Source organism: Mytilus galloprovincialis, chromosome 4 (assembly GCF_965363235.1).
Source record: "Mytilus galloprovincialis chromosome 4, xbMytGall1.hap1.1, whole genome shotgun sequence".
NCBI lineage: Eukaryota > Metazoa > Mollusca > Bivalvia > Mytilida > Mytilidae > Mytilus > Mytilus galloprovincialis.
The window spans coordinates 23,669,984-23,814,162 of record NC_134841.1 but is presented as its reverse complement, the minus strand read 5'-3'; the positions used below and the strand labels follow the sequence as shown (position 1 = coordinate 23,814,162).

At 31.7% G+C, this 144,179-nt stretch overlaps 3 protein-coding genes across 3 annotated transcripts; all 3 read left to right on the top strand.

The window, feature by feature from the left end:
* The first annotated feature begins 4,425 nt into the window (after positions 1–4,425).
* On the top strand, positions 4,426–7,163 carry LOC143071666 (uncharacterized). The gene is made up of 4 exons (XM_076246139.1): positions 4,426–5,186; positions 5,500–5,657; positions 5,961–6,107; positions 6,390–7,163. The coding sequence occupies exons 1-4, from the start codon at positions 4,621–4,623 to the stop codon at positions 7,082–7,084; spliced, it is 1,566 nt and encodes a 521-aa protein (XP_076102254.1). The 5' UTR covers positions 4,426–4,620; the 3' UTR covers positions 7,085–7,163.
* A 21,599-nt stretch (positions 7,164–28,762) lies between these two features.
* LOC143071668 (semaphorin-4D-like) lies at positions 28,763–58,847 on the top strand. The gene is made up of 13 exons (XM_076246141.1): positions 28,763–28,894; positions 29,498–29,619; positions 30,365–30,464; positions 30,931–30,979; positions 33,248–33,389; positions 34,559–34,739; positions 38,328–38,434; positions 42,487–42,698; positions 44,764–44,825; positions 45,305–45,634; positions 48,255–48,368; positions 49,118–49,186; positions 55,822–58,847. The coding sequence occupies exons 1-12, from the start codon at positions 28,861–28,863 to the stop codon at positions 49,147–49,149; spliced, it is 1,485 nt and encodes a 494-aa protein (XP_076102256.1). The 5' UTR covers positions 28,763–28,860; the 3' UTR covers positions 49,150–49,186; positions 55,822–58,847.
* Positions 58,848–64,683: 5,836 nt separating this feature from the next.
* On the top strand, positions 64,684–138,165 carry LOC143071667 (semaphorin-2A-like). Its single transcript, XM_076246140.1, has 22 exons — positions 64,684–64,923; positions 69,036–69,323; positions 69,750–69,831; positions 70,745–70,799; positions 72,101–72,163; positions 73,384–73,585; positions 76,896–77,027; positions 77,626–77,747; positions 79,667–79,775; positions 81,081–81,132; positions 81,334–81,475; positions 82,116–82,296; positions 83,512–83,621; positions 84,542–84,735; positions 107,795–107,856; positions 110,025–110,333; positions 114,365–114,481; positions 115,105–115,149; positions 115,670–115,716; positions 125,038–125,155; positions 135,887–135,964; positions 137,257–138,165. The coding sequence occupies exons 1-22, from the start codon at positions 64,887–64,889 to the stop codon at positions 137,304–137,306; spliced, it is 2,595 nt and encodes an 864-aa protein (XP_076102255.1). The 5' UTR covers positions 64,684–64,886; the 3' UTR covers positions 137,307–138,165.
* The last annotated feature ends 6,014 nt before the right edge of the window (positions 138,166–144,179 follow it).

Sequence of the window (144,179 nt, the reverse complement as noted above, 5' to 3'; positions counted from 1 at the left end):
CATTTACAGATTAAAAAATGAAAATTGTTCCTTCTTCAAGTATAACTTTCGAAAAGCTTTCGATAGGATTAAGAAGTCAATTTCATTTTAAATTTCTTATTGAAGATAATTGTTCGGCCAATCTCTTCCTTTATTACATGAACACATTTTATTGTTTTTTCCTGGAACTCGTTTACTAATTTTTTTCCCGATTATTCATAATTTTCTTTTTACCACTGTTTCACGAAATTGTCACATGCACAAAAGTAATAACAAAAATACCGAACTCCTAAGCAGGCACTGTTGTAATTTTGTTACAGAGAAATGGAATTAGCACTTTGAGCAAATATGATCAAATATATTAAGTCATCACTTTTGTCGTAAAATTTAATTCTCAACCGACTTTCAATGTACATTTAATATCTTAGGTATACAATTTATAATATACTTCCTGCTTACATATATGAAACTGATGTGTTGCACTTTCAGTTGTAGGTTGTCTTTGTGATCGGCAGTTTAAGATTGGTTAATACATCTTTCATTGAGTTATGCCATTTATTTACAAAAAAACATTGCTTATGAAATGTGGATTATCTCTGAAATGAAAAATGATGTAGTCATGATGGTTTCGGTGAGTAAATAATATATCTTTTACGACATTTAAATGCTTCTGTATACATGTGCTGTCTATTTTTATGTTTGATGAACACAACGAATAGCAACTAAACTATCATTATATACTAATATGCAGTGAAGGCTTTGCATTATAAATACATAATATTATGTGTAATTTTTGTCCTTCCAAATTTTGCTAATGAAAACTTTGTCTACTACATTTTTTTAAGCAGATTAACACAATATTGCTTGCACTTATGTGAAAACTAAAGCTGTGGATATAAGTTTTCTGTCTGTATTGCTTTTGAGTACTTCTCATTTTATATTGATATTGAAAAAGGGTTGATTTTTCATATATTTACCACAGCGAATATTGAAATCTAATGTTGAAAAAAATGAATAAATAGACTAAGTATAAACAATAGAGATTACATACTACGCAGTTAAATATCTTTTTAAAGGCAATTTTGAAATATAATAGTTTAACATTTTAACCATAGAGATATTACATGTCCCCCAGTTCATCGTTCTTCCTGGTTTAAAACATGAAACAAAAAATGCTAGATTTGTATAGATTATTCTCCAACGTCATTGTACTTGACTTTGTATTGTTTTTGTTTAGACTTATAGTTATAATAGTTATAGCAGCTAATTGCATTGTCACGTTGTTTGTATAGTTGCCAGTAGTTGTATGATACAGTCAAACTTATTGAAAACTATTATGTCAATCATTTTGATTAAGGTGAAAACATGTGTGAAAACATAGAACATAGTAAACTCACTATAAAAATACTCGTAGTGGCTGATGTTTTTTTTTCCCAGTGAATAGATCTACATTTTCAAGTGTATTTATGTTTAATCGAATTAATTTACATGCGATCAGATCGATTTACTGCTCTCTCGCGATTTTAATAGTTTTATTTGTGACAGTTTATCTTATATTCTGAATGCTATATTATACGTTCAAATACAAACGATGCAGAATATCCTTGTAGTTTATACTAACAATATCGTGTTTCATATTGTCCGTGTTTTTTTCCCGGGAGCAACATTTAAAACGTCCGGTTTTTTCAACAGTTCAACAAATGGTCAGGTTAGTGTTTTAAGAAAATGTGAATAAAAATGTACACCACTGAGGAGCCAAACATGTCTAGAGTTAAACTCTAAATTGATTTTGTTCTTAATCTGATTATTGGGTTTTTATTACTGTAATTAATAATTGGAGAAGAAAAAAGATATGTTGGTGCACTTCTTGTTTTGCTACGGCCCATTGAATGTATCCAATTTTGAATTTTCTTCAATTTTTATCTATTTTTGTGCAATTTTCGTGGAAAAAGTCAGAGTTCAACAACTATAGAGCTTCATTTCAATAAAGACGACGTTGACCAATCTGAATATTTCACTTACAAGAACAATAGGTAGGTGTTAATAACAGAAAGTTTTATCATATTTTGATGTTTTTTTGTGTCAAATTTACCATGCTGTCGGTTTTGTAAATCTATGATTTTTCTCTGTTTTAAGAACATAATGTATATATTCAACTTTTTTGTTATAATGAATGATTGAAAAAAGAAACATGAAAAGAAAAAAATGATATGGAATGTACACGTTTCTACATTGTATTAAAATCGTTTCTTGTACCCCTCACCGATTCTCTCCAAATATTGTCTAGAAAGACTGACTTGATTGGTATAACAATTTAAAAACTTAATTACTCAAAAACCACTCATGTAAATACACAATTTTTATCAGATAATTAAGTTTGATTATAACATTTTTTATTTATATTTTCCACATGTTTTGGAAATAATTCCAGAACGAGATTTTCCAACGAGAGTGAAACGTCAGAAGAATGCATCCTTGAAATTGAACTTTTTGTAGTTGTAAATTATTTAGCGAATAACATTATACCAGTAGCCATTTTAACCTATTATATAAAAAGAAGATGTGATTAACTATGATTGCCAATAAGACAAATCTCCACAAGAGCCCAAATGTCACAGAAATTAACAAATATAGTTCACCGTACGGCCTTTAACAATGAGCAAAGTCAATGTCTGTTTTGTTCATGCATCGTGTTAATATAATGAAATATGATGCGACTGGCATACAAGTTAGAGGTTTAGCGCTATAAAACCAGGTTCAATCCACCATTTTATACATTTGAAAGTGCCTGTACCAAATCAGGGACTTTCCGTTTTGAATTTTCCTCGGAGTTCAGTATTTTTGTGATTTACATTTAATAAATCCCCAAAAAGATTTATATGTTGATAAAATTTAACTTTTTCAATTGATGATCAATTTCTGTACTAAAACATCTTACCAGATGCAGTGCATTGTAACGACCTTTAAACAATCAATGAGTCTTAAGAACCGAATACAAGGACTCATTATCTTTTTACAGTCAATAATAATTAATGATTTATACATATAACAGTGACGTACAAACATAGGAGCAAGACAACAAGGGAAAATGGTTTAACATCTAGATACATTCAAAACGAACTTAAATATTCCACTAAAAAATAAATGAAAATAAATTGCAATTTTGTAATCCGTTCAAAGCAGAAATCTATCTAACCAAAACCAAGACTTGACGAGGCAGGGTACTTTTAAACTTTAACAAAACAGACACCAAATACAGATCTGACTAATATGATAGTTTTATTTGGCAGTTCACACCAAGAACAATTTCAGATGCATATAATGATGTCTCAAGGGCGTCTTCCCGATTCTCCCACTTTCGAAATTACAGGTAAAAAGTAATGAAGTTTTATCGGACAATCGGGAATATACATATTTAATTTTGCACATAGAAGGCACAGTTGAAGCATCAGCTGATGAGATAAGCCTTTTTCAACTGATTTTTATAGTTTATTCTTATGTGTACTGTTACAACACTGTCCCAGGTTAGATGGAGGGACGGTGCCCTGTCACATACTGTATCGTAGTGTATGTGATTGTCTCGGGTAATATCAGGAGCCTGTAATTCAGTGCTTGTCATGTGTTGCTGTGTAACATATTTGTGTTTTTCTTCCATTAGTTTATACCTACATTGTAAATTAGGTCGTTAGTTTTTGTCGTTTGATATGATACATTTGTCGTATCGGAGGTCATTAATGCTGACCATACGGTATGGGCAATATTCATTCTTGGAGGACGTGGAATGAACGTTGCGTTATGTAGGCGTTGATTGCGTTGTGTGCACTTTCTTCTTCTCTTTTGTTGTTCGTACCCCCATTCCTCTTTTAGTGCTGTGTGTCGTCCTTGATCCTGCCGTTGCATGGTTTATCGTTCCATACCTGCCTGCTGCTATCAACCCAGTATGTTGCAACATAGTCCGTAAACAGGTTGTTATTTGCCGTTGAGTAAGAACATTCCTGGTTTTAAGTCCATGAAACTAAACGCCTTATAACTCTGCATGTGGTTTCCAGTACTGTAGATGAACTGCTTCCCTGCGTATAAATTGATAGAAGTCAGGTTCGTGTTTATAGTTTTTGATGAGTCCTGTTAACTGCTCTTTACTGTAAAGACACTGGGAATATTTGAAAAACAATCTTTAATAGTGATTCTTGGAAAGTCTTATCTAGCAGAGTTAAAGACAAGTTACCAATAACAAATGCTGAGTTCAGATGAATCTGACGTTTGGTGTTAGCAGTCACCAAATTAATAGTGCAGATAATGTTGTAATAATTTCCTCTGACTTCCCAAGTAAGATTGCAACGACTAGTAATAAAACTCTGCTAGTGCAGAGTGTAGAATGTAAATGAGTTCATATAATAATTAATTACATGCATTATTTCTTAATTCATTTAAAAACTATTATTAATTAACTGGAGCTTATTTGACTAAATACGAGTAAAACTGCCAAATCGATAATTTTGTCCTATAAGGCCAATACGGATTTTTCCGTATTGGCCCGGGTTTAGCAAGCCCAATATTAGCATATTCGATTAGCTCTAGACTAATCGGTTGAAATCCCGATAACTCTAGAGAACTACGGCTAGTGTCGTCTGACAGGAGAAAATGACAACAAAACGATGGAGCAATAGCTCTATAAAAAATATAGATGATGCGATGGATGCGTTAGTTGAAGACTATTTTCACTACGACGATTTATCTAATAGGGAGGCAGAGTACATCAAGAGAAATCTCGCGGATGTCAATGGGGAAGGAAATTTGATTCTGGAAGAAGTTGATTCAGCGAATTTCAACTTCCCAAATGAAATTCTGCAGGACATTGAAAATGCACAGAATCATGAGATTGACGAATCAGACAAAGAAAATAGCTCGAGTAGCAAGAGGTTTCGCTCTGTCACTGATGAAGACACTGACTCTTTTCTAGCTTTAAGTGTTAACAAGAACACAAAAACTAAAACAAAGAGTGACTTGAAAGTGATGCTGGATTTTTTCATATCTGTTGGAGAAATGCGTGATTCAGTGGAAATACCTGCCAAAGACTTGGACAGTCTGTTATCAAGATTTTTTCTTGGAGTCCTGAAGAAAAATGGTGACGAATATGAGCCTGACTCTTTATCCTCTATGTTCAACAGCTTGGATAGACATTTGAAGGACTCAAAAAGTAGTATAAGGTACGATTATTTTCATGTAGATTATTTGATATCTGTGAGACATGTAACTCCCTTGTCTTGATATAGCATGATAGCCTTTGCATTATTCTGTCAAGCATTATGACTCTAATATTCAGTGCCAATATTTTAATTTTAGCCTTGTGTCATTTTTTTTGGTAAAAACTATATATATCATCTGGGTCAATGTGGTTTTGATGATCTTAAGCTTGTGTACAATGAATATTCCTTGGTTTCTCTTTGCTATAAGTATAAAACATGTACATACAAAAATTACATGTCAGATATTATGCATATCTTTTCTTTAATGTTTCAGTATTAAAAAGGATCCTGAGTTCAACCACACAAGACGGGTATTAGAAGCGAAGCGAAAGGCATTAAAGTCATTGGGCAAGGGCAGTAAGCCAAACAGAGCTGAACCTTTGACGACTGAGGAAATCCAAATCTTGAGGGAGAAAGGCGTTATTGGAACACGTAAGTTTAAAAAAAATGTTGTATTCCAGCGTGTCAGTCAGTAACTTTTAATTAAACATTTTTCTAACCTTGTGGCAAACAAATTATTTTATTTCCTTGTCGCCCTCTATCCATCCCTGATTATTAAATGGTTGTTCTAATAAAAAATGTTTAAAATACACATAAGGTCTTGAACAATGAGAGTGTCTCCAGAGGTCTTTTGCATTTTGATACAGTATTTGTCCTTTAAATACTATTTTAAGTTAGATATTTACATTAAGATACATGTATTTTAGTTAAGTTCTTTTTTTTTTCTTTTTCCAGAAAACCCTGATGCATTACTGAATGCTGTGTTTTTAAATAATGCAACATACTTTGGTCTACGAGGTCGACAAGACCATGTTAACATGACATGGGGAGATGTCAAGTTAAAAGCTACATCTGATGGAAAGGAGTATTTGGAATTTAATGGTGAGATTATGTTATGATTTCCATCATTTAAATAGTTGATATTTTAAATCTTTTAGAAATCACAGAATATATACTTCTGTGGATAATGGATGTACATGTACAACAGTCCTGACAAAAGTTGGTAATTTGTGCTTTTAAGGATATTAACCATTGTTTTATATTTATCAAAACAAATCTTATTTACTATGCAATACATGTTTTTTGTTATATAAAAGTGAAAGTTTTGTACAGACAGGAAGGATAATTCTTCTTTAAATATTGACATAAGCATACTTTTTTCAGAAAGAAGCACCAAAACCCGTAGTGGAGCAAAAAGCAGGGATTTCCGGGATATTACGCCAAAGATTTTCGGGGAAGGAGGAAGTAATTGCCCTATTCATGTTTACAAGGAATACAAACGGCATAGACCTCAAGACACATTAACTGATGAACATAGATTTTATTTGAGGCCTTTAGATAATAAACATGAGGAAATATGGTACACTCGCCAAACCATAGGCAAAGATAAATTAGGTAAAATGGTAAAAAATATGGCAGAAAAAGGAGATCTTCAAGGAAGAAAGGTTAATCATTCGGGACGTAAAACTTTTGCTACCACACTACTTCAAAATGGTAGACCTGCCAATGAAGTTGCTCAATTAGGAGGCTGGAAAGGCATTAGTACCTTAACTCATTATTCAGTACCGTCTATTGAACAACAGCAACAAGCTTCTCACACAATATCTAAGGTCATGTTGCCGAACTCAGATTTACAGACGACATCAGATTCAGAGGAACCTTGTGAACTTTCAAACTCAAATACATTAGTTCATAATAATTTAAATGCAAATGTATCAAATACAAATAATCAAACTGCTAACAAACATGACAACCCAATGGCCATGTTTGCAGGTGCAACTATAACAGGTGGTGTTTTCAATATTAACATATACTCAGGGGAAAGAAAGAATACTATAAACTGCAGCCAAGAGCTTTAATCTGAAAACTAGATAAAAACATGTTTTTTACTTGTTGTGTTTATTTACTGTTGATTATTTAATAAAATTGTTACTATTTTATTGTTTTGATTAAAATCCTCAATTTTCATTGATACATATTCAAATCACTACTATTGAAGTCCTGAATGTCAGATTTTCACACTATTTTCAATCTTCATATTGGCCCGGCTAGAGTTCATATTGGACTGGTTAATTAATAAAGGTATCATTGCGTAACAATTTTCATATTGGCTTAGTTATAGGTCCTCGGGCAGCCATATTGGCCTTCGGCTTCGCCTCAGGCCAATATGGTACCCTCGGACCTATAACTAAGCCAATATGAAAATTGTTACGCAATAATACCATATTATTGTGAAATTGTTATTAAATTAACGGTATTTTCGTTTGTCTAATAATTAACGTACTAACATTATGAATATATTTCATAAATCAGAAATATTATATTTCTTTCCATCAAAAGTGCATTAATCTAAATTGATTTAAAAACTTTTTTTTATACTTTTAAACAAATTAATATTTAATGTGTAATAATAAATTTTTGTTTATTTAGTGAATCAAATAGCTGTTGATCACTGTTACTGTGTTTACCTAACAACATTTTACTACACAAAATAATGTGGGACAATCAGAACTCTAAAAGTTTAAAAAGTTGGACAATCGGGAATAAACCTTTTGGTGGTTCTCTCTTTTTGGAGTTAATATTTTTTGTTATTTTCAATTGTTTGTTATTAGACATTCACAATATGAGACAGCGCGTAATCTACTTGTTTTGTATCACTTTAGAATTGAAGTAGACATATATGAAACTATCAGAGTTCAAATTTCAGCCCATAAATGTAATTACGCCACTTGTAGCACTTCATTATTAACAATGAAAATACAACATGAAATATATCAGTAATGGGACATGCTGATTGTCGAATGATGTCCTAAACGCACGAAAGTCAACAAACAGCAATACTAAGGCATACGTTGTAATTTATACGTGTGTTACTTAGTATACTTAGGTGTATATACCTACAATTATCAATAAAACTGCCATCCAGTTTTACAACATTTGGTGGTTAAGGTTGACCATTTTTATTAGGTTTCAGTGGTATATGGATTTATCTCATGTATTACACGAAAAAGGAAATACCTAGAAGTAAGGTCTAAATTTAAACGTATTTATAAGCTTTCAGGCATTATTGTTTTCTATGTAGATAAAGAAATTTTCAATCCGAATACAAAATAAATGTAAAACACCTTTTCGAGTTTTTTTTTCAATATAAAGACCAAATTTGTTAATGGTGTGTGAAAAACACCTACGACATGTAAACGGACCAGCTGTTTACCACCAAATAGTTTAGGAAGAGATAAGTATTGTGACATTGACATTGGACACGTTCAGGTAAAAAAAAATATTTCATGTATTCTGAATCTCTCTTTTTCAATTAAGATATAAATGACATTCCAACCAAAAGACCATTTATTTTGTTGATATTCGTCTTAAAATAACATTTGAAAAATCGGGAATGTCTCCCTATCAAACATTTTCAGAAGGATATTTCATTCTCAATGAGAAAAGGTAGCTCGGCAATATACTGCGGAAAAGTAATAGAAAAATAATGTCAATATCAGGCTAATAAAAACAACAATCTAAAAACGAGGAAACAAAACAAGTTAAAAACAATACATGAAAAAAACTTCAGATCAGTACTGTTCATTCAGAAATTTTTGCAAGGTATTTATTTATTCAAATAATGAGAGTGAAAAAGTATCACAATAATTAGATCGCGCGTTCCGATATTATGCATATATCTATCTATATGTGCAGATATTACTGGAATGGCATCATTCAATGTTTTGCTTTTGTCTAATATACAAGAATAGCAATACTAAATGTACGCAATCACTTCTGAATTTCTACTATCAACTCCACCCCTTTCATGTCCTTAATTGTCTTTTAAAATGCACCTGTCGACAACAGTTATATTTTTAAATCGGTCAATTGATCGATATATTGTTTATAGTGCATATTTGGTTCTGGTAACGTATATGTATCCTGTGCATCTATAAAACTCAGGTTGCATCAATATTTCTCAATTTTGTGATTGACTAGCAGATTTATAGATGGACACAGCACCATCAATACATCTCTGATAATTCGATAATCATATTTCATTACTGTTATGAATTATTTTGTTTTTGTTGATTATACTCGGATATTCAATTCTTGAAAGGTATGTATAAAAACTTTAATATAAACGTATTGCCTTTTTCATTGTGTGTTAAACATCGATACATGTATTTTCATGTGTCTTTTTCATTTGATTTGTATTGTTTCGTCTGAAAAAAAACGTACATGATGTTAGGCAAGTCTAATATAAATTTCTGTGCAAGTATATTGAACAAACTTTCTTTTAAATGTTTTTTTGTTGACAAATTGAAATTATAAGGTTCAAAAATGTGTAAATTACCAAACAAGATATAAAATCTCTAAAAAAAATTTGGACATTGATGCCATGTAATGTTTAAATAAAGTTTTGTTTATAATAAAGCTTGATTTGTATGAAATCGAACACGTATTGTTCATTTTTATCATAGAAAATTAGATCTTCACAATGACATATTTATTTGAAATACTAGATTGAGTATTGAACAAATATTCATGTATTATTAATTTAATTGACTTCGATCACGCATGACTACATTATACAAATAGGTTGAAACGTAGCATTTTAACAGTACTCATTAATTTATGGATTCTTCTTCTGTTGCATGTGAACACAACAAAAGCTAGTTAATCACTAGATAAAATGTCGATTATATTATTTTCTTGGACAAGCTCCATAAAGATCAGGCAATCATATTCAAATGTCAAATTTAACTGCGTGTACCTGCACATTATATTACTATATATACTAAATATCAAATTGCATCATAGCTCATTCATACAAATCTTTTTGTATAAACTTGTAGTACTAATCGGGAAGTTACAAAAAGTTTAAATACGCTAATTCAAATTTATAACATTTTTAAATCTTTCAAGTATTAAATTTATGTACATTCTTATTTCTATTTGAACATGTTGCACAACTCATAGTAAACATTTGGCTCTTGTACTTCCTGATGAAACGAATTCATGGCACGTCCCAACTGGTTTGATATAACCATAACGATGTTACTTTATATAACAACAATTATAGATGATTCAAATCAGCATCAATTTGAATCCATCAGAAAGGGTCAAGTCCCGACAAAATGTCACAAATGAACTATTCCATGTCTCTTAATGTTTGGACATGCACCAGAAACATAAGTTGTAAGACACGACTCTTACTCATAATTGTATATAATAAATGAAATGAAATGCTTGTTTAAAAAGATTAAACCACAAAAAGGGCTATGAAGAGAATATAGTTGCTTTTGCATGTTATTCAGCAGTGTTTACTAAAATTATATTAAAGTGAAAGAGATACTTGTTAACATCAAAATCAAATACAAATATTCACAAAACAAACGATTATGGTATACTACATGTTAGTGCAAATACTATTGAATCTTTAAGATGAATTAACATAAATTTCACTGAAAAAATCCACCAACAGATTCATATTTAGCATCAACTTATTTGCATATATACACTACAAACCAGTAAAAGTCTGAAATGGCCTATATCTGTACTCGACTGTACTGATTTTTACTCGATCAGTCTGAATTTGGCTGATATTTACTTGATAATATTCGACTGTAGTATGGACCAAACTTAATAGTCTGAACTTATACATTTGTAATTAACCATGTTAAATGAGTCTGAACCATGCTTGACCTAGTCTGAACCATACTCCACCTACTCTGAACTATTCTTGACCTAGTCTGAACCATACTCGACCAAGTCCAAACCAACTTCACCTATTTTTTGTATCTATACATTGTATTTTATCAATTTAGGAACTGGAAATTTAAACAATAATTTCAAATTATAAATGTATTCATTATAGCATTTAAACCAACATTTTTCAATAAACATATGCATAATATTACCTTTAAACTATATTTATCAAACGTTACACATTTATACAAATTACCTCAAAACTGAATTGTGACTGACATTTTCACGGTTATTCAAACATTTTGAATCTTTTAGATATATTTTATGGTTACTTGACATTTCTAATTGTTTAAACTTAAGCCTAGTATAGATTTAGGGTGTCAGTTGAGTAAAGTAAATAATGCAGCAGTGATTTTTTTAAATAAAATACATATACATGTAAACTAGTATATGAAGCAACTTAATCAATTTAAAAATTGACACCTTTGTTTTGTAAAACCATGAATTTATAAAATCATTATAATTAAACTTCCATTGCAATCCTTGATCACCTTTTAAAAAAGGAAATATCTCCAAAGTTGCGATTTAAAATTTAAATTAAAAGATTTGTTTTTGTCAAAATTAAAGACATGGTATATGAGAAGCACTTAATAAGATTTAATTACATCAGTACATGTACTTGTGTGTTTTACAGGTAAAAAGAAAACCCTTCTTTTCCTGAACTCGTGTATTTCTTATCTAGTGAATTCAAAGGGCCTTGTGATTTAAGTTGTACAGGATGTTGCAATCTTGTATGAATGTTATTTAGAATTTAATACTCTCTGACCAGCTGTGATCTGTTTCATGAGTTTACCCAAGCAGGAGGTATTAATTTATACACTAATGAGAAGAACAATTTCATTAACTTTATTTGTTTTATTAATTTGTTTATTTTCCCCCTTTTTTTCCATTTGATATATATCACATATGATATAGCCCTAGTTATAATAAATAAACTCATCATAGATACCAGGACTAAATTTTGTATATACACCAGACGCAAAGATACATTTCTAATATAAGGTTGAACACTTTAAGTGATTTTGTTGGTTGTTGCTATATGTACCGCATTAAAAAAATAGTTATATTACAATAGTATGTAAAACCATGAAACCTATGTAGTTTTTATAACGATATTTTGGAAAATAAGATTAAAAAAAAACATGCCAAACAAAAATTACTTGTTTTATTACCCTCATTATAAGTGTAGTTTTAGGTTAAAGAAAAACTTTATTTAACTAAACTCTCAAACTTTGAAATTAATAAAATAAAATTATTATATAAGATAATCTGATTTAACCTTCCCTATTTGATAAATCGGAGAATCATGTAAGGATGTAAAAAAATCTGATTTAATATTTATATCTTTATTTTATTGTGGCTGTTGTCATTTCAGTTAAAAAGAAATTTATTTGAACAGTTAAAATTAAAAAAGTAGAGGTCATTTGGTCAAGTATGGTTCAGACAGGTCGAGTATTTTTCAGACCTTTGGTCGAGTGTTTTTCAGACCTTTGGTCGAGTATGGTTAAGACTGAAAACAATTAGGTCGAGTACAGGTCGAGAACGGATTAAGACTGTTTCAGACTGGTCGAGTAATACTTCAGACTATTTTCAATGTCAAAGATAAGGATACAGTCGAGTACGTTTAAGACTGGGGTCGATTAATGTCAGGTAAAGTTCGGACCAATTCAGACTGGTCGGGTAAAAATCAGTACAGTCGAGTACAGATATAGGCCATTTCAGACTGCTACTGGTTTGTAGTGATATCCACACGTGCAAATTCAGTATGTGGTAAAATAGAATATTTATCATATATATAAAAAAAATCCTCCCAAACAAAACGACAACTACGCTATTTGTCTTGTCTTGTCTTGAAGTAATTCTGTCCTATATAGGACCACCTCCAGAAACCGGATTAACATCATTAAACGAATGACTAAGTGTGGCATCAATAAAATTTTAGATATCATTTAAACGCAATTTTAGTCATTCATTAAAGACGAACTAAACAACAGATGCAAAAAAATGTTTTATCGTTCGTAAAATCTAATCAAACACAATATATTTAGAAAGTGCAGTTACTTAACGTTGCTCTGAACATGTATAGTTTAAGAAAAATCTGTGAACTGTGAAAGTGTAAACCGCAAAGAGAGTATATCATTTATAATACTAATATTACATTTACTGCGGGCATTACAATCATAGTTAAGTTGAAATAATTCTTCCTTTTTTGGGCATTTTATAGGTGTGTAAATGATGTGTAAATTTCAGCTTAACTACTTCAGTGCATGTTAATGTATTATTTTATTAATGGTTACTCACTGTTAACGCTGTAACAGTCAAAACCATTTTTGTTTTTAAGGTTTTCATTAATTCATTTGTTGTGCAAAGTTTGCAATCTTACCACATCTTGTGATCTGTAGGTAAACACAAGCTTTTGTTATTAATTAATGAATCGTATCCTGATTAACAGCGTTTCAAATATAAAATGATTACTTGTATGTCCTATTGTTAGAAGAATTTGATTACCTTTTCTGGCTTATCATAAAATATCAATTAAGTGCAGAGGGGAAAATAACTGAGTATTTGTATTTTGTTTATTACAATTCAATGCATAACTAATAATGATGAACTTATATGGTATTTTATTTTGTCTCTCATTTTTTCCGTGAATGTTTTGAAGAAATATCACAACGATACGAGTTTATTACTAATCAACGTTCTTTAATTCCAGTTTATATTATGTTGAAGCACTTTAACTTTGAAATTTCAGTAGAGACTAAACGTATGATCCGATGGTATAATTAATGCAACTGTTATTTTAAATGATTGTACTTTGTTAGGAATATGACAGTTGTTAACCATCCGTTTGATTAGTTTGAACGTTTGATTTTGCCATTTGCTTAGATACTTTCTGTTTAGACTTTTTCCTCAGAGGTCGGAATTTATGTTGTTTTTTTTTTAAACTTTATACCACATTTTCATATTACATTTAAGAATGACTGTAACATTTTTTTTCTGTCTATGAAGGAATAACATAAAAAATGTGGTGCACACTGAATAACGCGCGTAAAAGTGTGCACCACATTATAAAAATTATTTCGAATAGACAGAAAATATATTTCATTCATTTCTTATAACTTAATTCCAAATTCCATTTTAAACCGGAGTAAATATTGAAAAAACGTTGATGACGTCACGGTCACATAACAAAATAATGTCTATGAGTTGATAAACAAAACACTGTCAGACAATCAGAAGATGCGTTACATAAAACATTGAATTATTAATCAATAATTAAAAAGAAGATACAAGATTAAAGTTACACAGTTGAAAATAGGATACAGTACATAAAATTACAGATCGGACGACTTCATATTACACAATTTAATAAACACTTGTGTGCATATAACTATCATGTTCAAAGCACCCATGATGTTATATGTGGTCCTGGACTGACACGATGTCATACGCCTGAATACATCAGCAAACTGATCGTTCTGATAATGACATTCTTATTTTTTTAATGTTTTCTCAAAATGAATTGTTAAAACTTTACAAAGTTTTATATCTTTGCACCATGTTTAAAGATGCAAAGTTCATTTTGGCCACTAAATGTCAAATACAAAATGTTCAAATCCTTAAAATTTCTTTCCATACGGGACTGTCAATTCCGTAGCCATTTAAATAATTGAGATTAAAAGCACTCAATAGGGACATACACATAAACCATAACATCACTTGACCTAGTCGCTACTTTGATCATCACCGTCTTTAAATTATATCCTAAGGTATCCGAAAATTTGGTGTCCGTTATTTAGATGCATTTGTCGTATTTCGCATGTTCAGATATATTAATTGCCTGAAATTCATAACGTGTATTTATTACAACACTGAGTCGATACCTCTGCTGGTTAACTAAAGATCCCCGAGGGTATCATCAGCTCAGTAGTCAGTACTTCGATACATTTATAACCAACTATATACAATGGCCCGTTTAAAGATTTTGAAATTATACCGAAACCAAGGTTTCAACTCACTCAGTTAAAGTTGGCCGTCGATGGATTAAGCATTTTTTATCATGTTATATTTGATAAATTACGGGACTTATACATCCTTGGCTTTTAAATATTCGAAAAGATTGAATGTTCTCGATGAAGAAAAATCCAGAGAGCGGCTTCGGACGGATGAAATTTTTAACGTGCTGTTTTATTTTTTGTTTGTAAATGACTACAGTAAACACCAATATGCCGCTTGGCACCGAATGCAACTTATGAGGGCTGCCATGTCCTGAGTTTTCCTGTTTACAAAACTTTGAATTTTTCCAAAAACTAAGGATTTTTTTATCCCAGGCATAGATTATTTTAGCCGTATTTGGTACAACTTTTTGGAACTTTGGATCTCCAATGTTCTTCAACTTTGCACTTGTTTGGCTTTATAAATTTTTTGATATGAGCGTCACTGATGAGTAGACGAAACGCGCGTCTAGCGTACTAAATTATAATCCTGGTACTTTTGATAACTATTTGTAAAGACAGTACTATCAAAATAATGATTTGAATTAAAAACTTTTGAACTTGTCGGACTGTTTTGTTTCATACTGTATAGACAACAGTGTAGGACAGAAAATTGGGTTTAAATCTACTTCCGTCATAAAAAAAACCATTCATGACAAAAGTTTAGGCCGCAGCATTTCTTCATTCTTAAGATTAAATATTTTTTCATAGGTTTCACTTTTTTTTCACATGTGAATGTATATAATGATATCCATGTAATTAATACAAACAGTACCTTCGACTCAGCTAGGTTGAAATAAACACGTATCGTCTATCTATTTATTTTAAACAAAACTAAGAATATAAATTAATGTTTATTGACTTTATTTCAGGTTGTGTAATGGTTTGAAAATTCAGGTTTAATTTGCCTTTCATTCTGCAAAACTGACTTTAAAAATGAGGATTATCGTTGCATCAACATTGATTTTTGTTTTTAGTGAGTAAAATACATGCATTAACAATTGTAAAATGACTTTATGTATTTATTTGACATTGGAATGCTTTGAATTTGAACAGGATAAAGTTTGAACTTCTTTTTATGATGAACAAAATTTGAATTGATGCATAAAAAGTCTGAAAAATATTTGTTGTTTCTATCTAAATTTCTCCGCCTTATAACATACATTTATTCCGTTGCATATTTAAGCAGGAAGAAACCAGTCTTTTCAGCTAATTCTAGTGTTCTAGTGCGATGGTTTTCAGTAGGCAGGTTTAATCCTAATACGTAATGCAAATGAAATTAAAATTTTGTCGTTGACATATAAGGATAAATAACCATGCCATTGTCAATTGCTGAATACTGTATTATAATCTTAACATGTAGTTCAGCTACTTTTCCCCCTTTGTTAACTGCTGCTTTATTCGTCTTTACCCACTCTGTTCAAATTATTTGAAAATTACACGTTCATATTCATCAAATTGATGGCAAAGGTGCCATACTCAGTTTTTTTTTTCTCTAAATTATCTGAAAAGATTTCTGCTTCATTCGTCTGAAATGACAGAAACGACAGGTTCTAATGGTCAGTGTTTAGTTGCCTTTCATCATGACTTATTGAGGAATTATTTGTCATGTTCAAACTTTCATATCTTTTCAGAAAAAAAATGTGTTCAACCAAGTTTTTTTATTACTCAGTCATGGTATTTTTTACAATAATGACTTATCCCTTTCTTGTTTTCTGAGTGATATCGTTGGCGATCTATTGGTTATTTTTTCGTATTGTCTTGTTGATTTATGCCTAGCTTGGTTTATATTTTGGTTAAATGCTTTCACTTATTAATGAATAACATACCATGTATTCCTCTTCTAATAAATTTTAACCATTAATTGGTAGGGTATTATTTTATAGGTTGTTGCGAATCGTCGATTATGAACAGATATGAAGTTCAAGGTACCAATGTTTTACTAAAATGCCCTCACAAAGCAACTGAAACCTACAAAGTAGTCTGGAAAGGACCATACAAAGAAAACACAACCTATTGTCAGTCATGTAATATTAATCCGAATTTGCCAGACGATTTATCTAGTCGTATTTTCGTAACTGGTAACCATAGTGCTGGGGAGTATGACTTGAGGATCGTGAAGGTTGAAATTAGTGATGCTGGTCTATATGAATGTTCCGTGAACGATTTGAAAACCACAATAAACCTTCATTTTCCAGGTAATAGTATAAAACATTACAGATACTGATTACTAATCGACACGTAGCATGGTTTATTCCAAGTTAAAAATCATTTTTAACGCATTTTGTGAACATTATATAAGACCTTTTTTCGTTAGCATAGTCTTAATTTATCTTTTTGTAGTTCTGATTCTTGATTTAAGTTTCAATTGGGTCAAAAACAGAGGTTACAAATGCCAATCCAAATATGCATACACTTTATCAAACACAAAGGATTTTGATCAACTGGATCACTTTTTGATTTGCTTTGTTAAAGGGTTTCATTGTGATTATATAATTTAAATTTACCATTCATTGTGTCAATGTGATAATATTTTGTGGATGTTATCGTTTAATTACCACGACTAACATAAGATAGTATCACAAGATAATATTATTCGTCACAACCATATTTCATTACCAAGAATTGCGAAACGATACTTATATCATGTTTAACAGGAAAACTAAATAGCACCATAGTTTAATGATCAAACACCAACTGACAAAAAACTATTTTACAAAGATATACAAGAAATGACAGATTGAACATTAGGAATAGTTATCAAAAGTACCAGGATTATAATTTTATACGCCAGACGCGCGTTTCGTCTACATAAGACTCATCAGTGACGCTCAGATCAAAATAGTTAAAAAGCCAAATAAATACAAAGTTGAAGAGCATTGAGGATCCAAAATTCCAAAAAAGTTGTGCCAAATATGGCTAAGGTAATCTACTCCTGGGGTAAGAAAATCTGGGGTAGGAACACATTTTATCGATATTGAGTTCAGTTGATCCTGATAGTTTAGCAGTCTCTACTTCACAATTTAAATTATGCGATATCAAACTTAAAATTCTCCCTCGCCTTTCTCCACGGGTGTCATTCGGTTTAACGAGAGAAATGATCCTGAAAGAATATCTAACGGTGGTCAAGTATTGCGAGACGATTGTGAAAGCTCTCGTACCGGACGTGAAAGAATTTTAATGTAAATTCTAGGTCAGAATCTGTGAAAAAATCGCTTAATTGTCAAAACGCGGAACAAATCCGAACAAAATCTGTCAAACTGGTTCAACTTCTTCAACATTACTGTGCAATAAGATAAAACAAAATATGCAGTACTTTACGAAAAAACGCAAAAGGCGCAATGCATGTCTATGGAAAGAATAAAAAAAAACCACACTAGTTGTACCTGTAATGGTCATATTTCAATATATCATGATATATTTGAATCTTAATATTTGGTTTATCTGATAGTACAGTCAAATAAAAGTATGGTTTCCCTTAAAAGCGTTAATTTGTTTACGAAAACCTTGCATTTTGTTGAATTTTCATCAAACTTGATGGTGAAATATCAGGCAACGCACTGTTTTGATCGTGAAAGATAATGCGTGACCAGACTTAATACTAGTAATCAGAAATCAATATATTCTTTTACCATTTTACATACCCCCAACTGGTTGGAACCTTTAACTATTTTGATAAGAATGAACATAAGAGCTATTATTTTTTTGATTCAACACTTTACATCGAAAGTTAAAAAAATAAATAATAAAAACGTGTCTAATCAGTGTGACAAATTCAGCTCTGAGAATCGGTCTAGTACAATTCATGCAGACCGCAGCATTTTAACCAATAATATGGGTATGCAACGTTTAAACCAAAATATTAACCATCATGCAAAAACTTACAGCAAAAAACAGCATCTTTCATGAACAATTTGAGATTTAACGATAACGTTTTGTGCAACAGTACTTTTTAAAGTTCTATTTATCTTTATATACAACGTAGCAGATGTGAATTGATTTCCAATGAGATAACTATATACTACAGACTAAAGAATACCAAAGCGCAAATGCTGAAATGTGTCGTCTGCTTTAGTTATGATAGTATATTTGTTCAACGTCTGTAATATTAAGGGTTTTACTAGAAGTGTCAGATGAACCATGCCATACAGATCTCTACAAACATCCCGTACACCAAATATGTGTGTTTCGATCCTCACAGTACCTTAGAAACTGACAAATGTAACAGTTAACGTTTGGTCAATTAATTTGGATCATAAGGTCGAAAGTATACGAACCCTAACCGACAGCCAGATATAGACATCTTACTATCATTCAATATATCAAATACAATTGATGTGATATATGAAACATGCAGACAGACATGTACACCATACACCAAATACCTTGGCGCTATAGCATACAGGTATAAAAGACCAAACAACATAAAACAAACATTGCCAAATGATGCATGATAATGTGGTCAATGTCATTTGAAACCTTGCAGAATTCAAAAATGTACACCTTGCAATCATAACAACAGCGTTATTCTAAAGCTTAACGAATCCGCGATACAGACTTCATCACAAAACTAAATCTTGATCCATGGAATGAGTCAAAGTCGAGGTCAGGTGAATCCTGTCTGACGGACATGTAGATTATAGGATCTAATGTACAAAATGTGGTTATCCTATAACTCGTGATAAGTGAGTACTTCACATGACAAAAAAAACCTTCATCCTACAATCAGCCAACTATTATACAAATAACATGTTCACAATAATAATAATTTGTGTGTATTATTTGTAAAAATATAATCTCCTGTTACCCTGCTTATATCTTGAGCAAGCGATAAGATGGGTTGTCTTTGAAAGTATCCGTTCATTTTTGGCTCCTCTTCGAGATCTTTGTTTGAACAAAAGTTTCAAGTGCAACGTGTAACTTACAGGATAATAGCAATATACATAAAATGCTTCAATTTATTGAGGATTTTGGCTTATCTAGTTTTTCTTAATACCTGTTACAAATATTAATTATCATATAATTGAAGAATAATTTGTACGTCTTTGTAGCATCAGATCTTTCACAATCTTTTTCATTCACGATCTTCGAAAAAGCGGTACGTGATCTTTCACGATCAGAAAAATCAATTTTGTGTAGATATTTCTTTCTTTGCCAAGTTTCAGATCATGTTTATACAGAATAACTATGCGAACCATTTGATTCATTCAAATAAAATGTTCTTATTCGGATAAAAGTAATTTATTTTATTCGAATTTGTGAAAAAATCATGTTTGTTTACAATTTTTATGTCATTGAAATGTCGAGAAGCAATCTGCCTTTTATTGTTTTGTAAAAACTATATACTTTTAAAACTGGATTTTCTCACATACTGATCATAATGTTGAACCGTTTTGACAGACAGTTTTATTTTATTTGTCTGTGTAATTAATTAAATTAGATTTTTAAAGACCTTTCGTATATCTTCTCGATGAAATATCTTTCACGATCCGGTACCAGAGCTTTCACGATCGTATCGCAATGCTTGACCACCGTTAGATATTCTTTCACGATGCTTTTTCTCGTTAAACCGAATGACACCCGTGTTCTCATTTTTCTTTTTTTAATTCTTTAGTAAACTTTTTATGTGGCCTGTTATTGCTTACCATTTCCTTGGTGACAATTACCTATATCAAGATGACAATGCCCCGATCCATAGAGCCAAATCTGTGTAAAACATTACATGAAACAAAATCGCTTCAGGTTATAGAATGGCCAGCACAAAGTCAATATTCCTTACATATTCTTGAAATATGTGGCTTAAAATTAAAATTGAAACTAACAAGACACATAATATCACCACAAAGGCTCAGATTGAGGCTGCTATTCGGAAAATATTGACAAATAGACCCTTATAATTCATACTAAGGCTCTGTGATTCGATTCGGTTCGAGACGTTTAAAGCAAGTGATAAGTTCAAACGGAAACATCACAAAGTATAAGGTGAATATAATTTTATTAATACATGTATCATTACAAAAGATTAAACGTAGCTATATAATATCAGGGGTCACTAGATAATCACCACTTGCTGACATGTTCAATTTATCAAATGCAATTTTAAAACTGAATAATAAAAGGTAAAGAAAGTTGACACTAGTGAATAAAAGCACTTAGTGGTGTTTAATATACTACACTCTGTCTGTGTGATAGAAGTAACCATACTACACAGGAACTGCCAATTTCATTTTAGAAGTACGGAAGACGGCACAATAACTTTTGAAAAAAAGTATTGAGACGTAGCTAAATAAAAAATATATCAGGAATAGGCATGTTATTAAGTTTTGCAAAAGTCATTTGACTCGAGGGTTGTGCTTTATTGTTTACCTAATGTATTGAATACAAAGCTAACTAGTGCCGAGTCAAGTCAAGATCATGTTGTTGATAGCCCTTGCTTAATCTTTCTTACAAATTACATGGGATTTACGTCATTTATATGTAGAAATAACGTTACTATGGTAAACTATCATTGCTATAATCTGTGACAACTAGGGTAAACGAATGTCGTATTAACCTTGTGACATGATTAGATAGGTAGTTTATTGTTATAATTAATAATTACATTAACATTACCGGTACCTATTTGACAGGTTCAGATGCGCATTTTGACCAGTTATTTCTCTTCAGAAGTGTTAGTCCCAAATTATTTGAACATTCAGAGACCTAGTATAAAAAATAATGAATTCATGGATTAGGTTATTTTATGTATTCGTTTTTATTCTGTAGTTAGTCAACACTGCGGTGTTATCATGTATATCTATTGTATGTTCATTTGTATAAATTTACTGTTAGCAAAAGCATGAATTATTCTGAATAATACGGATGTTCCTATCTTAGGCAGAACTTTTTGGAACTATTGATCCTCAATGCTCTTTTGGCTTTCGAACTTTTTTTATCTGAGCGTCACTGCTGGTTAGTCCTGAGTAGATATAACGCGCGTCTGACGTATTAAATTTTGAACGTGGTACCTTTTGATAGCTATATTATTCGTGTGTTTTTCTGTCCTATATGTTATCCCATTTATTTGCATTGTAGTCCTGTCATGTAAGTTGTCAATTTTAAGTTATATTTAACTTTGCCATAAAAGCGGGCAGTTTGGCTAGCCACAAAACCAGGTTCAACCCATCATTTGTTTTTTAAAACGTCCTGTACCAAGTCAGGAAAATGGCCATTGTTATATTATTATAGTTCATTTCTGTGTGTGTTACATTTCAGTGTTGTGTTTCTGTTGTGTCTCGTAGTTCTCCTATAATGTATGATGTGTTTACCTCAGTTTAAGTTTGTAACCAGGATTTATTTTTCTCAATCGATTTATGAATTTCGAACAGCGGTATACTACCGTTGCCTTTATTTATGAACATACATTGCCTACAATATCGCTGATGTACATTAACTGACAAGCAAACCCAAGTTTTTAGCTACAGTTTCTGCAAACACATTTTTGTTTTGCCAATAAAGCATTTACTCCCCTCAATAATCATATAACTGCATTTATTAATTATATACTTGCAGTTGAAAATCATTTTACTTTTAGCATTGTTAGAATCTACTGAAGCAACTTATAACCGATTCTTGTTGGTGGATTCTGAATTACATAAACTGTTTGTCGGACAGATGTAAGTAAACATGTGAAATGTTTAAATAGGTTGATATTTTACCATGATGACCAGATATGATTACATTCGGTTAAGAATGAAATATTTTATGATTAATTAATTACAAATGTTAAAAATCCCCTTAAATATTTCCTTGTATTCTCCCGTTAAAGCTATAAGTGTCTTATGAAGATTATAATTGCCAATGTTTGATCATTCGTATACAACTTATCTAGACTAAGCTCTTCTTATTTTTATATAAATCAAACTTCCTTTAGACACTTGTTAAAAACACGAATATTTAAGAAATTATGCATCAAGCCAATAAGTTGATGTGTTGTGGTAATGTTTTGCATTCTTGTCTTTAATTTTTTGCTTATATGTTGATCTATAGTGTCATATTTTTCTTTGTTGACACAATTGTTTTTTGTTACGGGGTTGAAGATTATAACACGATTTTTACAGTTTATCCTATATGTTTGTTTGTTTTGTTCACACTTTGTTGTCAATATAATGGAATTTTATGTGACTGTCATACAATGAGAGGTTTAGCTATCTGTTGAATCTCAGGTTTAATCAACCATTTTCTGTATAAGAAATATGATAGTTGTTTTTCATTCCTTTGTTGGGTTTCAGCTTTTTATTTTTTATTTTGTAATGGACCTTCCGGTTTGAATTTCTAGTTATAATTTTACTTTTGTCTGGACCTGTAAACACATTTCTATGAACATTATGTATATTCTTTTGTATTTTCTCAAAGGAGACAGAATAGCTTTTGTTTTATCATCTTATGGTCTTTCCCGTTCACTAGAAGGAAAGATCTTACTGTATTTCTCCAGATTATATAGGTCTTTCCTTTTCCTAAAGTTGTCGATGTCACAATACCTTTCCGGGACTTACCCTAGGCCTATGAGTCGTAAAATTTTGTCGTTAGGAGTTACATGTATATGCCCGAAACCTTTTGACCATTAAGTACTAGCCTGTAACCGTAATAGGTACAAAAGAAAACAAACTGAAGGATGTAATTTGTTCAGGGCCAGACCTTGGTTCTTTTTTACATTTGTTACATTTGGATTTAAAGGAGGTAGGAGAATGTCATTTTGAAAATTATCTGATGTCTGTTGGCCACCTTAACTCAGAAACCGTAAGTCGTAGCCAGCTACGATCTTCACCAATGATCATCAATTCATTTAACTTTGAAATTGCCTCAAGGTCAAATATTTATGTTGAACTTTACCTTTTACCTACACCTTGTAATTTGATAATATCATAAACAATTATACTTACAGATATTTTGAATAGTGAGAAATCTTTGGTCATTTACTTTCAACATTGTTTCATTTTGACCGAAGCATTTCGACCTGTCTGTAACGGACATAACCCCGCGGTGTAACGGTTTCTACAAAGACAACGTTAACTGATAAAATTTTAAAAAAAGGGTCCTAGACCAATAGGGTATTTGCCAAGGACATTGGGCCCACGATCTTCACAAAGGTCAAAAGGTCAAGATTTTCCGAAATAGAAATTTTGTACTTTTACCTTATCTAAAGGACTTTAAGGTTTGTTTAAAGCTTTTTAAGGTTGACCTTGACCTTAAACCTAAGAACTGTTTGAGGAATATTTCAAAAACCAGTATACTTTCAGAAATGCTGATAAGTGAAATTTGTTAGGGTCATTGAGGTTGACCTTTGTTTTCTTTTTAACAAAGTTATTTAACCAATCCTTAAGGTGCATTACCATCGGCAACGGTTTCGGAGAAGACACAATAAGCATTTATTCTTGAACCAAATGTTCTATGTCAATATGGTCTTTTGCAATGGTACCGGGGACCAATGACATTAACACAGGTAAAATTTCATGGTTATAATCTATTTCATGATTTTTTTACCATATTTTAAGATTAAGAGTTTATTGTGTGTTTAATGGTTTTCAATGCATTTTGCATCTATTTAAACATATAATTTACATTTCGAAAGGGAAACACCTCTCAAATGTTTTTGCAGTAGGTCATCTAACATTAAGCAACTATCATGCATTTTCACGGGTCATCCTTCCAAACCGTGATTGTACGTATCAAAGAAAAGTTGAAACACATGGAATAAAAATGTCCAAATAAATCAATAGCCGTATCAAGTTATAATATATATTGACGAATTAGTTCAAAAATATATTCCACAGTATTTAAGGTGGTACATAACACTACAGGGAGATAACTCTCGTTTTCATCGGGTTCTATTGTTAAAGAAATATAAATCTTCTCAAAGATCAAAATAATTGTTTGTCAAACAGCAATATATATCCAATGAAATTTTCCGATAATTTTTTCGTTTCAAGGTTTTTTGATTTTTTTATATTTTGTCATAGGGACAAAGTTAATATGCTGTCCAACTTAAATGAAAATTTAACGAGTCAACTTAATTTTAGTCAAAGTGTTTGGTATCTTAACTATAAATGCATGCTACCGACGGTAATTTTGACGAGATGTAGATACCGTCTTTGTGGCCTCCTTGTATTGGCTTCCATAATTTATTCGACAAACAACCATCTTAAACCGAATTGTGTTTGTCTTTCAATGACACAACAGCTATTGTGAGTTAAATGTGATAAAATGAATATTGTGTATAATGTTATTTTGGTCCAGATGTATAGTAGTGTACTTATAATTAATATTAAGAATTGCAGGAATAAACATGTTTAAATCAAACATCTTGATATCTTTAGGAACAATGTCAGTATAATAGATTTATCAAACGGAGGGAATACAGTTCAAACAGTAAGTATGCAAACAAGTCAATGTGTTTCAACAACTTGAGAAAACTCTGCTTTGAATAGATTCTGTTTCAACAACTTGAGAACAATCTGCTTTGAATAGATTGTGTTTCTACATCTGAGTTTCATGAACTATGAATATTAGTCTAACATGTTTAATTTCCGTTTACCCCGTTCACACTATTGTTTTTATTCTTAAACAGCTTAGTTTCAAATCATTATCAACATTTATAGAACTTCGGGAAAAAGGAGTATTTTCATATTTTGAACTTGCTCAATCAAACTCTCTCATTTTTAAATTTCGCCAAGCGGTTACATGTTTAAAGAAATAGCAATAAAACGATATAAACAAAAACAAATTGTTGACCCTAATTTTCAAACAAAACTATAAGAAAGTTATATTTTTCATAATAATATTACTTTGTTTTAGTCTATGACGTTATTTAACTAGAATTACCTTCTCAATGCCAACAATTCATTTTGTTATTGTTTTTGTTTTCTAGGATAACATTGAACTTTTACCAGAAACGGATAAACTAAATTACTGTACATTATCAAAACCAAGGGTAAGTAAGCTTTATTACATACTAAAATACATCATGTTAAACACCTTTAAACCGACAATTTTGAAGATGCTAGCTTCAAGATCAATGACCATCACTCACATACAAACACAGAGATATATGATGGTTGTGTTGTGCAAGATGTTTGTGTATGTGTTTTTGTTGTAGTTTAGATTACAACAAGTGTGTTCCTCTTCTGGTATTATAAATAGTGTCAACTTTTGTTTATGTGTATGACTACTACGGGATACGAATAATCACCGGACTATACGACGAAAATTTTGTCAACTAAAGATCAGAAACACCTGAATTCCTTTTATGTTTTTGACAAAGTTTGAATTGCACACATTTTTATTTTCAGTGTCATGTTTTTTGTTAAAATATAATGTGTAACACCTATCACAAATTTATTTAACAGAGGTTACCTCTTATTTGTTTTTTAAGCTTGATCATACATTTGAGCCTCCCATGTGCGTTTGCCAACTCGACCAACCTTTGAACAATTGTTTCATTTCTTTTGATTTAGCAACAGTTTTAATCTTATCGATTTTAGTTTAAAATTTATTGGATCTAAGATGTACTTACTTTTTCGTAGTAGAATGATTTAAATCCATAACCAATGTTGATTTTGTATCAAGATGATAGTACTTTGAGTACAAAATATTCATCAAATAAACTTGGCGTATAATTAGTATGACACAAAGGATAATTTGTGACGCTCGATCAAAAGAAATAAAATACCATATAGAGTACGAAGTTGAAGGATATAACATTCAGAAAGGATTTAGAATTGGAAAGAACATCTTCGGTATTTCATACAATTCATTGTAACTTCGAGCAATCTTCGATACGGTATCATATAATTATCCACGTTTTTGTGTATTTGCTTGAGTAACATATTCAACAGTTGTATCTAGCACGATATGGTTCAGGGTTTCTTCTGTATTGGTTTTCATAATGCTCTGTGAAGTATCTTCCGTTGGTCCGCAGGTTAGAATTTACAGGAGAGTATTGATAAGATCCTAATCCCTTTTTTAGCTATGCCATATGGCTGTCCGGCTTCATGGACTTTAGAGAGTTAATATGTTTTCATATACAATTTGTTGGAATCAGAAAATCCTCTGTTTTTCAAAAAAAAATCAAAGTTTTGTAACAGAAAATTTATAAAAATGACCATTTAATTGATATTCATGTCAACAACGAAGTGCTGACTACTGGTCTGGTTATACCCTCGGGGACGAAACGTCCACCAGCAGTGGCATCGACCTAGTAGTGTTAGTAGTTACAAAAAGTACCAGGATTATAATTTAATACGCCAGACGTGCTTTTCGTCTACATAAAACTCATCAGTGGCGCTCAGATCAAAATAGTTATAAAGCCAAACAAGTACAAAGTTCAAGAACACGAAGTATAAACCTGAATATAAGACACCAAAAATAACTTACATTGATAAATATGGTTCAAATCACTCTCTACTTACCTTCGACTTACTTGATGTCAAAGTTAACCTCTACATTGTGGTCTTTAATCTTAAGGTTAATATAAACGTTCAAAACTACAGCCCTTTGCTTATACTTAATTGGTATCCCTTGACATTTTACGACTGCTATCACTAAATAAAAATTCTGTACGTTGTATTACACAGCTTTTTCCCTGACTTGTTGTGCCTTTGTTATTCGTCTTCCATATTTATACTGTAGGTTCCTGACTGTCAGAATCACATCAGATTTATTACAAAAAAGACAAAGGATATATTGATGTTGTTCGGATCGAATGCAGATTCTCCAAAAGGGTTTGAACTCAATATGACAGACTTGACTCATAGCAGTTCAGATGTTTGATGCTCTAATGATCCGTTTCACAACTATACAGTACTGTTTGTACGTAAGTTCTTGATTTTATTTTTATCTGAAATACTTAAAACATCGCCATAGGATAATTTATTCTCATTTTCTTTAGGTCCTAGAATACTAGAATAACAATGTGATATATGCAATACATGGAATTCTGGGCTCTAAAAATACTGAAACAAAAAGAAACAAAATATCATTTTAAGATTGAAATTTTAAGGATCATTCACAAAGTAGTAATTGATGAAACTATTTCCATGACTCACATGTTTGTATGACGTCAAAACATACGAAATTGTATCAGCATACAGCTTACTGGTACTACATGTATATGTGACCTAGATTTTAAATTTAGATACGATCCGGACTAATTTAAAACTGAAATTAGATCTTATATTGTTGTAGATGGTACAAATATTGATTTTAAAATTTAAAAATTAAAACTTAATATTACTGCTAAAAACACAGTCGAGATCTGACAGTTGTCAGTTTTTTTGTTAATATCCATTTGACATGGCTCGGAATTTATACGTCCCGTCATTGAGTCATTGTTCTATGGTGAATGTTGGTATTCTTGTCTTTGGTTTTTGCTAATATGCGTTGTCTATATACATTTTTTGTTTTTCTTTGTTGACATATTTGTTCGCTTTTATTGTGATTAAGATTATAACACAATGTTGATTGCTGTGCCTATATAAACCTTGTGAGTTCTACACTTAGCTAACGACTACGATATATCCGGGTATATCTCCGAGCATTTGTCAAGAATAATTTGCAAAGAAATGTAAATGCAGAAAAACAAATTGTAGTCGTCCATAAAGACATAAATATACAGATTGATAAACAAATATTAGGCGCTATAATGAATACACAACGGTGTAATCAAATTGTATAATTTTGATACTGTAAGCCAAACTTAAAACTTACACTATTCAAATGAATTTGATATTGCCTTTAAAAACTACTTTTTAGAATCACAGAATCCAAATGACGAGGAATTATTGTATTATGCTTCTACGTTACACGGTGAATCTACGATTCAAAGGCCTATACCTGGAACCACAGATTATATGCAAGGTGTAATTAGTAATAAATGGATGAAAGGTAAGGAATTATTTCAATGGTTGATAAAGTGTAATAATTATAAAAAGTAATACTGGATATTTTTTTAAAGACGAATACACGCTTTTCTCTAATTCTTAGTCAATTTATCTCTTTCTGCACTCATTGTATAAAAAAATTTAATCAATGTGTGATTCGTTTGATCTCAGTTCTTCATTGGTTAAAATCCGATTATGACGTCGAATTTTCTTGTTTTCCTCTGAATTTCCTATTGTGACGGCATGAAAAAAGGTGACCATGCCTGATGATGTCACATAGAAAGAACACATCTTTTTGCAGATCAGTCGCAAAGATGGAATAAGTTTGCCTGCGTATTGTTTGAAAATTATTAGAAAAATAGATTTTACCACCAAATCTCGTGTAAAACGATATGTATCCACTCTCGACAGTTAAATTCTAAATATTTAAAACGCTTGGCGAGCCTCGCGTTTTAAATTTGAAAATTTAACTGTCTCGAGTGGATAAATATCGTATCACACTCAACGCAGTGGTAGAATCTATATCTATATTGAGATATCGTAAATATTAAAATTTTGTTGTTAGAAAGGACTATCAATTCAATAATATAGTGTTCATACATTATAGATCCACAGTTCGTTGCTTCATTTGACATTGAAGATAAGGTTTATTTTTTCTTCCGTGAGACTGCAGTGGAAGTTGATCCTGCGGAAACAAAAATATTTTCTAGGGTAGCAAAGGTTTGCAAGGTAAACAAATATCCTCATTTTCATTCGAATTTATCTAATTTAATTTAAAATTGTTATATACTATTATCTGTTGGATCTCTTCTTTCCATGACGTTTTAAACAAAGGGGCCTTTGCCACAATTTGTCTGCTACTATTCAATATGAAAGTAAAAACATACAACATTATATTCATAAACAATGTTTTGTTTCCCACTTTGAAACAGACAATTCAGACAAGACGTTACTCAACGGCTATATAACATGATAATTTAAAAGGAGCCAACGTGCTTTCAACAATTAAATCACACATTTGATGTATTAATGCTGTTCTAGTTGTCGAAATAAAAACATATGGATCGCCAAACTACTTAAACAAATACAAAAGGTAATCTATTATTTAACTGTTAAAACATTTGTGTTCACCTCTGTACTAGTCTACAGTTGATATCGATTCTAAAATAAAATGTATTATGACCTGTCTAACATGGTTCAAAACATTTCTATAACTTTTCGTTGATGCTTTCATAAAGGTATAGGAACTCGTTTTTTCCACTTTAATTTAGAACAATTGCATGATCAATTCGACATGCATAGCCATTGACGTTAATAAAGATCATCGATATCTGCCTTATTGTTGGAAAAATCGGTTTCAAGGACGGGTGACACTTTTCATTTACACGGAGATTTCTTGGAAATATCTTTTATATTTCCATTTTCACTCTACACTGAGTGATTAATGTCATGGATATTTCTGTTTAAATTATAGAAAGATACTGGGGGGAATTATCTGCTGAGAAATAAGTGGACCAGTTTTCAAAAGGCAAGACTCACCTGTAATGATAATGATGTCCATTATGATTCAATTCGTAAGTACATTGCCGTAAACGATAATTTCTAATTAACTATATTACATTAAAATGTCCACACATGGCAATAATAAGTTTAATAGCTTTTCTACGATAATACTTTTTGTTAAACACTAAGATAGTTTCAAAATCACGCACATATATATACCTTTTTAGAAAAGGAATTCCTTAGTGAAATATACAGAACGTCGACCAGCTCAAATATATCAGAAAATACAATGTGTCTTGCGGAGTGATATTTACGAAGCAACACCAACCAGCGACGACCTGTATGGTTTTTGTTTACTTTCTGTCTGCTTTGTATATATGGTATTCTTAGATGGTGTTGTTGATATTTACAGGAATACAATACAAAAACAAACGACATCGATTTTACTGCGCAAAATATCCAAAAGAGTATTGTTTATAAATTGGTTGTAGTCTCGTTGCTTATTCATTTTAGTCTATTTTTCTCTCTTTTTTGTAGAGGATGTTGTTATGAAAGATTCAACATTTTATGGTGTTTTCATTACGAAGTAAGTATTTTCTAAATATCAGATTCGAATGAAACAAATAATGGTCCGTCAAGGATTCAAATAAAACACGAACCCTCAAACGAAAGTTCATTTTCATTTTTAATTATGTCTGTTTTAGGAAGTAATATGACAATCTATGTTTTTTTTTTTATCTTTTTTTGTTGTTGATTGTCTGTCTGTTTATTTGTTTTTTGCTGTTATATATTTTTTTGTTTTGTCTTAGCCATATTAAACAACATTTTATTTTCTTTGTTATCTCGAATTAATACCTTTATTTCTTACGTATTATATGTGAGAAACATACAGAAATTCAAATGATGATTAGCAATAAAACAATAGCATTTGATAGTTGTGACAAATTTCTTACAGCTATTTAAGATATAACAGAACTGCAGCTGGGGAGTTGGAGCCTTCGAATGACTTTTCAAATACATGAAAATAGAATTAGTATATTAGACGAAGGTCGGTTGAAAACAAAACTTTACGACAAATGAGATGATTTCAGCTTTCCAATTGTTAACTTTCCATTTCAAAGTAGCAACATCCCTTCGGACGCCATCACGAGTTGGTTGACCGTTATGGAATAACCGTTTCACAAATGATATCGGATATGTTCTTTACGTCGTAACTACAATCCCCTTCCCTTTCATGAATGTGACCTACGGATTTGTTATCACATACTGTAAATTCAGAAATTATTGCGTGCATTTATTATTGCGATTTTCTCATTTTTGACTAAAATGCGATTTTAATTTTTACGATTTTGAGAAAAATCCTGTTTACTTCATATAAAATATTTCAAAATGCGAGTTAAAATTATTGCGTTTCCAACTCTGTCGCATTTTTCGCAATAATAAAAACCTCGCAATAATTTCTGAATTTACAGTAAACAACACGACGGGTTCCACATGTAGAGCAGGATCTGCTTACCCTTCCGGAGCTCCTGAGATCACCCCTAGTGTTTGATTGGGTTTATGTTGGTTTTTTTTTTAGTTTTCTATGTTGTGTAATGTGTACTATTGTTTGTCTGTTTGTCCTTTTCATTTTTAGCCATGGCGTTGTCAGTTTATTTTCGATTTATGAGTTTGACTCTCCCTTTGGTATCTTTCGTCCCTCTTTTTGAGCTTGCAAAAATCAAATATACAATAAATCCAATAAAATGAACAAAACATGACTTCGTAAAAACGCCCAAACAGAAGTTTTGTCGTTACTTGTACGATTATGATATTCCCAAAAGGTTAACCTCTGAAGGTTCTGTACTTGCAATTGAAACTCTGGAAATAACCAGACAAACTCCAAATGTATCTATATTCCTTACTTTGAAATGATACGTTTAATTTGATTGCAATTTAAATACGCATACATTTAATCATCAAATCACTTGTCTATAATGTTCAGCAAATAATTAAGTCGATAATGCAAGTCTAAAGCATAACTATATGTGAATATACTTTTTCAAGGAAACGAAATTTCAATAGGACTGTTCGAGAGCAGACATAATTGCAGAACTGACCAAGAAGCAAACTGATTGAAATGTCTAGTCTGGTCTGACTAGTTTATGTCCAAGTCTGTACTAATTTCGTGCTTCGGACAGATCATCACAACAGACCTATCCTGAGACTGTTTTAACGAGTACTAAACAAAATATCACATAAATGTCGAATACATAGGTTAATCTTAAAAAATGGAGAACAAAACGTTTAATAATTTCATGCGTCCGACGCGCTCTTCTGGATCTACCTTCATCAGGAACGATTAAGCCAAACATTTGAAATCCGAAGATGTATTAGTACCGAACCCGTTGAAAAGCTAGCTATATGATAAAAAATACCTAACATAAATAGCCAATTTCATCTAAAGTTAACTTTGCCTGAGGGAGTTGAAACCTTAGTTTCTTAATCATTTCAAAATTTATTAACGGATAATTTTTGAAAAGCTTGTTAAATCATGTCAGTACCGAATTACTGATTACTAAGCTGAAGATACCCTCGGGGACTGATAGTCCACCAGCAGAGGTATGGACCCAGTGATGTGCAAAATGGAAAACAACACGTTTAATAATTTCATGCTTCCGAAGCGTTTTTCCGGACTTTCCTTGACTTAACATACGTCTAAGAATTCCAGGAACTTACTTAATGTACAGGTAATAACGTATACTGAAATGATCTAAAATATTTTATATCTGCAGTTAAATTGTCCTTTTGATTAAAGCCATAGCTATATATATACCTAGGATTTATATTATTATAAATTCAAAACATATTGTAGACAAGGAACACCAGCTTCAGCAATATGTGCCTTTAATTTAACCAGTATAGAAGCTGCTCTAAATGGGCCTTTCAAAAACCAGGAAACTGATAATTCATACTGGACAGAGGCTACAAATGTGCCAACTCCAAGACCGGGTCAAGTACGTCAATATATTTACGCTTATTTGCATTTTCGTATTATTCATTTTATCGCTATTTTTCAAAGTTTTAGTTTGATCTTGATGACTGATAATTTAATTTTCTTTTCTCAGCACAGTAGAGTGATATAAATAGTTGACAAAGTCGTCATATAAAATAGCGACACACATATTATCTTTGGTCATCTCAACTCGATTTCTTTTTCACTTTCGGCATACTGACTCAAGCGAGAAATTCAATCTCGTTGAGATGACCAACGATAATCTATAGTTATTCAAATAGCTATTAATATGACTTCCATATATGTGCATGTATAAACACACGGCATATTGTAAAGGAAAACAGAGGAACATTTTACACTAACTAAACCTCTAGATATAGTTACTAAGTATTTTGTTACTTAAAGCGACACAGTCCACTTCCTAACTGTATACCATATGACTGCCAAAGTCGCGTTCCACGTTAATCTTTTTTTAGCTATTGTACTGCGTTTAACGCATATCTGAGCTTGTCCAACTCCTTCTGCCTTGTTCATCTATAGCAGCAAATTTGTCTTCGCCGTCTCTTGAGGGTTCCTTTCTTAACCCATACTGTGAAAGTATCACCATATTTCCTAAAATTGTTGCCAATCCATCGCCATGTTTTTCTCTTTGCTGTTTAATGCTTGCTTCTAGTCAGTGCGTTCCCACAAGCGTTCATAACTGACTATTTTCCAACATGTAAAAATTTGCCTCAAACATTTGTTGATTTTCTGATATACTCCAGATGTAAGTCTACATGTTTAGTTTCCGTAAAAAAAGTACTGCGTTTTCATCAGTGTTAACGATACAAATATTTGTGTTTTTTGTTATTGACATTGATTTCCAAACAGGCGCTATCATAGCAAAGGCCTGTATATTTACCTTACATTACTACAAAAGAAACGGGAATACATGTATACAGATGGATTGTACATATAACTTAAACCCTCGTGCATCTAATAATAATTTAGTTTTTCGAGGTTTTTCCATACATGCATAACAAACTGTTTTACACAACTATGCAAAATAGAATTTACATGTATATAACAACAAGATGTTATAAAAAAAAAACGATAGGTCATTAGCAAATTCAAACGGTACCGCATTGAAATATTCATTTATCATTAATACATTGAATTTTATCATTGCAGTGTACAGATGATACGCTGTCACTTAGTGAAGAAGGTCTTCAGTTTATTGCTGATCATCCGTTAATGAACAACACTGTTGAACAAGTGAACGGAAAGCCAATATTTCTACTAGACGACAGAGAACTGCAACACCTTGAACTACATAATAACATGTCAGACATTGTATTTTATACAGCTTCAAGTAAGCAATGTCTCCATTTGTGATGTGATTGTTGAATAATTAATGAAAAAAAAACTATGTATTTATCAAAGGTGGATATAGTAGGGCTAGTCAGAACAGCTAGGCAAGTATAACTGTTTCTCCGCTGTATTTTAAAAAGTGTCAATACATCCGTTAGAGATACATTAATGTAGAATACTCGCAAAATTCTACTTTCCATTACGTTTTAAATCCATTGGATATCTGCACAACTCAACCTTCCAGAAACATGTGTTAAGAACGATTGCGTATTTGTAACGGAAAATATTTAAAACAATCATACATCATTTAAGGTATGAATTCATTTGGTTTATGCAAACTGTCAACTATCAGCTTTAATAAAAAGCCTACATGCAAAACTCACCGAATTCGACGTTACCAGAATGAATGAGCAGTCATATTTAAGGTGGTATGGGAGTCTGAAATAAAAATGATAGAATTTGTTCATACTTTGCCAAAACGTTGTATCTATTGATACATGTTGAAAAATATAATAAAATTGATAGGTTACCGCGGATTTTCTCAAGCTACAGGACGGGACAAAATGACACATTTTGTATGGATTATACAGGAAAAAACACCATTTTGTGATTAGAAACTAAACAAAATGATAGAATTGTTAAATACTTCAGGAAAAGATAGCTTTCAGACACTGCTTTGAGAATATCAAAAGAAAAGATAGGGTCACCGCACGTTTTTTCCGGCTAAAATACAAAATAGGAAAATTCCATACAGAATCCTTCAGAAAATGCACTTTTTTAGAGTTATCTCCCCTTAAAATGCCAATTTTTGAAAAAAATAAAAAGAACCAAAAATAATTAACATTTGCAAAAATATCAATATTTAGAAGTTATATTCTTTTAAATTGGTACTTTTAAATGAAAATGTACATTAAACATCTGCATTCCTGCATCAAATTTTGCTAACTTGATGGAAAATATGGACCTTTGATTCTCTGTTTTTTAAAATCCAAGATGGAGGAAGACACCCATACCACCTTAAAATGATTATTAACACAAAAGGTGCCAAAGTAACATGACTATTTGAAGGCTTATGGTCCGACTGTAATTTCAAGCACCAGTTAGTTATATAATGAACGGAACCTATCAACTTGATATTACATTTATTTTACTGTTTAATAGACCTTTTTAAATTTGATAATTTATATTGGTTTGCTTACAATTTAAACGTAATTGCAAATCTAAATCCTACGGCAGGTACTAATGATTTCGACAGTTCACGTTGGTCTCTCGTGGTCTGAACTACAACGTTAAAATTTATCACCATAATGTATATTTAGTATACACCTTACCGATTCGTGTCCGCGATTGCTTAGCGTAGCACAGTTTCCAGTAAAATATTGACGTCGAAATAGAAAAGTTATTGTAATATGAAGTCAATCGTTCAAGTGGTTCAGATTCAATGGTTAAGTGGGGCAGATTCACGGGTTAAGTGGCGAAGATTCTAAATTATCTATAAAGTCTATTGTATTAAAAATTGAATATTCAGTTTTCTCTAGTAAGTCATTATAATTATGATTCATTGATATCATTAAGGAAAAAAATGTATACGTCCTACGTTTCGGTGTCAAGTGATGGAATATACAATAAGTGATTTTCACATGAACTCCATTTTATATTAAGACTAAAGTTCATAATATCGTTGACAACTGCAATTTTGCTACACAATTTCTATTTTTTATCAACCAAAGGGTTTATTTTAATGAAGAAACGCTGTAAACTATAGAGTGTTCATATCTGGAGGTAAACTCCTTGAGGAGGGATGATGTGTGTGATGTTTTAATACCAATCAATGTCAAGTCATAATCTAGACATAAACTACAATGCCCTGTGAAAACAAAATGTACAACAAAGAACCACCAGCAAACTTTATTTTGGGTATACTTTGAGGCCTTTTGCATCGCAAATTGTCCGTTCCTTTTATCACATATCCAGATAAATCTCAAAACTTGTAAGTTCTAAAAACACGAATGAATTCTCCGATACTTTTATTTTATCATATTATAGTATGAAGAAAAGGATATATATTATGTATTACATACAGAAACTAGAAATTAGTATTTGGGGAGGGTTTATAAAGAAGACTTTTGGTTGAATAAACTGAATGTTACCTTTTTTCTTTGTAATACTGGTTATTTCAAGAATTCCTGTCAAATTTTGTCATAATAATTTCAATTGTTTGAGAAAATTCTAGTATAATGTAAGTCGACATCTACAGCGAGTTGTTAAACATTTTTTCGAAAAACTCAAACCCAGCCGAATCATGATAGAGGATAATGTAAACCAATAAATGATTAAAGATTTATCTCATATGCCCACAAACAGTTGAATATGATACAAAAGATGACTTTAGAATGATAAATACTACCAATGGACCTCTTTGTCTTCCTTCTTAGATCTTTTTTGGTACAATTAAACCTCTCATTTCCTCAGATAGATAAATATTTTGGGGTACCTTTCATTCATTTATGATATAAATGGTTATAATAAATGAGTAATTGAAGAATTCAAGCTGAATAAACTATCCATATAAAAGTTTACTGTCTCTGAAGATGTTTCAGTAAGTCCGTACGTAAGACTTTAATTTACACCACGTTCCAGAGAGGGACACAACAAGCTTCTCTTTTAGCAATGTTTAGTGAATAATTTGTTGATACTGCTTTAAAAACAATTTCATTTACTTATAACTATATATTTCAAAAAGTGTTTCTTAGGAAAAATTTCTAGTATAGCAGAATATAAGAAATCAGGAGAAAAGTATCCCAAAACACAAAGTAAGGCTAGTTATGTCAACTACTATTCATGGCAGGGTCTAGTTTCAAGGAAATGTTCTCATAAAATGTGTTTTGGAGACTCAATCCACAAATATATATTTCATTTCTTGTAATATCTCACTTAAAAAGAAAGACTTTTTAACACATGAAAGTACTCGAAAGGTCAAAGGTGCATATACAGCTTCCAATATTAGGTGTAATACCACCATTGATTTTCCCAAATTAGTCTTTAAATTTACAGATTTCAAAAAAATGTGCAGAATATATCAATGTTTCAAATAAAGAAACACTTGGTATAAGTAAAGTTTTATCCTGTCCAGTACTATAGAAAACAATCACATAAAATGTTGTTGCATATAAGAAAATAACCATGAAAGGAAGTTACCCAATTAAATGTTCCCTTATTAGTTAATCTGTTTACAAGTTTTAGTAACCATGTAACCTCAAGTTTCCAAAATAATCTATAGAAAACTCAAATAAACAAAAATAATGGTGCTTTGAAATACTCACGATTTATGTTTATGACCAACAAAATGTTTTACTGCAATGAAATGTAGGATTAATTACTTCCAACTGTCAAATTCAGGGGAATATTTTTTTCCACCTATTTTCGTGTGTAACCAGATGTGAAGTACTATGGTTTTGTGGTAATACTCCTTACAGGGGAGTGTGAAGCGGCTAAAACTCGAAGAAGTATCGATGCCTTCTAAGTATTTTTACAGAATACAAACATGATAAATCATTATGACCTTTATCAGACTATGTATCCTTTACAGACACTGGTGAAGTTTACAAGTTATTTTTTAAAGAAGGAAGCACATATATTAATAGCATGTTCTCGCCACTTAGTAAAGCAGATGTCATTTGGGCACTCAAACAATTTGTAAGTAGTCTGAATCATTACAATGATTTTAAACTCGGAACTTAATTACATTTGTTTAAAAGAGGGACGAAAGATACAAAAGGGACAGTCAACCTCATAAATCGAAAATAAACTGACAACGCCATGGCTAAAAATGAAAAAGACAAATAGAAAAACAATAGTACACATGACACAACATAAAAAACTAAAAAATAAACAACACGAACCCCACCAAAAACTAGTGGTGTTCTCAAGTGCTCCGGAAGGGTAAGCAGATCCTGCTCCACATGTGGCACCCGTCGTGTTGCTTATGTGATAACAAATCCGGTAAATAGTCTAATTCGGTAGGTCACATTCATGAAAGGGAAGGTGATTGTAGTTACGACGTAAGGAACATATTCGATATCATTTGTGAAACGTTTATTCCATAACGGTCAACCAGCTCGTGATGGCGTCCGTAAAATGTACGAAGGGATGATTTCAACTTCACCATTTAGAACTCTTGGTTTAATAGCTTCCTTGTGAGCAGCAACCCTCTATCAAGAAAATCATGATAGGAAATGAAAGCACGGGAATATCGTACTAATTGAGAGATATATACACCGTATGAAGGTCCTGCTGGAATGCTGCTACTTAGAAATGGAAAGCTGAAATCATCTCTTTTGTTGTAAAGTTTTGTTTTCAACCGACCCTCATTGTCAATTTCGAGATTTAAGTCAAGACTTAACTGTATCTGTAGTATCCTTTATTTCTAGTTTGATGGGATAGATGCGTTCCACATAGTCACCAAATTTTGAATTATTTAGTGAAAGAACATCATCTATATAGCGGAAAGTAGAGATAAAGGATATCGCTAACTTCTTATCTTTCTTCCTAAGAATTTCCTGCATGACGTCAGCCTCATAATAATAAAGAAACAAGTCAGTAAGTAGAGGGGCACAATTTGTTCCCACTAGAATGCTGACAGTCTGTTGAATAATACGTCCTCCGAACGTAACAAATATGTTGTCAATCAAGAAATCAAGCATCTTGATAATGTCAGTTTCAGAAAATTTTTGTTTGAATAAGAGTGATCCTTTACAAAGTAGGATTTATCCCTCCCTAAGACAATATACGTGTATCTACTTTGGCCATTGTTTTTTATGAAGCAAAGCAATACCAACTCTTTCAATTTGTCTTTTAGTTTGGAATGTGGAATACTTGTGTAAAGAGTAGAAAAGTTAAATGTTTTAATACTGTTACAAGATGAAAGAGAGTTAGATTGTATGTACTCTAAAAAAATCTTTGGAATCTTTAAGTATCCACATCTGATTCACGCCACCTCTAGAATAGGCAATTTCACAATAACTTTGAAGCCCGTCTTTGATTGCTGATAAAATAGATGATAATAATTTAGAAAGAGGTTTCGTGGAGCACTTGGAAGACCCAGCAATATACCGTTGTTTGTAAGGACACTTATGTTGTTTAGGTATCCAATACAGTGATGGAAGATCATCTTTGGTTGAAATGTCAAAGGAACATAGAACAGACCTATGAATATCCAGGAGTTCCTCTTTGGTAAGTGTCATGAGGGTATATGTTGAGTTTCCAAGTGAATTGTCAATACCTAATTCGTTTATCAAGCAGTTAATGTAATGAGTTTTACACACAAAAACGATGTTGTTTGGGACTTGATCTGCGGGGACAACAACATATTTGTTATGGAGGTAGGATAAGTGTTTTTCAACATTTGGGTCTTTAACGATTGACGTAGCATGGGCATTGATAGACCCATTCAGTTTCTTAGTTCTGATTTGTATCAACGACCTCAGTGCCTTAATCCATTCGGAAAGAGTGTCTACGTCTTCCTTCTTGCGCTTAGCTCATTGCCTGGCATAATCCTCGACTGAATCCATCAAAATTTTAAAGTTGTATTTCAAATTGATGGATTTAGGCTCACGATATTTCGGACCTTTCGATAACACATTTCGTAAAGAAGTGTTATTAACAATGTTGAGGTCACCGGTAATAACGTGGCCTGCCGGATTATATGTGAATTGGAAACTAGCACAAGTGCAATCAGGAGGTTAAGACTTGAAGTCGTCAATATCGAGATCCTGCAAAACGTGTTTGTAATTGAATTTTTTTTAGTTGCAATAGGGTTAAGTTGTATGTCAGATTTTTATTTTGTTGATACAGATCTGACTGAATAGCTAAAACCATAATATTTTTTTAAATAATGAAAAAATGTAGATTGATCCCTCCTGATATAAAGAAACTCTCCAATGTCAATTTCTTAATGTAAGTAAATATATGAAGTACACTTAACTGTGTCTTTGGTATCTTTTGTCAAGATAAACAAGATGTTTTTGATGTATTTTAGCTTTTAATTTTGCCACTTAAAGAGGGAAATTCCGTTTTGAATTCTACTCGGAGTTCTGTATTTTCGTTATTTGTTTTTAATAGATGCAATCAAAACACATGGCAGTGTTATCAAACTTTTTATGTGCAGTGCAAGGATCCATTTTAATATCGGAACTTGATGTTTCTATCCAAACCTTTCAGTCATAAATTTATAGAGGTGATTGAAATATTGTTGCATTCAAATCACATAGTGGTATCTTTCTTTTTTATTTTAAATGTATAAATTAAGGTAGCACAATACAAAGATTTTTTCACTCGCAATCAGACAACTTTAAACTGATATAATTCATTTCATCCTTCTTTATATTTTATAAATGAGGTACCAAAAGAAAGAAGAAAGATTAATCTTTCAAATTGTGATAATTTCATTATGACATAATTATTACATAATTAATTATTATGTAATTAGTTGCTATAATTTTATGTCCACACTTGAATGAATTTAGCGTATTTGTTCTTCAAAGCATCCCAAAATATTTTATAGATTCTTGTACAACACAGCTTGACCTCTAAAACTGTGTTTCAGATTTCCAAAACCATCAATAGAACAAATTTTATACCCAATTGAATTTAGTGGTCTCTTATGAATTGATGTTGCAAACTTCATTGAAGATTTATGAGAGAATGAAATACAATAGGAAAAATCTGAAACACAGGTTTGAAGGTCAAACTGTGTTTTGCTAGAATCTATAAAAAAATTTGGGATGCTATGAATTACAAGGAAGCTAAATTCATTCAAGTGTGGATATCACAATATGGCAACTAATTACATAATAATTAATTATGTAATAATTATGTCATAATGAAATTATCACAATTTGAAAGATTAACCCTTCTTCTTTCTTTTGGTACCTCATTTTAAAATTTAACGAAAGATGAGTACAATTTCATCAGTTTAGAGTTGTCTAATTGGGGATGAAAAATCTTTGTATTGTGCTACCCTAAATCGATTCACTAAGAATAATTAAGCCTGCATCATTACAAGACAAATGCAAGATAACGTACATATGAATTTTCTGAGTAATTAGCCTAATCAAAATACCACAACCCTGATTTATCAACTAATATCAAGTTATCTTCAAACTTCATTTACTAAAGGAGAAGAAAATATTGATAACTTACAGGCTCATTGTTTTTCATTTTGATTTACAAATATATGTTTTGTGTCTCATAAACCTTAGAGTTTGAGAATATTTTAACCATTTACCCTTAAACTACAGTGCATGTGCTCTTCTCAGTCCTTATAAGAAAACACCACGAGTTTCAACACTTCCTTGCCCTTTATTAAAGGAGAAGTTTGAAAATACAGCATAGGTACAATTAGTGATTCAAACGTCATCTTTACTTCTTGGTCATGACATGGTTGGCAATAAATGTTTCGAATCTAATAAAATAAATCCGACAAATAATTACACGTTAAAGCATTTGAATCATCAATGTTGAGCACTTCTAACGATAACTTGATCCGTCCGTTTGTCATATTATTTTAAAGGGGTAATTGTGACCTACTGAATAAGACTTATTACTGGGTTTGTTCAAATATGACCAACATGGGGTAGACATACGCTAGTGTAATAGTAATATATCAATGACATTTTATATATTACATTTCATCTTCTTAATTCAGTCAATAATATAAGTTCATATTCATTTCTATTGCATCATTTTAGAACGACTCGGTTTATACAGGCACAGACACTTCTGTAAAACGTATACAAATCATAAACTGTGAGCAGTACAGATGGATTGACTCTTGTGTAAAAGATCCTCATTGTGCCTGGGTTAATTCGAGTGATTACTTAACTGATGATATAGATAAAGACGACATTCAGTGTTACAATAGATGTAAATCACTGGAAACAGTCATGCAAGATCTGCAAATGTAAGTTATAAGGGGTTATTAGGTCATCATTATGTGCTGTCTCCTTGGATTGTTTAAAATTGATGTTTTCGTATCGGTCCTTCGGGGCTCGGCATTGATAGTAAAAAAATGAATCCGATAACAATCATTGGAAGCAAATGATATAAACTTACAAAGGCTTCTATTACAAGACTTACTAGAGCACACTCGCGAAATCGCGGGCATATACCCTTGTGAATGATATTTTGTACAACAAATTATGTATGGAGAATTTCATAAAAGGTATCAAAAGCCCTCTCCCTTTTTCCAAAGTCTGATATTTGTTTCCTTTCTGTTAAATTCAAATATTTTCGTGTTTCTGGCCTCAAACCACAACCCTCTCTCTTTTTCAGAAGTCCGATATTTGTTTCCTTTCTGTTAAATTCAATTATTTTCGTATTTCTGGTCTCAGACCACAATTATTCTTCTCCTTTGCTACAATGCATCTTTTGGTAAAAGTCAAATTAATTTAAATATTTGCACCGCTTCAAACGTGAAATAAATGTAACTGCTTATATATAGACCATTATTAGTCTAATAGAATATGCCTCTGGGAAAACCCATCAGTGCTTTTTCTTTTGAGAGACTTATTAACATGCCAATGGTAGAATATGAATCTTGTATTAATGACTAAGGCCGACTAAGGCTAATTTGAGGGGTGGTCCTCTGGTCCTGATCCCGAAATCCCGGGCTTGAAAACATGAAATTCCAAGATGCAGAATTGAAAGATATTCATATCCCGAAATCAAAAAATATATTCCCGGATCCCATAAGGACCAACCCCCAAAACCAGAGCTTAACAACACCCGATCCCGACGTCCCGAAAAAGGTCCTGTTTCCCTCTAATCTCTACCCTACTTTCATTTTTGCCAAATCACTTCTTTCACTTTCAACAATAAATGTGTATCCCCATTTATGGGCATGATGTTTTATAGTGCATCCGCGCGTTCGTTCGTTCGTTCGTCCGTCCGTCTGTCCCGCTTCAGGTTAAAGTTTTTGGTCGAGGTAGTTTTGAGGAAGTTGAAGTCCAATCAACTCGAAACTTAGTAAATACAGTGCCGATGTGGCATCAGTGTACTATGGAAACATTCTTGTTTCCACATGTTTACTTATTTTAATATATATATATATATATATATATATATATATATATATATATATATATATGTAACTGGTATGACCCCTTAATGAGTAAACATTTCAAAGAAAACAGTAGACAGAATACAGAGAGTCTCTATATATTAAAGTAGTATAATCGTAGTTTACATGTAGATAAACGCGAAAAATAATTGTCCTCTCTAAGGAGGTATAATAGTTGTGGTTTTTGCGATCTAAACACCATGATATGGAGAACGCTCTGATTGGCTTATTAATTGTTCATTTTTGTTATCTATCAAACGATTGGTTTATTTCTGCATGTTTGAAACCGGAAGTCTTATCTATGACTAAAAGTCAGTCTGATGACGGAATCAATATCCTGATTCTTTTTTTGTCTCAATCTGAATAATCATAAGAATGAATGACAAATGCGACTACGCATGTTACCTATAGAACACAGAGGCATGATGATTAATTTTTCGTGGAAGAAAGAGAAGCGACACACAAAATGAGGTCTTCTAGTTTAATAGTATATATATCAAACAATGCTACGACAGAAACAGGACCACCAAGGAAAACAGACGCATTAAAATAGGTTTGAAGAGGGAAACCTTAAATCGCATGCTTCGCCAAAATTATATATTTTTAAAAAGAAGTGTCCACGCGTTACTATGTAATAATCTGTTTCTCTAATGATTAAAAGATAAATTTTCTAAACTAAAATCCCCTTCGAGTGCCTTCCACTTTCCAGGAAGTTGTCAATTTCATTAACACCTGTTTCAACATTTTGATTGTTTCAGGGAGCTGAGAAAGGTTTTACTCTTTGCATCAGCCAAACACCGGCAACCACACGTTGATTAATTTTTTTTATACAATGGGTTCGGAAAGGGATACATTTCCATAGAATTAGAGAAAATACAATAACAGTTTGTTTAACATTTACTTACAGCAAGACAACTGATGTTTTTACGCATCAAAACTATGACCTATCAAAAGTCACACCTCTAACATGTAAGTATTCTCTAGGCATTATTCGAATAGATTTATTTCGTTAACGGTATTATTAAGTAATTACTAGTATTCTGTTGTGATAAGATGTGTATCAGATGATCTCACAACTAATGTAATTTTTAGCTTTTAATGAGCAATTTATATTTCAAAAACATTTGATAACATTTGATCGTCAGTTTACACCGAACCACAACAGCTACTTTGTGTACCATTAGACATAACAAGGCAGCGCTTGATTATATATGACCCGGATGATTACTATGACAGTAAATGATAGCTTTAACTACTGTATCATTGCAGATTTCACACTCAGAAATTTTTCACTTTTGTTAAAACCTCGAACATGAAAACGTCTTAAAGTTATTTACCTAAAAGATCTGAGAGCAGCAAACCCCAAAATAAATAATAATAATAATAATAAAGTTGAAGAACTATGATACTTGTCTTGTATTTTAAATGTGTTATGTGTTATTGATTAGGCCCTCCAAATAAACCAAATCACATGAGTGTGATAAATTCATCGAAAGCTTCGTTGACCTTTCAATGGACACCAAGATCGAGTGGTGATGAGGTTTATGATTATCAGACATTTGTCATTCAATACAGAATATGTACAACGTTCGATTGGCTATCAAAAAACTTTGTCGTGACTGGTGCCAAGAATGACCCGCAAACCGCTAACATATCGGACTTGACTGCGGGAAGTCTGTATGATATCAGAATGACTGCAAGCAACACCATCGGCAGCAGCTCATACACAGATGTAATAGTCGTTTCAACATTATCTGAAAATGTTGCAGAATCAGCAGGTTCGTTTAATAACTGCCTCTCATAGTGTAGAACAATGATAGTCTTAATTATGGTTTAAACAGGACAGACGGTCAATGGAAGAAAATTTAAAAAGAAAAATAGAAAAAATTACAACGCAACGTGCACGTACAGACTACGCTTAAATAACACTTTACCATTTATCTTTCTTCTTTAACCTGAGCTGAACTCTTGAATGTAGTATGATCTAGTAGGATACATTGATCCTGCTACTTAAATGGAGTGTTGACATTTGATATTAACTAGAATACTAGGCTTTAGTCTTAAATGAGATATAAAAAAAGATGAAATAAAATGAAAAACGATCGGATCCTTGATCACACTTTACTTGATAAAATCGTTAAATTACAATTAACATCCTTATTTTTTCTTAACAACTTCGTCCTAAGCGAATGACAGTACAAAATGCCAAAAAAATCTAACAATTGAAAGATATTCACAATTGTGTTAAGATACGAAAGTTGAAAGGTTATTTTCTCTCTTAAAAGTTTGGTTTAATCTTCAACCTGCCTTGACTGTCCATTTTATTTTTTATGAAAAGTCAAACTATGAGGCAGATTAGTATCATCTGCGACATTATGATCATAATTAAAATGACGACAATACATTATACACCATTATCGTCAACAAACATTGAATAATAAACTAAAACGATATAATTTGTAACAAAATTGTTAAGTGTCCGTATACGTTTCTTACATTTTGTTTATAAACCAATGGGATGTTCGTGAATAAATTACTAGCCAATCAAATATATAGACGACAAAGATATCAAGCCTTTTATTTGAATCAGAATACTTCTTGTTACACACTACTTTTTGTTAAAAAAAATATAAACAGTTTCATACCACTTAATGTTATCTTGATGACATTTCACCTTATACTTGTATTAAAACGAAAAATATCTGACTTTGTATACAAGGGAAATTATGGTTATGGTATACAATTTATATATAATCTGACAATTTTGGATCTGAAATTTTAGTTATGGTAAATTTAATGTTTAGTCATGTCATTAAAAGACCTTTTAACATTTAGTGTTTTTCGTTCATAATGAAGTTAGTACAGACAGTCGATCTAAACGCATACAATATATTAAGTATTTTGGTGAGTAAAATTAGTGTAAGACGCTGGGCAAATCACTATCAAAAAGATATTTTACCTAAACTAACAATTTTGTTTCAGATCTTTAAGTCTTAAATATTTTAGACACAATTCCATTATATAAATATTGATACACGACAGACTGTTGTCTAATGAACATTATGGAAGGATCAATTAAAAAGATTTAGAGAACAGATGGGTGCTGTCCTTACCTGTACAGCAAGTTAATCTGGTACATAATTTAGACCTGCGTTGACTGGTCATAGAACCACAAACAAGTTAACCTGAACAGCGGATTTGATCCTAGTACTTTAAGCTTATATTCTCTTTCTTTTCGCTTTATCGAGTTTAGACTACTGAACAGCTATATACTACTGTTGCCTTTATTTATGACTTCTGTAAAATGCTAAATTAAAACAGGTCCTATACTAGCGATAACTTAAAACCATATCTGGATACATTTCTGGATATATAAATCAGTTTCCTTCGATTTTTACAACTCAGACTGAACACGTCCTGATTTAAATTTAACTTTTGACATGTCGACTGAAAAGTATGGTAACGTGTGTCCAGGACCGATCTACATGGATTTAGCAAACGTTTCTACGTGTTTTTGTTGTTTTATATATATTTTTTTTTTATTAAATTCATTTGTTAATAAAGTACACATTCAACTTTGTGTGTAACAAAATATGTCCGTGAACTCCGTTTTAACAAATCAAAAACGACATTGGTTACACCGCTAACATAAATTGAATATGTATTTAAAAAAATTTCCTTCAATGTTTTTAACACGGTATTTGCATTTTATATATCTGTTTTAAAATGTTGCAGTATTAAATCTTTAACAAATACATTATCACATAGCATTGATAAAAAAAAATGGCAAATAACGCAGAGTACAAAAAGAAGTCATAATAAATAAAAACAATATTTGTGTTCAATCATTGTTTTTTTATGTTCGGCTTTTATTCCGGGTGTCCACCTGTCTACTGCTTCAAGATAATTAGAGTGCAATCGTGTTCTCTTATGATTTAGAATATTGAATCGTCACCAAATATCCGTATACAGTAGATCTATATCTCAAGTTTGCTTCTATAACACACTTTTTTTTACCAGATTATTAGATTATTAGTGTTTTGTCTGTAATGTGATGTTTACTTATCTGGTGAGTCAAATTCTTTTCTATATGTTTTAAGTGTTTGCATTTATATTATTTTGTTTTATGTATAGTAAGGGTTGAGCTCTCAAAAACATTAACCCTGTTTATTCTCCTTTCCTTTGCAAAGAATGGAAACTGTAACTAAAGGGTTGTTGTTCAATGTTGTCTGTTATTTTTCTTTAGTTTATACTTTTAAGCATATATTAGGGGCTGTTTGTTTTTCTTTTGCCTTACTGCACAATTTGACAGTAAATAGTTATCTTACATGCAGTAAAAACATGTGTGTACCATTAGCTAACATCAAAATTTATAAAATTGAGGTGATTTTTTTACAGGACAAAACACAGATGCTGACTATAACACAGCATTACTTGCTGGCCTTGTTACCTCTGTTGTCATAAATGTTGTTTTTGGTTTGATTATGTGCAATATGTGTTTCTCCAAAAAAGGTAAGATAACTTTCAGCAAATACATAACAGTATAAATATTTACTTGATAATAAATATATATTGATCGAATGATTTCGTGTCCTGTAAATCGTTAAAGCAGTTCTACTTAGTAATTGCTCGAGTTGCAATACCATCTTCATCCACATTTATAATCTAGAATAAGGTATATGTACAGCTGATTTGTAGGCACACATCTGATACGTCCACAATCTATATCAATAACAAACGAATTTTCGTCAACTTAAAAATTGTGATTTGTTTCTTTAATATCAATCCTGTTTGTAAACAAAAACTTCGCCAAAGAAAACTCAGAACAGGAGAACTTGCTCAAAATTATCTGTTGAGTCACTTTCTAAGTCTTTGCTGGTGATCTTCATAAAAAAAAGACGACCAATGATACCAGAGTTATAATTTGGTAGACAATACGTTTGTCGCTACGAGACTCAACAGTTGAGTTCACACATGTATATAAAAAAACCAAAGGTAACCAGTGCTTATCTTACTTGCAGAGAATACATTTGATTCTTTAATTTAGCTTCTTACATAATACATGGAATAGTCAATCTTAGTGTGTCTTCGGTTGTTTCATTTCTCGTTATTGTCGTTTAATCGTCTAACTAAATATATCTAAAATTATATATTATCATTGTCAGACGGTTATGTCACTAACTTTTGACATAAATAATTGGTTACAGACTTTTTTCTCTAAAATATGCATTGCAATGTATTTGATTTTATTTTTTTTGTAGTTGGTAACAATAAAGTGAACTTCTGTTATTGACTCAGATTCAATTGGAAAAAATCAACAGCAAAGACATGTAAGTTATCTCTGACATATCATTCAAATAATGACTCATTGTTCCGATTGATTACTGATGTGTCTGCCAGTGGTGTGAATAATAAATAAATAAAAGCATACATAGGAACTAGATATAAACAGATTAAAAATTGTGAGCGTCCCCGATTCATAATTCTTGAAAAGCGCGTTCGACGCAAAAAATTCATAAAGTTTTGCAGCTATTTTTTACCCGTGAGAGTACATGAGATCACCCCGTTATTGATTGGTTTCGTGTTTTTCAGTTTTGAGCTTTGTGTTCTATTGTTTGTCTGTTAGTCTTTTCCCTTTTTAGCCATGCATGGCGTAAAGATAATATTTCCAACTTATGAGTATAAATGTCCCTCCGGTATCTTTCGCCTTTTTTTTATATATGGGTTCACCGAAATTTACTGCACATTTGAGTTTCAGCCTATTGTACCTATTCAACATAAAAAAAAGTAAGAAAACGCAAATAAAAATACCTTACTAAGTCACATAGGAAAATTATTCACGCTAAGACATTAAATATTCAAACAACCAGAAAGACACCAAACCATTACTCCAACAAATATGCAGAAGATGATCTCGACTCACATGACATGCATGAATAAAAAAACAATTAAATGACGTTTGAACCCAAACATCATGACACAATATATACAGATCTGACATCAAGTCTTGGACGCTTCTAGTGAATATTCAGATACTGATTACTTGATTATGTATATATATATATATTGTTACATCTTGTGATCAATTTTATATGGCAATCGCCAATGGCAGTCAGCAGGGTTAAAGAACATCAGTTGTTCGACCTGTTAGTCAAATGCGTTTTGTTTAAATATACTTTTTCACTTTTGTTGTTTGTGCTGTTTTAAGACCCTTCTACAACGATTTTTTTTACATACACACGTATAAAAATTGCGGTTTTTATCCAACGCAATCATAGGTTTGAACGTAGTTTTCAATTTAGGCTCGTTTATATATATATAAAAGTTGTCACTGACTCAGACGTACTTATAAATATAATTATTTTCTGTGACTGTATCTTGCATTAATTTGTAGGATCCTTTACTATAGATGTTTGAGCTGATTTGTAACAATAACATCTCTATGCCTCATATATCATGTACTGTTTTACGACGCTAGATTAAAACTGACGAAGAAAAGTAACACCCGGCCACCGAAAGCTTAATTTTTTGTGAAGCCAAGGTGATCATGTGGTCTAGCGCACCGGATACAGTGCAGGCGATTTGGTGTCACGATATCTCAGTAGCATGGGTTTGAATCCGGCGAGGGGGGAACACAAAATTTGCGAAAGCAAATTTACAGATCTAACATTGTTGGGTTGATGTTTAGACGAGTTACATATTATTATTCATGATTAAGATAAATAACATGTAAATATTCGATTCCCCAATCTGAAGTATCGGCAATTTGAATATCTCCCATTACCATAAACCAACATTTTTTTGCTCCCCTTTTTTTCACCCTTCCCCTTTTCAAGAACAAATTCATCAATCCCTTGGGAAAAAACGGTTTCAAACATCATTTGATAAACACGAAAAGACAATATACCAAATTTCGAAATAAACAAAGGTTGAAGTACTATCATATATTAAATACTATTTCGTTTCTATCACATTATTTGCTTTCTAAGTATTTTGTGAAATCTGTGAAATTTTAAACAAGCAGATCGGCAAAACGTACTGCAACAATCTACGCGATTGCAAACATATTCTTTAAAAAAAAATGTTAACTTCTTGTTTGAATTGGCTGATTTTACCACATCCATCAGAAATAGTTTACCATCTAACCTCATTTGATTGGTGTTAGGGTATTTTGCCACCAAAATTTAGTTATATTCAATGTATCTAAAACGCCTTTTACGAAATAACGAAATAAATGCAGGAACAGTTTATCTTTGAGTGACTAAATACATTTTTGGGTAAACAAAACACAAATGTCAAAAACTTATGTGTGCGTTTCGTGAATAGGATATAACAATCAAATAGAGGTGTGACTTTACTATAATTTGTCAAAAATGCAGACATTGATACAAGTTGTAGGTCCGATCATTCGCTAGTGTACCTGACATTACAGTTTTAAACAAAAGTTAAAAAGATATTCATCAATAGTTTATTATATAATATGGTCTATATATCTGATGTAAAACAAATGCATTAGATAAATTATAAATCAATACTCCCTTCGTGGAAATGAACTAGAAACTGAATTATCAGTAGACCAACATACATTATGGGAACTCTTCAAACGTATGATAAGAGGGAAAACAATTTCAAATACAAGAAGAGTAAAACACAAAAACTTAAAATTTAGAAAGTAAGATAACTTGATTATGTGATGATTATGAAACAGACCCCTCAGAATAAATAAATGCAAAACATTTTATAACACCTGATTTCAGTCCCAGTTTTAGTTGAGTTCGTGTTGTTTCTTATTTATTATTTATAAATGTTCATGTAAATGTCCCTTGGTTTTGTGAGTCTTTGTGTACTCCTTTGTTTTGATTTTTATTGTATTTAGGGAGAGAAAACAAATGACAGGTTTTAAGACACTCGCATACAAGATGGATAGCATAAGGCACAAATGTAGAAATAAATCTATTAAAAATAAAATAGAATGAGACAATACTTCCAAGCATAAGTATAATCAAACAGTTGTAATCTGCAACAAATTTTATTTACCATCAATGAAATAAAATTCTATTTTGTTATATTTAAAAAAAATATTATCTGCAAAATCTAATCCGTTTGAAGTAGGGTCTTCAACAAAGCACTAAGACTCACACCGAACAGCTAGCTATAAAGTGTCTCAAAAATTAAAAATGTAAAACCATTCAAATGGGAAAAACATAGGTCTCATCTAAATAAAAAAAAACGAAAATGGGAAAAACTTATGAACCACATCAACAAACTACTGAACATCAGATTCCTGACAACTGTAGCGGGTTTAACGTTTTAAAGGTACCAAACCGTCACCCTTATCTGAAACAATAGTTAAACGTCATAGCATAGAATGATGCACTATAGAATATCAATAGAAATGACACTGAACGAATAAATTTGATCTATGATACAATCTAAATACAAAATCAATAAAATAATGGATGAATAATAAGAGTAACAGTATTCTACATGCATATCAAATACAAGTAGTGTAATCTATTAAAACATTAAAATGTCATGTCAATTATTTAAGATAAAAAAAAATCGAATGTATACAGAACGTCCTGCGATACAAAAAGAAACATTGTGCAAAAAACTAAACATCATATGGAAAATTAGGATTCCATTGACAGTTTATCCCTACGTTTAAATAAAGTTTTCCAGTTTTAAATTTATAAGGGAATTCTTGCTACAAACTCATTATTGCAAAGAAGAATTTTATAAGAGACTGATGTATGCAGTTTATGTAATGAAACTAAGGAAACTATAAGTCATCTTATCAAAATATATGTCTAAGCTAAATATTCATTGATTGAAATTTCAGTACGTTTCCAACATTAATGTAATTTGACTATTTTATTTTTTTAGCTCACCTGGCCCAAAGGGCCAAGTGAGCTTTTCTCATCACTTGGCGTCCGTCGTCCGTCGTCGTCCGTCGTCCGTCGTCGTTAACTTTTACAAAAATCTTCTCCTCTTAAACTACTGGGCCAAATTTAACCAAACTTGACCAAAATCATCATTCGGGTATCTAGTTTAAAAAATGTGTGGCGTGACCCGGCCAACCAACCGAGATGGCCGCCACGGCTAAAAATAGAACATAGGGGTAAAATGTAGATTTTGGCTCATATCTCTGAAAAAAAAAAGCATTTAGAGCAAATCTGACATGGGGGTAAAATTGTTGATCAGGTCAAGATCTATCTGCCCTGAAATTTTCAGATGAATCGGATAAATCGTTGTTGGGTTCCTGCCCGTGAATTGGTAATTTTAAGGAAATTTTACTGTTTTTGGTTATTATCTTGAAAATTATTATAGATAGAAATAAACTGTAAACAGCAATAATGTTCAACAAAGTAAGATTTACAAATAAGTCAACATGACCGAAATGGTCAGTTGACCCCTTTAGGAGTTATTGCCCTTTATAGTAAATTTTTTACCATTTTTCGTAAATCTTAGTAATCTTTTACAAAAATCTTCTCCTCTACAACTACTGGGTCAAATTTATCCAAACTTGGCCACAATTATTTTTGGGGTATTTAGTTTAGAAAATGTGTCCGGTGACTAGGCCAACCAACCAAGATGGCCGCCATGGCTAAAAATAGAACATAGGGGTAAAATGCAGTTTTTGGCTTATAACTCAAAAACCAAAGCGTTTAGAGCAAATCTGACATGGGGTTAAATTGTTTATCAGGTCAAGATCTATCTGCCCCGAAATTTTCAGATGAATCGGACAACCTGTTGTTGGGTTGCTGCCCCTGAATTGGTAATTTTAAGGAAATTTGCTGTTTTTGGTTATTGTCTTGAATATTATAATAGATAGAGATAAACTGTAAACAGCAATAATGTTCAGCAAAGTAAGATTTACAAAAAGGTCGACATGACCGAAATGGTCAATTGACCCCCTAAGGAGTTATTGTCCTTTATAGTCAATTTTCAACAATTTTTATAAAATTTGTAAATTTTTACTAACATTTTCCACTGAAACTACTGGGCCAATTGATTATAGATAGAGATAATTGTAAGCAGCAAGGATGTTCAGTAAAGTAAGATGTACAAACACATCACCATCACCAAAATACAATTTTGTCATGAATCCATCTGCTTCCTTTGTTTAATAGTCACATAGACCCAGGTGAGCGACACAGGCTCTTTAGAGCCTCTAGTTTGGATCAGAGTTAAGTGTTCAGATGTTTCCAAAAATCATTTCACTGTTCTGTTTAAGTATTACATGTATACATGTCGCTTCAATGCTTCATTGTCAGCAAATTGTATAATTAAAATAACATGTCAAATAGAAAATATGTGTACCTTTTTTTTACATGTCCCAAAAAAGCAAGAATTTTTTTTTAGACTAAATAGTTATTGATTACAAATACATATTTTGTGTGAGGAGAGATTTGTTCCTTTTGAATCTTATTTTAGACAATACAATAATATATATATATATAGATTTAGAAGGATAATGATGCACACAACATTGGACAGTGACTGGTGTGTTGCAATGATGTTGGTATTGTTTTAAGTATATAATATATAAAAATAAGAAGATGCGGTATAATTACCAATGTACAAAAAGTAAGAAATAAATTTCGCGTTTTCTTCTTTCACTTTCACGTGAAATCGAGAAATCGGGAAACCGAAAAGTCGGGAATCGAGAAATCGGAAAAATCAAGAAATCGAGAATTCGGAAGATTGGAAAATCGAATAATTGAGAAACCAATAAAGCGAAAAAAAGAAATAAATTATTCGATTTCGCGTTTCAGCTTCTCGCTTTATCGATTTCGCGTTTTAGCTTCTCGCTTTCTCGCTTTCTCGATATCCCGATTTCTCAATTTATTGATTGCGTTAGCAAAGTGAAAGGAGAACACGCTAAAAGGGCCAAGTGAGCTTTTCTCATCACTTGGCGTCCGTCGTCCGTCCTCCGTCGTCGTCGTCGTCGTCCGTCGTCGTTAACTTTTACAAAAATCTTCTTCTCTGAAACTACTGGGCCAAATTTAACCAAACTTGACCAAAATCATCATTGGGGTATCTAGTTTAAAAAATGTGCGGCGTGACCCGGCCAACCAACCAAGATGGCCGCCACGGCTAAAAATAGACGATAGGGGTAAAATGTAAATTTTGGCTCATATCTCTGAAAGCAAAGCATTTAGAGCAAATCTGACATGGGGTAAAATTGTTTATCAGGTCAAGATCTTTCTGCCCTGAAATTTTCAGATGAATCGGATAAATCGTTGTTGGGTTCCTGCCCCTGAATTGGTAATTTTAGGGAAATTTTACTTTTTTTGGTTATTATCTTGAAAATTATTATAGATAGAAATAAACTGTGGACAGTGACTGGTGTGTAGCAATGATGTTGGTATTGTTTTAAGTATATAATATATAAAAAAATAAGAAGATGTGGTATAATTACCAATGTACAAAAAGTAAGAAATAAATTTCGCGTTTTCTTCTTTCACTTTCACGCGAAATCGAGAAATCGGGAAACCGAAAAGTCGGGAATCGAGAAATCGGAAAAATCAAGAAATCGAGAATTCGGAAGATTCGAAAATCGAATAATTGAGAAACCAATAAAGCGAGGACGAAAAAAAGAAATAAATTATTCGATTTCGCGTTTCAGCTTCTCGCTTTATCGATTTCGCGTTTTAGCTTCTCGCTTTCTCGCTTTCTCGATATCCCGATTTCTCAATTTATTGATTGCGTTAGTAAAGTGAAAGGAGAACACGCTAAAAGGTGAAATAGCCGCATCCGACATATATACGAAACACATTTCATGTACTAAGAACCTATTTTGCACGATTATTTTTAGAAGAAAAAAATGGTTATGGAACAATTGCATTTCCCTCAAAAATATCACGGAAGTCATATAAGTTTGCGTTATGCATTATGTATTTAAGGGACAAACAATATGGTGCATGATTGAAAAACATATCAATGTTTTCTTCTTTAACAGATACAATTTCATCGTTGATAGAACCCACCAACTGCAGAACATTGTTGCGCTTACCAATGCTAATAAGAAGAAGAAGCGGAACCACAAGATTTGTTTTGTATATTTTTTACTTCAAGAGCACTTTTGTTTCTGAAATTTACTTTTTTATTACATGAATACTAATACATTATTGAGAGTTGTTCCTAATTGTATACTAACAAAAAATAAATCACACAATTCTAACACAACATTGTACTTTAAGGAAAACACTGACATAATATATATTTAGTTATATTATAGTTTTTTAAATTGCATCAAATAATATTTAAACATGACTCCTGATCAATTTTTCCTTGATAAGTTATTTATGATATTTATACATTCCGTCTCATTTTAGATATCAAATATCAAAGTTCGTTTTTTTTTTTTTTTTAACCATGTACGTAATATCGACATAAAAACAAACCATAGTTGTATTTATATCGTATTATCATTTATCTTGAATAAGTACTATTTTTGGACATTTACACTCTATTGTACTAATTTGTATTATTGCCGCCTGTTATTTCGTCATGTTGTTAAAATTTCTCATATCTTTATTTACCTTTTCGTTGATCGGTTCCGTGTTAACAATAACAAATAATTCAATATTTTAATTAAATACGCATTTTATAACATTTGGTTATTTAGGGATAATGCATGGTTTGTCTTGTCATATGGCAGACCGAGAGTTGTTAGCATTGATCTACTGAAAAATAGACCGGCCGTAGTCAATTAAAAACTGTGGATTTTGTGGTAGCATCTTTTGTCGGCTTATCGTATGTTTTGAAAGTAAAAACGTGTCTTTTAAAAATTATATTAAAACATTGGTAGATAAATAATGAATCGTAAAACAGCCAACCAACTGTCTTTCAATGTTGTTATAAAATTGTACATATGTATTAAGCATTTATTAAATGAATAAACAATCAAAATAAGGGTGTATATAACTATAAAGATCTAGGATAGTGTCCTTTCACAGTTAATGTACTAAAACTTGTACATACATTCCACCACATGTTTTACCAATATGGTGTTAAATCTGACGGAAAACGCACTACTTTGAAGAAGAACGACAATAAGGATATTTCATGTATCAGTACTTCTACAAGCCAAGATGTAATAGCCATCAAATTATCATTATTGCTGGCCTGAAACTGTAGAACAACATTATCCGAATCTAAAGTTACCCATGTGCAAGAGTATATAGCGCAAATATTTCTTTTTTGCAATTTCTTTCAATGTTGCAATTTTCCAAGCACAACTAACTATATATTTAAACATTAAATGGGAATATGAATAACATAACTGTGAATGCAACACAGGGTTAAGGTAACAAACACTATTGTGTTCACTTATTCCATCACGTGTTTACTATATACCACTAATTAAACAAATCAAAGCTTTTAGAACCAACGATGAAATATTTAACAAAGCACTAAAAAAGCAGCTTAAATTTGGGAAAAAGAGAATGTTGATGAAATATTGAAATATCTGCATTTACATTGGTTAAATTGATAACGAGAAACTTGACTGCATTTCGATTTTAATGATACAATATTTATAGTAGAAGAGGTGCATTGTGTTATCTTGTTAGTTCATTCAAACATCCTCTAGCAGGTAGTTGTGACCAAATTTTATTGTGATGATTGATGTTGTTAACCATGGAGTTGTGTCAGACCAATTCGATATCTTGTAGACGTGTTCATTTCATAATTATTTTCCTAAATTATTTGGCAGCCCTGATTTCATGATTAATAAATCTGGACAACTAGACCCATGAACACATTCCTATTTTCTGTAAGAACAAATTATTCAAAACACTAATAATAACATAGCTTCTATCAAATGTTAGTTTTGCATGTAAATATGTTATTTAATAATAATTGAGGCTGAATTGATGTATGCATTTTATTGTTGTTTACATACATGATATATATTATGTATTTAATTATTGATAGTGTTAAACTAATATATGTATATATTTATTGAATTGGTTAAGTTTTAATCCATTTTGCCATTTACTTGCTATCATCCACTTTAATTGGTACTTATCAACAGTTAAAAGTTAATTGTGGTTAATAATGTTTTTATTTTGTTATTTTGATGCTGTGACTTTTTATTTTATTTCCTTTGGTTCCAATTTTGTTGAAAATAGGAAAAAAGACAGTTCAGTGAATATAGAATTTCTAAATTACTGTTTCCAAAATGATATTTTTTACGAAAAGTGTATGATATGTATAGGAAGATGTGGTATGAGTGCCAATGAGACAACTCTCCATCCAAATAACAATTTATGAAAGTAAACAATTATAGGTCAAGGTACGGCTTCAACATGCATATTTTGTTAAGGGCAATTATACATGTTATATAAAAAAATTGAAAGTAAGAATCAAAATCTTAGCTTTATAGTCAGACCTTTGTTACTAATCATTTGTATGTTCTGCATTTACTATGTTCATTTCAAATTAATAGAACTGCTCAATTCCACATCTCATCAAACTTTAGAATTTAAGATATTGAATTTCTGCCACTTTGAAATCATGAAACATGCTGTATTTGATTGTAGGTAAATACCTAAGAAAATCTTGTTTCGAATGGGTAGTTGTACTCAAATAAATATGAGAACGGCAGTGGGAAATGTAGTCAAGTTATATCGAATATTCGTCAAGTATTTTCTTGTTGTTAATTAAATTCTAAAATAAGTAATCCATGACTAATTAATGAAATCCATCCAAATTAGTATCTCATGAGTAAAAACAAGAATTCACAGTACATTTATTGTATATCTATTCAGTTTTTTGTTTATTTTGTTTTGTTTTTATTGTATATTCATGTTGAAAGTCTAAATTGATTATAAGTTAATACAACAAGAAATATACGTAGTAATATTGTTGTAAAATTGAGTCACAGGATCAACCAAAATTCAAAACTCTAGTAGCTACAGAGGTTGCTCTTATGTGAACCGTTTATTTATATACAGTAATGAATAAATATTTCTAGCTGAATGTGTCTATTTTTATTCAAGAGGTACATGCCAATATTAAAACCAATATTCGTACAAAAAAATGAGTTTAAAATATACTTCAGTGCAATATAACAAAGGATATTAATGGTATGAGTTTTCTTGAGGGTAATTAAAACAAAGACTCTTTTTTTTTCCTTTGAGGAAATTAAAAAAACAAGACTTTTAATTTCTTCAGTGTAAATCAACAGATACATCATTTCCTTTGAGGAAAATAGGTGGCCCAAATTTCCTTAGTTCAAATTATCAAGCAAGAAATTTCCTTAAGGGTAATTTGGAGTTACTAAATTTCCTTGAGTGAAAAGTGTTTGTTAAAATATCCTCAAAGAAAATTGAAGTTGATAGAATTTCCTCACAGGAAATATAATTTCCTCTAAGGAAAAGATTTATGCAGCAAATTCACTCAGGGAAATCTTTTTCCTCTGAGATAAAGAAAAATTTCTCTTCAGGAAAAACACTTTTCCTTTGAGGAAATCTGTTAACAAAGGGGCAATACTTTTTCAACAGTGGTTCTAGAGTTACATTTTTTAGGACACATATCAGGGATCCAATACCAACCAACTTCATTTTGACCTACCCCAAAAGAGTTAAGGTGACAAATTTTGCACTCAGCGGAATTGCAAACTTGTCCAGGAGACTGTTATACGTTCTGATAAATTGTCTTTCACATAGCAGTCTTTGGAAGTGTCCAACTAACAACGTGCATGCCGTGTAAAATGTCTGACTGACCGGCTGTAACACCACTAGATCGTAAACTAAGTAATCCGTATGATTTTATGGAAAAAATGGAAAAAAGCATGAATGTTGAATTTCCCCCATCCTTGTATAGCCTAAAGGTTTATTTGTTGAACGAAAAACAAATTTTCTTTTCACTTGCGAGAAATTCCTTAATATATACAAAAAAGAATTAAATTAAATGCCACTCCATTGCATATTAAATTACAAAACTGGCCACAACGTTATCCCTGTCGTCGCAATAATCAAACGGGTTCGTTATCTGTATATATTCGTCTTGCTTCTTTCGATGAAAATGTGATATTTTACAATTTATATCATGCATGTAATAACACAAATTTAACAATTCTGATACACGCATAAAACCTGCCTATCCCAATATACAGGCACAAATGGTACGTTGGGTAAAAAGGTTGTCGACATAAAATAACTTATTATACATAGCCTGTAATAACTCTGGGGTTATAGGCTTTATCTAGCCTAATTTCCTTTAAGCACCTTCAAAAACACATTTCACTGATTCAGAATCTGTAGGATAATATGCACCAAAAATCGAGTGCGCCCACTTGATACTATAATATGCATCACGTACGGTCTAAATGTTGGAGAAAATTGCACTAAAGAAGCTCAATACAAAGCTACATATAACAGTTTTGTAGATAAAAAAAATATATATATCGACATAGGAAATATGGTTGATTTCCGTTCACTTTTTCCATCGCAGAAAACATAGTAGCATTTCTGGAAAAACGTATTTAATCTAAAACGATAAATTTTCGTTTTTAGATGTTGATGTAATTACAGGTCAAAGATTTACAACATATGGCATACTTTAGCTGTATTTGGCAAAACGTTTAGGAATTTTGGTCCTCAATGCTCTTCAACTTCGTACTTTATTTGGCCTTTTTAACTTGTTTGGATTCGAGCGTCACTGACGAGTCTTTTGTAGACGAAATGCGCGTCTGGCGTATGTACAAAATTTAGTCCTGGTTTCTATGATGAGTTTATTTACTTTATACATGTACATATACTACATTTTAAGAAATTAATTCTTGTATCTATCTACACAGAAATAGCTGTCATTATAATTAACAGTTAGACCCTTGATGATTGCAGATCTATCATAATGGTAGATGTTATTATTCGGTGCCAAGAGTTGTTGAAAAGGTCTATGAGAACATTCAATAATAAGTCCTCCAATCAAAAGATCATAATAGCTTTTAAACAAAATCACTGTGTGTAATATCAGAACGATTGTTTTGTAAACAAACAGAAGATGGTGTAGAAAGAAATATATTTAATATCCGTGTAAAAAAGTATCAATAATGAAATCATAACAACCATTGATATACCAAAAATCGATATCCTGACCTTGTTCATATTCAAAATAGTCGTGTGTAAGATAGTGTGCACTCGATTGACTATGACTATTAATATTAATATTTAAACACTCATCTTTTATGAAATCATTATGTGATTGGCTTGCCGACTATTTTTGGATTGAATGGGCATCTATTCCTTCATTGTTGGTTAGATAAACAACCATATCAAGCTTCTATTTGAAATTTAATGCTGGACATGTTTGAATATAGCGAAAAACTGGCATACCAACTGGGCTGAGGTTCCCGAAAGGGCTACTGTTGGAATGTTGCAGGAATATAAGTTCATTCTGAGCAGAATTATGTACATAATTAGTAGAAGATTTAACCTTTTTTGACGGATCGAGTTTGCGCTTTTTCATAGCGCTATTTCCTGCTTGGTGGTTTTGTTTTCATCCTCGGTATTGCTTCGAACCGATTTTGTCTTATACTGCCTAACAGAATCCCAACCAAAGTCACTGCTATCAGCAATCTTAATTGATGTGTCGCGATATTTAAGCTTGTCACTAACCTCAACAACAGTTTAACGTGCGTAATCTGATTTACAATATTCAATATCTCAATTACTTGATTGACGTCTTCTTCGAATTCAGGATTAAGTGTGTGTTGCACTTTATTACCCTCATATTTCCGGTAGTATTCCTTTTCAACTTTGAGTTTTTTAACCTGCGAAGCGACAGCTAAAGTAGACCCCTGAACCTCATTTTTTGAATCAATGAACTCATTACGGAGTTTGGAGTTAATGTCACCTTGTTGTTCAAATGCTCTGAAAAAGTCCTTTTATGAAACATCAAGAAATTCTTCAAGTAGTGTTGGACGCTCTGCATCCATGGCCTAATTCAAGATGGAAATTTACCAAGAAAATTTCGACTGTTCAGATTGGCGGTATCGTGCTGAATGATTACAACATACCGCAAAAATAATTAAGAAGCGGGATTAAACCTAACGCCCTCTATGCTAAATAAGATGACAAAACCGAGGAGAAATTAATTGCTGTCTAATGCACTGTTCGTTTAAGCGAATGAAATTTCAATTCTAGTCGCCACTGAACGGCCCACTCCACATGCTTCACGAAAAAAGATGTGATTATTTTAAAGTTGCGTGTCCACTTCTGAGTACATGTATGTTGACTATTTAAATTTTGTAGAGAAGTTATATTGTCATATCTATAATATGATTAAATGACTTAAACAGGTGTAGCGAAGAGGTACATGTAAACACATAAAGTTGTAAATACTGATAGCCCACAGGCCGTGTATTAGAATATTTATAAATAAAATAACATATAACAGGTTTATAAATTGTTACAATTGTCTCCTTCAATTTAAAATCTGGTTGACATGTTACATTTGACTTATTTAGGATGTAAAATATTTCCATACATTATTAAAACCAGAAAGTTGTAGGCAAATAAAAGAAAATGTTAAGAAATAAACAATTTACGTTATTATGCAAATATAATCCAGTATAAACTGAAAACTATAATTAAACCAAAACTCCCTTATAATTTGTGTCGATTCATAATATTAACCGACAATGATTTAAAATAGCAGCTTACTAGAAATATGAAAACATGGATACATATATATGGTATACTGATATTCTTGACTCTCTACTGTACATATACAATGTACAAAACGACCTAATTCCTGTAGTCTTGACTCTGTCTTACCAGAATTTACGCCAAGCAAACTTGTGCCAAATGAAAATTAGCACTGGATGGGTTTGTAATAAAATAAATAAAGCTTATTCCTATTTCGATACCATATATTGATATTTTGTACTTAAAAACAATTTTATACTTTAAAGATAAATGCAGCGGTCTGTTTCAAAATAACTCTTCTTAACGTTAAAAAAGCTTGAAATAAAAAAGTCAAACATACAAAATTAAGTAACAACAAATAGAATTTAAAGAAATTATAATCTGTAAAAAACATAGTAATTAGCATCTTACTTTAGTTTGGTACACTCAATTCCAGATTTTGGGGTATGTTTAGATGAATACATGGTGCAGAAGAAGAGATGAGCTTTTCTAAAAATTAAGCTCATTCTGCATCATTCATTCATTATACTCTGTAAGAAGCTAAATGCATTATTGAATGATTATTATCAACGTGTATTTTGAGCTTTTGTATTATTTACTTTTGTTTAAGAACATTGGTTCATTGTGTAACATTAGTCGACTCAGGGGTCTAAACAATTCTACTAAACATGAGAATTTTCGTCGAAGAGTTTCAAATGAGATGCCTTCAAAAGAAGTGGAATTACAGTAAAAATTGTCCCATAAATTCCGCAGGAACGGTCTGATAAAAAAAATAGGCTTCTGATATTGTTAGATACAATTGATGAAAATAATCCACGCAAGTATGAGAGCTGTCTGTCCAACGGTGTCAGAGTGGTTGCGTTCAAAAAGAATCAGTGTGTTAAAAAGTCCAATAATTGTCTAAGTTCAATTACAAGTACATTGACACTCGCACCACATTTTCCTATATCTACTTACTCGGTTTCCTACTTCCTGGATGACATTGAAGTTTAGTGAAGCCATTAAGATCTTCTATTTTTGTCAGTCGTTTGCAGTTCTCTCTCGAGTGTCTCCATTTCACCAGTACAATGTGAAGCAGTCAAATTAAAATCTATAGTATGCTAAGATTATCTACACATGGTGGCAAACTATTCTACTGAGGTTGAGAGCTTTCTGTCTAACAGTTGAGTGGCCATAACAAAGTATCATTTTAAAAGGATAGTCCAATAAAAGTTAGTCTCATAACTTCTGCTAAGATTCTCACCAAAAAAAAAACGAGTTGATATATCTGCTTATAGACTATCATTCCCCGAGGGTATCATCAGCTTAGTAGTCAGTTTTTCGGTACTGAAATAATTTATAACAAAGTATCTACAATTGCCCGTTTACAAAATTTTAGACTCTATAGAAACTAAAGTTTCATTTCCATCAGGTTATTTCACTAGGTCCTTTTGGTTTATAGCTCTTTAACATTTTTGATCTTTATACATCCTTGGCTTTCAAATATTCGACCTTGACGTTCCTGATGGAGGTTAAACCAAAACAAAAGCGCTTCAGACGCTTGAAATCTATTTTTCATAAAAAAAAACTTGAATCATCGTCTTCGAGAAACCTTTAGTACCTCATGATTAAAGATACAATCCATTCAGTGGGAGGAACGAACGAATGCTTACCTTGTTTTGACTCGCATAGGATAACTTTGCCAAACATGAATAAACAAATCATCAAACATTATTTACAAACATATACAAAATGCTTTTATTTTATTTTTTGTAATAAAAGAATTAGTGAAACTAACTAGCTGACTGATGCATAAATACACAGTCATATACATGTATACAAAATATCATCTTTTAACTCTTATACACCTAGTTGATATTATGAATTTCATAAAAATTGACGTATTGTACGCCTGTTGTATGTGTCGTTTGTTGTTTCACTTTATGAATTGTCAGAGCTTTAAATCATATCTGGTTTAGTGACTCCGTATCAAACAGAAACTATAAGCCTGAAGTAAATTGATGGATATATCTACAAAAATTATACTACATGTATAAAAAAAAATATTGATTTTGTGCAACACGTTCTACCTTTGATTAAATAGTAAATAGCAAATATTAATAATTTATTGACTGCACTCATGTATTGATTAAGGTGTTGTCTTTTTCCTTTAGCCTTGTCGACTTTTGGTATATTAGCAATAATCGATTGATTTTAAGTGTACAAATAATAAGCCGTATTTAGATTGGAAATGATATCATTTGGATTATATATCATTTGCAGTCATATCAAAGATGGGTTTTTCCGTTTGTAAAATCGATTTTTAAAATCCAGGTAGTGAAATGTAAATTGATAATAAAGATCTAATGTGTAATTCTTGTGTAAAATGTGGAATACACTCATTGCAATTTTAACAATATTTGGTAAGTACTTTTAAAATGTAAAACATTGCCGACATTTTTTGTATTCTATAAGCTATTGATGTCGCTTCAAACTATAATTAATTAGAATAACCCATTTAAATTATGACAAACAACATGAAGTCATGTAAATGACGAATTGAAAAAGAATAGTGAGTCAAACATGTCAAACAGGTAAACACTAAGTCATGATTGAAACACATATAACTAGGAACAATAGGAAATTTTAACTAAATGAATGACAGATAAACGTGTGTCGAAAATAAAAGAAACGAGGGATCAAACAAGGGACTGGCATGGACCTTACTAACACCGAGTTAAAGTAATTCCGTATATCGGGGAAAACGATAGTGAAAAAATAAATAATGGTGGTCATAATTTCCCTGAAATATATATGAAAACATCCGTTGTATAATGATCAGACCGAATAAATCATCAATGTTAGTACTTTGCACTAATGCAAAGAAAAGATGACGACTTCAGTATGTATACTAAAGAAATTTATCCTGTTGAACTTACTTTAAATAAAGCTAATAATAACAATGACCACTGCCCTTTCATCGATCTTGATATAGATCTATGTCATTAACGGGAAGCTTAATACAAAAATTTATGATAAAAAAGATGATTTTTCATTTTCTATTGTTAATTATCCATTTTTAGATGGTGACGTTCCCTTGTCACCATCTTATGGTGTTTATATATCTGAACTTGTACGATTCGCTCGTGTATGTAACAACATATTAGATTTTAGCGAGAGAAATTTATGGTCGGTATAAGGAAATAATTCGTAAATATAACTCAACATGCAGACATCTTATACGTTCAGGTATTTCACATCCAATCTTTTATGGTAATATTCTTTACAAAGCTCAAAAATGTCAGTATTCACCTCAAAAGCTTACAAAATCTTTAAACAGACTTATTAAGAAGGGATAATTTATAGTTACGATACTGTTGTCAGGTCATTAAAGTTTCTATATTTTGGCTTTAATATTGATTCACTTATAGGGTCTTTGCATCGGAACTAAATACATTTATTTAAAAAAACAGTTGTTGGCATGACATGGGTTATGTTCTTCTCATATATTTTATGATAGTATGATACTAAACCCCTTACGGGAGGGATTGTGCCTGATATTCATATGATGAAGACATAATCTTGCAATCAGTTTAATTGAGGTCTGGATCTGGCATGTCAGTTAACTGCTATTAGTCTGTTGTTATTTATGTATTATTGTCATTTTATTTATTTCCTTTTGTTACATCTTCTGACATCGGACTCGGACGTCTCTTGAACTGAATTTTAATGTGCTTATTGTTATGCGTTTACTTTTCTACATTGGCTAGAGGTATAGGGGGAGGGTTGAGATCTCATAAACATGTTAAACCCCGCCGCAATTTTGCGCCTGTCCCAAGTCAGGAGCCTCTGCCCTTTGTTAGTCTTGTATTTTTTTTAATTTAAGTTTCTGATGTATAATTCGGAGTTTAGTATGACGTCCATTATCAGTGTACATGTACTAGTATACATATTTTTTAAGGGGCCAGCTGAAGGACACCTACGGGTGCGGGAGTTTCTCGCTACATTGAAGACCCATTGTTGGCCTTCGGCATTTGTGTGCTCTATGGTCGGGTTGTTGTCGCTTTGACACATTCCCCATTTCCTTTCTCAATTTTATGCTTTGCTATTTTAAATTGCATTTATCATGAAAATCATGATTTTTTAAAATTTATTTTAATTATGATATACTTTAATGGATTAAATCATGTGGTAATTCCTGTACGTTTGGAATGTAATTGACCTCAATTCGTTTGCGCCAATGCAATTTTTAAAAACAATTAAACAAGTACATGAAGTATACGTATTATGTGTATATATAAAAGAAGTACTTTCCCGGTCATTCACAGAGGAAAAATGAAAAAAAATAACATGTATGTGAAAAGTATAGCCCTTTCTGTTCATACAATACAAAAAGCAATGTTTAATGATTTATATAACCATACATAAAGATCTGTCTTCGCTATAAATGATAAATAATTTGACTTCCAGGATAATAAGGTAACAATCAAAGAATCTTACTCAACAAAATATTTTTTTTGTAGCTATAAAGGAAAATTGGTGAGGGGGTTTAGGGTTTCCTCGCAGGAAATGCATTGACCTTATCTTCATTGATATACGTCATAGTACTCAACTGGGTGTTAAAATCGATTTCCTAGCTTGGTTGGTAAATTTTTAAATGTGTATCATCTCAGGAATAGGACAGTCGTTTTCAATTCGATCCGTTGATTGAAATAGTTTAACATGACATATTTTCTACTTTACTGACTTATAACATAATAAAACACTGTCAAGGACACCAGTGCATTTCATTACGAAATAGTGAAAAAGTGTAAACCAGTAAAATATCGTTTCATCTCGGCCTCTAGTAAGTGATCTACAACTAATCTGTCAGTGCTTTTTAACAAGTTCCTTAACTACTATCAAAGAGCTCATCATAAACTGTAATAAAATATATAAAAATTGTAGAATTGACTATTTTTGGATAGTAAACATTTTTTTGGATGTTTTAGATAAATTACGTACTCTTGATGGTCCTTTTGGTTCTGTAAACAGTTTTGACTTTTCTACTCTTTACACTACACTCCCTCACAATCTTATCAAGCAAAGGTTTTTCTAAGTAATTAAATGGTCGTTTGGTAAATCTGAATGAAAATATATTTTAAGCCTTCTTCTCTAATGAGAAAGGTAAATATGATAGACATACTTACTGGAGGTGTGTGAGATAATTGAAGCTGTTAACTTAACTTTCTCCTTGATAATTTTTATCTACGTTTCGGTAACAAAGTTTATCGACAGGTTGTAGGTATTTTAATAGACACTAGTTGCGCCCCTTTAATAGCAGACTTGTTTTTGTACTGTTATGAATCACAGTTTATGACCAAACTCAGTAAAGACCCTTCCAAATTGCATGTCATTGATATATTCAACAATTCTTATCGTTATCTTGATGATATTTTTTGATAGGGACTAAAACATATCAGTACGGTATTATACGGTTTAGTAAGGATTTACTACGGTCGTTTGATCCGTCGTCAAATTTTGCGCATGTTCAAACATTGTCAAGTACTACTACGTATGACTACGGCAACAATACGGATACCTACGGCCTAATACAGATTGCCACGAATGATCTGTATCCGTAGATTATCCAGCGTCAAAGCCGTCAATGTGTGACCTAGGCATAAAGGAACTTACTTTAAATAGATCAAGTTAAAATGGTAATAACTGTCCTTTTCTAAATTTAGATATTTCGGTTTTTACACGGGAAATTTCACACTATTTTTCATGTTGTGATTTGTCCTTTTTTGGATGGTGATGTACCTTTAACACCGTCTAATGGTGTTTAAATTTCACAACTAGTTCGCTGTGCCCGTGCCCGTGTATGTTTTATTTTTATTTTAACGAACGTGATCTATGTATTACTGGTAGATTATTAAGCCAGGGATTTCGTTACCACAAACTACTTAAAACCTTTACTAAATTCTTCTATGAATATAAAGATTTGGTTTTGAAGTTTGTTTGTACCTATCAAACGGGATAGCACATCCTTATTTTTACGGAAATTTTGTTGACCGTGCTTGAAAATTTAGAAACGATCCTGGTAAACGTATCGACACTTTAAATAAACTTATTCTAAAAGTTTACCAATTCAACACTCCAATTAGATCATTAAATATCGTTTTATTGGTATTAATATAGATTTTGTTATCAGTTTATTAAAAGCAAAATCTTTATACATACATGGATCTACATTCTGTCGATACCTGTATTCTGGCTTTGCACAAGGTCATGTTTTTTTCTGACTGTTTATGACGTCTTTACTCTAAATGATTTAATAATCATTCATAAATTTAGAAAATAGAAACCAAAAGATGCGGTGAGGTAGCCAATGAGACTACCATTCGTCAGATTTCAATTGACGAAAATATTATCAGTTTCATGTCAAAAACTGGCCTTCAAACATGAGAAAAATATCATACCGTATCAAAACTTTTAATTTTTATCTTTATATACATGTAAGCTGTTGTGTAACTTATGTATTTTAATATTTCAGACTTTGGATTTTGTGAAACAGTGTATCATGTTATAGGATCAGCTGTGACATTTTCTTGCAATGATGACAGGGATGTCGTTTGGAAAGGGCCATATGATGGTGGCACGATTTATTCAGAAGGAAATCATATAAATGAAAATCTGGCGACAAATTTAAGCAGCCGTTTATTTATAATTGGAAATGTTCTGAAGTTAGTTAATTTGCAGTTAACTGACACGGGATTATACGAATGCTTTGGAGATATCAAAATGAAAAATCCAGTAAAAAACTTCGATCTGTCGTTTCCCGGTAAGTAAACATGTAAAAGAGAATCAGAAGATAGCATAGGTCACAAGTCGGTTACAACCTTAAAAACATCCTGCCAAGAAACAAAAAGCGATCAAAAGACAAACAATAGTACACTATAAACAACATAGAAACTAATCTAAAAAGAATGAACTACACGGTTCCGAACAAAAACCGGGCAGTTCAGGTGCTCCAGAAGGGTAAACAGATCCTATTCTATATGTGCACTCGTCGTGTTTTATATTCTCAGACATGTACATGCATGTGTATTCTCCGTCTACAACAATTGCTCAGTTTCAACCAAAATTTTATCTGGAAGCTCGTAAAAACGGTACAATTTCGATTTTTACATTATTGCAATATGATATATTGATTGATAGATGAATTACATTTTCTTTGTGAAAACAAAACTAGTATGTTTAATTTTAGCACTTTTGAGTTCATCAACTCCGTCTTACTATAGATATATGATGTTGGATGCCGATTCACAGAAACTTGTCATAGGTTATATGTAAGTATACTTGATCTAACTTTCTGTAAATCTCTAGATTGCAATTATTGTGAAACGTTTTGGACTTTTAAACGTATGTGAAAATTTCGAGAGGTGGTGAGGGGTGCTATGCGGTTTTATGTCAATACTGAATTAATAGGAGTGCCTCTCTGGTTTATTTTCATATGGAATATGGCAGATGTTACCTTATAGTTCGTTTCTGTGTGTGTTGCATTGTCTTTTGGTATTTTGTTGCACTTAAGCGTTTCTGTAGTTTCGTTGTTTTCCTCTTAAAGGTAAAGTGGTAAAGGTAAAGGTAAAACCTCGGTTTTAGTTTGTAACACCGATTTGTTTTCTCTCCATCGATTTAAGACTTTCGACCAGCGGTATACGTATACTACATGTACTGTTGCCTTTATGAAGATTTAAAAAAAAAGTGTATTTTGCCATTACAGTTAGTAAACGTGTCAACATAAGAAGATACCGCGAAGATAAGTCCTATGTCACCCTTTTGCTGCCGATAGCTTTACGTGGTTGGATATCGTATGATGGAAAGTTGGGACGTTTGTGACGTCACATGTCCATCAACGGCGTCATCGTCATATAACGTTTCGCACTAATGGCGTTACATTAGGGTCCCATTTATGAAAAGTATTGCACTGCTTAGTCATCAATATTTCACTAAAAAGAGATACAGAATCATGTTTTCGATTTGCTATTTATTATGATAAACGTAGATATATAGAGTATATTACTTTAACCAGACTTTTTAAACAACATAACTATACGCAAAACAAAAAGACGTATAAGCTGACATTATATTTTTAACACACCAGACTTGCAATTGTATAGCACCATTCCTAAAGTAATGATACAAACCATATTTGTTTCCAAATTACTTTTTTCAGTATGTACTTTTTTTACTCATTCACAGGAATCATGTAGATATTCTTGATATTTCCGATCATCCAGTGATCCCAATCCAATCGGTAAGTTTATAAATTTGCAGTTACAATAGACCAAGGAAGTGTTCTTAAAAGTAAAAAATCAAATTATTAGATTAAAACAGACATTTTGATATTTTGGTTTTCTGTCAATTTACAGTTTATTTGTTGATTTAATTTGAAAGTTGAACTTGTAATAATTTTCTAAGGCTTTACGGTTGACAACCTGATTTGTTTTACCGTTTATGAGTAAATGCGTCACAAACTACCAATGATATCTTTAATTGTCATCGCAGTTTCCAATTCCGCACCTCGTACTTAACTACACCGGATGCGAATAGTTACTTGAACGGATCTCGCTATGCAGAATGCATTCAAATAACTTGACAAAACATTATTTTTAAGTTCGAGTTTTCTGTGCAGTTTTTTTTTCGAATAATTGTTTGACCTTTTGAATGATTTCTTTTTAAGGTTTAATTTTGACTTTGTCGACTTAAGTATTTGAATTGTCTTATTTGTAGTAATGTAAACTCTATCAAAATTGGTTTCGTTTCAAATGGACATTCAGTTTGATGCAGCTTTTTCTTGAAATATACATGTAGGTAGTGTCTCACAAATGTAAAATAGAAACCAAAATCCATATATGTTTTTCATCTTTTACTTTCTACAGTAATCGCTCTGGATAAAATTTCCATGACGCCAAAATACAACGACATATTACTCTACATTGTAGTAATTGAACTGATCGACAGTAAAACATATGTATAAAAACCTTAGTAAGAAGTATTGATGACAAGACTTGGACTTCGTTCGCCTAAAAATGAGCAAACTTTGCTAATCAAACGGGATGAGTTTGAATAATTGTGCAACGACACATTGTCATTTTAATGTTATATTTAACAATGTCATAACAACACGAGGTTTGGCTAGCCACAATACCAGGTTTAAAACTTTATTTTTTTGTTTCTTAAAATGTCTTGTACCAAGTCAAGAAAATGGCAGTTGTTATCCTGTAGTTCGTTTCTGTGTGTGTGCATTGTCTTTTATGTTTTGTTGCACTTCAGTGTTTCTTTTGTTTCGTTGTTTTTCTCTTATAATTGATGTGTTTCTCTTGGTTTTAGTTTGAAACCCGGATTTGTTTTCTATCAATCGATTTATGACTTTTGAACAGCAGTATACCACTGTTGCGTTTATCAAAAATATCTACGAAAGAATTATAAATGCATATTTTGTCAGTATCATGAAACAAATCTATTAACGTTTGACTATTTATTTAGAATCATTCAAATAACAATTTTTAATTTAAACTATTATTTTTAATTTTGAAATAAAAATTCTGATTGCAGAAGTCGTATTATTTCAAACCTATTCAAACCAACTTAGGCTACTGTATACTATCCAAACCAGAGGTAAGATTTGGTTTCAAATGAACATTACCTATTTTTTGTCATATTAGTTTATTATAATTCAACACATCAAAACCTTTTAACAATTATTACATTACTAAAGATTATTTTCATTAAAGTTGTTATAACAAGCTGTGTCTATTATACAAAAATGGCATGCATGAACAGATTGAGGAAGTATAGGTACAAAGTATGAAATGTCGATATTTTACTGAACGTATGTATTAAATGTGTGCGTATTACAAGTAGAACATGTGTTTTGGTCTCTCAATGATCGCTTGTACAACTATCAGGTTACACAGTAGTCAATATTACCGTATATCTAATAACATTTCGAAAATGTATCCTGAACTGGAGTTGCACCTACATGTGTACACTAAAACCTGACTTTCATGAAATAAAACAATATACAATTACCAACAATACCATCAAAATAACAAATTTCAAATGATAACTATCATAATCAAACGTTGTTTTCCAAAACCATTACATTGATTAAAAAGTTTAATTAAGTATTAACTATTAATCATCAGTTCGGGTGTTATGATGGTCGTTTGCAACGTATAGCATTGTTGATGTTTCTTTTATTTACAATATCATAAACATAAATCGATGTTGTCATGACTGTCAATGAGACAATTATCTATCAAAACAACAGGTCTGTTTTACAAGCAGATGAAATTAATATCTAAAATAATTAGAGTATTAGTTACATGTATGGGGCTACATACAAATTGTATGTTACAGCTAATTGTAAAATGTATACAAAAATTAGTGATTTTGTAAAATCCCTAATAGTTCCGTTCGATGTGTTTGAGCTTTTGATTTTGCCATTTTATTTGGGATTTTCTAATTTTAATTTTCCTTTGAGCTAAATAGTTTTGTAATTTTACTTCATTTAAATTGTAAAATGTCTTAAATAATTACCGATTTTATAAAATACCTAACAGTTTCAGTAATTGAGAACAATTCCTGAAACTGTTATGAAATTTATAATTTTGCAGGATTTCAAAAATTCCCTAGCAATATTTTCATTGGTTCTTTAAAGCTCCAAACATTTTAACAAATTGCAAAAAATATTTGTGATATGTCAAATTATTTTAGAGTTTTTACCTTATCCTTGAATTCACTAATTTACTGTAACATAAACACCTTTTACTTCATTCTCAATATTTAACACATTATGTATATTCTAATAAAGGACCCTTTACTCATGCTTTCAGGTACCATATTGTCAGAATCATATAAAGTTTATAACTAAAACGAAGGACGATATTTTGTTTGTTTGTGGAACCAACGCAGATGCACCCAAAGGCTTTGAAATTAACACAACCAGTGGTGTTACAACTTATGGATCTGGTGATAAATTCACTGCTGTACCTTGTTCAAATGACCCATTTCACAATTTCACAGCTATTTACATCAGTTAGTACTACATTTTTAACTCACCTGGCCCGAAGGGCCAAGTGAGCTTTTCCCATCACTTGGCGTCCGGCGTCCGTCGTCGTCGTCCGTCGTCCGTCGTCGTTAACTTTTACAAAAATCTTCTCCTCTGAAACTACTGGGCCAAATTAAACCAAACTTGGCCACAATCATCATTGGGGTATCTAGTTTAAAAAATGTGTGGCGTGACCCGGCCAACCAACCAAGATGGCCGCCATGGCTAAAAATAGAACATAGGGGTAAAATGCAGTTTTTGGCTTATTACTCAAAAACCAAAGCATTTAGAGCAAATCTGACAAGGGTTAAAATTGTTTATCAGGTCAAGATCTATCTGCCCTCAAATTTTCAGATGAATCCGACAACCCGTTATTGGGTTGCTGCCCCTGAACTGGTAATTTTAGGGAATTTTTGCTGTTTTTGGCTATTATCTTGAATATTATTATAGATAGAGATAAACTGTAAACAGCAATAATGTTCAGCAAAGTAAGATTTACAAATAAGTCAACATGACCAAAATGGTCAGTTGACCCCTTTAGGAGTTATTGACCTTTATAGTCAATTTTTAACCATTTTTCGTAAATCTTAGTTATCTTTTACAAAAATCTTTTCCTCTGAAACTACTGGGCCAAATTAATCCAAACTTGGCCACAATCATCTTTGGGATATCTAGTTTAAAAAATGTTTGGAGTGACCCGGCCAACCAACCAAGATGGCCGCCATGGCTAAAAATAGAACATAGGGGTAAAATGCAGTTTTGGGCTTATAACTCAAAAACCAAAGCATTTAGAGCAAATCTGACATCTGGTTAAAGTGTTTATCAGGTCAAATTCTATCTGTCCTGAAATTTTCAGATGAATCAGACAACCTGTTGTTGGGTTGCTGCCCCTGAATTGGTAATTTTAAGGAAATTTTGCTGTTTTTGGTTATTATCTTGAATATTATTATAGATAGAGATAAACTGTAAACAGCAATTATGTTCAGCAAAGTAAGATTTACAAATAAGTCAGCATCACCAAAATGGTCAGTTGACCCCTGAAGGAGTTATTGCCCTTTATAGTCAATTTTTAACCATTTTTTTCGTAAATCTTAGTAATCTTTTACAAAAGTCTTCTTCTCTGAAACTACTGGGCCAAATTAAAGTAAACTAAACTTGGCCACAATCATCATTGGGGTAACTTGTTTAAAAAATGTGTGGCGTGACCTGGCCAATCAACCAAAATGGCTGCCACGGCTAATAATAGAACATAGGGGTAAAATGCAGTTTTTGGCTTATAACTCAAAAACCGAAGCATTAAGAGAAAATCTGACAGGGTTTAATTGTTTATTAGGTCAAGATCTATCTGCCCTGATGTTTTCACATGGATCGGACAACCCGTTGTTAGGTTACTGTCCTGAATTGGTAATTTTAAGGAAATTTTGCCGTTTTTTGTTATTATCTTGAATATTATTATAGATAGAGATAAACTGTATACAGCAATAACGTTCAGCAAAATAAGATCTACAAATAAGTTTACATGACCAAAATAGTCAATTGACCCCTTAAGGAGTTATTGCCCTTTACAGTTAATTTTTAACATTTTTCATAAATTTTTGTAAATTTTTTGAAAATATTTTCCACTGTAATTACTGGGCCAAGTTCATTATAGATAGAGATAATTGTAGCAACAAGAATGCTCAGTAAAGTAAGATCTACAAACACATCACTATCACCAAAACACAATTATGTCATGAATTTATCCGTGTCCATTGTTTAATATGCACAAGACCAAGGTGAGCGACACAGGCTCTTTAGAGCCTCTAGTTATAAATTAACTTTACTGTTTGGGTAAAAATGCAATTTTGATTTCCATTTCTTATTTTATTTTGATATAATTTGTCACATTTTGGGAATTTGTTTTGCCGTAAGAGGTTTTATAATGAGATATAATATTTACCTAGCACATATTTATAGTATATTACGACACCGGTTACAAAACCTGATGATATTTTAGACAACAAAACCACAATATGATATATGGTTTACTTAATTCCTAAGTAAATAAAGACAACAGCAGTATACAGTTGTACGAAAGTCGATTTAAAGAAAACATGTCCTGGTTACAACCACATACCGATCAACATATATCAACTATAAGAGGATGACAACAGAACAACACACACACTGTGGTTAAAAAAATCAAACGCCATCAAACATATAAAAGAACAACTGCCCTATTTCTGACGTTGTAGGGGATATTTGAAGACAAAATTGTGGGTTAAACCTTGTATAATGGCTAGCCAAACGTCCCGCTTATATGTCAATGTTAAAATATATTTACAGAAATTTAATTTACCTTAAATGCTCCTTTGTCCAACAACAGTGGAAGTCTTATTTTATTTATCTTATCACAAGCCACAGGTTAAATCCCTAACATTATTATTGATAGCACATAGTTCCAGGAAAGAGCAAGAATTATTTATGTCACAACGGATACCTTTGACCTTTATTATTGTGAAACGTTATACTATAGTTTCATAAACGATCATTTGAGCATTTTGAAGTTATAACTTATCCTTTCAGTTTTTTTCTGGAAGATGTAAAAGACATTATTGCTATATATGCTATTGTTTTTTTTATGTGTATGATCTACGCTGCTGTATATATGAACCGACTTTATATGTGGTAGACTTGAAGCCATGGTCATAAAAAAAACAAAAAAGAAATCAATTGTCACAATGATGGCTTCATTTCATATAGTACGGAATATTTGAATATTTGAAAATTCATTCATAAAATGTTTAACCAATATTTTATTTATCTAAATAGAACTAATACCAAATAATAAATAACTATAATATGAAAATTCAGGGTTTTGGAGACTGAGTCTGAATCATTTTCTTTGCAATTGGAAATTTATTACTATCAACATTCAGTTGTTTCACATCCACCCTCAAAATAAGAAACTGCAATGGTGCTTTGTGTTTTAACATACCATATGTTCAATTAAGAAGGAGTGCAGTTTTACATAAAATACCCACATCAAAGTAGATTCTGTATCGTTTACTTTGATTCTCTGTATTATTAATGGTGTGTCCTCTATTTTTATTCTTTTTATGCCACTGGACGTTAAGCAACCAACAATCAATCAATTTATTTTTACTTTGTAGCTAATAAGGCACTTGTACACAACCATTTTAAATTTGTTGGATAAATCCCAAAACGTTTAGTATGTTAATGATATAAAACAACACTCTTTAAGTTTACTAATCTAACTGCCTGAATACTAGTTATGTTTTAAGCATTTTTTTTCAGAACATCAAAATTTTAGCAAAGAGGATGATATTTATTATGGTAGCACATTGCATTCGGAATCAACAATTCAGAGACCTATATTCGGGACTAATGATTATATGAAAGGTGTAATAAGTAACAAATGGATGAAAGGTATAAGTAACTTCAGACTTACAATAAACTTGTTTTATGATAATAAAGATGAATGGCCGATAATGTAGCCTTACAAAACTGTTTGAAGTAAAATTACTACAACACACAACATATATATCATATCTAATCAATCAATAATGTCTTCAAAGAAATACTGACCTGCATGGTAAATTCGAATAAGGTGATGTATAAAACCAGTCAAAATCAAACGCTCAACTATATTAACAAACAGAACTAATTGAAAAACAATGTCATTTTTCTAACTTGGCACAGGCATTTTTGGACGTTAAAGGTAATTCAGACGACTTGGTTTATAGCTTGATTAACCCCTTTAAAAAAAAGTAGCCTAGCGAAGACCTTAGATGTCATGCTGATAATTATCTTAATGAACCTTGACGTTTGGATTAGTTCAAATACATACTGTATGAGTAAGCCAGTATAACAACACTAAGAGCACTAAAGAATAAGTGTTGCGATTATTAATGTTCCAAAAAATCTTTTGAAAAAACAGTGTTCACTAAACAAATCACATATGTTGAAATTATTATAAAAAAAAACTGAAGTGATTTTAACGCTATGTAATTTGTTTGCTCCTTAGATCCACAGTTTGTAGGCTCTTTTGACGTTGAGCATAGAGTTTTCTTCTTCTTCCGAGAGACAGCTGTAGATGTACCTCCAAATGAATACAAAGTTTACTCCAGAGTTGCTAAAGTTTGTAAGGTAACAAATATATCTACATATATTTCATTTGATTATGCATCGATTTAACAAGCTTATTTAAATTTGACTCCAATTGAACTAGTCCATTTTTTTCGACAATGGCATGCCCAAATTTGTGCAAACAATCCGTTTATTCAATAGGTTGAATTGAACATATTTGTTAACTTTTACAACTTTCACAATAGTAAAACTTAACTATTAAAACCTCTATTTTATAATATGCTTCTATATAATATTGATTTTGTATACATTTTTTTGTACTTTGAAATCTGTTGGATAAAAGTATATTTGGTACTAACTGGTAAGAATTTGAAAGTGTGATAGTTTTAGATTTCTTTAGTCAACCTAACTTGTTATACTTATACCAAAAGATCATGTACATTAATAATATAAACATTCATACTCATTTTAACAGCTTCATTAATCGTTAGCTAGATGTTTCTTAATTCGTATAGCTTGATGTGTTGGCAACGATCTCTGTAGTTTTGTCACTCTGATATTAGTAGACGCACTATTATGCCTTACAATATTGAATCATCTTTTTCAAATTAAGAAAAAATACATTTTTCACATCATGACACTTTCAGTGACGCACATTTCGTTAATACAGTTTGCATTCGATTGATATTCATCATATTATATAGTAAATATAATTAAATAAAAAAAAAACTTGTTCAAAAGGTTTGACATGCATATATATCACTTCTCTGTTTATTCATACACAGGTTATAAAACATAATTATTTGAAAATATTTGGTTCAACAGTTGTATATGATCATACTGAACGATGTTTGGTTGTTTGTGTCATTGTTTATGTTTGTAAGGCGATGCGACGTAATACAGAAAATATATGACTATTAAAGTGCATGTATTTCTCAAACTATTGGGGTATATCGATTACATTTTCTTATTGAATTATTTTGCAAATCAATGGAATTTTTAGAAAGGAATTTAGCAAACATTTAAATATTTCAGTATCAAATGCGAATAAAATAATATTTCAAATGCTTAAAATTGCTGCTATACACAGTTCCGAGAAATCAATTGGAAAAGTGTACATGTTTAAGTTAAAGGACAAGGTACTATAAGGGTCATATTGGCCCCTCTTCAAATGAATTGAAATTTACAATTTACAGATTATCATTTTTGGTTGCCTAGCAACCGATTTGAAACCTTCAAATTATATGCTATTTTTAAGCTTATTTATCAAAAGATGTGTCTTTTCTATAGGAATCAAAATCTTTCTTTGGATAATACATTTATGAAAACATTGTGATATTGGTCGTCTGATTTTCACGAAACTCCTCGTGGCAAATATTCCATGTATTATATTCAAGACAAACTTTATAAATATATATATATGTCGTCAACCATAGAGTTTTAAGAAATATTATATTCATACGTATGGAGTAAAATCCATTTAGCCGAATCCATCTATTATATAATAAATCCAACAGATTTGGGTTGCCCAGTCTTCATTTACATGTATGCGCAGATCTTTCAATAATGAAAAAAGTCCGTACGAAAATATTCATGAATATGTATACGACTCAAAACATTTACAGTTCACTTATCGGAGTTGTAGGTGACAGTGCAGGGGTTCAGAAATTATTCTCTTCGCATGCGGGAATCTCCATTAAATAGCTGTATCAGTTAGAATCTGTCAACATGTTGTTGAATTAAAAAAATAAATCTAGGTTTATTGTTTCAAATTAATGACAAATCTTTTATCTAAAATTACATGAGGGTTATTTGTCAACAGTGTAAGTAAATAGACGAAAGGATAACAGTAAAGAATACATATCTACCATTATTTTCAGTTTTGTTAACAATAGCTGGCACACTTAACGTCGTAGATATCATTGATGTTTTAACCCTGCTAAATAAAATATGCACCATATCTATAATACTTTATGTAGAAAGATACCGGTGGAAACTCATTACTGAGGAATAAATGGACGAGCTATCAGAAAACGAGACTAAACTGTTCGATTCCTGGATCATTACCGGTATATTTTGATTCCATACGTAAGTGCATTACTTTCCTGCATAATATATCATAATTTTCAGCTACCTCTTTTTTCTTATCTCATTTTACTTATAAAAATTGACAAAAATTGAATTAATTATTTAAAAAGCAATGTAAAACAATCTATTGAATTATTTGTTCTACATATATGTCACCTATTCCTCATTGAAACGAAACAGTCCAACTGCTAATTCAAGAGTGTTGGATCGAGTTAAATCTACCTGTAAGATAACAATTGTTATAAATTTGTGTTACTTTGATCATTGCTGTCTCATTATCAAGACAGGAGGTGCTACCGTTTAGCTCCACCGCATTTATGGATAACGCACCACATTTTCATCAGATACAGAAGAGGAATCCTATCCGTATGTACGGTTTATTGTTAGGTGCAAATCCAGTAGGAGATATAAGATTATTGTCAAACATTTTGACCACTATAGAATACTTTCATTGACCGTAGATGATCAGATGCTATTTTAACAGATTTCTTACTTTCCACTTCATAAACAAAATAAAAAAATATAGAAATCAATGTGTTGTACGTCGCCATAAATATGTCTCAGAAATGTTTTCACAAAAATTATCACTGGATGTTTAATGAACTGAATATCATCAATTAATCTAGTATACACTCGATGTGGTTTTACGAGTTTAACAGTCTACTGTTTACAAACCGAAGGGAAAATACACCAATTTCCACAATCCAGATACATCAATATGAACATGTAGATTTTTACGGTTTTCTATTTCCTACAGATATATTATCCCTGTTGCACCCCTTCGATAGTTAAGTCATCAATTTGATCTTCTTGATTTTCATGTAAAATTTTAACTAGAGTATAATATCAATAAGACGTACCTTGTATCATCATGCTTACAGTTGATGGAATTTCTAAAGTAAATGAATTATGTCACCGCCGTATTTGTATATTAATTGGATTATACGACGTCGGTATTTATGAAACATATTCGAGTTTAGGTGTTACACGTATGTTAGCATTTATTTGCAACAACAAAGCGTAGTTTAGAGATAAAATAATGCGTTTTTGATGGAACATATTTGGTGGTTGAGATCCAGTTCTTTATCTTTAATTAATTTATCAATACTAAGTTTGATTTTATAAACCGCGTTGTCGATACCATATTCCTTTATCAAGATATGCTGTATTAACATAAGTGATCTACATAAACGGCAATATGTTATGTCTTAATCATAGTCATGAATATTTATCAAGATCTTTTGAATGTCTTAAACATTTTGATTATTTAATCATGATTAATCTTGGGTTCAATTATAATTGTAGAGGATGTAGTGACGATGGATAACAACATTTTCTATGGGTTGTTTACAACAAGGTATGTATTTGTTTTTAATTTTTTAATTTTTTTATAAAAGAAAACTTTATCATTCAAGGAAAATATATATTATTTCATGACTTATTAATATAAGTTTAAATGGCAACATGCTATTAAAGTAACAGGTATATTCATAAGCTTAGATTTGTATCAAGGAATACATTTCTTTATTATTATCCATACAATGAATTCATCTTTCAGAACAGGATATCCTGCTTCAGCTATATGTGTATTCAGTTTAGCAGATATTGACAAAGTTTATAAAGGTTCATTTAAATATCAGCCTGACTCTAACTCATATTGGCAGGAAAAAACAACATCTTTAGACCCAAGACCCGGAGAGGTAAGGCTTTAATAAAGTTATACTCGCTCATTATGTTTAGAGTATAGGTCTAGGAGATAGCTACTAAAAGAAAGAAAGTTGACAGAATGACAATTGGGATATCACATCATAATGTATACGGTAAACTAGCATCTGAGAAAAAATTACAAACATAACTCATCAATCCCAATACCTGACAAAAAAGACGACACTTTACAAAAAGAGAGACCATTTCAAGATAAAAACATTGACTATAAACAGTCACAAACGAAAGTTCTAATGTTAGACAAGCACATAAGCGTGTGTTTGAATTAACAATCTTGTAAACTTATACAAATTATAAAAAAAATATAGTAAAAACATTTAAATCATTATGACTATTTGACATTCATTATTCTTTCTCACATGTTTTTGTTTACCGTATATCTTCCAGACAAATCTCTTCTCTACACATGTGCGAATATTTTTTTTTCTTTTGTTTTCAATCTGTGTTAACTTAATCAAAATACAAAAAAAAATGTTGTAACATTTCAAAGACAATTCATCGAATGATGAGACACATGTATGATTTAAATCAGAACATGTGATTTACAAGAAGTACAGAATAACATTTAAATACTGCCATTAACACTGTATTAACACTGTTGAATCTTGTTTTCAGTGTTCAAACGATTCCATGTCTCTACCTGAGGCCAACCTCCAATTCATTGCCGACAATTCTTTAATGTACGAGACAGTCCAACCATTAAATGGAAAACCAATTTTTGTTTTGCAACAGATTGAATTACAACATTTAGAACTTGATCGAAACTTAACCGAAATGGTATTCTATGCTGCATCAAGTAAGACATTTACTTTAAAATTTATAATTTAACATAATCGCAAACTAGTCAAAACATTTAATAAATTCTATCATCGGTTCAAGGACATCATTCGTAAATGTAAATCATCATGAAGACATCTGATACGTTAAAGTTATATGAATATTCTTTACAAAGCACACAAATGTCGTCATTCACCTCGGAAGCGAACCAAACCTTTAAACAGTCTTTTCGGAAAGGATATATTTACGATACTGTTGTTTAGTCATTAATAATTGCATATTTTGGTTTTAATATTGATTCACTCATAGAGTCTTCATCGAAAAAATAAACACATGTATTCTAAAACCAGTTGTTGGCATGAAACAGATTATGTTCTTCTCATATATTTTATGATCGTATGATACTAAAGCTCTAACGGGAGGGATTGTACTTGATGATCGCATGATAAAGAAATAATATTTCAATCAGTTTAATGGGGGTCTGGAGCTGGCATGTCAGTAACTGCGAGTAGTCATCTGTTCATTTATGTATCATTGTCATTTTACCTATTTTCTTTTGTTACTATTTTGACATCGGACTCGGACTTTTTTTAAACTGAGATTTATTGTGCGTGCTACTATGCGTTTCTTTATTTGACATTGGCTAAAGGTTTTGGAAGGGTTTCTTAATTTTAGTTCATTTGTTTGTTTGGCGTCCATTTTCACTGAACTAGTACACAATTTCATATAGGGGCCGGCTGAGGACCACCTCCGGGTGCGGAATTTTCTCGCAGCGTTGAAGATCCATTGCTTGCCTTCGGCTGTTGTCTGCTCTGTGATATATTCTCCATTTCTATTCTTAATTTTATTTTTCTTAATGTATCGAAAATTATTCGTACTGATGTCACATACATATATAAACCAAGACCAAATTTCTTTTTGCAAATGATTTTTTTAATGTTATTTTGCAATGCATTACTTTGTATAAAACATTTTAACATTTCATTTATTCTTGAATTAATTTAACCGTTATATATAGTTATACACACATCATAGTAGCTTAATAATTAATGAATGAAGAAAATGAAAAACACATACTTTGATGTAGGACAAATCTCTTTCTAGTATTAATCCTTAAAACTATCAAAACGCTTATTTTTTCATAAAGGTGGAAAAATCATTTTTAACAATATGTACGTTTTGGTTGAAAATGAATAGAACTTTAATTGTAATAGCATATACATATACTTTATAGATACTGGAAAGATATACAAACTATTTTATAAGGATGACAAGAAGACATATGTCTCAAGTATATACTCGGCATCTCTAGATCAAGATGTTATTTGGTCAATGAAACATCATGTAAGTATTATTATTAGAATAATTATAATCAAAATACTTCTGATAATAATTAATGATCTTGTTTCTTACATGTAATTCTAACTGTACATACACATGATAAATAGCCAAAAAGACTATCTAGAGAATAATAGAATATATCATCTTATACATGTATGTAACATGTACTCTGAACACTTGTTCTGATGGTTATTAAGGCTGGAACTCGGTCGTTTAACGCACATAACGAACATTTAAATTCTCCAACCAAATTGTCGTTATAATTGAACACAAGAATTCCACCCATGCGTATTGCACAATAATATACAAATAAGTGAAATAGAAATATACTTATGTTTAAGTAGTTATGAAATTAGTTTGGGCACATGGTCTGTCGATGTGTAAACCTCTGAAAGAATTGTAATAATATCAACGATACCAACACATTTTATAAACACTAAGCTTATTTAAAACACGAAGACCCTATCAACACAGATATTAAAATTAGATATTCAATTTTTATGAAAATTGCTTTTACATTTTTAGTTATACTGTGAATTCATTTATTTTTGTTGGTACCAATTTTTATGGTTTGAGGAAAACTTGCTGTTTCGTGTATTTTTATTTCGTGGTTTTGGCAAAGTCTAAAAACATTCCCTGAAAAAAAATATTATTCGTGGTTCACCTTAACCAAAATAAATTAGTATATATTAATGAATCACCAGTAATACAATGTCAGTTGAAAAGCTTCATCTGCCTTCTACATGTAAAATGTAATAACAAAATTAACAACATTAACGTTGCCACAGTGTTATCACGAGTATCTGCAGACAAGGAAATGAAACATTAACTTGATAGTACCTCTTCTCTAAGACTATAGTAAGATGTAATAGATGTTTCATTAAAAAAAAAATCAACTTGCACTACATCATTTCATGTTCAAGGAAGGTTCAGTTTATGTAGGAACGGACACTAAAGTTCAACAGATTAATGTGATAAACTGTGAACAGCACCGACGGATAGATTCCTGTGTTAAAGATCCGCATTGTGCTTGGATAAACAATACCAATTTATTACCAGAAACTGAATTCAATATCAGGTGTCGTGCTCTTACTTATGTTGAAGAACACAAACTGACGTAAGTTTTTTCTGTTGTCTTTAAATTACGCATTTTGAAAGACTTAGTTTGACTTTCTCCTTTTTGAAAAGATATGTGGATGACATTTGTTTAATTTCAATCGTCATATATCCTGTCGATACTTATATTTTACATGCCAAGACCGTATAGGACACCTTCACGTTTTAAATACATTGTTATTTTTTGTATCCTTGTCATTCATGTTTGCTTCTGTGCTTTGCCTTAGGAATGTATATGTGTCATTTTGTTTTTCTTGTTGACATAGTTTAAATATTAATAAATAAGATTAGATTATAACACAATGTTGTCTACTGTACTCCATTTTTATTTACATTTTAACATTTTATAATTGCAATTTCTCCCCTTATTATTGTCCATATGGTAGATATTATGCAACTGTAATACAGGTAAGACTATAAGCTAGCTATACAGCCAGGGTTAATTCACCAGTTTCTACACAAAGAAATGTTGTGACCAAGTCAAAAATGAACAGTTTTTTTCCCCATTCATTTGATGTGCTTGAACTTTTAATTTACCATTTGTTAAGGTACTTACCGTTTTGAAAGTAATTGTTATTTAAATTTGTGGTGGTGTAGTGATTGGTATTAAAGTCTGGACAACATGATTAAATTACGTGGAGTGAAACTTAAATTCTATGACTGCGAGTACTCGAGTATTGGATCGTCGTGACTATGATCATTATGCGTAGCGTCTTATTTATTTATTCCTAATAATTTGTTATTACACTTCGACGTGTTATCCAATGATTGTTGTTGGTTGGTGTTGTTCATTTATAAAAGATTTTTCTCTTCACGGCTTTATAGGTTAATACACGGTATACATTTTGATCATTGCTAAAGGACTAAAGGTGGTTTGCCACTGTTCACTTGCGTGCGCTATTGTCTTTTGTAAATAGTGTTTTTATTGTTCATACTATTCCGCCTTTTTAGCTCACCTGGCCCGAAGGGCCAAGTGAGCTTTTCCCATCATTTGGCGTCCGGCGTCCGGCGTCGTCGTCGTCCGTCGTCGTTAACTTTTACAAAAATCTTCTCCTCTGAAACTACTGGGCCAAATTAAACCAAACTTGGCCACAATCATCATTGGGATATCTTGTTAAAAAAATGCGTGGCGTGACCCGGCCAACCAACCAAGATGGCCGCCATGGCTAAAAATAGAACATAGGGGTAAAATGCAGTTTTTGGCTTATAACTCAAAAACCAAAGCATTTAGAGCAAATCTGACATGGGGTAAAATTGTTTATTAGGTCAAGATCTATCTGCCCTCAAATTTTCAGATGAATCGTTATTGGGTTGCTGCCCCCACTAGTAACCCGAATTTAGCTTGAACGGACAAAAACGTGTTAACGCTATTTAAATGAGATTAATTGTTATTTGATAAAGATTGACAAAAATTAAAAAATATTTTTACTTCATTTCAATTCATTTCAATTCATTTTAACGCCAGTCAAATAGATTTCTTTGCGGTGAATCAATTGAAATCAAGTTGCTGGTAATGTACGTCCAACTATTAGGCCACGCCCCCGTTAAACTATTTCAAACAGGCATCAATTCGTTTTAAACATCGTTGAGACCCGAGCTTTGTACAGGTAAATCACTCAAGCAAGACAAACTTCATTTATTTATCGGGTTTTTTTTCATCCAATTTTATCGAATTCAATTAAATGTGTGTATTCTTAGTAAAGTCGCATGCTTCACAATTGTTAACAAATGAATGAACAATAGATGTGACATTTTTAAAAGAAATTTAAATAAAAACATTAAAATATTGATGCACGGTTTAAAAAATGTGATTCTGTTGAAAATAAAATAGTAAACTTGCAAACTTTCAATCCATTTGTTCTCATCGAGGTCCGCGTTCATGTTTCAATGCGATACGTAACATGAAAGTCCAATATGTTACAAATGTATAGACTCTACGATGTCCGAGTTCTGTCCAAAATAAATAATTGATAGCACTTATAAGACATAATGTTGGAATATTTGTCTTTTGTTGAAGTCGACACGTCTCCCTCTAGATGGCTTTCGGTTATTTCCGTAGTTCGGTTGCTGTCTCATTGGCGTATATCTTACATCTCCTTTTTTTTCGTGCATCACTTATTTATCATGTGCACTGATGGCTGAAAAAAATCTGATCATATACCTCGATAGCACTGCCTGTCACGTTTCTTTTGCATCAAATAGAGCGGTTTGATTTGGATTTGAATGGGTTTTACTAAACGTCTAGTGGCAAATATTTCACCCATAATACAGCCATTATGTCAGTGGCACATCTGACGAAAATTCAAACCACAGATTACAAATTGCGTTTTTTTCTGAAGTTTATTAACTAATGATATGCTGCCTTATACTCTAATATCAGTTACCCATTCGTGAACGTAATGGACGTATGATGAATGAAGTTCCATGTTTTATCTTTTATATAAAATTTAAAAGGTTCAACCGGGTTGAATTATTACATTTACAAAAAAAACATCATTTTATTTTTAAAATAAATTCAACAACAATATAAGTATATTTTAAAAATTTAATTGACAGTTTATATTGACCATTATATACATATAAAGACCGATGTCGATAACTCCATTGATCTTTTTTATCGTTATATTTTTAGCACGAAATAAATACAGGAGTTAATCATATCATAGAAAAAATATCAAACAACGTTAGTTAAGACACGATGGATAAAATCTAATGGTTTATATTTCAGTTTCGAATCAGATTTTTTTAGGCACAAGTGTTACTACTCATTTTGATAAACAGTGAGACGTTTACTTGTAATTCGGAATTGACGAATAAACGTAGCGAATTACCGTACTTATAGATTATACTTTTGTTTTCCATCTTAATTGTATTGTCATTTTAGGGACCGTTATAGCTTGCTGTTCAATGAGGACCAAAGCTCCGTGTTGAGGCCGTACTTTTGACCTCTAATTAAATTATACCATGTGACTTGACGGAGAGTTGTTTCATTGGCACACATACCACATCTTCTTATTTATATTAAACGGGAGCAGTTTATTACATTTTCATTTAGATAAAAAAAAAATATAAAAATTCAGTGAATCAAATGAATTTGTAGCATATTGTTACATTCAAAAGTATTTAATTTTGATTGATAGTATACATTATTTTTATTGCATTGGTCCACAAATAATGCCCAGTGTCAAATATTACACATCGATGACCACTTAGATTAGTTACTTTAATTAAACTCATTTCCTTGGCTGGTAGTACACGCTTGTATTTTGTCCTTTAAAGTTAGTTTGTCGGTTTAATAATGTGTGACTGTCAAGGTGAACAGATGTGTTTTTAGAGCTCCAGTACAAGTGCTTTTACTATAGATATTTAAGGATCAAATCATGATCATGATTTAAATAAATAACATTAAGTAAACATGGATATAACTACATCATTTTTTCAAAACATTTCATCATTTATTGGAGATTTTAGTGGATTTAATCTGGAGGAAGTTAATGAATACACAAAAGATTGTGAGTACTATGACTTTAGAGATTGTACAGACAGATCATGCTCATATGTCATTACATTTAAAGCTCCTGCAATCTTCAATATTTTCCAAAATATTCTATTTACAAGTTTTGACCAAACACTTTTTGAAGACAGGGAAAATAATGGTCTTGTATTTAACACCTTTATAAATGGACAGAAGACAGTTCTTCATATATACAAACAAACATGTACCTTTCATGTCCAAGGAAAAGGTTGCAAACAGTGGATTGACACTTATTTCAACAACATTGCAAAAATGTTGATTGAAAAAGTAAATGAAAACACTGAGATGTTTGAAGCTGCATCTCAACCAAAAGACAATAATGCTCAAGAGCTCAAATTGGAAAGTTCCCAAACAGAAATAAAACATTTAGAGTTTGACATAAGTGAACACTCAGATATGGTGTCAGCTTCAAGTTCATTTAATGAATCTGAAATAAAGAACAACAAATTGAATCATAGTGCTGCTTTTCTACTGACTTCAACACCCTGTGCTTAGTATTCACTGGAACTAATGTTAAGATCTGAAATAGATCAATTAAAAGAACTGGTTTCGACTCTTATGGAGAAAGCTAATAACACCCCAACTCTTATTGATAAGCAAATTCAGTGCTCAAATGAAATGAGAGACTCATCAACTCAAACAGAAATAGAAAGGCCTAACAAAGACACAATTATGATGAGTAGGCATGAAATATCAGTACAAACTGAGCATACAATTGAGGAAGCACAAAATGTTAAAAGAATCAAAAGTCCTCAACAGCAACATAAATCAGTACCAAGTCAATTGGTTCTAACTTCAAAAGGTACAGATGAAAATGGAATAAAGAACAAAATTATAATTGGCAGTTCTATCCTGCAAAGAATTAATTTGAGAGGATTGGATCATAGTATTAAAGTCTCAACAAACCGAGGTGCAAATTTTAGGGATATTAGAACCAAACTGCAATATACCAACATTGAAAACTGAAGTGAGATTATAATACAAGCAGGTGGAAATGATGCCAGTCAAAAGAGAGATCTGGTTTCCGTTCAAGAGGATTTAAAGGAAATTGTTATGAATATTCATGATAGGTCACCAGACACAAAAGTTTTCATAGCAGAATCAACACCAAGGATAGATTGTGATGTGGCGGATATAAACAAAATAATTAAACAAACATGTGAAAACTATGATGCCTTCAAATCAAAACAGAAAAAGAATTCGGAGTGAATAGACGAAATCTATTTTGGTATGATGGAATACACTTGACGGACTTGGGAACAGCTAAACTTCTGAAAATTTATAATAGTTATATTCCAATCCTAAAACAGAAGCAAAATAACAGCAGAAGCAACAAGTGTTTTAACTGTGGAGAAGGTGGACATAGTACTAGAAACTGTAACTTTGGACATAAAATTGAGTGTTATAAATGTGGTTATTTGGGACATAAATTAAAAAATTGCAAAAACAATTAAGAATGTGGCAAAGATAAGGAAGCCGAAATTACTGTAAAAACATATACAAGGTTTGAGGTGTTAAGTAATATCTGTCATGAATGTAACAAGGTGGCATGTGCTTGTGATTATGATAATCTTTTAATTGACATTAATGAAACATGTTCTAAATCCTTAATTAACAATAATGTAGACTCTGTATGTGTTATTACCAATATGGAAGTTCTCCCTAAGGCTAATGCATGTGTCAATGCAAATAAGAGTGAAATAGTTGGTGAGAAAGGAAGTGGTCTGCAAATTGAATGCAAACGCACTAATGATCCTAAATTGCTTAATTCATTTGGTCATCAAAAGAGGGGATTAAAAATAGCTAATCTCAATGTTCAGCACATATTGCCAAAAATTGAGGAAATAAGACTCACCCTTTATGAAAAGAAAAGTTTACACATTTTGGGTCTATGTGAAACATTCTTAAATCCAGAATTAGGTGATAATTTAATTGAAGTAAATGGTTATGACACAATAAGGAGAGATAGACATGAAACCCAAGACAAAACAGGGGGTGGGGTATTAGTTTATATAAACAACTTAATGGCATATGAAAGGAGAAAAGACTTAGAGATTGGTAATGTTGAATCAATTTGGCTTCAGATCAATTTTCCATCCACAAAACCTATTCTTTTATGTTCAGTTTACAGACCACCAGATATGAAAGTAGACTGGATAGATGCTTTTGAATTAGAAATAAGTAAAGCATCAAGCTTAGATTTAGAAATTATTATTATGGGTGATATAAATATTGACTATGCTCAAGGATGTAGTAACAACAAATGGTCCCATATGATACAGTGCTATGGTCTTACACAACTTATTGATAATCCAACAAGAGTAACAGATAAAAGTAAAAAGATCATTGACCATATATATACAAATAAGTCCGATAATATAATTGAAACATATGTACCTTATTTGGCATTAAGTGACCATTACCCAGTGTGCCTTACAAGAAAAACAAATGTTAAAGAAATACCTGATTCTAGCCACAAGATCATAACTTATAGGTGTTTTAAAAAGTTTAATGAAGAGAATTTTATAAAGGAACTTCAATGTAAACCTTTTAATAATGTGATAGAAGAACATGACACAGACAAAGCTTTAAATATCTGGTATTCTCTTTTCAATAATGTTCTAAATAAGCATGCTCCAATAAAAACAAAGCGAGTCAAAAATGTTCAAAGGCCAGAATGGTTAACCCCTGAAATATTAACTGCCAGACAAAACAGGGATTATTACCATAAAAAGCATGATTTAGACAGATACAGGTTCTGGAGGAACAAAAGCAAATCACTTATAGATGATGCAAAAAAACAAATTTTATAAAACATCCATTGAACAGGCTAAAAATCCAAAAGAATTATGGAAATATGTCAAGGGGCTCAACCAAACAAAAGTTCTCCTTTTCCATCCATCTGTGGTGTTATCACAGAAACTCAGCATATAGTTGATGCTTTTAACAAACATTTTATAAATATTGTCCCAAAAGATAGCCTATCAACATCTCAATCATACAAATTTGATAGTAACAAGATTTATGAGGAGGTAGCAGCAAAAGTACCTCAAGATACTTGGTTTTACATCCCCTTGATAACAGTTGCAGAAGTTAAGGACTGCCTTAGCAATTTAAATGTTGCAAAAGCTACAGGCATTGATCAGATAAGTCCTCGCATACTTAAATTATCATCAGAAGTTATTTCACCATCAATAGCTTATATTATAAATAGGAGTATCACTGCTGGTATATTTCCTTCTGAGCTTAAAAATGCCCGTGTCATGCCAAGCCATAAAAAGGGTCCTAAAGATACTGTCGACAAATATAGACCAATATCTATTTTGCCTACTATGTCAAAGATTTTTGAAAAGCATGTCTGCAAACACCTATACCGATATCTATTAAAATATAAGCTCCTTCATGCAAGTCAGTCTGGATTTAGAAGCCACCACTCTTGTCATACTGCTTTACTAAAACTTATTGATCAGTGGTTGAAAGCAATTGATGATGGAGAAATTATAGGTATTATCTTCCTAGATTTTAAAAAAGCATTTGATCTGGTAGATCACGTTATCCTTCTTCAAAAGCTGCAGTGCTACAAAATTTCAAATTTATCATGTAACTGGTTTAAATCATATCTATCTCATAGATTCCAACAAGTGGAAAATGGGACAATTAAGTCAAGGGCACTAGAAATAAAAACTGGAGTACCTCAGGGCTCCATATTAGGCCCCCTTTTATTTTTATTGTTCATTAATGATTTGCCCCTTCATATAACCTCATCTCAAGCAGACCTCTATGCAGATGATACTACCATTCACTGCACAGGTCGTAGTCTCAATACCATCCAGGACAGCATAACAAATGATTTAGAAAGAATTGAAGAATGGTGCAAGGGAAATAAGATGTATATAAATCCAACAAAAACTACATCTATGGTTATTGGTTCTCGACAGAAACTAGCAAAAACAGACCATGTTCTTAATTTGAGTGTTGGTAACACACACATTAGAGATGTTAATTGTGAAAAGCTTCTTGGGGTTTTTATTGATGAAAATCTTGAGTGGACAGCCCAAATTGATAATTTGTGCACAAAAATCAGTACAAGGCTAAATCTTTTGTCTAGGATAAAGAAATCCCTACCCCTAGAAACACGAAAGTTATACTTTAATGGTTATATTCTCCCTATTTTGGATTACTGTTGTACAATTTGGGGAAACACCAGTGACCAAAATACAAATAGATTAGATAAACTTCAAAAACGAGCAGCTAGAATTATTCTTGAACTTCCTTATGATACCCCATCTAATACAATGTTTAAAAAGTTATCATGGCTTCGATTTACTGATCGTGTGATTTACCACAAGGCCTTATATGTTCATAAATGTTTATATGGATCTGTCCCAGAATATTTGTCTAACAAAATCTCCTATGTTACAAATAAAAATGGAATGCAACTTAGATCAAATACTACCCTATTACTTAATATACCAAAGGCAAGAACAAACACATTTAGAAGATCTTTTTCATATTCTGGCCCAACTTTATGGAATAAACTACCAGAAGCACTAAGACACATGTCAAACATAAATACTTTTAAAACAAACTGCTTTAAGTTTTTACTTGAAAATCCAGGAAATATTTAAATGACTATGTATCAACTTTGATTTATGTTTTCTTATGTTTTTCTTTGTTATGAAGAAATTGTGTGAATTGCATTGTGAGTGGAGTGTGAGGGCCTCAAGGGAGAATAGTGTTTGTATTAATTGAGCATACCCTCTTGAAATAAAGATTATTATTATTATTATTATTATATTAATCATGGAAGTAATATTAAATATTAATGAATCACAGTTTAAGGAGAATTCTTCGTCATTTGCAAATAGATAAAAAAAAAAAAAAAAAGTATGAAAATTTGCTTACGACTGAATTCAGGCCGAGAGAAATATGTTTTGTTTTATTTCAGATTACGATTGAATTCAGGCCGAGAGAAATATGTTTTGTTTTATTTCAGATTATTTAGTACATATACAAAAATATTCTTAATCTTTTACAATTTACCAATAAAATTTGATAGTGCTTTTTATGCACATGGTAGATGAAACCTGTATGATCTAATTTTTTCAGAGGTTTGTGAAATATTGAAAATAGTACGTTCCGGCAGTGTCTCTGGTTCCGGAAAACACAATTCGCTATATAAAATGCTTGTAAAATTCCGTTACATGTGGTACGCTCATATTTGAATACCTTCCTATAAGAAAGTGAAAAAAAAACAGTTTTTGAAATTCACCTAAAAAAGATTAAACGAATAGTTTAACTTACTTTTCAAATATCGAATACACAAATAAATCTCTAATTTATCCACGCTTGAAATTTGTTTTTACTGACAGGTGTCTGCTGGTATTCGATTGGACATCAGTATCAATGAAGGCGTAACAGCCTATCATATTTATCCAATCAGCTGTCTTGTGTTCGATGACATACGGTCTACTTTTTCCTTGTAATGAATTATAAATTGATTGCAATAAAAATTATTCAATACACTATAAAGCAAACAATGTCTAGCCCAAAAATGACTTACACGACGCTATACTATACATATTATAATTAATAATTATTTACAAATTAAGACAGCGTAAAAATAAAATAATAACATTAATAATAATTACTATTTAACGGTAGAGCTCTGAAATTAACGGGGACTACTATGTTATTAGTATGATAGTCCCAGCAATTTAACAAATTGATCATCAAAAGGACGGTTGTGCAATTGTGGTCCAGGGACTTGCCGGTACGTCTAAAACCCACCCAGGCCGCTTTGGTGCACTAAGCCCTAAGACATTTATGGAACACTACAGCAAACTTTCTAGACAAATTTGATATTGTCAGATAAAAATAGCCAACGCTTATATTGAAGAATAAACAAGTCATGAAAAGAAATATTACTATACATTGTACGGACATTTTGACTAATTCACTAGCTTTGATACAGCGGAAGCAAAAACATCGAGCGTAGCAAAGATAAAAAAAATAATAATGCTAAAATTATGTATTTTTAAATCAAAGGACAAAGCGTACGCAATGTCACCCGGAATCCGAATCTGACTGACTAGCAAATTACTACAAAATTAAACCAAAAAAAAAAGAAACAACGTATGTTAGAATCAGGAAAAAAATGAATTTAGATTAGATTTGTGATCATTGGAATTTATTAAGACTTTTTAAAATATCGTAATTAATAAAGTTCATATATAAGTCATGATGTGGTACAGCTCACACCGATAAATATATTACGGCATATTCATATAAAATTACAAATAAACCTTTCAATAATGAATTCTTATAAGCTGATGTTAAAGCTCATAATATAAGAGATATGGGATATAATTCAATTTGACGGCAACCAAACGACAAAAACACTATAGATAAATCAAGACCGCATGTTTAGTCTTCAACAAGAAACATGTGTCTACACGAAATGCCAAGCTCTAAATCATCATGAACTTGTAGATACAATATTCAAAAAACAACAATATTAAAGTCTAAATAATATAAATATTCATTATTCACACATATTCTAGATTTTCTAAATCGTTTGAGACACGTATGCAACGCCCATGTATTTTCCGTTCACATAATGTTTTGACGGTTTTCCTTTTTTATTTATAACGTCCTACAAACATTGCTCAGACTAGACAGCATGACAGACTAATTTTAAAACACTTTTATAAGTCAGCGTATAGGTTTATTCCTTGAATGCCAACATCCTTTGATCTACCGACAATTTACCTATAAATAATGTTGGCTTTCGAGGAATAGGTGCAAAAAGTTATCACAACACGAGAGCATGCTTATCAAAAATGAACATTTAGAGGTATAGGGGGAGGGTTGAGATCTCACAAACATGTTTAACCCCGCCGCATTTTTGCGCCTGTCCCAAGTCAGGGGCCTCTGGCCTTTCTTAGTCTTGTATTATTTTATTTTAGTTTCTTGTGTACAATTTGGAAATTAGTATGGCGTTCATTATCACTGAACTAGTATATATTTGTTTAGGAGCCAGCTGAAGGACGCCTCCGGTGCGGGAATTTCTCGCTACATTGAAGACCTGTTGGTGACCTTTTGCTGTTTTTTTATTTGGTCGGGTTGTTGTCTCTTTGACACATTCCCCATTTCCATTCTCAATTTTATTTAATTCGAATTGAATTCGAATCGAATGCGAATCGAATTCGCTAATCGCGTACATACACGCTTCTTTTTTATTCGAATTAAATGTCCGTGTGAACGAGGCATAATTAAACAGATAGTTAAAATCTAATTCATGTTTGTTACGTTCTTGAATTTTTTTTCTGATGATACTACTTGAACGAATATGGATTCTCTTAAAATGAAACTTTGAAAAGTGTTGCATCACATGTGCATATTGTGAGAAATTCCAGTTTACACAATTGTGAAGCCTCTTTGGACTTTGAAGGTTTTTTTCAATATTTCTATGGTTGTGTGTGCTGTAACATCCTACCATATTACTTGATTAAATTTCTTGAAACTTTGTATCACGTGTTAGAATACTATTGATGTATTATGTTCAGTTTGTTCAGGATATTTTTCTTGGTAATAATACTACACACCTTTTTGCAAGTGATTCATAAAATGATACTGGTAAGGGGTTTATCGTGTTCGCAAATCATCGGTTTTCTTATAAAACAAAGTAATGTAGTTTGATTGGAATTGAGACAAATTTCCACAAAAGACCAAATGACACAGAAATTCACAAGTATAGGCCACCGTACAGTCTTCAACTATGAGCAAAGCCCATACCACATAGTGGAACTAACTATACACATCAGATGAAACCGGTTTAACTTATCAGATGTAAATAAATAGAAATACTACACAGAATAGACGTGGTCAGGTTCTTGTATATCCAAACAAACAAAAAACACTTGTAAAGTACATCCTCTGAGAAAACTTGCAGTTACTGGCAGCTAGTTCAAAGCCACAAACAACTAAAAAAATCAATCCGCTATAGACTAAATTCTTGTTACCCTATTTTATGGTTAATTGTTTAATTAAAATATTCATATAATTCATGCATATATACGTAACAAATAAATATTTATAATAATATGGAACAAAATAAATCTCTAATATCCTCTTTTAGTTTGAAATAATTATATTTAACTAAATATAAATGTTATATTTATATATATGTCTTATGTTAATAAAACTTGTTCATTCCCAAATTTATTTATTTTTTAATAAATAGTAACAAAAATCATTTTCTTTCTATCTTTATATTCATAATTATTTAACCCTTAAATTTTGCTACTTTTCTTATCAAAATGGGATAAAATGTTACAATTTCATCAAGTTCACTAATTATTTTTTAAAGTTAAATACTTATAAAAACAGAAATATTTTTGTTGGCATTCAAGGAATAGGTAACATATAAAATGTTGGCATTAGAGGAAGACACCAGCGTAAACACGGTGTTTTTTTTAACAAATCGATAATTTCGTTGCCCAGGGATATGAATTTGACATTAAAAGTCCCTCAAACCTTTACAATACCCGGCCGTGTCATTTCCGTTTTAATAGATCGAGAACACGACCTTTTAGGATATGCATGAATTACCATACGTATGTCCGAGCATTTGTTATAATGTATTAACGTGTGACGTAATTTATTTTGAACTCTTTTTTTTTGGGCGCTTTTTTTACCAATCCACTAAACAAGAAACAATGCATGATGGGCTACAACATGTTTACAATCAAACGAAAACAAGTGTTATTTACTGAAATACAACACATTTATTCATGCTTTGCGGTATTATCAATTTCGCTTAGATTTTTTTTGTATCCATATGGATTTATATCTTGTGATATGAAGTATTCTTTCAATGATCAGATTAACGAAGAATTATTTCTATGCAAAGAACAGAGTATTAAATAACCAAATAACCCGATATAAAGTCATTTCTGTATGATTGCTGATGACACAGAGATTTCGGGTATTCGTCCGCAAGACAGCAACGTAACGACAGTTTTAACACAAAGCCAATTATCTTTAAGACAAACTTACTAGTGTAAAGCTAACAGTCGGTGCTAACTTTCATAAAGACAGTTAAAAAAATTAGGGATCCTTGAATTTTGTGCTCGTAAACACAGGAAAGATTAAGAGGGGTTCAGATTTATATTGGGGTCACTAAATTTTCATCGCTTTTCACAAAATTGATTTTATGATATTGTACCCTTTTTTATGATGTAAAAAATAATTTAAATCGATAATTTATTTCTCTATAGGAAACAACAACGTATAATGATCAAGCGGGACAATTTAAAGCCGATTATACGTTATGTTTTCTTCTCATTATTGAAGGCATTGCGGTTGCCTATCATTACTTACATCCATGCACTTCATTTGAAACTTTAAAAAAATTTATTCACACAGAAATCACAGCTTATATTAGTGTGGGTGTAAGGGCAGGAAAGTTATATAAAATACAAAACTATTAAACCGTTGTTTTCCCCGTTTGAATGGTTTTACACTAGTAATCATGGGGCCCTTTATAGCTTGTTGTTCGTTGCTAGCCAAGGCTCCGTGTTGAAGGCTGTACATAAGCCTACCATGGTTTACTTTCATTAATTGTAATTTGGATGGAGAATTGTCTCATTGGCACTCACACCACATCTTCCTATATCTATTTTCTATACACCTTAAGGGCGTTAGCCTGAATGTGTGCGTCTTTCTTACGCCAAAATAATGCAGAACGACAAATTGAATTATTAAGGACAGGGATTGATTGAATGATTAATTGATTGTTTGTTGCTTAACGTCCAGTGGCAAATATTTCATGCATATTCAGGACGAGAACAAGTTCACAATATATACACTAGGTATGTTGATACGATAGAGGCCATCTGGGATAATGGTCAGGGAAATTTGGACTGCCACTGGAAAATGAGGATACCTTGTATAGGGACAGAAATTTTGTCTTGCAACAGGCCACCTACAGACCCCTCAAAAGAGTTGTTGCAAGGATTCTTAACGTGCAAAGAGCAAAGAGCGTTGCAGTCTCTTTACACGAGGCATCAGATTTCACGTCCCCCTTCTGACCGGACGTGACTGCGAACTTGATACATCCCGCACAGCCAAATGGACGCCCCGTTTCGGCAAGCGTTTTACTGCCGGTCGGGAGAAGACTGGCCAAGTGACCATATTTCTATACCCCATTCACCCTAAAGGACAGGGGGTTTCAATACTAACGGATTCCCTGTTAAGAAAATGTAGGTGATCTTTCAGCAATTTGATAATATGCTATTGAAATGCATATCCAATTTATTTATCGACAACTTTATGTCAAAAAAGGTAAATCATTTTGACAGAAAACAAAGACACTTTTCCTTGCATAATTTAATCTTAAATATTTAAAAATTGTTATAATAAATGGGTATTTTTTTTTAACATTTTGATCACAGCCAAATTTTGTACGGTGTGTAGAAATACCGCAAAGGACTTCTTAGTGCACTGAAGGACTATACAAATCATTGGTGCATTAAGAACAAAGTTTTTGCACTAAGGACATTAAAACGATGTTATTAGACCACAAACATGGATATGAGAAGATATAAGTATATAACTCATAAATATAAATTTGGGTATCAATATATATCATAATTTTGAAATTGACTTTCTTTTTTATCAGCGCATGCCATGTGACCGAAGGCTTATTGCAAATTCCCAAACATCAATGTTCAGTCAACCTTATCCAATAAACAATTGTCATTTGATCGTTACTAATTGATAAGTTTATGATAGTTGTAGAATAAACTTAATGATTTAGCGTAGTTTATTTTCAACTTGATGAAAGAATAATTTTATTTTATGTCCATCTTAACAACACAGGAGTTTACATTTGTACATACTTTCATAAGAGATTGATAGACATTAAGATGGGAAAATGTGGCATTCGTGGGGATCTTAAAAACCCGATTACATCATTATTATATTGTGTGGGAACGGAACTGTACGGTTTCTACATTTTCGACATTCGAAAATATAACAAGTTGCAACATGGAAAGTTTTCCAATAGTGAATCAAATGATACAATATAACGTTTCTTCTAGACATTCAAAACATTCTATATGTATATATGAACCAATCAAATAATAAACGACGTATGCATACAAACGTTTTTCGTCGAATGGAGGAGCTTTTAATATAGGCAGTGGCTATTCGTCCGGCTAGTCGGACAAATAGTCAAAAATGTCTATTCATCCGGCAAGCCGGACAAATAGTATTTTTACGGTTTTTCGCTATTTGTCCGGCCAAATATAAATGATGAAGATATAACATCGTGTTTTAAAGGTTTTGAATGAAGCACGGGTTGTTTTAAAATATGTTGTCTAAGGCAACAACCATTTTCTTATCCGGGGGGGGGGGGGGGGGGGGGGGGGCTGGGATTTTTATTATGTTCATAAATTTTTTTTCAGAACCTTCCTCCGATAAATTTTTTTTTTCTTATGAGAAGGAAAGCAAAATTTTTTTTCCTGTAATGTGGAACAGAAATACATTTTTTTCCCTCAAAACCATAAAATTTACATAGAATTCATTTTAATTTTTTAATTGATGTAAAATGTAAAGTGCATGGCTCTGTCTATATCCTGGCATTGGCTGTTGTCTCTGTTGGTTTTTTTTTAGCCCACTTTCTACATTATGATATTCTCTGAGTCCGTCATACAGGTACCACAGTCCTTGAATTTTAATACTGCAATTGAAGTGGCCACCATTGCCATATGTAAGAGTGAGTAGCTCCAAATTATAAACATCCACTGTTTCCAACTATGATAATTGATATTCCATTGAAAAAAGAGGTATAAAAAATGATACAGAATGATACAAAGGAAAATACTACCAGTATACAAGTCTGTGTCATACACAATCAGGGCTACTTTAAAAGACTTCTTTAATATGATACCATATCTATCCCTGTTATAAAATGACCATATCATGTTTATAATAGTTGCAGTTTTAAGTATGTCTTAATCTAGTAGCATACATGCGGGAGATTTGGAATGCTTTTAAATATTTCTGGATCAAACACTATTACAGGAAAATACAAAAAGTAATAAGGTATAAATATAAATCTTAGCTTAATCTGTAGACTGGACAGATGTTTATAATCTGCTGTTTCACTGTCTCAACTGTTGTTATTTACACTATTCTCAACTTCAGCAGTGCACAATTTTTTTTTCAAGCAGGTGACCGTATAATTTTTTTTTCAGCTACAGTGCAAAACATAATTTTTTTTTCGTTCAGCTAGGCCATCAAAATATTTTTTTCAAAAAAATTCCAGGCCCCCCAGATAAGAAAATGGTTGTTGCCTAACCTCGTTTTATGAAAAAAAACTCATTCTAATAAAAAAAAATAAACTATACATTTGATTCAGATTTTTTTTTTATTCTAATATTCTAAAGGAGCTTGGGTATTGGATTTCCTGTAAGGTAAATAGTCGGGCCAATCATTATTGGCTTCATCTATGATTTCAAAAGATCCTGAATTTATAGTTTCAGTGAAGTTTGGTTAAAGTAAGGTCCTCATATGATTATGCACGATTCTTCGGGATTTTAATTCATATGAAATTTGAGAAGGGCAAGCACGTGTAACCTGTCCTCAAAAGTATTATTGTGTTTTCGATAAGATTTTTTTAGAAAAAAAATATATATAAGATACAACAGAAAAAGGGGGGATACCCAAACCCTGGTGTCTTATTCCCAGTCCGGGCATATCAGTATGTTCATAGATCTGCGTTGTAGTATAACTAAAAAATAAGGCATCCAAGCAAGCTTGATCTAGTATTTTTTCCGAATGCGTTTTGCCTCCATAAGCTAAATGGGGGTAAATCTCGAGTCAATTTCACCTTAATTTCAGGCTTATCATCCTCACAGTTTAAATAACATGTATACGCGATTGCTCTGGAATCACTCTTATATAATTTTGTTTAAAACAATCACATTCTCTCTGGTTTTCTCTATGACATCTTTAAATATGAATCACGATCTCCAATTCTCAACACGTCCATTGAATACGCGCGTGTGTTATCCGACACCGCGTGTGTTATCCAACACCTCATCCGGGACACTTTCCACGTCACATGACACTTTTATTGATATTGAATATTTGCGCATCCGCACACGGATGGCCGGACGAATAGAGATTTTTAACTATTCGTCCGGCTAGCCGGACGAATAGACACTCCGTTTAATATATCGATCAGAACTGTCACACAACAGCGATAAAAATGTCAATAATCATTGAAATACACATCGTTGAGTCCAGAAATTTTAAAAGTACTATTTCTGATGTATGGTCTTACCTGTCTGAAAGTTTGAAAGCCATTGCACCAGTAGAGATTCACAAATTATATTTTTTTCAATATCGGATAAATTAATTGACTGTACAATCGCTTACGAGTTTACTGTACTATCACTTGGGCCTTTCCTGTACAATCGCTTGTCCAACTTATCAAAGCTTATATTCAATAATGATGTGATATAATTTGCAATTATACAACTATCCATCAAATTAATTGGATGTACACATGTAAGCTATATTAGGCGACCATACCTTATAATCGGCTATATATATATATAAAAGGTCCCAACATAAACAAGTTTTGAACAATTAAATTCGAAAACTAACGGCATTATCTAGAAAAAAACAACAATTTACAAAAACCAAAAATAAAATAATATGCCAGACATGAACCAACGGCAACCACTGAACTACAAGCCACTGACTTGGGATTTTCACAGAAAGAAGATGACGTGATAAGCATGCATGTGTGTGTACGCTCAACCTCCTAAACTGAAGTGGATGTAAGCAATTATAGGCAACAATCCGGCCTTCAAAAACGAGAAAACCCCTTCCATATAGTCGACCGATCACTAAACGGCCCCGACTGGAAAATGTGATTTTTTAAAACTCTAACCAGAGTGCATGTTTATCAGCTTACAGAACTTGAAAACCAAAAAAATCAGTTATAAATAAAAATACGGATAAACATTTTTTTTAAGCTATCTTAATCATAAACAAGCTTCTGTTCTAGTTTATTAGAAATCCAGGATAGTTAAGAAAGTAATTTAAGTTTCAAACACTTTACCCACAGAGTAATTTTTTGTGGTTTGTAGATAGCTATTGCAACAAAAGTCGGAAGGCTCAACAAAAATGTAATAAACTATTATACTTTGCGAAATATGTGTATCTTCTATTATATCAGTATGTGTTGGTTAAAATAAAATCTCTATACATTTTTTACTATTTCAAAATATCTTTATAAAACATTTCAACAGAACTTAAAAAAGTGAACTTACGGAACAAGCAAACGAACTTAAAAGAAACAAAAATAAGAAGAAAATACACTCTTACATAGAAGTAAAAACTATAACAGTCAGAAAAGCAAAATAGATATGACAGTAATAACTATACCATAAAAAAACCAAGAACAACATGAAATAACATAATATATACATTCTTTATAAGTATACTAGTGTATTCAAAACGGGTCAAGGTTGAATGAACATGAATTTCTATATATTACTGTCAACTGAGTGTGGCGCGTGTCGATAAAATATAAAATAACTTTCTAAATGTGATTATAAAATCGTTTATTTTTAAAACGTTGACTTATATATGCAATGCCTTTTGTGTCAATTGTATCATTCCATCAGGTCCTTAAGTGCAATTTTTTGTTCTAAGTGCACTAAGGGGGACTTTTGCGGTATTTTAACGGACACCCCAAAAAAGAATTAAAGGACAAAACGTTATTATGTGGATTTTTTTTCGGAAAATGTTTCATTTGTCAAATATTTGAGAACAAATCTATTCTTTTTCAATTCAATACATTTTAGGTAAACACTTAGAGTTACACATACACGACCCTACATTTTTGATAGAAAAAAATGCATTTTCAATATCGTATAATCTTTTTAACTATATTAAATTTGCGGTTTTGTGATATGTGCATGTAGTTTGAACAACGTCGTCAATAGTGTTTGAAAGAAGCTATAAAACATGATTTAAAACCTTATACACCACATACGGAGGTACATGTATGATACCATTACGAGTGAACGTATGATATAAATGTGAAATAGCCATTATAATTGCCACGTTATTTTATGGATCGTTCATTTTATTACCTTTAGATTATTAACAAGTGCCATCGAACTTAATCTTTATAGACCGTATAGTCAACGCATACATACGCTAATTTTACAGTTTAGAGGTAGAAGACGAAGAAGAATTATTTATAATAGTGCAATCTGAACAAGCAAATAAATAAATACATATTTATATTTATATTAAACAAGTTTTTTATTCAAATGAAAGATAGGATAAGCGCATTTACAAAAAAATGTACATATACTCAATGCTACACTTAAATTTAGGTCATACATATGTATTGTTTAAATCTATGATGATCTTGACGGGGTCCATTTCTGTTTTTATCATAGTTTTATCACTCTCACTTCACGGCCTAAGAGCAGTTTCAGAAGCTTAGTTCAAACGGAGACACGGTTCCTTGATGCGGCCTAAAGAGGATAACGAAATTAACTATATAAATGATCTTACATATAAAATATTTGTATTTTGCGTTATTGATCGTTCCTGATGAAGTAAAATCCAGAAACGTGAATTGGACGTATGAAATTTATAAGATAAGATAAGATAAGATAATTTTATTAACCAATCAAGGTGCCCAAAATTTGAGCTATACAATCAAATGAATGAATTCCTTCTTTTTTTTTAAATAATATCAACGAATGATTTTATGTTTCATAATTAAAAATAATATACCAGTCAAGATCGTTTAACTAAACCTACCCGTTGTTATCGCAAACTAAAATTTATCTCATATATACAGGATACATGTTCATTTATTACAAGAATTTTTGTACGTCAAGGTGTATGATAGCACGATAATATACGAATCGTAACAACGCTTCAATATGCTCGTCTACTATATGCTCTTCCACAATTTACGCCTGTTTTGCTCCAGCGACCGGTATTACAGTTTATAATAGTTTAAAAGCTCATTGATCTGTTACTTTATTTACAATTTTGAGCAAGACTTAACTGTTTATTATTAAAATTCAACAAATGTCAACATTATCTTCATCAATTTTATTATTTAACAAAACATTGTTTTTCATTACAAGCAATTTCATATATTAATATACAGCTAGTGAATATTTGTTGTCTACCGAAAATATAAGATTTAAATTATATACGCAATCAATAATTTCTTGTGATGTTACTTTTATTTCCGTTACATATCTAATTTACGAGTACAAAATAGTAAAACAGAAAAATAGAAACGATAAATATTCAGGAATACCTAAAGTTTCGTAAGCAATTGCAAGTATCACACGTTACTTAGATTCCACGAGTTTTCATAGCAATTAGCAATTTTTAAAACGAATATGTGAGATAAAGATCTACTGCATTTTGGCAAATTCAAATTATGTTATACTACTATTTTATTTTCAACAGATTCACATTTCTTAAACCGTGCATCAATATTTTAATGTGTTTATCTAAATTTCTTTTATTCATTTGTTAAAAATTGTGAAGCATGCGACTTAACTGAGAATACACGCATATAACTAAATTCGATTAAATTTGATGAAAAAAAAAGATAAATAAATGAAGTTTGTCTTGCTTGAGTGATTTACCTGTACAAAGCTCGGGTCTCAACGATGTTTAAAACGAATTGATGCCAGTTTGAAATAGTTTAACGGGGGCGTGGCCTAATAGTTTGTCGTACATTACCAGCAACTTGATTTTAATTGATTCACCGCAGAGAAATCTATTTGACTGGCGTTAAAATGAATTGAAATGAATTGAAATGAATTAAAAATATTTTTAATTTTTGTCAATCTTTATCAAATAACAATTAATCTCATTTAAATAGCGTTGAAACGTTTTTGTCCGTTCAAGCTAAATTCGGGTTACTAGTGCCCTGAACTGGTAATTTTAGGGAATTTTTGCTGTTTTTGGCTATTATCTTGAATATTATTATAGATAGAGATAAACTGTACACAGCAATAATGTTCAGCAAAGTAAGATCTACAAATAAGTCAGCATGACCGAAATGATCAGTTGACCCCTTTAGGAGTTATTGCCCTTTATAGTCAATTTTTAACCATTTTTCGTAAATCTTAGTTATCTTTTACAAAAATCTTCTCCTCTGAAACTACTTGGCCAAATTAATCTAAACTTGGCCACAATCATCATTTGGGTATCTAGTTTACAAAATGTGTGGCGTGACCCGGCCAACCAACCAAGATGGCCGCCATGGCTAAAAATAGAACATAGGGGCAAAATGCAGTTTTTGGCTTGTAACTCAAAAACCAAAGCATTTAGAGCAAATCTGACATGCGGTCAACATCTATCTGTCCTGAAATTTTAAGATGAATCGGACAACCTGTTGTTGGGTTGCTGCCCCTGAATTGGTAATTTTAAGGAAATTTTGCTGTTTTTGGTTATTATCTTGAATATTATTATAGATAGAGATAAACTGTAAACAGCAATAATGTTCAGCAAAGTAAGATTTACAAATAAGTCAGCATGACCAAAATGGTCAGTTGACCCCTGAAGGAGTTATTGCCCTTTATAGTCAATTTTTAACCATTTTTTCGTAAATCTTAGTAATCTTTTACAAAAATCTTCTTCTCTGAAAATACTGGGCCAAATTAAACTAAACTTGGCCACAATCATCATTGGGGTAACTTGTTTAAAAAATGTGGTTATTATCTTGAATATTATTATAGATAGAGATAAACTGTATACAGCAATAACGTTCAGCAAAATAAGATCTACAAATAAGTTTACATGACCAAAATAGTCAATTGACCCCTTAAGGAATTATTGCCCTATATAGTTAATTTTTAACATTTGTCATAAATTTTTGTAAATTTTTAGAAAATATTTTCCACTGTAATTACTGGGCCAAGTTCATTATAGATAGAGATAATTGTAGCAACAAGAATGTTCAGTAAAGTAAGATCTACAAACACATCACTATCACCAAAACACAATTATGTCATGAATTTATCCTTGTCCATTGTTTAATATGCACAAGACCAAGGTGAGCGACACAGGCTCTTTAGAGCCTCTAGTTATTTGATATTATAATGTGATTATATACTAGTTTGAATTAAAATGTAAATTGTAAAGAACGTGTGTTATTCCTTTTTTGACATGTTTCGTTGTTGTATTATGGGATTAGTCCACTCAATGTATGATATGACGCGATACAAATTTTCTTTGAACTGCAGATTAGATGTCATAAAATAATGGTATGCTTTCGATATTATTTAGAATCAAACAATAACACGTTATCAAGTAAATTATATACCTTATTATGGCGTATACACAAATATCGAAGTTATAACTTCAAGTTGTTTAACTAATAGTACTAAATACTGCCTCTAATGACAACCTTCGAGAAGTCAGCAAGTGAATTTCAAATTTATGAAAATAAAAAGGTATTACACCACGACTTCTCAAAAATTATTAAAATGTCAAATCTGTCATACTTCAGATGTTTATCAAATTATGGACTTTCAATTACCAGTATTTATATATTTAAATCGTGAATACATATATGTATGAAAACTCTGAACATCCAAATTGAAAAAAAAATAAAAATATCCAAGTATTTTTTGCCAAAACATTTTAATTTTTTTAAGTATGACTTCCCACAAAATAACTTAGTATGTTATTTGATGCAAATGTTCGTACACTATCTTGTTGGGTGAGGACTTCGTCATAACATTTTGACCAAAAACTTGAGGTAAAATGGTAGAATTTGATACTGCTGATAATATAAGGTTATTACACCACACGTAACTTTATTTATATTATTTTGAAGACTCAAAATTGTTTAATAGTTTTGCAATTTCAGGGCCCTCAAATATCTCTCAACAAAAATGTACATAAGTTTCAAAATACAGCAGCTTGTTCAAGTCTGGTTTATTCAAAAATGTGTTACAGCATGAACAACTTCTCAAAGGAGACTGTTATTTAAAGCCATTTCAAATCAGGTTCTGTTTGGAGAAGTACCTTAATAAATAAAACCAAAATTAATAAACGAACTCATGTCAATTATTAGTAAATGTAACATAATGTTAACCGATTCAAGGGAGGAGCTTATCCTTATGTTCGGTCTGTAATAAATATTCTGACGTGAAAAAACTGTATAGTAAGCTTAAGTCTTGCACGAACCTTTTTTGTCCAAAAGGTAGAAAGGTGATACTTCAAGTTATATTTGGGGAATAAGATATTTATAGATCTGGATCTGCATATAGCAAATCATTTACTGCCAATATTAACTATTGTTTACAGTATAGACAGTGAAAAAAGTATGCTTGTCTGCTACAGTATTTACAAAAAAAGAAAAAATGCAATATACTTTTTTGCATTGTGTGCAGTAAGCTAGTTTGAAATATTTACAATGTTTTTTGTGTTTTTTTATTCAAAGAAACAAAGAAGGAGTTTATACCCACATTAATTACAACCTGTCCATAAATAATCCTTATACTGGTAAGTGTCTCACTAAATTAGATTTACACATACAAAAGAATCAAACCATATAACATTATAAAACACATTAAATTTCGTATTAATCTGTAAATTAAACTTAAAGGGGCACTAGCTGTCAAATTCTTGTCACCGATTTGACTCAAATTTTCATATTTTATTTATAACAATGTAAAACATTTATCCAAACTATCAAAAGTGTGAAATAAACAGTTTACAGAGCATAGGGTCATTAATATGTAGTTTCGTTTCGTGTGTATTTTAGTCTATACTCCATCTAATTAAATATCGAGTTGACCTCAGATCACCATATAAAGGATGTAAACATAAATATACTAATGATTAGATATAAATAGATTAAGCCAAACACGTGCAGTTGGATTTTTATAGGTCTGTTTTATTTTATTTTATAGATTAAAAATATATGTTTCTCATCGTTTTTACATGTAGAAGAAAGATTTTTAGGGGATCGAATCAGTCATCAAATGATTTACTTTTGTTTCACTTTCAATGTTGACATTCCTTTTCTTTAAATAAACAGTACACGTACACAGCATGCGTTGTCAATCTCTAGTTAAGGGGTTAAAATTGAAGTTCACATGAACACAAATATAATGAGGTCGACTTATTCACATGCAAGTGAATAATTCATTATCAATATCATTTAGCTTAATTTGACAAAATTGAAACATTAAAAGAGAATCATTATTTCACTATTTCACTTTTTATTGATTGAACAAAAACAAATCATACTTTAGATTTTTATACATCTCGTAGCTAGTGTCCCTTTAAAGAGTTGTGTATTCTTTTTACTTTTTATTGTGAAAGATCACCTTAGTTTTGTCTTGTATGTTTGAATGTGCAAATTATTTCATTGTATTGTTAAGGGGGAGGGGATTTTTCTAACTTTAAAGGGTTATCAATTTAGATTTAAAAAAACAAATAAGTTAATTTGTTAGTTATGAGATAGTTATATTATTTGCTATGTCTGACTTTATGTTGGATTTGAGTTAATGGAACTTTTAATCACTAATAATGAGAGAATGATGGTCAGAAAGTCAAAGGACAAAAAGTCACCATTCAGTTTTTAGAATGTTTTCTTTAAAGAAGAAAAACTTATATCATTTAAAAAAAAATTTTTTTTTACTTGAACTTATATATTTAGCACATTTGTAATTAAAATGTATTCACTAAATATCAATATTGATTAAATAATCATTATAAAAAATATGGATTCCACAACTGCAACAAGAGCATTACGATATTTCTCCACTCGAGACAGTTAAATTCTAAATAATTAAAATTGAACTGTTGAAAGTGGAGAAATATCGTAATCCACGAGTTACAGTGGTGGAATCTGTTTCTCTTATGATTTTTATCCTTCCTTTTCAAACATTTAAGGACAGTTGTGTACTTTTGATGTGACGTCATCAGGCATGGTCGCCTTTTTTCATGACGTCACAGTGAAAAAATTCCGAAGAAAACAAGAAAATTGAACGTCACAATTAAATTTCAACCAATCATTTGCCGGGAACAGATTTTTCACTAGTGAGGAGAAATATTTTTCTCACACCGGTCAGGAAATGTGAAAAAATCACAAAAATTAGAGAAACAAAATGTCAACGTGACTTTGTAGTTAAATGGCTTCATGGTTCCAAGAAATATCTCCTTGCAAGATTAAAATTTAATAAATGTTCATTTAACAACACTTATGAACAATGTCCTACACCTAAAAATGAATAGATGAAATAAAATGAAATCTTTTCAGGTTTTTCTCTGATATATTCAAATATTTGTCAACAAATTTTCTGTGACTTTATTTCCTGAGAGTTTTTATCCTGTGACTCTCTGTCCGTTTCCCTGATGAGACTTGCTGCCATATATCTGGTTTAATACACACCATTTCACCGGATAGTACCGTTCTGTAATTATGTAAAACACCTAATTTAATGAAGTATCCACCTTTAGACGGAATCTGTTCCAAAGCAAACGTATGAAACCTTAGTAAACCTTCTTGTGAAATGTGAAATGTTTGTTTTCAAAACCTACATGACCTGTTTTCTATATTTTCTATCAAATGGAATGAAATTTATTTTCATCCGTATTCCTTTACACATGCATTTAAAAATTTAAACTTCAACGTGCGTTCTCAAGTCATTTTATTTTGATAGGTCATCCAGACAAACCAAAATATTTGAAAGTCACTAAGACAACAGTGGACACTCTCTACCTACGATGGATACCAGGATACAATGGAGGATACGACCAAACGTTTGTTTTTGATTATCGGATCGAAAGTGCAAGTTCTTGGAGTACACAAGAGTACAATCCAGACGTCAGTGATATAAGTATTCTAATGTATCAACTTACTGGACTTGCAAGTGGCAAAGTATATTCAATTCGGATGTGTGCAAAGAATATAATTGGAAGCAGTCAGCATACAGCTACAATTTCGATATCTACAGCAAGCACAGGTTCAGGTATATATGTTGTTGCATGAAAATTGATATATGAATAGCAAATAAGTGTTGTTTTATTAAACTTTGCTGTCTACAAAATAACAAATACATTCACAAAATATTAATAGAAAAAGACAATAGAAAATATAGGTAAGAATACTTTGTTTTGTACTTGCAAGTTTATGAATAGGTTCTAACCAAGTAAAAATGAAAAAAAGTTTTACTTACTTTGGTCATATATCAGTTACATGTATTCTACCACAAAGTGAAATATCTGTTAATAAGTTTCTAAACTTTCTCAACTCTTTTTATCCAAATGAAAGTAGATAATTTGGCTTATGTAGGTATGAAGTTCTTCAATGTGGAAATTTGAAAAATCGTTAAAAACTGTACAATTCATTACAGAAAGATGTCTTAAAAATATCATGTAAGTCTTGAATACATGTAAAGCATAGTTCAGAAAATTCACAAATCAATAGGTCATGGTGGTAGGGACAAAATGTTATTAAAAGTACGCAAATAGAAAGTGTGCAAATGTTTCAAACAAAGCTTTAGAACTTTTCAAAATTTTAAGAGGAATATCAACTAAAAAAAATGTAGAGCTGCTACAGTAAAGTTATTGTCGTTAAGTCTATAATAAGCAAAGAGTTCAATTTTCCGAAGGACAGGTTGATTTGATACAGACATGCATAAAAAAGCAGGGCAATGATGTAACAGTAGATGTCATCCAAACTTGACATGCATAAATAATTAAATTAACAGTGGTCTAAATATCTGCTTATATGCCTTTTAGTCATTATCATTATACACTAGTTCTAGCTCACAGTCATTATTAAACAAATATATTTCAAAATCATTAGTGATCATTGGTCTATTTTTATATTAAGAAAAACACATTTCTAAAAGCAAGTTATATTTAATTGTAATCAGGGATTTTACAAAATCCCTAGCCTTATTTTCAGTGATTTTGTAAAATCCCTAACAATTCCAGGGATTTTACAAAATCACTGAAACTGTTAGTGAGTTTACAAAATCACTGAATAGTCCAGTGATTTTACAAAATCCCTGGTTTTACAAATTCCCTGTAACATATATAGTCTGTCTGCATTGTGTTAAATTAGATAAGAAATTGTCAATAAGGCAAGTTAATAATGATGTAACACAAAAAAACATAAAGTAATTGCTTGCTTGCACTGAAAAATATCTAAAAAGGAAAGTATATTGAGCGGTAAATTCTACTGTAGATATATAATGGTCACTCACATTGAAACATCGACGTTCGATTCCATCATTCTGTAATTAGCGAAACAGGAGAAAAGCTCGACGAGTCTCTCTTTCCAAATTAATTATCCGACATTGTACATATATTGTATATTTTATCTGTACTGAACCAACCATTATACAAATAAGATACATAACATAAAAAAATATAAAAAAGGGAATGTGTCAAAGAGACAACCAGACCTATGAAGAACCAAACACAGACAAAGCCACCAATGCATCTTCATTACATCAAGAAAATCCCGAACCCGGAGGCCTGCCTCAGCTGGCACATAAATGTGCACAAGATCAGCTTAAATCGATGTCTAACTAAAACTCCAACACATATAATTGACTTTAAATGTTAAAATGACTTCTACAAAGAGGCCAGAGGCTCCTGACTTGAGAATCGAATAAAAAAGCGGCGTGGTTAAACATGTTTTGTGAGATATCAACTATTTCCTGACCCTCACTTCTAGCCAATGTAGAATAAACAAACACATGGCAATGTGCACAGAGTCCGAAAACGATCTTAAAATAGGTAAAAGTAAGAACTAAGCAAAATGACAACGATACATAAATTAACAAAGGACTAATACCAGTAACTGACATGCCAGCTCCAGACCTCAATTAAAATGATTGAAAATTATGTCGTCATTATATAAAAATCAAGTACAAGCCCTCCCGTTTGGGGTTAAGTATCATACATCATAACATATACGAGAAGAACATAACAAGTATTATGCAAACAACTGGTTTCAGAATATATGTGATTATTACCGATTAAACGACCCAATGAATGAATCAATGTGTACTCCAAAATATGCCATCTAAAATGACTTGACGACAGTATTGTAAAGTATTTAACACTTCGGTTAGCTATTTAGGTGAATGACGTTTTGCTTTGTACATGATACATGTATTACATTAAGATTGGATGGGAAATATCTGATCGTATATGTTCTTTGCATGTTGACTGATATTTACGAATTATGTCGTTTTACTGATAAAAACAAATTAGTAACTGCTTTGACAAGTATGTGATAACGAAATCACTAGTGTAATACTTTTTGAGTTATACCTAGATTTCTTTCGTTAAATTCCAATACTTTGTTACATGGTTGCTTTATTTGTAGTGTACAAATAAGGTCTTCTGTAGTTCTCTTTGTGGTCAGCACTATGTCAAATCCTTTCTATAATCAGATAACAATATTTTGATTTAAATAAGTAAATCTGAAAGTGTCGAGTTTAAATTGTAGGATACAATCAATATACGTGGAGTATCAAACAATTTGTACTCGATACGTGGAAAAAAATCTTCTCTTTTCAACATGTTTCCAATTATCGTACAAATGAACTTTAGATTTTCCGAAAATGTACATATGCTAAATAAGTTTTGTATACTGATGAATAAAAAAATTGATATTGTTATTTATCACAGTGCTTTTGCTTCATATAAAAAAGATCTCGAAATAAAATTGGTATACGGCAAAAGAATAACCATTTGGTAAATACTTAAAAATGGCAATGACTGTATGTGCTGTTAGGTGTCTTTGAATTGACATTTCGTGTTTTTTAATGCCGTATATTGACATTCTTGAATGTATTCTAGTATGGTGCTGGTTTGCGGTCTCATGTATTTCCTTTTCATAGTATACATCACCCAAGCAGTGAAAGCGTGATTTTTGTTTTTTTGATTTTGCCATGTGATTATGGACTTTCTGAATTGATTTTCCTCTAAGTTCAGTATTTTTGTGATTTTACTTTTTTTTCAGGTTTATTTAGTCAATAGATTGACAATCACGAGTTGAAACAACTGTACACTTTTTGTTAGATGTATACGTCCTGTATGCCGATAACGTCAACTAAAATGTTAATAATAAGATTACCAGAATAACTGACCTGTTTCAATTTTAATTCATTCATTTGTTATTCTTCGTTTGTAATTCTATATATTAAAGCTCTGGTTAATTCAGGAAAAAGACCAGCCTCCTGTTTGTCCGTCTGGGTTTTAACTTGTCAGCTGTTGGCATTGATCTAGTTTGGTTTTTTTAACAGATTAACAGCGTTTTCTTCAATTCGTTAAACTCGACAGCAATATACGCTTTCACTTTAAATACAGTTCATATTGACACACGAGACAATAATAAAAACTGTTAAAACATGTGTTGTGAACTTACTTATTTATAAAACAAACGGGTCCGAGCGGGTACAATCATACATGGGCTTCGATCACAACAAGTATTTGTCTCATTAAACAATTACCACAACTTTATACGGCAGTTACGTTTAAATGCAAACAACATGTAAAAATACAATACTTTATTATAATACACAATAAATATACAACACAGTTTATTCACACAGGAATACGCGAATAAATAATAACAAATGAACAACCAACGTTATTGTGTTTGAATTTCCGATCGCGCTATATTTAACAGGGGAAACTACGATCTATAAATAGGGCAAAGTATATATTTAGAACCTGATGCGGAGATCAGTAAAATACTATTGTGTGTAAAATGTATGCTGTTTACCTTTCATAAAATATATATCAAGTCAAATGCCAATCTTCTTATTCTTCAACGTAACTTCACTCTTCAAAACCATATAAACAATTGCTCGGCGGAAGTTGACGTCAACAATGGGAAAGTGAAAGTACGGGAATAAATATGACGTTACGTCGTGAAAATTGTACTTTCACAACAACATGTAAAAGATTTTTAAATTTATTTTCGGGAAATTTACCACACCTTTTTATATGAAACTTTTAAAATTAATATTTTCAGATTCAGACATCTTTACAAATCCTTTTGCGATTACGATAAGTGTCCTCCTCGGAATCGTGCTGATTGTTCTGTGTCTTCTAGTCATTTGTTGTAAATTGTACTATGAACGAAAAAAAAGTAAGTAAAGTCTAGCATAATTAAAACCGTCGAACGTTCTCAATACTTTTACATTTGAATTTAATTGAATAAGTGATTACTGTTTTGCAGCATTTCGCAGTAAAATACTTTGACTCTATACTTCAGTATATAATAACTATGTACTCTTTTTCTGTCAATCAGCATTTTTTATAAATTCTTATCACTTTCTGTGTTTGATAAAGTTTCCAACATGGCACTATTTTCGGTGTATTTGGCAGAACTTTTTAGGAATTTTTGGTACTCAATGCTATTCAATTTTATACTCGTTTTGCTTTTTAACTATTTTGAGAGTCACTAATAAGTCTTATGGAGAAGAAACGCGCGCCTGGCGTATCAAATACTAAGCCTGGTACCTTTGGTTACTAAAAATACAACAAACGTTTTAATATGGCATTACACTTTATTACTTAAAAACAAACTCAACTTCTGCACGCTTCCTATCTTATAATATAAAGACATACTTAAATGCTGAACAATTTAGGACAGCATAATTTTAACTTTTGTTTTACATTCTCTGAACTCTATAAACATATTGAAAACGATATTGTGTGATCAAGTCTCTTTGTATTACTTAGTTATTATTTTCATATTTAACTTTTTAGGAAAGCCAAATGACAATCAAGTAGATACATATGTTCAAAACAAAGGTAAATATATTTAGAATCAAATATGATTATGAGTACAAGGTTGTTGTCAATGAGGAAGCTACACAACCCCCAATCGATTTAAACATTTCTAAAGGTTAAAAAATGTTTTTGAATAATTGATGTTTGTATAATATTTAAGGTTCTATAGTTCCCCCCGATTGAAAAAGTTCGAAATCATATGTGTTTTAGATCTTGACCGTCTACCTTTTAATCAGTTGACCAAAAGATGTCGACAAAAGAAGACTTGTAAAAATTAGGAGAGCACTATAAAGCTGTTCAACAACAACAAAAAGCTGAAAGCAAAAACATAATACACAAACGTTTCAATAATTAACAAACTCACAATTAACATAAAACCATGACAGAATTTGAGGAATTGGTGTACATCATTAGAATGTTCATAGAAGAAATTATAAAAAGAAGTCATGTTGTAATGAAATACATATTTTTTTAGTTTGTAACATTGGGCAATTACATGACTAACTGCTTCAATAAATCCTACATAATTTCATACTTTTAGGAAAACCTTTAAACGGAGACGTTACTATTCGATTCATTAACGAAAAGGTAATTATGATAAGGCGTATGCATACACTGATACGATGTGTCGAATTTTTTTTATTGTGAATTGCTTGAAGCGAACGCAAAAAAATATGTTTGTTGTCTATTGTATATCTGAGGTAACAAGTAAAATATCAAAAATACAGACCTCTGATGAAAAGTAAAAACGGAATGGCCGTTATCAAACGACAAAATCTCAAGAACAAACCATCAACTGAATGGATAACAACTTTCGTATTCATGACTTGGTCCATGCATTTTCTTATCTAGAAAAAAGTGGATTAAACCTGGTGATATAGCCAGTTAAACATTTACTTGTTTGACAGTCGCATTAAATTTCATTTTACTGACAGCGATGTGTGAACAAAACAAATAGACATGATAGGTAAAATGTCATAATTAGGGGTACAGCAGACAGCAGTGTGTTATAATCTTTTAAGTATTGTTTATTATTCCTTAAAGCTTGCAAATAGCGAAAAATATTATATAAATACGCTTTTTTTATACCATGTGTTAAGAAGTTTTAGAGGAAATATTTGTTTTCAATATCATTGGTTAAAAGGGAATGTAACATTAATACATTTACCCTTTAATGGAAAGACACATTTGGGGTATGCTACATCTGTCATCCGCAATCATCATTAAATCATTAACAGTAGTGTGATATCTTCTTGCCAAATTACATAGTTCCAGTTATTGTACAATCTGCATGATGGCATCAATATATCGATAACCTGGGGTGGTGGCGTAATGAACAACAGAGCAACAAAGAATTTAAATCAGTCGAAAAAATATTCACTCACCAAATCGATATAGAATAAAGAAAACAAGCTGCACGCGGCAGTGTATTTATACATCAATAAAAATAGAAAGGGGCAAAACAGACAGTAATGTCCATTGAGTGATGCTAAATTTGTACTGTTTTCAATCATATTAATCACCCAATCTTCCCCAAGAGATATTATAAGTAGAGAAAAAAAACTGTATACTGCAGAGATGATGGGCAAGACTAGATCTACTAAAGAGTTGACATTGCTAGAATTGTAAGTGCCCTCATTGTACAAGTTATATTATATAAATGATTTGTTTACCATTGTTAATGTCTTGTCCAGAAAATAAGAAACTATAAGAATACTAAATAAAATTGAGAATGGAAATAGGGAATGTGCCAAAGCGACAACAAACCGACCACAGATCAGACAGCAGCCGAAAGGCCACCAATGGGTCTTCAATGTAGCGAGAAATTAATCATGTTTTGCTGCTAACAATTTCTTATTTTCTGACTAAATCTTCATATAAGCCAACGACAAATTTTTTGTATATCAAAATATGAGATGTAACATTGACCGGATTTTATAAGGGCGTTTAAACACTGGCAAGAAAATACACTACATGTATGTGAGCTTTATCCACCTTTTTTCCTACTGCTCCAAATCTAATGTTTGTCGGTAAAACGGAAAATCAATGACACTAACACATGCAAGAGGTATTGTAATAATAAGATATAGGCTTATGGCAAATCTAAAGATACTTTATCTTAAACTGCGTGAGATGAATTCAACTGAATTATGTAATAAATCGACCACCGAGTAAAGGTAGGTTTTTATATCTGTTTGCTTCATTTTAAAGGTTGTATATGTTACAGACATTTTCTAAATTTAGGCAATGTGTCAACTGCTGAAAAGCTTAAGCATTTTCTAAAATGCTTGAAAGATCAGGCATTTTACACAATGACTAATTTTCATGGCGTTATCAGTTTATTTTTCGATTTATGAGTTTGACTGTCCCTCTGGTATCTTTCGTCCCTCTTTTATATATTGCCTCGATTTTTCGACAGGCATTTTACAAATTACTTGTAATTATCTTATAGAAGGAAATTTAAAAAAAAAACTCTGTTCATAGTACACGGATGCCCCATCCGCTCTATCATTTTCTATGTTCAGTGGACCGTGAAAATGTAGTAAAATCTCTAATTTAATTACAATTAGAAAAATGATATCATAGGGAACATGTGTACCAAGTTTCAAGTTGATTGGACTTCAACTTCATCGAAAACTATCTCGACCAACAACTTTAACCTGAAGCGGGACAGACGGACGGACAGACGGAAGGACGGACGAACGAACGAACGGACAAACGGACGCACAGACCAGAAAACATAATGCCCTTAAATGGGGCATAAAAAAATCAACAGAGCACTCTTATTTACGATATTTACTGAATATCAAAGTAAGCAACTTAAGAGTTATTCCTAATTCACACAAGCACAGAACTCGACATTTATTTTTGATTTGATAATATGTTTGGATGACAGAGATGTTACACAATATTTGTCCGAATTATTTTGCAAATACATTCTTTTAGTGTAAAATCTGGTATAAGCATTTTGACCACATTTGGAGAAACCTGGATCATGACTAATTTAGCTTTCAATATTTGTCCTGGTAAAACACTGAAAGTTAAACTTAATTCAGTTTCGCAATGAGACCTCATGTCACACATGAACATCTTCTTTTTCCTAACTTCCCAAAATATGCATAGTACATTATTATGTTTAGTTTGACTTGTGTATCTTTGGATTATATAACGGACTAGAGCAGAACTCACCATGACGGTTGATGAATCTATAACAGAAAACGCAAACTTTGTCAATGCACCGCTATCTTTCTCTTTTTGTTCGAATTTCAAGATCTTAACCACAGTTACCTATAGTCTCATTGTACTGTTCGATTGTAAATACACAGGAATTTCCTTTAGGTAGTGAATATGAAGACACTCATGTTTTGGCATCAGAACAAAACACTGGCTTGAATTCTGAAACCCATGCTATAGGATGGGAAACGACAATCGAAATGCCTGTCCTTCATCCAGATTAATCCACTGCAGATATCCTTTATGTATTATAAAAAAATATTTTCGTCTTACAAATGCATAAAATATTTGCTACTAGCTAGAGGCAAACATGCAATAATCCGTTAAAATCAATAAATGTGAAATAAAAATATTTCTGTCTGCAAGTTTAAAAAATTCCCGAGGCACATAAGTATAACGGGAATTGATTGTCTTCTTGCGCATGTGTAATACATGTACGTGTAGGCGTAGGAATTTTTGGCGCCAAAAAATTAGGTTGTAAAGTGACTGTTTTATATAGTTAATTCTAGCCTGTACTTCGTACTGTGAACATCGTATTTTGTGAGTGCCGTTCACCGTCACGCTATGGATGACTTAGAAAATAATGTGAAGCGTATCGTTAGTGAAGAAGTAAATAGATCACAGAATGAATTTTTATCTAAGTTGGACAGTTTATTTACTACTAAATTTCAAGTTTATGACCAACAACAAAAGGAACGTTCGGACGCACAGTTCAACCGTATTCACAATGACCTGTTATCAACAGACAGTTACAAATTTCAGAGGAAAAGTTGTGAAGATCAATTTAAGTTCAACCAGAAAGTGTCTGTCGCGTTGAAAGAAGCAGAAGCTGTTATCGAGCCAAAAGACCCATCTGCCGCGAGGGCTAAACAGAAGATATCTGAAGGTATTGAACTTTTAAATTATCGCCAAAAATTAGTAAAGATGGCAGACTCTTCAGAATGTGGATGGAAATTGGTTCAGGAGTATACCGCAAATCCTTTGGCGGACGATTCAGAAGATGACAGAAAGATATTTAGAGCACAAAACAGAGCGGAAAGGAAGATCAAAGCAGACAGAGTAAAGAGGAGATCCCGCGCTGAGCCTTATGTAAAACCAGCCAGTTCCAGTGGAAGCAGAGATAGACAGCCAGTATCAAGGAAGCCTGGTGTTTGTTATAATTGTTACAAGCCTGGTCATTGGCAGAATGAGTGTCCTGAAAAGAAACGACCAAAGTTAAGTAAAATTTTTGATAAATGTTGTAATTTAGCTTGGGATTTGAGTTACAAATCAAATTTTGAGTTAGAAGGGGGGAGTCGTTTATTGAATTCTGCTCACAAAGAGGTAAACAAAACAATGGTCAATTGTGTTAACGGTTCAGTCAGGTATGACGAGAGTAATGACCAGACGTCTGGTCATTTAAATTTACAGGTGAATGTTTTGACACCAGTAGGTAAATTAAATAAGGCAATACACAAATGGAAGGAGACTGGTACAAGTGAGTACATTTTAAAAGTAATAGAGCAAGGCTATGGTATACCATTTAAAACTCTTCCAGACAGTTGTGTTCTCAGAAATAATAAATCATCTTTAGATAATTCTGTTTTTGTAAATGGTGAAGTTTCTAAATTATTAGATAAGAAGTGTATTTCAGAAGTACACGAAATACCGTATGTAGTAAATCCGCTAACGGTAGCATATAACAGATCAGCAAAAACCTAGATTGGTTCTAGATTGCAGACATATCAATGAGTGCATACATCAGTTTAAATTTAAGTTTGAAGATGGGTCAGTTGCCAAGCAACTATTTAATAAAGGAAATTATCTGTTTCGCTTTGATTTAAAAAGTGCTTATCATCACATAGAAATATTACCAGACCACAGAAAGTATTTAGGTTTTAGTTGGCAATTTGAAGCGACAACCAGATATTATGTATTTAATGTTCTTCCTTTTGGAATTGCTAGCGCTGGTCATATATTTACCAAACTTACAAAAGAAGTTGTTAAGTACTGGAGGAGTCAAGGTTTGAGAATCATAATGTACTTAGATGATGGTTTGGGCGGAGACAGTAATTTCGATTGCGCACACCGTGTTAGCACTTTTGTAAGAGAAAGTTTGACAGAGTTTGGTTTTTTAATAGCAGAAGAGAAATGTATATGGTTGCCTGTACAGAATATTACTTGGATAGGGTTATTTTGGGAAATGCAATTTGGAAAATTGAGTATTACCGAGGAGAGAGTCGAAAGACTTCTTTCGGTTATTGACAAAACATTGAAAAGTGTAGGTAAAGGCAAGCTTTTGTATAATGCTAGATTTGTGGCTGGTATTGTTGGACAGATAATATCAATGATGTCTGTAATGGGAAACGTTTGTAGACTTAGAACTCGAGAATTGTACAATTGTCTTATAATGAGAGCAAGTTGGAACTCGCTTGTAGTATTGAATTCTGTAGCTATTGAAGAGCTATATTTTTGGTTTGAGAACTTAAGAAAGTTCAATAGAAAGGGTTTAACTCTGCATGAGTCAGATTTTTGTGATTTTGTGGCGTATACTGACGCATCAGATGTCGGCTTTTGGGGATATGTAGTCCCAGCTGATACAGAGTCTGTCTGTGACTCTGATTGTATTATGAAAATGACTGATTGTGGTCTAGAAGTTCCTTATAACAGTTTGATAACTGTGACTAGTAACTGGTCGGTATCTGAAAGTGTTAAAAGCTCTACATGGAGAGAGCTTGAAGCAGTAAGTAGAGTAGTTAAAAGTTCTGTTACAATGCTGAAAAATCATACAGTTCAACTGAATACTGATAATAAAAACGTTACAAGCATAATTAAGAACGGTAGTAGAAAGTTAGATCTTCAAGAGATTGCTTGTGATTTAAATGAATTGTGCACAGAAAATAATATAAGTATTAAGACACAATGGGTTCCTCGGGAACGGAACACAATAGCTGATAATTTAAGTAGATATTCAGATTGTGATGATTGGGGAATTCATTTTGAGGTGTTTGACATGCTTGATGAGATTTGGGGAAAACATTCTATAGATAGATTTGCTACTGATTATAACAGTAGATGTTTTAGGTTTAATTCAAAATGTTGGTGCAAAGGTACTTAAGCTATTGACGCTTTCACGCAAAATTGGCAAGGAGAAAATAACTGGTTGGCGCCACCGCCAAATTTGATAGCCAAGGTCATTAGAAAAGTATGCAACGATAGCGCAGACAGTACGCTTGTTGTTCCATTTTGGAAATCAGCTCCATTCTGGGCATTATTACACAATTCGAATTGCGTTTTTGTTGAGAGTAAAATGCGGCTTACAGATAAAAATTTAATTGTAAGAGGTAGAGGTAATAATGGTATTTTTGGAGTAAATCCTTTGAATTTTGCAATGATTGCTTTTAAAATCAGATTTTGATTGTAGTATTTCTTTTGCACAGGAATAAAGCAAGAACAGTTTGTACGTGACGCCGTGGTACATAGTGGAATTGATGAAACTCACCATTTGTACAGTTCGGTTGCCAGCTTATCTACACATTTATTGGGACCAAGAAGTGACAGTACTGTGAAAAAATATTACTATGGTTTTTTAAAGTGGGAAAAATTTGTTAGTAAACATTGTTTAATTTCAATGCCTGCCTCGCCTATACATATTGCTTTATATTTGTCTAATTTGTTAGATTCCGGATCAACGTACAGTACGGTATCATCTGCTGTTTATTCAATTAAATGGGCACATGAAATGTGTGGTCAAATTGACCCTACAAATAACTCTTTTGTTGAAAGTTTAGTTGAATCAGCTAAAAGAACTGCTAAACCTGTTGTTAATAAGAAAGACCCAGTCACTACTGATATCTTAATTCGGTTATGTTCTATGTTTCTTTTTTCTACAGATTTACTGGTAGTTAGGGATCTTTTGATGATTTTGTTAGGTTTCAGTGGTTTTTTGCGTTTTAATGAGTTAAGTCAGCTTAGATGTAACGATTTTTTCGTAAAAGAAGAGCATTTAGTTATTAAGATTAGGCGAAGTAAGACTGATCAGTACAGATCAGGTGATGAATTTTAATTTGTAAAGGTCATACTTTGGCTTGTCCTTATGCTATGTTTTTTAGATATGTCAGTTTAGCCGAATTAGTTTTGGATAGTGATATGTTTTTATTTCGACCTTTGTACAGAAGTAAGAAAAAATGTGCATCAATTAGTATTAACAAACCTATTAGTTACACTACTGCTAGGGAGTGTGTTATTAAGAGATTAAGACTAGTTGCACCTGAATTGAATCTTGGGTTGCATTCGCTTAGGTCTGGTGGTGCCACTATGGCGGCAAACTCAGGTGTCAATGAAAGGTGCTGGAAGCGCCATGGTAGGTGGAAAAGTGATTCAAGCAAAGACGGCTACGTAGCCGACTCTGTAGAAAGTAGGTTAGCCGTATCTAAAACTTTAGGCTTGTAGTATATTTATTTTCTTATTTTTCTATCTTTGTTGCTCTATGCAGTACTCGAGCTAGTCAACAACATAAGTTTGTGTTGTGTTTTTCTTTAAATAGTTTAGATGTATTAAGTGGAAAGAAGACTAAAAAATTCCCGAGGCACATAAGTATAACGGGAATTGATTGTCTTCTTGCGCATGTGTAATACATGTACGTGTAGGCGTAGGAATTTTTGGCGCCAAAAAATTAGGTTGTAAAGTGACTGTTTTATATAGTTAATTCTAGCCTGTACTTCGTACTGTGAACATCGTATTTTTAAGGGTTTTTTAAGGAAAAAAGATTTGCATAATTTTGAATTTGATAAATATATTGATTTTTATGTAGGTTGATTGGCTATACAAACGTAATCGTATTTAGACTTTTGTACCAAAAAGTTTCATAGCCCTTGAGTCCTAATGACTCGCTTTCTTTTCTATTTCGATATTTACAAACAAAATTATGTTTTTCTTTTTCTCATTTGATAAGTGAGGTCCAACACTTAGAGTTTCGTTGGCATGGACAAAAGGACACAGGTTTCCTAAAAGGGTTTTTCCTGGGCGGCCACGAAACATTCATTTATTCAGTTATTCTAATACAAAAGGTCAACATTGATGAGTATATATTTTTGTTGAACAATGATGTTATTGTTTTCACATTGTATAGTGTATAATATGTTTATATTGATCATTTGTCTTATTAAATCGGCAGCTCACAATATGCAGTACTCGAGCTAGTCAACAACATAAGTTTGTGTTGTGTTTTTCTTCAAATAGTTTAGATGTATTAAGTGGAAAGAAGACCAGATAATCGTTGAGGATCAAATAATATCTACTGTGCAGTAATTTAATCTGGGGTTTAAATATCTGGGGTCTAGGGCAGTATTGTACATCATGAATGTAGAAACTTTATCTCCCGCCTGAGGTCACTGTATGCTATATCAAATAAAGAAGTGGATTACTTTATTTGGCATTTTTAACTTTTTTGGATTCGAGCGTCACTGGTGAGTCTTTTTTAGACGAAACGCGCGTCTGGCGTATTTACAAAATTTAGTCCTGGTATCTTTGATGAGTTTATTTAGCCAGTTATTGGGAGGGACAATTAAGATCAGATTATTGCCTGAACTTTGATATTCAGCTAATTTCTCTGAAAGAAGACATATTGGAAAATATTTTGTAATTTTGCAAAAACCAACCCATCTTCCACCCATTTTAATGACAGTTTTATTCATTATGTTTTACTTGTATTATTTTATCATCTTGAGATACGGAATGTGTGATGCTTCACAAGATTATTTTCATTATGTATGTAGTAGTATTTTAATATTTGTTACTGTAATGTATAATATACTGGATCGGGCATTTTCTAAACCCCACCTTTGCTTTTTAATGTCATTGTCATTTTTTTGCTACTATTGGTATTGTTAATATATAAAACAAAAGATATGGTATGATTGCCAATGAGACTGCTCTCCACAAGAGACCAAAATGACACAGAAATTAATATGTCATTCTTAATTAATGATAAATTTTGAGTAAATGCCACTTTGATCAGCTTGAGTTTTATATTAACTGCAAAATTAGCTCGGCCTCCCTATAGGTTTGTTGAACACCATCTTGAGGAACCTTGGCTGTCAAAAAACATTTTTTTTCTGCCTCATATGTTTCACTTCGCGGTATAAAGTCTGTTTTTTTTAAATTCTTTCTTTTGACAAAAAACAATTTGTCGTTTTGCTATTTCAACAAAATAATCATAAATTGTCTATATGAAATACAGACTGAGTACATACTTAACGTAGTTACACTAAAAAGAACATATCAAATAACATAAAACTTTCCCAAATGTTTTTTGTAGAATAAATTAATTCTACCGAACCATTAGTTATTTTCTTTGCAAGATGTGTTTTTGTTCACTTTTTGTCATATGCATCTCAATAATATCTTTTTCCTACCAATTGTCTGAAACTGAATTATGCAATTTGTTGAAATTTGTTAAAAAAAAGTCGGTCATTTTACAAAATGACTTGGTATTTTTAGTCATTTTATATAATGCCCGTCAAGGTTAGGCCTTTTATAAATTGCCTGCAAATTTCGGTCATTTTACAAAATACATAAAATTAGAAAATGTCTGTAACATGTACACTGGCTTTTAATGATAGAACAGCAGAATTGACAAATACTACATGAAACGTAATTTATGTGTTACTTGATGGTTTAACGTTATTATTGTAGAAATCAAATAATTTAGAACCAATCAAAATTGAAAAAGATGGGATTCGACATTGTCAACTTGAACATATTCTGTGTGATAAATGTAGGAATTCTGATGACATCAAAATGTACATAAAACGTAAGTTTATTCGATATCAATGTTTCATATCATATTTCAAATTATTTTCTGCTAGATCACATGGAAAACATATTCGTTAGAAACACATTCCTGAATTAGATGTTGTATTCATATAAAATTGATGATTATTAACATAGGACTTGATCGATATTATCTAGTTATTGTATATATATATATATATATACACATCGATTGAAAGGGGGGCCTAGATAAAATGTAAGTGTACTTGTATTGTTTAAATCTGTATTCTCATTGTTTGACCTCATGATGTAATTAATAAATCCAACAAATCAACTATAAATCAAAATCACTAAAGAAATTATGTTTTATTTGGCTGTAAATTTGTCATGGCATTTGTTGCAAGAAAGAAACACAATCCACTTGTCAATCAAACCTTGATGACGATTGAATTACTGAAGGGCGATTCAGCAGTAACAAAGTTATATCAGGAGCCACTGGGTAGTTCATAGCAGCTTAATGTAAATTCCGCCTGTCCATTCACAATACAAAAAAGCTCCAAACTCAGTCTGTTATATATGCCATGACGCTAGTTCTATAATCATTCTTTCAAAACTGAAACGATAAATGAAAAGCAGCAGAAAATATTCATAATGGGGAAAAGGGAGGGCGGGTAAATTCTATAGCTTTGGTCAAGCTCCGTGTAAGGTTTGAATCCAAATGACCAGATCACACGAGGTAAATTGCACAGACTAACATTTCGCGGGCTAAACTAATTAGCATATTAAAGTGACCAGTATAAAATGAATCGAACACACCGTCAATTTAAATCAATAATAGGCATACCAAGTTATATAATTACAATAACTGAATTTAATTATTATTGAATTAAATTCTATTATTGTATATATATATATACACACATCGATTGAAAGGGGGGCCTAGATAAAATGTAAGTGTACTTGTATTGTTTAAATCTGTATTCTCATTGTTTGACCTCATGATGTAATTTATGAATCCAACAAATAAACTATAAATCAAAATCACTAAAGAAATTATGTTTTATTTGGCTGTAAATTTGTCATGGCATTTGTTGCAAGAAAGAAACACAATCAACTTGTCAATCAAAACTTGATGACGATTGAATTACTGAAGGGCGATCCAGCAGTAACAAAGTTATATCAGGAGCCACTGGGTAGTTCATAGCAGCTTAAAGTAAATTCCGCCTGTCCATTCACAATACAAAAAAGCTCCAAACTCAGTCTGTTATATATGCCATGACGCTGGTTCTATAATCATTCTTTCAAAACTGAAACGATAAATGAAAAGCAGCAGAAAATATTCATAATGGGGAAAAGGGAGGGCGGGTAAATTCTATAGCTTTGGTCAAGCTCCGTGTAAGGTTTGAATCCAAATGACCAGATCACACGAGGTAAATTGCACAGACTAACATTTCGCGGGCTAAACTAATTAGCATATTAAAGTGACCAGTATAAAATGAATCGAACACACCGTCAATTTAAATCAATAATAGGCATACCAAGTTATATAATTACAATAACTGAATTTAATTATTATTGAATTAAATTCTATTATTGTATATATATATATACACACATCGATTGAAAGGGGGGCCTAGATAAAATGTAAGTGTACTTGTATTGTTTAAATCTGTATTCTCATTGTTTGACCTCATGATGTAATTTATGAATCCAACAAATAAACTATAAATCAAAATCACTAAAGAAATTATGTTTTATTTGGCTGTAAATTTGTCATGGCATTTGTTGCAAGAAAGAAACACAATCAACTTGTCAATCAAAACTTGATGACGATTGAATTACTGAAGGGCGATCCAGCAGTAACAAAGTTATATCAGGAGCCACTGGGTAGTTCATAGCAGCTTAAAGTAAATTCCGCCTGTCCATTCACAATACAAAAAAGCTCCAAACTCAGTCTGTTATATATGCCATGACGCTGGTTCTATAATCATTCTTTCAAAACTGAAACGATAAATGAAAAGCAGCAGAAAATATTCATAATGGGGAAAAGGGAGGGCGGGTAAATTCTATAGCTTTGGTCAAGCTCCGTGTAAGGTTTGAATCCAAATGACCAAACCAGACGAGGTAAATTGCACGGACTAACATTTCGCGGGCTAAACTAATTAGCATATTAAAGTGACCAGTATAAAATGAATCGAACACACCGTCAATTTAAATCAATAATAGGCATACCAAGTTATATAATTACAATAACTGAATTTAATTATTATTGAATTGAATTCTATTATTGTATATATATATATATACACACATCGATTGAAAGGGGGGCCTAGATAAAATGTAAGTGTACTTGTATTGTTTAAATCTGTATTCTCATTGTTTGACCTCATGATGTAATTAATGAATCCAACAAATAAACTATAAATCAAAATCACTAAAGAAATTATGTTTTATTTGGCTGTAAATTTGTCATGGCATTTGTTTCAAGAAAGAAACACAATCAACTTGTCAATAAAACTTGATGACGATTGAATTACTGAAGGGCGATCAAGCAGTAACAAAGTTATATCAGGAGCCACTGGGTAGTTCATAGCAGCTTAAAGTAAATTCCGCCTGTCCATTCACAATACAAAAAAGCTCCAAACTCAGTCTGTTATATATGCCATGACGCTGGTTCTATAATCATTCTTTCAAAACTGAAACGATAAATGAAAAGCAGCAGAAAATATTCATAATGGGGAAAAGGGAGGGCGGGTAAATTCTATAGCTTTGGTCAAGCTCCGTGTAAGGTTTGAATCCAAATGACCAAACCACACGAGGTAAATTGCACGGACTAACATTTTGCGGGCTAAACTAATTAGCATATTAAAGTGACCAGTATAAAATGAATCGAACACACCGTCAATTTAAATCAATAATAGGCATACCAAGTTATATAATTACAATAACTGAATTTAATTATTATTGAATTAAATTCTATTATTGTATATATATATATATACACACATCGATTGAAAGGGGGGCCTAGATAAAATGTAAGTGTACTTGTATTGTTTAAATCTGTATTCTCATTGTTTGACCTCATGATGTAATTAATGAATCCAACAAATAAACTATAAATCAAAATCACTAAAGAAATTATGTTTTATTTGGCTGTAAATTTGTCATGGCATTTATTGCAAGAAAGAAACACAATCAACTTGTCAATCAAAACTTGATGACGATCCAGCAGTAACAAAGTTATATCAGGAGCCACTGGGTAGTCCATAGCAGCTTAAAGTAAATTCCGCCAAAATTACAAGTTGAGTAACTAGTTGCACAACTTGTAATCCGCCATAAAATTTACCGCATGACAAATTTAACAGCAAGAATCAACATCAATCAACTTCAACATCATTATCAACTTCGATGTCATCATCAACTTCAACATCATAATCAATTTCAACATCAACAATGTTATCAACATCATTATCAACTTCAACATCATTAACAACTTCATCATCATTATCAACTTCAACATCATTATCAACTTCAACATCATTATCAACTTCAACATTGTTATCAACTTAAATATTACCAACTTCAACATTATTATCATCTTCAATATTATCAACTACAACATTATTATCAACTACAACATTATTATCAACTTCAATATTATCAACTTCAACATTATTATCAACTTCAACACAAACATCAAAAACTTCAATGTGAACTTAAATTCAATACTTTGAACTTCATTAAATTGATATTCATGTGGCAACATCAACATAAACTTCAGCTAAAATGCAATACTGTCAACATCTAAGCTATTTTATTCATTGTAAGGGAAACCAAACAATGAGGACATTTAAAGAAAATAACGTTTTCAGAGCTCCTTGAATCTGATTTAGGAATACACCCAACTATCTATAATCGAACGATGCACCTATAAGCTTAATATGACAGCTCCTATGACAATAAAAGAACCAATTACCCAAATATCTTTCAGGTACCCTGAAATTAAGTGTTTCAACTATACAAGGTTTGTTCTTACATAACCTTTTTTTAAAGTGTATGAAAATGTCCATCATCTATCTGTCTCATGACAATGTAGTCCGACATCAACCGGACAGGACAAATTGAACTAGTTTATTCTTTGCCAGAATTGTCGTTACTGAATTACCCAGCTGATCTGTTTTCTAAGAAGGAAATTTAATAATAAGTGACCCTGAATAAGCATCAAATTATATCTTGGATCGTTTTACAATAAGATTTTCATTAAAACTTTAATTTGCAATTTCTCCAAAACTAAGAAACCCAAAATTCTAGCTGAAAATGAAGCTTTGAATAAACATGTTTCATATACTGAATAACAAACTAAATTCAGCGCATCTTAAAGTCTAGTTAATATACCAATATTAATAGGCTTACGACAGACGTGTCGCTTATGTCACTGAGCATCTTTTGAACAATAAAAGAATGAGTGTTGTCCAATAAACCATTGATCTTATGATTAAACCTAATGCCTGAAAGGTACGCATTCCCAGTGGAATAAGAATATTCATCCTTAAACATGTCAGCTAATATTAACTAAATGTGAAACGGGGCATGGCCATACGTCATGCAGGTTTAGTTTATGTTTAAAGTTTTTAAATTAATTTAGTCCATTTGATACGTAAGCAAAGTATTTGAATAACTCTTGCACTACCGATAAAGAGATTTAAAACAGAACTCGACAACAACTTGTCACCCAAAATATAAGAAATGCCATTATAATTTCTAAAATTATTTTCCAAACACGTAGATTAGAAATAAGTCGATAACAAAAAAGACCCCGGAATTCTACCATTTTTCAATTCACTCATGATTTTTCCAAGCTAAATTTGGATCATGTAAAACAGACTTTAATGTTTTGCTTGTAAGATGTGCTCGAAAACCATTTTTAAAACCATTATATAATAAATTTGCCAATATTTTAACGGGGTAATCAGTCAACATATTCCCTTAAACCGTGATATTAACAGGGGTACAACCAAACATACCAAATATCATACTGTGATTGCAAGCTGTAAACAAAATTATAAAATTTGAAATGATTTAATTGCATCCGTGGAACATTTGCCTGCTGACAGGGAAATCTTTAATTATTTATCGAAAAACGAGTATTTGGGTTAAATTTCCATGTGTATTCAAAAACCTGTTTGACTGCGTTGTAGCTCTAGCACTGGACTGATACCTTGCTGCAAAATTGTTTGCATCAGGTGCCCTAGGGTAGTTTTGATACCTAGGAGCAGAATAGTCCAAAGTTACAGAACTTCGAGGATTATTCTTGTTATATGAATAAGTTGTACAGTACATCGAAGGATGGAACTGGCTACATCTTATACATGAATTCATGGCTGTATACACAATTCATACGAGTACAAACGACCTTAAAATTATAATCGTAGCAAGGACTAATAACTGTGTGAGAAGTATAAGAAGATGTCTGTGGAACATGATTTATGCCTACTGCAATAAACTGAAGCCATAGCTGCCCATCAATGACGTCCCATGCACGCATATGATCACGAGCTTACAAGTCGAAATTGCATGTCAAATTTATAAACGTTCTCAAAAGGTACACCCCCTTATAATCGTCATGTAGCTAATCAACTCATTTGCCAATTCCGGGAATCTTTGCAATAAAATTTTCATATAATTTAAAAACCCTTCAGTCCACTCACCTAAGTTAGATAATGGTTTACTTTTGAATATTTGTTTCTGTCAATTAAAATGTCCCCATCTTCATCAAAACCGAGCACTTTTTTCGGTTGAGCAATATTTGAAACAAAATTTTTTGTAAAGTCATTGTGCCAAATCAACATATTCTAAATTCCATATTTGGTTTATAATTTTTTGTGGTACAAACACATCAACATCATTACTAGTAGGTATAACTAAAATCTCACCGTTTTGTACAGAATTACGAGCTGTGGGCTGCCCTGGGTGTACACATCCCTGATCAGGAACTTGATGTTCAGCGGGCTGCTGAGGAAGTTTGAAGTTCAAATGAGTTGTGGTTGTAGAATTGGCTGTAGTGGTACAAACGGCTGTTGTGGTAATAACTGCTGTTGTGGTTATAACTGATGTGGTGGCAATAACTGATGTGGTGGCATTAATGGCTGTTGTGGTGGCATTAATGGCTGTTGTGGTGGCATTAATGGCTGTTGGGGTGGTATTAATGGCTGTTGTGGTGGTATTAATGGCTGTTGTGGTGGCATTAACGGCTGTTGTGGAATGGCTATATTTTGTCTTATAATTTCAGCTCTCCTTGGGCGAAGACTTCTGTTTACCGGTAGCTGTATTTGATTTTGCCTACGTACAGCACGGTTTGGCAGCACTCTCTCCCCTTTTCCTCTCGGCATACTGGATTAAACAATTAATTACAATGTTAGTCAATGCATTAGTAAAATAGTATATCATTTGTCAATGTTACATCCCTTAATTAAACAATTGAATCAATATTGAAATACAAATATTTCAATTTTTTCCATTGACTAATTAGTATTAAGATACAATGGCAATAACCAAAGTAGAAAAAACCGCAAATGCTTGATTGTGGCTGTCAATGTCCAGTGGTAGATATTTCAAGTATATACATAATGATAATATCATATTGATAACGAAAGTCATAAAAGAAAATAATTATTATATCTACCGAATATCAATTGAAGTGGCCTTCGTTAATGAGAAATATTTCTATCCTATAATCGACTATAATACATGAAAACTATGAAACAATTAAATCGAAAAGTATATATATTTAAATAGTCAACTAACATCCTTGATGGCTCGCAAAAGTTTACAAAAAGTAATATGATTCATTAGGTACGGAAAGTGATTTTTTTTTTTTTTAAATCAACTGATTTTAAAAAAACTTTACCTCATTTTAAAGGTATTGTGAAGACATTTTCAAAACAGTATCACTTTTATCAATACACATGATAACAACGAAGAAATAGTAAATTTTCAAAATGGTAATTTTTTACTACTCTGGAAAAACTGTTTCCTCTCTTTAAAAAATAATAAAACATATATATTTTTTTTTCAATCATTTGGGTTATAGCTTTTGTTTATTTTGCTTCTTTTACATCTTGTTAGTCAATTTCAATCCTCCATATTAAGTTTTTTGGTAAAAATCGAAACTTAAAGCATGAAAATGTCAACCACTCTCATGAAATTCTATCGTCCAAAGTCACATAACATGACGATTTTTATATATAGTCTTTTTTTCAGAGCATCAGTTGGTATATTGAAAATGTAAAGTAAAACTTTATTAACATTTGAATGTAAAGAAACAAAATATGAAATATTACTCTTTATATACAAATGTATATGTTTGTGTGTGTGTATAAAAAGAAGATGGTATATGATTGCAAATGAGACAACTCTCCACAAGAGACCAAATGATACAGAAATTAACAACTATAGGTCACCGTATAGCCTTCAACAATGGGCAAAGCCCATACCGCATAGTCAGCTATAAAAGGCCCTGAAATGAAAAATGTAAAACAATTCACACGAGAAAACTAACGGCAAAATTTATGTACAAAAAATGAACGAAAAACAAATATTTAATACATCTACAAACGAAAACCACTGAATTACAGGCTCCTAACTTTGGACAGGCACATACATACAGAATGTGGTGGGGTTAAACATGTTAGCAGACGCCCAATCCCCCCTGACCTGTGACAGTACAACATAAGAACAAACTATAAAAATCAGTTGTACCATGAGAGACAAGAAAAGTTTTGAAATATGTCATCTGTCTTTGTATTGTCATGATAGTTTTAGAATGTTCCCTTTTCATTAACATTTAATGAACTATTCTTATTCTTATACAGCATGTATAGTGAATGCTTATAAATGAAGATAAACAACAACCTTTTAACAATTATTCTAATGGACTAAAATACCTGTTGCACTGAAAAACAATGGAAATAATATAACATTATTCTTATTCCAGAAATTTCAAACAAATAATTATGTCAGATCACTGTATTAAAATACTTGTATGTATAAAAGTAAAGTAAATTCATATCTGTATATCGGTTACAATATTTATACAGTGAAATCTGTAAACCAATCTCATTCAGGACTGAAGTTCAAAATGCATTGAATGTGAAAAGCATTCGTTGCCATACATATATTCATAGATTGTTTTCTTTATGTCCAGTGGCACCTATTTCATGCATATTGAGGACTAAAAAGAATTTATGTATACATTTATGTTGAAATTAATATGTGGCTTACTCACCGATTACTTCGCGCTGCAAGATTTGGATTTGGATTAAGACTAAATAACATGGTAAATGTTCATTAGCGTATTAAGACAGTTGAACAATTAGATATAACAACTCGCACAATAAGTATAACCATCTACTCAATTTACAAATATAAATATAAAATAATATCCAAGAAAAGATTGACAATTTACGCAATGATAGAATTTAAATTCAGTTATAACACCAAAGAAAAATTTCACGACTATTTAAAGCATTTAACAAAGTTAAAATTATTTAAGAAAGAAAAACAAGATTGACAGTTTAAATTGTTGAGCTATTTTTTTTTATAAAATGTTGCTAAATTCTAAAACTAAAAAAGAATACTCATCTTTTCTTCTGTGTTTTAAATTCTATAGCTTTGGTCAAGCTCCGTGTAAGGTTTGAATCCAAATGACCAAACCACACGAGGTAAATTGCACGGACTAACATTTCGAGGGCTAAACTAATTAGCATATTAAAGTGACCAGTATAAAATGAATCGAACACACCGTCAATTTAAATCAATAATAGGCATACCAAGTTATATAATTACAATAACTGAATTTAATTATTAATGAATTAAATATATATAATGACGTATGCTTACAGTATCACTTAGTAAAACTAATGTCGAATGTTTTGGTAATGTTCCGAAATTGTTACATGTATGTCAGCTTTCTAATACTTTCTGACACTAAATCATTTGTATAGTTAATATAACATTTGTTAAGGTTCATCATAACAAACGGACAAATATGGCTGTATTTACATTCCAAAAATTACTCTGAGTACAGACTTACCTGTAAAGTTGGAAAAGTTTTAATGCCTAGCATCCACTAGATATAATAAAGTTAAATGCATTTTGTGTTTCAGAAAGATAAAATCTCTTTTGGATTTTGATGGGCATTTTTTTCCTTCATGTAAAAGGTGTGAAAATTGACTAAGTTGTGGTACAATTTTGAGATGCTCCCTCAGGTAAAAAACCGGTTTGTATTGTTTTCATTGTCCTTAATTGACATGGACACCAGGTATCTTCACAGCTATAGGTGAGTTAAAGAGTTTATCTGAGTCAGTGAGTGGACAGTATCAAAGTAATTCAGGTGTTTGTTTATTTTTGCACCTTCTGCAGAAAGGAAAAAAAATGCCCATCAAAAACCAAGAAAGATTTTATCTTTCTTAAACACAAAATGCATTTAACTTTTATATATCTAGTGGATGCTAGGCATTAAAACTTTCCAAACAGAACAGGTAAGTCTGTACACAGAGTAGTTTTTGAGGTGAAAATACGGCCATATTTGTCCATTTGTTATGATGAACCTTAAGGTTTATGTACCCTTCTGTAGCCATTTTTGTACGAACTTTTCAAACCTCAATTGTATCAAAACCACAGATATAATGAATAATAGAGATAGGCCATTAATTCCAAGGGGAAACTTGATGCAAAGCATTATTTTTTACTGTTTCATTGCATTTAATAGAAAAAGAGGACTTTGTGGCAAATAAATCAAGATTTTTATAGAAAATCCACAGCCTTTATCCTTTTACTCTCATATTTGGCAATTTGATAACTGATAGATATAGGATTATTGCATGCAGTGCTAGCATTAATTTCCTTAAAACAAGTTTATAAATGTAGTTATTGGTTAAGACCAGTATAAATATGGCCAAAATCAAGTACACCTTTTAGGGTGCGCTCGACTTTACTGACTAAACACGAGGTGTTGTGGAATTTACAGGTTACTTAGAACTTTTTGTAAAAAATAAACACTAGCACATCATAGAAAATCAAGTGAGTAATTTATGTTTCAAATTTTATAACAAAAATCTCTGTATTAAAGGCTGTGGATTTTCTATAAAAATTTTGATTTATTTGCCACAAAGTCCTCTTTTTCTATTAAATGCAATGAAACAGTAAAAAATAATGCTTTGCATCAAGTTTCCCCTTGGAATATGTACTAAATGGCCTATCTCTATTATTTGTTATATCTTTAGTTTTGATACAATTGAGGTTTGAAAAATTCGTACAAAAATGGCTACAGAAGGGTACATAAACCTTAAAACATTCCATTTTAATGATAACAGGTGATCAAACTGGTGACGACTGTTTGGAATGAATAATTTACGATGTGTTCGGATAAATCAAACACTAAAATTAGGAAATTTTACCACAAATCTACATCAATTATAACAATGTTCAGGAAGAATTTTCAGCAATCTGATTTGAAAATATTACATGGACATATTTTTTCTTAATAATTTACGATTGAAAGGCCAATGTTCAATTTATATATTATTTGTTTATTTGGCTTTCTTTTGAATTAATGTATTAAACATAAGCATTTAAGTACGTATTTTTGATATACAACATGCACTCATGCAGTATTTTTTAAATCTTGCTGAAAGCATTTTTGTCCTATTTCCTTTATCATTACTAATCTTCTCATGTAAATCTTAACATAACAACTTATTTTGTAAACCAGATCATGAAAAACAAATGAAGATAAAAAAATCTAAAAAAAAATCAAAGAAAAAGAGTAAAGAAGGCAATGGAACAACAAGTAAGTCCTCAAACATGGCATGCTGTCAAATCAGTAACTGGCATCGCATCTACTACTGATTTTCTATACTGATTTGACGGGGGAAATGACTAAATAAAGGCAACAGTAGTATTCCACTGTCCAAAGTACACCAATATACATCAATGTATGAATTTACAAAAAAGACTTATTTATTTTGTTTACTATAAGATTGCTGCGTTTAATGCAAATAACAGCTTTTCATATCCAAGGCAATTCTAGACTTGCATGTATCAATACTTTAGCTACTTTAACTGATAACTAGTGATATTATGTGTTCATGTGAAAGTCACTCGTTCGTTAACACGGGTGTTTTGATTTCGGGGTCCGGCAAACTATTTATTAGCTTTTTAACATTTTGTTAACCAGAAAACAAAGTTATAAAAAAAATGTTTAACTTGATCTTTTACGAGTTTTGTTACTTTTATACAAAGACCAACAAATGTTTCATGATTTTAATCAACTTAAAATAATTGCATTCAATGTCATATCGAACTTTTGTTTTCTATCATTTCATTTTAAAGCTGAATTTCGGTCTGTGTACCTGAGTTACAAAAGAAAATGTAACATATAGTTTCATCAGGATAGTGGTATGTGCAGAATCAGTGATTGTGCTTAGAATAATACAATCAATTGGTACATAATCAATGTCGGTCAAAAATGATATAGAATGCAATATTTTACAAATAAGACTGAATTTTTGTAGGCAACGACAAATACCCTTTTCATAATCTCAAATATCAAAAGCTAGTGTTACAAAAATGCATCGGTTCTGGAATAATGTAGTTAATTTTAGTTTTGCATAATAATATAGATATGTAGAATTACTTCATATAAGACTACTCTCCATCCATGTGATGATGTATTAAAACAATTATTATTAAAAAGACACAATACGGCCTTCAACACGGATCCTTGGCAAATAACTAACAACATGCAATGAAGCAGCGCAAATGACTCGTGTAAAACAATTCAAACAGAAAATCTTACGATCTAATCTATACAAAACTAACGCGAAACGAGAGATATATATGAACCACACCAATAAATGACAACCAGCAGGCTCCTGACTTGATGAAAATGCACATACATGCACACGTTTTAACAGGTGCCAACCTTCATTTGAAACAAAGACAGTAGTGTAACATTACAACATAAAAGGACACACTATACAATATCAATTTTAATGATAAAAAATAAATACTGATATCATATAATAAGTAAACGTGCTTTAATGATTTTTAACTTACAATTGTAATTTTGAATATTTGTAGATGCTGATTATGAGCGAGAAAATAGAACAAATATTCAGACTGCTTTTTGAAGCTGCTTTATATACATTGGTTATAACTTACCTCATTTAATATCTACTGTGATTGTTACACAATCATTTATGGAATAGAGTGGAAAATCTATGATACAATGAGTTGTATACATTTAAGGGAGCCTGGTTTATATGTAAAGATAACGCAGTATGAACAAATATGACCATTTACAACTGCATATTTTGAAGTGGTGTAATATATATATTGAACAAATGAACATGAAGATGCAGATAGTTATCAAAGGTACCAGGTTTATAATTTAGTACGCCAGACGTGCGTTTCGTGTACATAAGACTCATCAGTGACGCTCATATCAGAATATTTATAAAGCCAAACAGGTACAAAATTGAAGAGCATTGAGGATCCAAAATTCCAAAAAAATGTGGCAAATACGGCTGAGGTAATCTATGCCTGGAATACGAAAATCCTTTGTTTTTCGAAAAAATCAACGTTTTGTAAACAAGAAATTTATAATAATGACCACAATATTGATATTCATGTCAACGCCGAAGTGTTGACTACTGGGCTGGTAATACCCTCGGGGACGAAACGTCCACCAGCAGTGGCATCGACCCAGTGGTGTAAATAGTTATCAGAGGTACCAGGATTATAATCTAGTACGACAGACGCGCGTTTCGTCTACATAAGACTCATCAGTGACGCTCATATCAGAAACATGGGAAACCCCCAAAGGCTGAAATATTTGAAAAATTGTTTAGTCATAAATATTTCTTATACTGAAAATGTAAATAGAAAGACATATCGAGTTGTCCTTTATAAAGATTGTTTGTTTATACACGTATCTATAACATTTAATGAAAAGAGAATTAACAAGTTACCAATTAAAATTGTATGATGTCACGGAGTTCGTTATATATGGCAGTTTTGGTTTATAATCAAAATCTGACATATTTTGTCCTTTCTTTAATACTTCAATGTATATTTTATTTATCGTCAATACCAATAACAAGGGCAATGATTGCAGTGTGAGCTAGCCCAAATCATATTACTAGATATCGGTCGGCTTAGTTTTATCTACTTGTTTATGCCATTTTGTACATGTTATATGTAAATCGATTACAAAATATGTAAACACTTAAAAGAAGTTAACATTATTCTTTAACTTTACTTTCCATTGCAAAGATGGTATTCTCTCTCTCACTAAATAATTCAACATTTGGTGACTATTTTGAACGGATCTATCCATTTAAATTTGACATAAAGGATACAACAGATACAATTAAAGTTGCCTCATATCTTGACTAAATTTAGAAATTGACAATTAGAGTCAGTTAAAAATAAATCGTTACAGCAAGCACTGGTTACTGGAAGTTTTAATACAACAAACTAAACACTTCATATCTTATACACATGCTATCTATGCCTTCAATTTTAGAATTCATTCATAAATTCTTTCAGTATTCAAAATTATCGGTAAATTGTGTGTTCTACAAGGATCAACACTCATTCACCTTTCATATGATACCTTCATTACTAAATTATATGCTATATAGTTTAGGATTTTCATCTACATGTACGCATAGGAACTTTTTGGTTTTAATTATGTACAACGTTCGTGTACGTTCTTTTTCGTTGAGGGCACGATTAGGTGGTGTTACATATTGCACAGAATGTCCAAAATTTTGTTTCAATAAATTTCGCTCAAGTCAGTGCTAGGGACCGTCTTAAACTTGCAGTTATGTGATAGTATTTTTGCTCCCAATGAGTGACCTCACTGCGACTTTGACATGAAGGACAGCAATAAAAGCGCTTTTTCTAACTTTTTGTGCGTGAGTTTTTGCTGTGCATGTACTGATTATTTTACTTGGATTGATACTCATGTCATTTGTTTTTCACTATCGGATTTTAATAGATTACATTATTATGTTTGATTATCCTTGTTTAATAACAACAGTTTACTCGATAAATCTGTTGTTGATGACTTTGGCGTATAAAATCCATATTCTTTAGTCATACGACGAATAAGATCTTAAGGTCAAGTTCACAAAGAAATAAGAATTAACCTAAAAGAAAGACCATTTATCAAGACACTTTATTAAAGGCATTTAATGTGAATGAGTTTTCAACAGAATCTCTATTGCAGACAAACAGGAATCAGCATTGCTAGAAGGGTTACGTGACAATAATGTACATTTCAATAAATTACTTAGTCAAATACATTTTTTGCACAATATCAAATAACTTCCTTAAACATCAGGACATATGACTTGAAAGGTATTTTATTCTGCATTGGTTTTTGTAATGATATATAATAACGATCTCTCTCTCTCTTTGTTTTGGAAACTGTTCATTATCAAATAAGGGTTTCTTAACACTGTTTATCTCCTTCCCAAACTGTTCCCTTTGTTATTGAGATATTGTCATAGTGTTGAATATCAGTAGAATATTTAGCAGGACACTGTCTTCTTTGACGAGACCGCTGCTTTTGTAGACTAGATTTACATTTGCATTGTGTCAGAACTGCATGGTTGAGTTTCAAATGCTTGGTCATGCGATTCATTCAAATGGTCTGCGTAAAAAATAAAATTACGTTACATCAATATTTGACTGAATACAATAATTTTTTGATCCGTTGAACAAATCAGAGTTAGAAATTTGTACAATAAGTAAATGTTAGAAACGCCATCTAATAAAGACATGGAACTATTTAAATACGTACTTTTGAATGTTTGTCATATGAAACTTCTACCAAAATAATTTGACATTAACTTACATTGTTAGAACCACATATATGCGTTTCTTTTGTTGAGGTTAAAGTAAACATGACAGCATATCGGTCTAATGCTGTTACAATTGGTTCAATATTCATATGCACTGATTGCAAATAATAAGAAACATTCATCATTTCTTGAGAAATTGCATGGATTTTATAAGGTTATTAGAAGAACCAAGATGTAAATTCTAACAAAACACATGTACAATAGATGATATTAGTTTGTTCAACTTCTCGTTTCACACATTTCAGTCATACTCGAGACATTCACCTACTATCATATGTTATAGTCCAATGTTCTTTGCGTATGCACTACAGTGTAATTCCTAGTGCACTGCTTACGCATAATGTTCAAAATGTATTAGTATAATGTTTAAGCATGAACAACGTTAGATATAATTAAAGTATTCAAAAGCATGATAATAAATGCAATTACTAGTAGAGTAAAGTAAAAAAAATGTAAATGATACTGTACATAATGTTATCCTTTTCGAGTTTACCTAGTGTAGTACTACACGAACTATGTCTGTATATAATGCAAATTAATTGCTTTTAATATAATGCTTGTTGTAGAATTTTAAACTTGGTGCTAAAATAGAGCCAACCGTGCAAGAGCCTCTTGTAAAACAAGTGATTAAACAACCCTTGTAGTATAATTTGGTAGTTTTTCTGCAGATTTAATAAAATTGGATAAAATTGTAAATTTAAAAACACATAAGTCTTTAAAATGCTATAACAATGTAAGAGTTATAAATTTCACAATATCTAGAATAAAAGAGGGGCGACAGATGCCAGAGCTACATTCAAACTCATAGATCAAAAATAAGCTGGCAAAGTCATGACAACAAAAGCAAAAGACAAACATACACACAATAGTACACAAAACACATCATAGAAAAATAAAGACTAAGCAACACGAACCCCACCAAAACCTAGGGATGATTTCAGTTAAAAACAGCAGACCATGCTCCACATGTGGCATTCGTGTTTTTCATGCTTTTGAAAACAAGGTAAATAGTCTAATTCGGTAGGTAAATTATAGAATAACATACTCTCCGGATATCTTGAAAGGCTATACATCATTTTTTTACATAAATAAGGCCGTTAGTTTTCTCGTTTGAATTGTTTTACATTGTCTTATCGGGGCCTTTTATAGCTGACTATGCGGTGTGGGCTTTTCTCATTGTTGAAGGCCGTACTGTGACCTATAGATGTTAATGTCTGTGTTATTTTGGTCTTTTGTGGATAGTTGTTTCATTGGCAATCATACCACATCTTCTTTTTTATATAACTGCTATTACAAGTATCTCTTTATTTTGTTTACCCTTCTTCCCATTCCCCTTTTTAAAAATCGATTTCATAGTTTTGAGATTAATAAACTTGAGAAGAAAAGTCCAAACAAATATAGTAATTTGCTCTACCTCCACGTCTACAAATATATAAATGCCCACCTGTGTTGCAAGCAAGAAGGAAGACAAAAATGAATATGTATATGTATTATTTTTCAGCATAAGCCATCTACACACATTGTCCCTTCTAACACCATTTCGGAACATCTCATGAACGAAGACCCTTCTTGTATCACGGAACTAAATCTAGAATATCTGTTCATAATTATGCACGATTATTAAATATAGTCTTTTAGGCATAAAATTGAGAATGGAAATGGGGAATGTGCCAAAGAGACGACAACCCGACATAACATGATAGTGTGTATGATTAGAAGAATGAAACAGAAAACCGGATGAATCTTCAATAATGAGATTGAAACGTATATTGTCAGTAAACTTATATTTTACTTTCTGAACTCACTATGTGTATCATTTTCTGGGTTGCTTGCTGTCTTACTGAGCCTTAATTCGTCCTTTAACTCGGTTGTTTCCTCGTGTTCACTGTTTCTAGCACCAGGTTTGCAGATGTTAACATAACAACTCGGTTATCCATTCATGTCCAAGAGTATCTTTATATGAATAAATATAACAAAAAAAGTTGTCAAGTTTTTAAAACAATTTCGCAATGTCAATAAACATAATTGTATATAGTTTGAAAAAGCAGTAGCTTCAAATGTCAGAAAAATTATTTGCCAATTTGAAACATTTGCAACTTCGTTTCTATCTTGTATTGGCTTGTTTTAAATGTTTTGCAAAATTTCAATGTGTTTTAGTAGTCCATCATTTTAAATTGCATCTGCCGTTCTTGTCGTGTTTTTCGTCTACTTTGGATTTTGATGATACTGTGGACTCATCTATTTTCGTTAGTACCAATTGTCGCGGATTGCTTGCATATTCGTGGATATTTGATTTTGTCGTTTTGCCAATCTCTGTATACAAAGCAAAGAAAAAATATGTTATCCGTTATACACTTGAATTCGTGATTCACCAGTACCCACAAAACCCACGAAAATTGGTATCCAACGAAAAATAATGAATCCAAAGTATAGAAGGTTCACAAAATTGTTCTCGAAATTATCTGCACGATTAAAAAATCTTTCAAATTGTAAGTCTTACCCTGTTCTTCCTGGCCATGATAATTTTCTAAATCGGTGTAACTTATTAACTTGGTATTGCATTTTTCTATCGACTGGGTTGTGTCTTCAGTCTTTTGTTCTAGATAAATATATGATTGATTTTTTTAAGTTAGTCACTAATATAACGTCATCTGAAACAAAATTTGAACACATGAAAAAAATGTTAGTTTCAATGTTTACAACAGACATTTGTCAGCATACATGTAGTGCAATGATCCAATGTCATATTCTAGATGATTTCAGCGTTCTAATTGTGAACTTTCCATTTCTAAGTAATAACATTTCAGGAGCACCTGCATACGTTGTATATATCTCCCAATTGTACGATATTCCCGTGCTTGCATTTCCTATCATGATTTTCTTGATAGAGAGTTGTTGCTCACAAGGAAGCTATTAAATCAAGGGTTCCAAATGGTGAAGTTGAAATCATCTCTTCAAAAATTTTACGGACGCCAACACGAGTTGGTTGACCGTTATGGAATAACCGTTTCACAAATGATATCGGATATTTTCCTTACGTCGTTACTACAGTCCCCTTCCCTTTCATAAATGTGACCTACCGAATTAGACTATTAACCCGATTTGTTATCTCATAAGCAACACGACGGGTGCCACATTTTGGAGCATGATCTGCTTACCCTTCCGAAGCACCTGAGATCACCACTAGGTTTTGGTGGGGTTCGTGCTGTTTAATCTTTAGATTTCTATGTTGTGTTATGTGTACTATTGTTTGTCTGTTTGTCCTTTTCATTTTTAACCATGGCGTTGTCAGTTTATTGTCGATTTATGAGTTTAACTGTCCCTCTGGTATCTTTCGTCCTTCTTTTAAGGAGTTTACTTCTTTAACTAGAATAATCATTATAATTTTTCCTTTAGTTTAATTTAAACAGATTTATTTATAGGGTATTTGAAAACAAGTTATTACAAGTTATATTAATCCCTTTCGACTTTCCTTTTACATAACAGTTTCTAATATCATACAAAATGAAAACGGTATGTGTCAATGCTTGATATGAATTCCAGTTCAACCCGACAAGAAGGATACTACAGTTTGTTCATAGAAATGTCAAATGCAACAATCGGTCAATTAAATATAATGATGAGGTGATTTTTTGTTATCTTCGAGTTTAAAATTGGCTGTGTTCTTTAAGGATATGCAGTTTCACAGTCTCTGTTTTCCAATCCTGATTGGTGATTTGGAAAAGAGCCTGGACTGTGGGGACAAAAATATGTTTGGCTTTTGTTTTTGATATTCATATCTTTGATGATAAATCATCATTTGTTCGTAAACCTATTTCTTCATTACCTCATGTCTTACGCTTTAAAATAAACTTGAACACGCTCTGATAGACTTCCCATTACCTTTTTTAAGTTACAATAATTAATATACTTGAGTAATGCCATGATATTGTTGATTCAGAAATACAAAAACAAAAGTGACGGTGAGGAATAATTATTGTTTCGTATCTTTTTCGAAAGAGGTAGGGCCAATATGCCGAGGATTTTTTTCACAGAAGGGCCAATTTCAAAAAGTGCCAGCAGAGTAAAATTTCCTATAAAAACCAAAAATAAAAATGCTTTTTGATCAATATATCGATTTACATATAGTAT

Coding starts and splice junctions, on each gene's coding strand:
- LOC143071666 (XM_076246139.1), top strand. CDS start 4,621: ATGACAACAAAACGATGGAGCAATAGCTCTATAAAAAATATAGATGAT. Junction 5,658..5,960: donor GAAAGGCGTTATTGGAACAC/GTAAGTTTAAAA, acceptor TTCTTTTTCCAG/AAAACCCTGATGCATTACTG. Junction 6,108..6,389: donor GGAGTATTTGGAATTTAATG/GTGAGATTATGT, acceptor TACTTTTTTCAG/AAAGAAGCACCAAAACCCGT.
- LOC143071667 (XM_076246140.1), top strand. CDS start 64,887: ATGTGGAATACACTCATTGCAATTTTAACAATATTTG. Junction 69,832..70,744: donor AAACTTGTCATAGGTTATAT/GTAAGTATACTT, acceptor ACTCATTCACAG/GAATCATGTAGATATTCTTG. Junction 79,776..81,080: donor GGTATATTTTGATTCCATAC/GTAAGTGCATTA, acceptor TTATAATTGTAG/AGGATGTAGTGACGATGGAT.
- LOC143071668 (XM_076246141.1), top strand. CDS start 28,861: ATGCAAGGTGTAATTAGTAATAAATGGATGAAAG. Junction 30,980..33,247: donor TATGGTGTTTTCATTACGAA/GTAAGTATTTTC, acceptor AACATATTGTAG/ACAAGGAACACCAGCTTCAG. Junction 45,635..48,254: donor AAATGTTGCAGAATCAGCAG/GTTCGTTTAATA, acceptor ATTTTTTTACAG/GACAAAACACAGATGCTGAC.